Raw genomic sequence first — 144,179 nt, 5'->3', positions numbered from 1 at the left:
TTTAAGCCTTTTTGGATAGGCCACTATTTCAGAGGTAAAGAGCAGGCAGATTTTAGCAATAAATATACATTTAGACTGAATTTTTGCAGATATATAATATAATTTTGGCGCAGAGAGTCTCATTCTTACTAATAATAGGCTAATTTTGGGACAAATATTGGGCATATTTAGCCAGAAATATTACCTTAAACTTAAAGCAAAACTACACTGCATCTGAGGACCACAAACCAAAAATGCTGCCTATTTATTTTTAATATTCAAAATAATCTCACCCATCTATCCATGTCTCCATACTTTTTTCTGCTGAGAACACACTTTGAAAATCAACCCTAGCATTTCTGGCTGTGGCCATGTTGAGTAAGATTTGTTTCACACTACATGCGTTCCAGTGCGTTTTTTTTTCTGCACCCAACATGCACAGAAAGTAGATTAGGTTGTCATTGGCATAGTTCACACCAGTGCTTACAGTTCCAGTGTGTTCTGGATCCACAAAAAAAAAGTAGAACATGCTGCATTTTTCCTGCATAGAGCTGTACTGGAAAACTCATCAAAACCACACCAGAACTCATCAAAAATGCATCAAAAAAGCACTGGACCCTAAATGACCCAAAAAAGGAGGGAAAAAAGTATATGAAACGCATCAAAAACACACTGCAACATGTCAAAAATGGATTAAAAAACACATTAAAAATGCACATGCAGAAACACATCTAGACTGTGTTTCTATGGTGTGAACCAGACCTAAAGGCAGATGGTTTATGTAGAATTTACTTTCTGGAATCCATCTGCCCTTAGTTCAGGCAAGCATGCAGGAGGGTGTGGTTAGCTGAGAAAACCCTTCCTCCTCTTCTGAAGATTTCTGGAAAGTGTGACATCATTTGTCTGGGTCTCAAAAAAACTGGAAATAACTGAACAGATGTAAAAAAAACAAAAAGGTTTAAAACAAGTACATATGATATACTTTCCTATCAATTTACTAAAAATAGCAGCTAAGGATTACAGTTGTCAGTGTTGATTAAGAAAGTGAAGTTTTTTTATACATTTTAATAGGAGGCACATTTGGAAGCAGAGCATTAGCTTCTTTCAGACAGAAATTTGCTTAAGGAGACTGTGAAAATAATACAGATTTGCTAACTGAATCTCATGAATTTTTCTGAAAGGTTATTTTTGGAGACAGGGAGTAGTCCAATTTGAGCAAGAAAAATTAAATGGTGTTTTAAAAAAAAAACAAAACGTGAATTTTGTACGTATTCGCCAAACAGAATGTCAACATTTTTCAATGAGTTGGCACATTTCAGCCATAAATAATAATTTAAACTAGATTGCTTCCAAAAGCATTTTATAAAAGAAATGATTAGCTGAAGAGAATCACATTCTTTAAAATGTGGGGCTGTCTGCGAGGCAGAGAGTACGGTAGGCATATTTCTGTTAAATGAAACTGTATGGCTTCCAAAAGCATTTTATACAAATAAGGCACCTTTCATGTGACTGTTCCAATCAAGTCCACTTGTCAGTTGGTCGTGTCTGATGGTCATTCACCTCTATGGACCATTGGGTGTAAACCCGCTTTCCTCTGATCCAGTCTGCTAAAAACAAATGGAAGGGGATCTGTTCTTCTCCATGTAAACGGTTTGGATCGGAGGGCAGTCAGGTGTAAATGGACAGTCAGTCCATTTACACCCTGCCATCCATAGAGTAGAGTGGGCTCTGTTCACGTCTGCTCTGCATAAACTGAGTATACACGGCTCTGCTAATTAGGGGGTCAATGGACAGATCCCCTGCTGAGGCCATCGTTTCATGTTTGCTTCATGTGAAAAGGGCCTTATTGTAAATATCTGCTAAATGGAATCACATTCTTTTGATGTGTGGTAGTTGTGGAGGCAGAAAGATGGAATATTTTAGCAAGAAATATTAGATGAAATCTTATTTTTCCAGAGACAGCAGATACAAATTGTACACATTAGAGCCACAGAACCACATCCCCAATAGGAGGCAATATTGGGAAGCAGGTAGAAATATTAAGTTAAAATTTTTTTAATAGAAGGAAAACTCAGAAAGTCATATTTTAGATAACAAGAATTAATAAGACCTTTTTTTCACAGACACTATATCATATTGGTATTGATGCGTTTCAGTGAAACGCTGCTTTTTTAATAGGAGGAGTCAGTTTCAGAACAAACGAGTATTCCCAATGCAGCTATAAATATACAATATAACTATCATTTTGTTTATGAGATTGTATAGAAATTTTAACAGTGTTATGATCCTTTTACTTGGGATTATATTATGGAAGCAGAGAGAAGTCATATTTCAGCACAAGAAATAGTGGTGTGAACCTCCTGTGCTGATACTCCTAGATATGTGACCTACCAAGAGAAGCTGCTAACATTAAATCATATACCCATGATCTGTAGATATAAATAAATAAATAAAAATGTAGCGCTACTCACATAAATAACATACTGTATAATATAAACCAATAAAATACACATGTGAATGGTGACACACTGTTTAAAAAATAAAAATTAAAGTGAAATAAACTAAAGATGCTCACTTAGTGCCACAATATAAATATATAAATAACCTGTGAAATAATAAACAATCATGCAATGTGCCACATAATATAATACCACAAATATAGTGATTTACAGCGAGACCAAGAAGTGATGGTGAATAATAGTCAAGGAGGGCTCTGAGGAGCCCTGAGGAAGTCACAGGGATTGTGACGTAACCCGTAGGCCTGACGTAGTGACGCACTTCCGGCGTGGATGCCATCTTGGCACACCTTATTTCTATACCCATGCATGCAAAGTACACCCAAAAGCATGAGATTCTATGCTGACATATGCTGAAGATCTATGTGAGTGCGCAATTTTTATATATTTTGTCCTATCTAATAAACATATTGCACAATGGGAGGATGTGTTTTATGTTTTTGAATGAGATATTGGCGATTAACTCTGCCCTATCTGGAGAGGAGCCACTACCAGAGTGCTGACCCCCTGTGAGGGAGGTTTGTTTGCGGTGAGAGCAGACCAGTGGAGAGGTTGTATACTTGGAGGATCTGAGGGTGTGATCCCATAAAATGCTTTGACCCTTACAGGTCGAAGTTTTGAGGTGAGAGGCTAATCTAGCCGGTGGTCGGATTGTTTTGTGTCAGCAGTTACCCACTGTTGCATATTAACAGCATGAGTGTCATCTTGAATTGGATAAAGTGATATTATCCACACCATATTGGACTGTTTGAGCACTGATCAGACGTTGTGTCTGATCTAATTTGTGTGTTGTTGCACGGTATTTGCACAAATATTGTACAATGATTATTGTGTTGTTTTATGCTTTTTTTTTTGCACTGATTGAGATATTTTTACATGTCATAGGGGGTTCATGTCCGTTGTCATTTTTTGTGGCACTTTAGATATTTATTGTATTTACATGCACTAGGTTTTTGCACGTTTAGGCTTTATATTGAGTTTACAGTGGTTGGAACTAATTTTTTCTTGACTATTATTCACAACACTTCTTGGTCTAGTTGTAAATCACTATATTTGTGGTATTATATTATGTGGCACATTGCATGATTGTGTATTATTTCACAGGTTGTTTATATATTTATATTGTGGCACTAAGTGAACATCTGTAGTTTATTTCACTTTTATTTTTTACACAGTTTGTCACCATTCACATGTGTATTTTATTGGTTTATATTATATGTTATTTATGTGAGTAGCGCTACATTTTTATTTATTTATATATTTCAGCACAAAATATTCAATCTGACTGTTATTTTTTCGGATACATCATTTATAAATTGTACAAATTAGACGCACAGATCTTATTTTCCAAAGGATGCAATTCAAGAAGGAGAGAGCAGGCCATAGTGGCTGTAGAGGTGGAAAGTGAGGATCTGAAAGGAAGAAGAAGGGAGCCCTTTTCTTGGTGATGACTAGTATTCAGGTGAGCACCACATCATCCTTGCCTAGGAGAGAAATAAAGAAGTTGGAGCAGGTATCTGCTGAAAAAGGAACTTGCTCCCCCCACCAGAAAAAATTATTCCAAATGTGTGACAGGGAGGGGGAAGGTTAGAAGGAGACCTTCAACCAATAAAATAGCTTTATTGCTTCTGGATCTACCCTTCTTCCTCTTTCACAACTGGATACTCCCCAGGGCTTCTAACCTTTTTAGTGTTGCTTCCTATTTTGTCTCTCCTAGGTGAGATTGATGTACGGTTTCCTGCTAGGTCCTGTAATATCCATGTCACACATACCAGGAGGCAGTTTTACTAATGGGTACATGTGCACTGCGGGATTTTGTTCATGCAAAGATGTGCTACAGGACTTTAGGATGCAGGAGACACCTGCAGCACATCTTTGCACTTGCAGAGGATTCCTGCACTTGCAAGCAGATGTAGCAGATATCAAAGTCCCACATACCATTGGTGTACATAAAAAAAAACCCTTGCATATAGTCAGATGTGCTACAGAACTCTGTTATGAATAAGCACTTGTTTGTGTGAACCATGATGATACTGCTTATCCTGGCACTCTCAATTTGACACAAATGATTCTGAGATTGGATTGGTTCCTGCGGTCATGTGTATGTCTTCTTTCTGCAACAGACCTTTGCTAACAAGCGGATAACCAAAGATTGTTTGAGAAGAAGTGACTAGATTCCCGCAAGGGTGTAGTTCATATTTAATATTAATATGTGAATAGGTCCTTATAGTGGAGGTCTTAACTATATCCCCATGCTGTAAAAATTGTTTCTATTGCTAGATTAGAAAGAGTTCTTATCAAGTCCTGTCTTGGCACATCAGGAAATGCAGCATGTTTTAATATTTCTCCATCCTATACAATACAAAATAAAGGCTTTGGTTGGAGCCCCACTTTAATGTTTTCTGGATTATAAAGCCTAACTCCATATGTGGCAGCACCCAAATATTGCAGAGTTCCACTTTGGGCCTTAACATTTCCAGTTTGCAAAATTGAAGAACTAACTCTTAGCTCACTCCCTCCCCCACACATTCTGTGGAAATACCGGCAGTTAGTGAAATGAAACTGTTTAACCACAAAATGCTAAATGTTATATGTTGTACTGTTTAGCACATATCTTAATGAGGACAAAGAGGAAATATATGTATTGTGATGTAATCGTTGGTATATACACATGTAAGATGTATTTACAACTCACTTAGCTTTGCAGACATGAGCCTGGCTAAGTCAAACCAGCTGGTGAATTAAAGGTTTGTTTTCCTCAAGTTCGTGTCCGGAGTTTTACCTGGTATTCCCAAAGTTGCTACTACACATAAAAGAATCAATCCTTGCAGTGGGGGCTTTCTACTGTCTTTGGGACCAAAGATAGTGCCGTGGGACCCAGGATTTGACAGCAGGGCAGCAGATGACAGCAAGACAATTCTGGATCTTCAGGGCAGGAGAGGATGTGAATTAAGTACAATGCTGCATGACAGGCAAGGGGTGAAATGGAGGGGAATCCAATTGAAAGTCATGTCCCTAGCTTCATGGAGTTGGAGTTAATATTGTCATGTGAACATATAACATTTATTTATGTTCCTATTAAATAAATTCTATGAATATGTATATGACTTAAAGTAGAAGTTCACATTTTCAAAAAAAAATTAAAAAGTGAAATAACACCTTACACTCCCTGGTCCACGCTATACTTACCTCTTAGGGTGATGACCTGTCACTACCCATGCAGCCGCTGCAGCTGTCTGGAGATTTGAAAACCCTGTTCTTTGTCCAATCTTTCCTTAAAACAAAACTATAATCACCTCAGTTCCAGCGAAGCAGTGTCCCTCAGCTACCCGCCCGACTGCTGACATCTTCGAGCGGTCGGCTTCCAGGTCTTGATTTCCAGCCACTGTCATTGGCCGGGTGTGGATGACATCACTCCTGCGTATGTGCAGGAGCTCTGTCAAATACATTGACAGTTGTACAGTGAGCTGCGCATGCACGGCTCACTGTACAGGGGCGGACAGGCAGGTAAGTAACTTTAATGCAAAAGAAACACAACATGTCTTTTCTGCATTAAAATTCCTGTCTGTCAATTTTTATTTTTTTAGTTAAAGTTCCACTGTAAGCAGCACTGCACTCAAAAGGGATGTTTCACAATTACACTTCCTTCACCCCTCCATCCTCACTTTTGGGGGGGGGGTGGAGCAGGTACCTCATTTTAGCAGTTCTCTCTACCATCTGCAACTTTCTGGGACATGACACAGGTTCCAGGGGGCTTCAGGACCATTCATACAGAGCAACGCAGCTCACGCATGCGTGGAGGGAAGCCAGCTGTGAAGCAGCAAGGAGTCATAGCCAGCTTCCAGGAGAACTGTCCCAGATGAGGACATCTTTTTTTTCCTTAAAGCGGAGTTCCAGCTGCAAAAAAAAAAAAGCCAGCAGCTACAAAAACTATAGCTGCTGACTTGTAGCCTTCCTAGCGGTCTGATTATGTCCATATTTCTGTGCTCAAAGAGGTACATTTTTTTGTATGGAAATATGTATTTTTTTATTGTAGGCCTGTAAATTTTAGGAATAACTCACTGAAATCTGTCCGAACAAGAGTCTAGTAAACATCCCGGGTATGATAAAATTTGAAATACGAAATCATAAATTATAATTTAATAAATAATCATAAAAAATAATAATATAATAAAAATACATTTAATTCAATGATATAATTAAACCAAAAACACTGAAATTTGAAATATAGCGCCAAGTTCGCACATCACTGAGCAAAGTCGCAAAATCATTTTCAGTGTCTGATGACGAATTTCCCCACAAATCATTATCACTCAATTCTGCAAGTGGTTCTAATTTACTATCGCTGTTCTCTAGCTGGTCTAAAACCGCTTTTGACCTAAAGGAACGCTTTTTGGACGCAATGGACATTTCTCAGTTTCCAGGCAGAAAGAACAATAAAAATGCAGGCAGGGCACAGGACAAAGCACTCAGGACAACATGTATGTGAAATGGTATGACACAGTAATGTTTTACTATGTGATTCTAGTGAGTTTAGTGAATGTGACTTTTACAACTTTCAAATTTCCCGCCGTTCTGTCCCCGTATGTCCCGTCGTCGCAGGGAATGGAACCCAGAAGACAGATGCCGGCATCCGCTAGAGGACATTGCCGGGGACACTGCAGGGGGGGACAAAGTGGGAGCGCAGGACAAGGTAAGTGAAGAAGGGATCCCGGAGCAGTGCTGCAAGGTATTCCCGAGTGTAGCTCGGGGTTACCGCTTGTGGTACTGAAACTTTACCCTGAGCTACACTCAGGAATACCGCCAGGGAGGTTAAAATACAGACACTTATCTGTCCCTCGGCCCAGCAGTGTCCTCACCACGGCTGATTTCACCCTGGCACCGGCATCTTCAGTGTGAGTACCCGGCTGTCACTGCTTGCGGCTTCACAGCCGGGTGCCCACTGCGCATACTCGAGAAGCGCTGTGCTTTGTGAATGGTCCCGTATTCTTCTGGGACCTGTCACGTGTCCCACAAGACTTCAGGGAGGGATAGGGAAGGAGGACAACTTCCGCTTCCAATCACCTTAGGCGATTGCAGAAGTGGGAGCGGGTACCTGTCAAATTCGGGTACCCGCTCCCCCTCCGCTCCCCCAAGGTGCCAAACCTTAATGGGGAGCGGGGGACAAACGCTTAAAGCAGAACTTCTCCTTTTGGGTGGAGCTCCGCTTTAAGTCAGTGGCTGCAGTATTTGTAGCTGCTTTTCATTTTTTAGACTGAAGAACCTCTTTGGGACCTCAGGGATGGGTCACGATTCCGATTTGTTAGGTGCAGGCACATGAAAAAACGTCCAATCAGAATCGCTCTGCTCCATCACGGAAGCTCTAAAGGAGGGAAAGAACAAAGAACGCAGTTTTCAAAACCAGTGAATGCAGGGTGGGGGTGTTGGTTCTTTTCATATTTGTGAATTTACACTTTAATCCTGTGGAGTGATTGTAACATTCTAAGCACCTCATTTACTGGGGGGGTCACTCAGATCTGTGTATTGAACATGTGTGGCCCTGGAAACCATCCACTGACACCTATCCTGCGGACATGCGCAATACGTCCCTGTGCTCTCCCTAATCCTAGTCACTACACACAATACCAGGTCGCTCTGGCCAACACAGACCCCATCCAGGTCATACAGGAAGCAGCCAGTTCTCCCTGAGTGCCAAGCCAACCCCATCTCGGGTGACGTCACTGACAGTGTGACCCGGAAGGAGTGCCTGGAATGACACCATGGCAGCAGGAGGATCGCTGGAAGCAAGATGGCCGGACGCTTATGTGTTACCCGCTGAGGCCCTGTGACTGATTGGGACACCGGGAAACACACACAGAGAGACGGTACCGGGCACACCGTCCACCGGGGCGAAGACTGACAGCCGGAATGTAAGAGGCGCTCAGTGTGCTGTGCTCTATTGTCATAGTCCAGGAGAAGTCAGTGCTGGGATCAGTCCTTGTATAGTCCAGGAGAAGTCAGTGCTGGGATCGGTCCTTGTATAGTCCAGGAGAAGTCAGTGCTGGGATCGGTCCTTGTATAGTCCAGGAGAAGTCAGTGCTGGGATCAGTCCTTGTATAGTCCAGGATAGAAGTCAGTGCTGGGATCGGTCCTTGTATAGTCCAGGATAGAAGTCAGTGCTGTTATCAGTCCTTGTATAGTCCAGTATAAGGGTCTGTGCTGTGATCAGTCCTTGTGTAGTCCAGGATAGACGTCAGTGCTGTGATCAGTCCTTGTGTAGTCCAGGATAGAAGTCAGAGCTGTGATCGGTCCTTGTATAGTCCAGGATAGAAGTCAGAGCTGTGATCGGTCCTTGTATAGTCCAGGATAGAAGTCAGAGCTGTGATCGGTCCTTGTATAGTCCAGGATAGAAGTCAGAGCTGTGATCAGCCCTTGTACAGTCCAGGATAGAAGTCAGAGCTGTGATCAGCCCTTGTACAGTCCAGGATAGAAGTCAGAGCTGTGATCAGCCCTTGTACAGTCCAGGAGAAGTCAGTGCTGGGATCAGTCCTTGTATAGTGCAGGAGAAGTCAGTGCTGTGATCGGTCCTGGTATAGTCCAGTATAGGGGTCAGTGCTGTGATCAGTCACTATATAGTCCAGTATAGGGGTCAGTGCTGTGATCAGTCTTTTATATAGTTCAATGTAGGGGTCTGTACTGCGATCAGTCCTTATCCAGTCCAGTATAGGGGTCTGTTCTGCGATCAGTCCTTATACAGTCCAGTATAGGGGTTGGTACTGCAAACAGTCCTTTATATAGTCCAGTATAGGGGTCTGTACTGCGATCAGTCCTTTATATAGTCCAGCATAGGGGGTGTACTGCGATCAGTCCTTTATATAGTCCGGCATGGGGGTGTGTACTGCGACCAGTCCTTATATAGTCCAGTATAGGGGTCAGTGCTTTGATCAGTCCTTATATAGTTCAGTATAGGGGTCGGTACTGCGATCAGTCCTTTATATAGTCCAGTATAGGGGTCTGTTCTGCGATCAGTCCTTATGCAGTCCAGTATAGGGGTCTGTACTGCGATCAGTCCTTTATATAGTCCAGTATAGGGGTGTGTACTGAGACCAGTCCTTATATAGTCCAGTATAGGGGTCAGTGCTGTGATCAGTCGTTGTATAGTCCAGTATAGGGGTCAGTGCTGTGATCAGTCCTTACATAGTCCAGTATAGGGGTCAGTGCTGTGATCAGTCCTTACATAGTCAAGTATAGGGGTCAGTGCTGTGATCAGTCTTTACATAGTCCAGCATAGGGGTCTGTACTGTGATCAGTCTTTACATAGTCCAGTATAGGGGTCAGTGCTGTGATCAGTCCTTACATAGTCCAGTATAGGGGTCAGTGCTGTGATCAGTCCTTGTATAGTCCAGTATAGGCGTCAGTGCTGTGATCAGTCCTTACATAGTCCAGTATAGGGGTCAGTGCTGTGATCAGTCCTTACATAGTCTAGTATAGGGGTCAGTGCTGTGATCAGTCCTTACATAGTCTAGTATAGGGGTCAATGCTGTGATCAGTCCTTACATAGTCCAGTATAGGAGTCAGTGCTGTGATCAGTCCTTACATAGTCCAGTATAGGGGTCCGTGCTGTGATCAGTCCTTACATAGTCCAGCATAGGGGTCAGTGCTGTGATCAGTCCTTACATAGTCCAGTATAGGGGTCAGTGCTGTGATCAGTCCTTACATAGTCCACTATAGGGGTCAGTGCTGTGATCATTCCTTGTATAGTCCAGTAAAGGGGTCAGTGCTGAGATAACAAGTATTCCTATAGTGTGACAGTACTCAATGCTCTCCTGTGTTGTAGGACTCTGAGTCCCGTGTTCCTCTGTAGTATATCACATTGCTGTAATGGAGTGACATTACCTGTTGCTGTAGTCATGTGTACATCCTCTATAGGGCACATTCACACCAGAGATCGCTGCCGATCATCAGCTGTTTTAACCCTTAACCTCCCTGGCCATCTGATTATGTCAATATTTTTGAATGTCAAAGCAGTACATTGTTTTACATGGAAATTTGTTGTTTTTTTTATTGTAGGCTGTAATTTTTAGGAATAACTCACTTAAATCTGTCCGAACAAGAGTCTAGTAAACGTCCCGGGTGTGATAAACTTTGAAACACGAAATCATAAATTATAATAAATAATTATAAAAAATAATAATAAATGTAATTCAATAATGTAATCAAACCAAAAACACTGACATTTGAAATAGAGCGCCAAGTTCGCACATCACTGAGCAGAATCGTCGTTGTCGTCACTTTCAGTATCTGATGATGAATTTCCCCACGAATCATCATCACTCAATTCTAAGTGATTCTAATTTACTATCGCTGTTCTCTAGCTGATCTAAAACCGCTTTTGACATAAAGGGACGCTTTTTGGACGCCATGGACGTTTCTCAGTTTCCAGGCAGAAAGAACAATAAAAATGCAGGCAGGGCGCCGGACAAAGCACTCGGGACAAAATGTATGCGAAATGGTTTGATACAGTAATGTAATCCTAACAGATTACAATGTATTGTGTGTATGTCATGTTTTGTTTACTTTTTTGAACCTCCCGCCAGTTCCGCCCCCTGCGTTGCAGCGCTCTCAGGGAAGGGAACCCGGAAGACGGATGCCAGCATGGCCGCAGGACACAGTGGGAGGACATCGGGGGATCACAGGACAAGGTAAGTTAAACTACAGTGAAATCCCGAGTGTTGCTTGGGGTTACCGCTTTTGGTACTGAAAATGAACCCCGAGCCACATTCGGGATCACTGCCAGGGAGGATAAAAAGGTGGAACCATCATGTTGGAACTGCATACTGCACTCCAAAGGTGACATGTGGTTTTGTTTTTTCTGCAACTTGTGTACACCCCCGAGCAGCTGCACGCCCTTCTTTAGGTGGCTGGACGGATAGGGAGGAAGGTTTAGGGCAGTAAAAGGCAGCTGTAAAACCGCAGCTCAAACACCTACTTTTACCACCTACATGAGTGAGTCCTTTTCATATATTGAGTGCTGCTTTAAAGTGTATGTACGCCCAAAGTCTACTTCTTAGTATGTTTGGAATCTTGCCTCACTGTATACAATTTTCTAACCCCTTCCCACCCAACCTTGTTGTCCCTTTAACTGGGTTATTGCACCCAGGGGTAGAAAGGTCTGTCTGATAGACCTGAGAGGAGGTCCAACACCTAGCTGATGGAGTGCACACAGTAGGTTGATAACTGCGAGTCAGTGATTTTATCTAATCTAAGAAACAACAATCTACAATATTTCAGTTTAGGTCCTTAAATTTGGAGGCTGACCTTTATTGTTACCTTGTGATCCAGCCAGAAACACAATTCCTGTCTTTGGGGGTCTCCATTCTGGACGGAGGAGCAACAGAGACACCTTTGGACAGCAGCATTGTCAGTTGGAGAGGCATGTTGGATACAATAGCAGACTTGGATGGACTTGACTAACAAAAGCCAAACTGTAGTGAACACTTTTTAGACCTTTAAAGCAACTAGGAATGCACCGATACCCTTTCTTGATCAGCGAGTACCGATACTTTGCAGTGCGATTTGCGTCAGTACAAAACATATGGACGCAAAATTGCACCGGAAATAAACAAAAGCTGATCATCGTAAGCACCCCTGTTAATGGTAAATGGTTTGTCTCAACCTTTTGTTACTTTTGTTGAGCAGCTTGTTTTTTTAAAGGAAGTTGAAAAAAAACAAACTTAGTCTAGGTCACACCTTGCTTTTTCCGTTGCGTTTTGCAGAAATGCACAGCAGTTTTAACATGATTTCCTATGGGACAGGTTCACATCTCCGCGTTTTCACCGGGTGCGTTTTTTAGAAAGGGTCAGGGACTTTTTTAAACACAAAAGATTGCGTTTTTGGTTCTACAGACATCAGTGGAGATGTTGCAGGAACGCATATAGTACGTTTTGATGCGTTTTGTGGTTTAATCTGCCCAGCAACAAATTGGGAACCCCCCCCCGCAAAACGCATGTGCAAAAACGCACCGCAAAAAGTACTGCAGAAATGGATAAAACGCAAACTGCATAGGTGTGAACCTAGCCTTACTGTCTGGATAACCAGGTGAAAGAAAAGAGAGATGCAGCCACCACATTAAAGGATTGGTAAGCTGCAAAATAATCATTTTTGATTTTGGTTTTAGGTACACTTTTTAAAGATGAAGTTTAGCCAAAAAAAATAAAAAAATCATTATAGTTTGAACTGTATCCAACCCTCATGACATGTAAAATAACATTGCTTCCTATGGTGCCTGGTCGCATATGTTGAGTGCACTGGCGGTGCAGATTTAAAAAGAGTCCTGTCCAATTTCTGAGCAGTGCGGTCTGGTTCAGGTGCAGGTGCAGATTAAAGGCTATTGACTTCTATGGGAACCGTTTCTGAACCACACATGTCAGCAGTTGTGAATGGAATAAAATCCTGACCTGAACCTGATCTAAACCAGACCTGAACCACTGAACAACTACTATATCAATTAGTTGTGAAACTTCAATCCGCACTGCACATGTGTGAATCAGCACTTAAAGTGACACTTAAGGTTCAGATTTTTTTTAAAACAAACGTGTCATACTTGCTTGCTCCGTGCAGTGGTTTTGCAAAGAGCAGCTCCGATCCAACTCTTCTCTGGTCCCCCTCTGTTGCTCCAAGGGCCCTCCCCCTGCTGAGTGCCCCCAGAGCAAGCTGCTTCCTCTGGGGGCACTTGTCGTGCTCACTCTCAAGCCACCTCCGTGTTTGTAAGACACACAGAACGTGGCTCTTCCCCATCCCCCACTCCCTCCTTACTTGATGCGACTGACTGGCTGTGTCTCAACCAATGAGAAGGAAGATACCTGGGAGAGCTGCTGCTCTCATGCACATCACTTGATTGAGATTGGGCTCAGGTAAGTATTGGGTGGGCTGCGTGGGGAGCTGCACACTTGAAGGTTTTTTTTACCTTCATTTATAGAATACATGAAGGTAGAAAACCTTCAGCCTTTAGAACCACTTTAATAAAATATGTTTCATGTCGTGCATGCAGCTGGACCCTGCCAAATCTTCTGTGCAGGGATGCCGGTCTTCTTCCTACTGCTGGATTACTGGCATGGTTTGTAGCTCCTAGTGCTCTGTGAAGCTACTAACAGAGACCTTGCCCCTCTTCCTCTATTGACAATAGTGGTTTCATGGTGCACAATGCATGCAACATGATCCCTATGAAGAAGTGACAGATGAATCACAGGATTCGTTGAGGACAGCTTCAGGGTGAAGGTCCACTTTGAGTAAACAGAGACAGTTAATGCCTAAAATACTGCTAAATAGATTTGATTTTTCTCATCTCAAGGGAGCCTCAATACAAGAACAATTGCTTCTGCATTATATTTTTTGCTGCAGCTCGGCTGTATTGTGCCAATGTGGTGTGTTGCGTTATTGTGCTTTGCGTCATGCCCATTGTGTCGGAGAAGTGTAATGCCAGTGTAGGAAGTGTGGGTGCCCATGTTTCTGTTTCCAGTGCCAGAATCCCAGGACAGTTTGTAGGAAACATAGCTCACTGGGCTTTAAACATAACGAAAAGAAATCTGCTAGACTGAGCCTCCTAGCAGCAAACGGTGTAGGACTGTACAGGGGAATTTCCAGGGCTGGGTAGCTACCTGGGGCAGCATCAGGATTGCATTTTTAACATTTTTACTCCAGTGGAATGTATAATACCTGTTTGTTTGGCCACCATGTAGACCTCTTGAACCCTGCTGATCCGCCAATCCTGACTCGTCCAGCTCAGACCTGCAGGAGCTCATTTTTCATGACTATATCAGGTCTGAATAAGAACTGATGAGTCCCAATGGGTGGGAGGTCTGAGTGGACAGGATACATGACTACCTGTTAAATAGCTAACTCTGGGCCACCAATGTCAAAAATACACGTGGAAATGTATCCTTGCTTAAGGGCTCACGTACACTGCAGCTAACTTTTAGGAGTTGTTCAGCATTTTTTTCAGCAGCCCCTGACCTCATCCTAATGTTTTCCTGTGTCCATGTACACATAGTCATTTACAGTCATTTTTTTTTAATGCAGAAAACTTGCGTTCAGCAGTTGATTTTATCAGCGTTTCAAACACAAAATTTTTGTAAACATGGCAAATCGCGTTTATAAGCGTTTGTGTCTGATATTTTTTTTTAACTCTACCAGTTCCCGATGCTGTCCAGAGCCTTTTTTTATCATGAAAAATGCATGCAAAGTGTTTTAAAGGTACTCAGATGTACAAAACACTGAACACAGGATGTTCCTACCAAGCTTGTCAGGCATTGCAATGACCAATTCACACCTCAGACCTCTCCCACCCTTGGAAACAAAAGATATGTTAATGACCATTCACACCTCATATTCCTCATGAAGACCCCCTGCCAGGTGGCCTTAATGACTCAATCCACCAGACACCTTTCCACCCTTGAAAACAAAAGAAATGTTAATGAGCAACTCACACCTAAGCTAATTTCAACACATACTGCTGTCTCTGCTTCTACTCTCTATATTTCTCTGAAACAGTCAGAAATAGTTAATAATTTACCACTTTTCAGTGCATTCTGGGCATTTGGAAGGTTCTCCTGTGCTTATCTTTTAAAACGCTTCTAAACGCAAATGCACATAAACGCGTTATGCAAACGCAGCTAAACAGACGTTTTTTAACCTATGTTTTTCAGCAGTCAGTTTCCATCGTTCAGAAGTGTCCCGTGTACTTGGGGCCTAAAGCAGCTGTCCAGCAATAAAAATAATTCTGGCTTCATATTTTTCTGTGATTGTATTCAACGTATAACATTTTCTAGGCTCTTTGTTCAATTATTATGACTGTGATTTCTGTAAACGTATGTAGTCATGACTAGATCCAATATTTTATGGCCGTGTCACACTAGGGATCCTATCCCTGGTGACAAATCACCATTGTCTCGGAATCGCTATTGGGTTGACGGTAGAAAAATACATACCTGTTTCCATGTGTCCTTCTGTGTGGGTGGTTGAGCAAAATGTCGCTCTCTAACGGGCATGTTCTATTCAGCAATGTTTTCGGTCAGTGAGGGAGCAACCCCTTAGGCCTTGTTCACACTGGCATTGAAAGCAGGAGTTTGAGGGGCATTTTTAATGTTTCTCGAACCTCTATGCACATGGTAATATGGACAGCACATAGTGCTGTTAACATTATCAAAACATGAAGTGTTGCTTCATGTGGAGTTTGAAGGAGTTGAAGTCTTTCAACTCTTTCTATTCAAGTCTTTTGTAATGCTGCAGCAGTAACGCCTTTTGTAGCGCGGTTGCAGTGCGTTAATAACATTACAGTTTATGGAAGGCATCTGTGGAGCATTACCGTGTCAAACGCTCATAGGGCGTTTGGAAAAGCGTTTTTAACACGCATTAAATGCCAGTCTGATGTCCCTATTAATGCTATATGTCTGTTTATTAGGAGTCAGCATTTTGATTCATGTGTGAACAAGCGCTTATTCATCTGATGCGCAAGGGAGCGACACGTGAAAACAACTCATGAATGTATTTGTCCATTAGAGCTCATTCACACCACACAGCACTGCAGCAGCCCAGGAAAAGTTCTACATGATCATGTTCAGCAAACGCAACCCATGTAAGTGGATAGGGCTGTGCCATAACTATGAGGCAAACGCATAGGTCGCGAATGTAGCACAGCATTTCAAATGAAAATTCTGGTTTGGCCTAGAACAAATAGAACATTTTAAACATTTCTAAAATTACTAGAAGGCTGTAAAACCTTCTGGGCCCAGTTGCTCAGAGACTCTGGGTGAGTCAAATCATTGGTTATATAAAGATATAAAAGGTGTTTTTGATTAGAACGAGGAAGATTTGAATAATTTTGGTGGGGTCACTAGCGGGGTTCCAGTATCCATCTTTAGATGGACAGGTTTCTGATTCTTTTGTTTCTGTGCTGGCATAGTGTCACATTTATTGTCCTTCTCAAAGAATTTATATTAAGACCAGCTTAAAGTGTTACTAAACCCAGGACCCTGCATTCACTATATCTGGTCTCCCACAGTACACACAACATGGAAGTACAATTATTTTAGTAAATATAAACTGCTAAATAACTTTTCTCATCAGCAGTTAGAGCAGTCTTGTGACTTCAGCTGAGCACTGGTTAAAGCTTGTAGGAGGAGTTTTCTCTAGGAGGATGGAAATGCCCTGACCTCTGTCTGGACAGTGCTGATCGGCCCTGTGCTGATCACATGATCTCTCCCAATAAAAAAACAAAAAACAAAAGCAATACACACTAAACTGAGCATGTGCAGAAGGGCTATGGTTCAGTCTGTCTTATCAGTGTGGACATTTGAACAAGAGGAGGGGTAGAGAAGAAAAGATTAAACAGCCTTTTTCACAATGCAGAGGATATACCTCTTAGGTTCCACAGTGAGTATAACAAGCATGCTTTACTGCGTATACAGACTGATTTTACTGTTGTTGGTTTAGTAACACGTTTTAGATGTTTATCTGCAAGTTTGGTGAGGCATAGATTAAAATTATGTCTAAATGGTTCTGTTTTAAATTTTAAACCAGAGCTAAAGTCAACTTAAAAAAATAAAAGTCAGCTGCTACAAAAACTGTAGCTGCTGACTTTTAAAAATACAGCTACTTACCTGTTCCTCGGTCCCGTGGTGTGTTCACACCAGCCGGGTTCACCAGGCGTCCTCTCTCCCCGGCACCAGCATCTTAAGTGTGGACACCTGACTGTGGTAGCTTGCGAGTAGCGCTGCGCATTGTGAATGATCATATTGTGAAAGCCTAGGTGGTCAGAACGGATACAAATGAAAAACCCCCCTATAGGACTTTAATGCAGCAACCATAACATAGTACATGTACTCATAAGATCGTCTTTAAAAAAGACATACTTTATTCCATGGACATACTTGTATAAGATACATAGTTTTTTTCAGAAAACATTATCTCTGACAATGCTACAAAGTACTTCCTTCACAACATGAAAAAACCTCCCAAGGAAAGGGAGACTAGTGAAAAATACTTCTTCACCAACAAGGCAAAAATGTAATGCTCACCAAACCATCAAGATCGCATAAGGGACCACCTTCAGGACAGAAAGCCAGCTACTATAATGCATCCAATATATATATAGATCTTAGTTTAAGATAATTGTCTTATCAGAGGGTAATCCAATGAATCTGTACTGCCAGCAAAGAGGTGAAGCGGCAATGCTGCCAATGGCGTCTCAATATGGCCACCCCGGCATCCGTGAGGGAGAACTTCTCCCCCGGTATCTGCTGCCGACACATGTCTCAAAAGACATGACGTCATGACGCCACGTTGGCACCTAGCATGAAGACACAAATCCACACCACCAAAGGCATCGGATAGCCCACAGCGAATACCTCCCCGTGAGGACAGCCATGTCCCGTGCCAGATGCTAAAAAAGAGGGCCAACCATCAAGACCGAGGCCAGTGTCATCCTGGTTACTGTCTGAAAATAAAAAAAAAACAAAGTAAATATATTACTCATAACAAATATCAAATATGATTCAAATAGTACAAACATATACAGGGTGAAAATATCATATAAACACTATACAGGTAGGTTCCTTTACTGTGTCTACCTTTCTCTTCTTTTGAAACGAGGGTATGGCGTGACTGCCGACAAGTGCGATTATATGGTTTATGTAGGCAGGTCTTACTCTATCAGGTAATCACTGTCTTAGGTTCTCTGCTGTCTCTTGAAAGCCTTGTTCTGTGGATAAATTGCACTTCAACCTTAAATACTGATTGTAGGGTATAGAATCCTTCAGTGGTTGTGGATGAAAGCTGGAGGAGTGCAGGATAGTATTTCCTGCAGTATCCTTTCTATAAAGTCCATTAGAGAGGTGGCCATTACTATCCTTGTACATCTAAGAAGGTCACCATATCCCTACTATGAGACATCGTGAATTTGAGATTGTAATTGTTGACATTCATTTTGTCAAAACACTCCAACAGCATTTGCTCTCCCAGACAAGAAAAACATCGTCGATGTACCTATGCCACATGGACATGTGGCATGAGTACAACGCGAGGCTCTTGTCTGAGAGGAACCACTGTTCCGACTCCCCCAGGTACAGATTGGCGTAAGATGGGGCACAACAAGTCCCCATAGCTACGCCCGGTACCTGGAGAAAGTGGCAACCGTCAAATGAAGAATATAGTCCAATCCTGCCAATACAAAATCATTCATTGGCCAGTCTTGAATTGGTCATTGAGAAAGGATACGTCATATGGCTGGTACACCACGATCATGGGGAATTGAGCTATACAAAGGCTCGATGTCAATGGTGACCAAAAAGGCTTCTTTAGGAATACTAGAATCCTCAATCTGCAAAAAATTAATAGTATCCTTTACAAATGAAGGTAATGACGACACATGTTGTAAATACGAATCAATGACACAACTGAAATTTTCTGTCAAACCCCCATTCCCTGAGACAATTGGACGCCCATTGGGATTTTTAGGGTCCTTGTGTATCTTCAGTAAACTATAAAAAGGTGTTCTAGGAAATTTTACTCTAATGAATTCCCACAGTTCATTCTGAATTATACCATTCTCTAAGGCATGATCGATCAGCTCCTAAAAATCTGAAACAAATTTTTCAATCATAGTTACAGGGATGGGACGATACCAACTACTGCTGAGCAAAATCTTGTAACACATTTCCTTGTATTGTATGTTGTCCATAATGACTATGTTGCTGCCCTTGTCTGATGGTTTAATTGTGATGTTGTTGCTTTCCTGTAAGGCACGTTGCGCTGTTTGTTCTGTCTTTGACAAATTGTCATTCTTTGTCCGATTGTATGAGAGTTTTCTAATATCCCTCAATGTTTGGTTAAGTAATATTACAATACTTGGATAATTGTTCAATAAAGGAGATTTCAAGGACAATTTTTTTGAACTGGGTTAAGGGTCAGATTGAGATTTATTAGTCTCACCTAATAGTAGATCAATGTCCAATTGATCAATAAGGTCACTTGATTGGCTTTCTTTAAACAGGAGAGTCATATCCTGAAGGGCTTTGAAATCTCTACTGGAGTACTGAGACCAATAAAATGACTTTCCTATTGTCTGATTTTGCATGCTCACACCTAAGGGAGAGTTTTCTGGCAAACAACTGAAGATCCTTGACCACCTCAAATACATCAGCATTTTGACATGGAGAAAAAATCAGCCCACGAGACAAGTTTTTTTCGGTTTGATTTAATGTATATGAGGACAAATTAACAATATTTAATGTGGTAGTTAGGCTCTGGTCAGGTAATGTTCTATGCCCCATCTCGGTCTCCCTCGTGGGAGGCCTCTCCCTGAGTTCAACCTACAAATGTGATGTGATTGGTGTATTCCTAACAAATTGTAGGTGTGCTAGAGGAATCGGCAAAAGAAGATTCCAACTCGCCTACCACTTCACCTTCTGTGCGAGAAAATGTGTTGAGTTAGTGTCTAGTGAACATTTTTTTATCTCTTGTTCAAAGGAACCCCTACTATTGCGATTCTTTTTAAGGCAAGCTAGTCCTCTATTCGGAGTACCATTCATCGGAAGAGAGGAGGAGGAATCAGAATAAAATGGTGTATTATTGGATTGTGAAACTCCTTGTGTGTCATGTGTAATGCGGGGGTATCTCCTCTTCTGGGGGTAATTATGTTTAGAAACTGTCCACCTGTACGCTTTTCCTTCCAAGAATGCTGTTTTGTCTTGCCAAAATTTGTTTTCTTTCTTGGACAATATATACTTATTCAAATCTGCCAGACCCTCCCTTAATTTACTCTCCAATTCAGGATACAAAAGGTTGGTTTAAATACAAATAGCAATTTCTCTACATTCTCAATATCTTTATCTAGGGACAACATCTGTTTATTATATTCCGTAGTCAAGATGGACATCATTTTCTGTGAGCATAATTATAAATTCTCCTCCCACTCCCTTTTAAATTCTTCACTTATTTTTTGATGTTGGGAAAAATCTGGAACCTTAACCCTAATGAGTTAATCTTCTCTCTAATGTATTTTTCAAATGATTTAATATGCCAAAAAAGTGTAGATTTCTTCTCCAGAAGTTTCCCCAACCTCAAAAACAGTGAAAAAATCTGTTTCAGTTTCTTCTTTCTGAGAAAAATCAGTCTAAGTAGACATTAAATTTACCCATTCCTGGCCCTGGAACTCACTTATGTCGAATTTCATTCCTTTCCCAAAGCACACAACACTTGTAAAAAAGGAGATGTGCACTGTACAAAAGCAAAAATGATTTTTTATAAATTATTATAAAGTTGTAATATGGAAAGATACTCTATTGGGGAAATTTTAAGGGTGGATAACATCAATCAAACTCATAGCCAAAAAGTCGAGTATCTGGCTGCTCATCCCCAGTACAAATACACATGAAAAACTCCCCTATGGGACTTTAATTCAGCAACCATACCATACTACATGTACTCATAAGAACTTCTTTAAAAAAGACACATACTTTATTTCATAGACATACTCATCATAGAGAGCTGGGGACCATTCTTTAAAGCTTCCCCCTTTGGGTGGAGCTCCACTTTAAGCTCCTTGTAACCACTCCAGCTCCAAAATATTCCCCCCCCATCATGACCAGGCCATTTTCTGCTATACGACACTGCGTTACTTTATTGGACTATTGCACGGTCTTGCAACGCTGTACATAAATTAAATTTATATAATTTTTTTCCCACAAATAGAGCTCCTTTTGGTGGTATTTTAGTACCTCTTGTTTTTTTTTTTTTTTTTACTAACAAAAAAACAACTTTTTTACTTTCTGCAATAAAACATATCTAATTAAAATTCTAATTTCTTCATAAATGTAGGTCAAAATGTATTCTGCTACATATTTTAGGTAAAAAAAAAAAATCCCAATAAGCATATATTGATTGATTTGCGCAAACGTTATAGCGCCTACAAATTATGGCATATATATACTGGAATTGTTTTTTTTATACTAGTAATGGCAGCGATCAGCAATTTATAGTGGGACTGCGATATTACAGTGGACAGCCTGACACTGACACTTTGTAGGAACCAGTGACACTAATACAGTGATCAGTGCTAAAAATATACACTGTAATAAATGAAACTGGCTGTGAAGGGGTTAACATCTAGGGCAATCTAATGGTTAAATATGTCCCTATCCAGTGTTTTACTATGTTCTGTTTTTAGTAATAGATGTGCTGGATTGCATTCCCTGCCTTGCAGGGAACAACAATCCAGTACATCACCAGTGACAGGACACAGTTTATTTACATAGACAGAGTCACTCTCCTCAATGATCAACGGGTGCCAGCGCTCATCTATTGGCCAGCACTGTTGATTGGCTTCTGCTGTGTCAAATCAGAGAGTCATTTAGCGCCCCATGAAAGAGGGAATGTTGGATAAAAGATTGAAATGTATCAGATACAACATCAGAAGCAGACAATGCTATATAGAGAATGTTTATTTGGAAACATATGGGACTGAAAAGTTAGATATGTGGTCGATTCAGAGAAATAGTTGATTGGGGTGGGAAAAATCTAAGTAGTCCTTTTTTGTCAGGTGCATTTCACCTCTGCTAAACCAAATTGGGTCATGTCTTTGAAGTGTTTAGATTCTAAACACTAAGGGAGAGGATGAAAACAGCAGTTTCTTGTCCAAGCAAGAGACCAATGTTGGGTTCGGATCTCCACAAGGTAAACTCTGCAGACAGCCTCAAGAAAATGCCACAGAAATAGTAGAAGTAAGAAATTATGGTTACTGCTGTAGCCTGGATAAATCATATTAAAATAAAACCAAAAAGGAGCACCCTGTCATAACAATAATGTAAATAGTAATTACATTGCATTCAAGTCCAGAAAGTCCAAGGATGCTAATGTCTAAAAGTCACAGTTTAATAAACCCGCAACAATAGTTGCATTTGCAAAGTAAAATATTGTCATATCCCATAAGCCCGATCCTGATGATACACCATATACAGTGTAGGAAAATGTAAATCACATACGAATGTCATAGCGGCACATACCAGGCTGTCACCAGTTTCCGGTTCCAGATACAGTTGTGCTCAAAAGTTTGCACACCCTGGAAGAAATCGTGAAATTTTGACATTGATATTGAAAATATGACTGATCATGCCAAAAAACTCTTTTATTTAAGGATAGTGATTATATGAAGCTTTTTATTATCACATGGGTGTTTTGGCTCCTTTTAAAACATAATGAAAATAGAAATCACCCAAATGGCCCTGTTCAAAAGTATACATACCCTGTCTTTGGTGTTAAATTAACAACAGGTGTACTAGATGGGCAACAATGAGACAACCCCCAAAACGGGAAACTAACAGGTGGAGGCCACTGACATTTTTTTCCCTACTCATCTTTTCTGACTGTTTTTCACTAGTTTTGCATTTGACTAGGGTCAGTGTCACTACTGGTAGCATGAGGCGATACCTGGACCCTACAGAGGTTGCCCAGGCAGTCCAACTCCTCCAGGATGGCACATCAATACGTGCCATTGCCCGAAGGTTTGCTGTGTCTCCCAGCACAGTCTCAAGAGCAGTGTTTCTCAACCTTTTTCTTAGTCAAGGCACCCTTTAAAATTATGGACAGTCTTGAGGCACCCCATTCTAAAATGAGGGGCCTCAAGACTGTCCACAAAAAAAAAAACAAACAAAGCACACATGCAGATAAGAGAACTCCGAATTTGTACACTTACTCTGGCCATAGATAGATCGAAATTTGGTCAGTTCAGAAGGGACAAGCCAAATTTTGATCCATTGGCAGGCTGGTTGTACAAAAGTCGATTTATTGACTTGTGTACAACCAGCCTGTCAGGTTTTTCCTAAACGATCAATGCCATAAGCTATAGCCAGCTACCCTGATTATTGTATTCCGCTGGCGGCAAAGGCTTCCCACTGTCAGAATACAATACCACAACGGGGAAGATTCCCTCATCTATCTCAATGGGATAGTTGGCTAATTTTTTTTCTTGTTCTGGTTGAACAAAAGAAAAAAAATGAATCATTTATGGTCAGCATTTGGGGTCTGTTGATCAATGTTTGTCACCCAAGAGTCGCACAGCTTTCACACATTTTTCTTGTTTAATCTCGTGGAAAATTATTAAATCTTAGGTGAACGTTTTTAGTTAATCTCTGGTGGTGTAAAAAATTATAAACAGACCCCCTATTCCAGGTCACTGATACAAAGGAGAAGATTTACAGAAACTGGAGCACTTAGAATCTGGTGCAGCTGTGCATGGTAGCCAATCAGCTTCTAACTTCAGCTTGTTCAATTAAGCTTTGACAATAAAACCTGGAAGCTGATTGCTTTTTATGCAGAGCTGTATTAGATTTTGCACCCTCCGGTTTTAGTGAATCTCCCCCGAAGTACTAAAATAAAACCGCATAACTACATTTGATATAAACTACTTAGGCAAAGAAAAATTTGGAAGGGGTGAAACATAAGATGAACTCTTCTCGGTTTTTTTTGTTTTGTTTTTTTAATTGGAAAAAACTATATAACTTTAGCCCATTGTATAATTTTATATACAGGCATTATAAAGGCTGCCATGTGCAAAGGGACATGAGAGGCTGTAAAAGGAGGAAAAACAAGGTTTTGGCTGTATAGAAAGGTGTCTTTTATGATGGTTAAACCCCATTGTATAAGGTAGTAGGTATTAGGAACAATAAATAAAAAGGTTTCCTAAAATGGCATCTGTTAAAAACTCCTTTTGCTTAATCCTCAAACTTTTTGTTGCAAAAACAATAGTCAAATAGCCAAAGCTGCAAATAATATATTAATATATATTTATCCTGTAATCCTTTTGCCTTAGACTACATTATGGTTTTCATTTTTGTTTTGTGTTGCAGATTGGACCTTGAAGGACGAGAGCAGCCATGGATGACTTCAGTTCTATTAGCCTGTTATCCCTGGCTATGTTGGTGGGATGCTACGTGTCAGGAATAATTCCCCTCGCAGTCAATTTCTCGGAGGTATTGAAAACAGTTTACTTTCTCTGAGTTGCTTCGCTAGTTTTCCACCTCACCGTTCAAACAACCTTCAACCCCCTGAGCAGGATGTGAATTCTCGGCCACTTTTTTGTTTTAGGCATATGAAATAATAAATAGCTTGCATTGTTTGTCTTTTAGTTTAACTTTTCAGTCTGATCCTAGTTATTATTGTTGTATGACATCAAATCAGATCAGCCAGTGAATTTTAAATACAATTGAACTTTGTGAGCTCAAATAATTGCATACATTCATATTCTGCTAACATTTTCCAGTAGGTTTTTTTCCTTGAAAGCTAGAATTAATGTACAGCATGCGTTGTTGAACCTATAACATACTGTATATTTAGATTTTGTAGGCCTCTAATTCTTTTTTTTGTTCAATCTGATTTTATTGAATTACAAATGGTACATACAGATAGCAAGTATGGCGTTTGGGAAGTAATAAAAGATCTCCAGTGTAAAATTAAGTCACACAGATTCAGATTATAGTAGAAGTTCATAGGCATGAAAAAAAGAAAGGTGCATAGCTCAAACTTTGGTATCAAACTTCGTTGCATTGAAAAGGTAAGGCTTTGTAGAGTAGACTAATATTCGGACACTCATGCAGATGTATGCTAAAGGGATCACAGATACAAGGTATACATCAGTGATGCTTTTTCATAATGAATGGAATGGATTCAGATAAGGAATAACAAGTATGAGATAGGTGGTAGAAGGGCTGGAAAGGATAAGGCAGGCATGGCAATGACGGGCTGGATACACTCCGTCATGGCTGAGTAAGGATGGAATCAGAATCACTCTTGGCCCATGATAGAAACTCAGATGAGTAGCGGAACATGGACTCTGTGGTCCAAGTGTGAGCAAACTGTTCTTCCTTTCCTGCGCCAATCGTTGTTCTAGGTCTCTTTATGGAGTTCACCCTATTGGCACTTTTGCCAATCAGAGAGAGAAATCGTATGATGGAGCTCCGCTTCCCAGACCTGCGTTTAAAGTGGGAGATTAGAGGAAGATGTATTCAGAAGTATAGGATACAGTTGAGAAACTACGTGGGTTGGAGGGTCCTCCCTGCAAACGCAGAGATTCAGATTCCATCTGCTTTGCGAGAATGTCTTGTAGTAAAGGGATATATGACACAGCTTGTTGCCTCTGTAGCCACCGTGTTGGGTTGTGTAAGAGTGTCACAGAAGAAGTAGCTGTTGTTAAGGACAGGTCTGCCTGAAGAACTTGAGCAAGTCTCGTTTGAACTTGGGCAAACCCCACTTTATGTAGAGCCGGTGGGAAACCCGGGGTCCCAAAAAAAGGAGTCATAGGTCCCATATATTTAGCTTTTAGCTAAGAGCATAAGTCTTGTGGTCCCACAAGGGAATTGTTTGTCAAGTGAGATCACTAGGGATAAAGAGACCCTTGCGGTAGATAGGTGAGGCACGGAGATCAATAGGGTTTATGTGACCTTCCCATTGAGCCCATAGCTTAGAAGAATGTTGGAACCAGTCCAGAATTTGGGTGACTATTGCTGCCTTGTGGTAAACGGAAGCATCTGGGGCTTATCTGGGTTTTTCGCTTTTAGGATTGACACTGCAAGGTTACTCAAGCTATCCGTGATTTGGATTTATATATATAAATCCAAATATATATAATGCGTTCAAGTCAGATCAGCACCTTTAATTTTACAGGTATAAAAAGGGATGCTAGCGTGGCGGAACTACACGTAGTAGTGAGAGGCAAGTGTGTCCTATTACTGATGTATATGCACAAATGTCACAGGCCAGTCAAGATGGCAGACAACAGTGTTGGTGCGTGCATGGAACAGTGTGTGGTGATGAAGTTTCTTGTGAACGAAAGTGTAAGACCCACATATATCTACAAAAGTCTTCCAGCAGAGTATAGTGATTATACGCTCATCTGTAAAAAGACATTTGAATAGTGTAAACATTTCAAAGATGGCTGTATGTCCGTCAGTGGCAATCCCGGCCATGGTGGTTCACATCCCTCTGCAGTAATTCCTATGAACGTTCAGCGTGTGGAACGCCTGTTCCTGAATAATCAACGCATAACCTGTAGTGAAATTGCACATGAGATGAATCTTTCTATGGGAATGCTGAACACGATGATAACATGAAGCAGGCTGTCCTAGGATGGATTAGGTGTACTGACAAATCTTGCTATGCTGAAGCTTTCCTGGCGTTAGTTAAATGCTGGGATAAGTGTATAAATGTAGCAGGGGAGTACATTGAAAAATAAATGCAGTTTCCACTCCTTGAAATTTGTTTTTTGATTTCTAAATTCAAAAGTCCCGGTTTGACTTGAACGCCCCCTCATATATATATAATTTATAATTTTGCCCTAGTAACATAGAGCTAGCAGCCCTATAATATTGTCCACGCGTTTCATCAAATCTGACAGATGTTTGTTAGGGGACTATTAAATTGTGCCCACCTTCACATTATAGAATTGTTTACTGAAAGGTAATGGAGTTCTGGATTCAGTTACAGGCAGAGATGCTATCTGCATGTTCTTGCTTGATCTGAACTAATCCATTCAACGGACCTCTTAACCACCTTTGTTTAATGCACAGACAGGAAGTGTTGATGTAAAGTTACAGCAGCATTAGTGATTTTGAAGCTTTGAAATGGTGTCCCTGTTGGTAATTGCCCACTTTGAAGGTGAGATAGTGCAAGATTCCTGACTTGTGAGAAAATATTCTTCGTATCAGAAGGCAGACAAAATATGGAGCATGGTAAAACAGTTTTGGCTCTACAGGGCCTCTACCATTAATCCCTGAAAAGGGCAAAACGTGCTTTTGGAGTTCTCCACAGGTAGACATAGAAACTGAAACCTTTCTTTTACTAATTTCATTCACATTTATGCAACGGTGTCTGTCAGACGGCCACCATTTTGTTGAAGTTTTCTGGAGCCTGACAAGCTGATCCTTGTCTGTCTTTTACGAGACTATTCACATGCTGATCCGACTGACACAGGCTTGGGGAGCATTCGAGCTGTACTTTTTTTTTTTTTTTTTTTTTTTTTTATTTATTGCTTTGGGCTACATACAAAACTGTTTTGTGAGTAGGTATGGGTTCCAATGTACCATTTGAAAAATTCCACATGCAACCAGGGTGCTGGAATTGTAGGTGGTGTCAGACAACTGAGCAATATCTGGAAGAATACAGAAGGGGAAACTCATGTGTATTCTCTGTGAGGCTATGGTGGAGGTCAGAGTCCAAATCCTAAGTATGTAAGTCTTGCAGGTTATAGAACTGATCAGTATCAACGAAGAGCTGTAAAAGCAAGCAAATAAAAAAGGTTTAAAAATTTGTAAACAAAAAAACAAACAAACTGCTCTGTCCTCAAGTCTTATTTTATACAGCCTTTACTGTATTTAACCACTTCAATACCGGACACTTTTACCCCCTTCCTGTCCAGGCCAATTTTCAGGATTCAGCGCTATCCCACTTTGAATGACAATTGCGCAGTCATGCAACACTATACCCAAACTAAGTTTTCATCATTTTGTTCACACAACTAGAGCTTTATTTTGGTGGTATTTAATCACCTGTGGGGTTTTTATTTTTTGCTAAATTAACAAAAAAAAGACTGAAAAGTTTGGGGAAAAAACACTTTTTTCTTTTTCTGTTATAAAAGTTTGCAAATAAATAATTGTTCTTGATAAATTTAGGCCAAGATGTATTCTGCTACATTTCTTTGGTGAAAATAACCCAAATCAGTATTTATTCATTTGTCTGTAGGAAAGTTAGAATTCATAAACTATGAGATATATCTGAAAATTGATCCTGAAGTACTGACAGCCAATCTGATTTCTTGAGGCCCAAAAATGTCAGTACAGTACAATATCCCCCAAATGAGCCCTTTGTGCAAAGTAGAAAGTCCAACGTATTTCATAAACGGAATGGTGAGTTTTTAAAAATTGTAACTTTTTTGTAATTTTGTTTGAAAATTAAGAAATTAAAAAAATTATTTTCAAAATTTTTTTTTAACATACTCTCACTAGTGCCGTACAGCGTCATCACAAGCGATGATCAGGGACACTGACTGGTGACAGTACGAAAAAAAAAATTGATAATTTAAAAATATTTTTTTTTATTATTATTATCTTTTATTACATTTTTTTCTTTTTTTAAGATTTTTTTTTTTCATGTTACACTATCTCCAAGTTATTATAATGTTACCATAGTATAATTGTACTACTTTGGGGAAGTGATTGGTATTTTTTTTTTTACACAATTTGATTGCTTATAGCAAGCATTTAACTGAATGAAATCAATTCATTCAGGTTTTTTTTTGTTGTGATTAGCTGTAATTGGCCACGGCTAATCAAATGAAATAGATGGGCTGTGATTGGCCCAGCCTGTGCATGTGATCACTGTGACCATTCACAGCTAGACACTTGTATACATTGGATGGCATGAAAGTAAGCCATCCATTGTTTACAACTGTTATGTGACCTGCTGTGATTGGTCATAGCAGGTCAAATGGTACTGGCAACGGGCCAGTGCACAGATCTGTCATCAACTGTGCCCGAGGTACACAGCCGGTGACAGATCTCGCCACAGCGCGGCCCTGTGGGCACGCACAATGCACGATTCGGGAAGAACATCATATGATGCCCAGCTGGTTCAACAAGAATCCCGCCCGGTCAATAGGAAAATTACAGCCGGGTGGGATTCTTGTCAATCCAGGGGGCTTTATATGAAGTGGTTAGAAAAAAAAAAACTGAACTTTGACCATCAAAATAATGATTTGCTTCTTCCTGGCTACCAGCTCTGAAAATATAATTGTTATAAATAGACTTCAATATATTTCACAGCTTCCTGATTTTCTACACCACCTTTGGCTATTTCTAGATGCAAATATCATTATGAAAAATGTATCGACAATTGTTCCAGCAAGTACTGGGCACAGAGACTGAACTTATTCTGCTGCAGAAACTAATTGGTTTCAAATTGGAGCGATACTGACTATTGTAGATAAGTGCGTAACTAATTTGTTTAGATTCTGCCCGGAATGTGACCCTGAAAGAAAATGAAAATTTGTACACTTCGAGATCTTGGAGTCTGTCCTGCCAATCCCTGTCCATTGTTCAGATATCCAGTGATTTGTATATTTGGTTTGCGACATTGTTCTGTGAACGCCAGGCAATGAACCATTGAGCTATGGGCTGTATTTTCTTCAAGAGATTTATACCTTTTGTAGTGGATGAAATACTGAGCTTCTGCAAACCAATTTTGTAGAATAATAGGCTTTAATACGTCGACGTGGTGCTCCAGAGAGATTCTACATCATAGTTCTTTGATTATGATAAAACAGGAGTTCTTATCCCAAGTCTGAGATTTAGCACTGTCTGATTCAGCAGAACTTGCTGACTTTACAATAAGACAGTGTAATAGGTCAGATAAAGGGAATTGTTTATTGGACTTCTCATCCTGCTTTGAGATTTATTTAAGGCAGGTGATTTTGGTAGCAGTTATAAATGTATGTATATCATAGTAGACTTTTGTTAGATTGGATACTTGTATTCACAATATAAAATAGAAATATAGATAGTTGTAATGGGAGAAAGGCTCAACTGTTTGTGGCAGCAGCAAACCATGCACCGGACCGGGACACCCAGGACCAGCCCTAGAAGGTTTGTTCAGCATTTGTATTCAACAAGGCAGTAGCCAAATCTAGTTTCAGGATGTCTTGTACAGCAAGTCCATAACATAAAACAGTTGCTTGTCTTTGCAACTAACTAAACTCATGTCAGTTTCTAACAGGGTTCCCATCAAAAAAAATAACAGACAGCACATGTATCTTTTTGGTGTTCTGTCAGCCTTTCCATCCAGCAGCAGAGAGAGCAAATGAGAGACCTGAACTTTAAGCTGGTCATAGATGGTTCAAATCTCAGCCGATTCAGCAGGAATCGGCCAAGATTCGCACCATCTATGGGCAGGCTGATTGTACCCAAGTCAATTCATGGATAGACTTGGATACAGCCAGCATGTCGGATATTTACATGCAAATATTGCCAGCAGCCATAGCCTCTAGCATTAATCATTGTGTTCCCCCGGCGGGTTCGGCTCCCTGTGCCCACCCCCCTCTAACCCCCTCCCAAACCTCCCATCCCCGCCAAGAGATCTCAGTAGGTCTGCAGAAGGCATTTCGGGAATTTTCCTTCCCTCAATCTGTGGTTGTATGAAAGAAAATGGCATCATCTATGGCCTGCTTTAGTCAGCTTGCATATACAATTGCTTATGCTCAGCTGAAACAACTATTATTGAGTTCTGGCTACCAGGTAAGATGTGGACCTAGGAATGGAGAATTTATCTCACCCAAAACTCTACAAAGGTTCGGGGACCAGGAGCAGAATATATTAAGATTGAGGAAAAAACATTTTTCTCCATATCTGTCATCAACCCTGTAACCCAGTGGTCTCTAAACTGTGGCCCAGGGGACAGATGCGGCCCTTTGATTGCCTTTATCTTGCCCTTGGGGCACTATTCTTCCCACTGATATGAGGCACCATTCCTTCCACTAACACCAACATTGGGAGATAATTCCTCCCACTGATATGAGGCACCAATTCCTTCCAGTAACACCAACATTGGGAGATAATTCCTCCCACTGATATAGACTACAGAACACTATTGCTTCCACTAACACTAAAGATGGTGCACTTTTCCTCCCACTGGTACCATCATTGAGGTACTGTTCCTTCCACTGACATCAACAATGGGGCATAATTCTATCCACCAATATAAAATATAGAGCATTATTACTCCCGCTAACACTAAAGATGGGGCACTTTTCCTCCCACTGATACCATCGATGGTGCACTACTCCTGCCACTGCACATAGAGCTTTTCATTTAAAGCATTGAAGTTATGGGACCACTCACTGATAGATTTGATGACCCCTGGCCATTTAAATGATGTAGGAACAAAATCATGAGCCATAGAGAATCCCCCACAATGCTAGGTAAATGTGGGAAAAATGGCTATACTTGTAATATTTGCTGTGGATATGAGTTGTTTAAAGTTCTTTTTGAGGTGTTCATTTGAAACTGCAGATGTGTATTTCTTGTGCTAATGCTTCAAGTTATCACATTATGTTTTCTGAATATTCTAACAAATAATTTATACTCCATTTTATTCCATATTTCCATTTCTGCAGGAACGTTTAAAGTTGGTGACAGTGCTGGGTGCAGGTCTGCTGTGTGGAACAGCATTAGCAGTCATTGTCCCAGAAGGCGTCCATGCTCTCTATGAAGAAGCACTAGAAGGTAGGTGTGATTATTACTCATAGATTGTTCCTTTGAACCACCTGTTATTGTGTAGAGTCATCCAAAACCAATGTCTCCATTTGGAGTGGAGTTTGGCAGGGTTCTCTGGTAGGTCTTTACTGCTGTCTGGGATCCCTGCTAGGTCCAGGTTATCTATTGCAGAAGTGTATTCTTTGTAAAGAATACACTAGTGGATATAGGACATAGAGGTTTTTGTGTCATGTACTATGTAGTCAATTTTTGACTGAAATAAATGGAGAATTCAAAGCTGAATTCTTACCAAAAACAAATTTGGGACATTTGCACTGTAAAAATAAATGACCACTAATGTAGTTTGTGCCATGTATGGATGCTGCCGCTTTTGGGAAAATGCTTACTTTCAATAAGATCTTATAGCACAGTAAGTGCTGAGTGTCTGATGATGAGACTTGCCCTTCCCGGTGGTGTACATAGATGATAGCGGGTCACTCGCGCTGCACTTCCTCTATTCACAGAATGCTGTGTATTCTGCGAAGGTGCAGAGCAAGAGACCTGCTATCATCTGTTTACACCAGCCCGGAGTGCTAAGTCTCAATGTCGGACATTCAGCACTTACTATATGGGTTGAATTGGATAAGAGTTTTCCCTAACCACACGTGGCATGTTATTGGTCAATTACTTTTGCAGTGCAAATGTCAAAGTTGTTTTTGGCCAGAATTCAGCTTTAATTAGTAAGGTTCAAATGTTGCAGATTGGTCCTCTTTATGTTCTGCTTTTTCACGTTCAATATAAATGTGGCCTTATACACTATATTGCCAAAAGTATTGGGACGCCTGCCTTTGAACACACATGAACTTTATTGGCATCCCAGTCTTAGTCTGTAGTATTCAATATTGAGTTGGCCCACCCTTTGCAGCTATAACAGTTTCAATTCTTCTGGGAAGGCTGTCCGCAAGGTTTAGGTGTGTATCTATGGGAATGTTTGACCTTTCTTCCAGAAGACCTTGCTTTGTGCACTGGTGCACAGTCACTTAGCACAATGCATTCAGGCAAGTATTGTTCTCCTGGCAACCACCAAACCCAGCCACGTCCATTGGATTGCTAAACAGAAGTGTGATTTGTCACTCCAGAGAACACGTCTCACCTGTTCTAGGATCCAGTGGCAGCGTGCTTTACACCACTGCATCCAAGGCTTTGCATTGCACTTGGTGATGTAAGACTTGGATGCAGCTGCTCGGCCTTGGAAACCCATTCTATGAAGCTCTCTTTGCACTGTTGTTGTGCTAATCTGAAGGCCACACGAAGTTTGGAGGTCTTTAGCTATTGACTCTGCAGACAGTTGGCAACTTCTGCGCACTGTGTGCTTTAGCATGCGCTATCCCCGCTCTGTAATTTTACGTGGCCTACCACTTCATGGCTGAGTTGCTGTTGTTCCAAGTTGCTTCCACTTTATAATACCACTAACAGTTGACCATGGAATATTTAGTAGCAAGGAAAATTTGTGGATGGACTTATTACACAGGTGGCAGCCTATCACGGTACCAATGTTGAATTCACTGAGCTCCTGAGAGCGACCCATTCTTTCACAAATGTTTGTAGAAGCAGTCTGCATGCCTAGGTGCTTGATCTTAAACACTTGTGGCCATGGAGGTGATTGGAACACCTGAATCCATTGATCTGTTGTGGTGTCCCTATACTTTTGGAAATATAGTGAATCTGTATATATACTTAGCTGCCTGTTTCTCTGGATCTATTGAATGTTTGACATGCTATATTCACTTTGCATGTGACCCCGCCCCATCAATGATGTTACATGTGGCAGGGTCACTCGGGTGATGTCCCCAGGTGGCCCCGCCCCTTAATATTTAAGAACTGTCAAACCACCGGAGCAGGCAGAAGGCTGAAAGCCATCGTCAAAAGCGGAGCCTTTTTTTAAATTCTTTTTTTGGGTCGGCGGCGGAGGCGGTGACGGCGATCATCGTGATTGACGTTGGATCTACTGTGGGGGACATTCTTTTAGTTTTTTCTTTTAATAAAGGACTTGTCAAAGACCATGTCCTGTCTTTTTTTTTACACTACACTTTTTGTTTTTTTGTGAATGAGTAGGGGTACCATGTACCCCATACTCATTCATATGGGGGAGCCTGGATCTGGGGGCCCCCTTGTTAATGGGTGCTTCCAGATTCCGATAAGCCCCCTGCCCGCAGACCCCCACTACCAGCGGCCAGGGTTGTGGGGAAGAGGCCCTTGTCCCCCATCAACTTGGGGACAAGGTGCATTGGGGGGAGCCCTCCCTGCCCCAAAGCATCCCCCCATGTTGAGGGCATGTGGCCTGGTATGGTTCAGGAGGGGGGGCACGCTCGCTTGCCCCCCCCCCCCTCCCCTTTCCTGACCTGGCAGGCTGCATGCTCGGATAAGGGTCTGGTATGGATTTTGGGGGGGACCCCCCAGCTTCTTTTCTTTTGTCGTGGGAGTTCCCCTCGAAATCCATACCAGACCCGAAGGGCTTGGTATGGATGGGAGGGGGTCCCCACATCATTTTTTTATTATAATGCCGGTTTTTAAATGTAATTACCGCTTTTTTTTTCTTACTATAGCTCAGAAATTCAGCTTTCACTTTCCCCCCAGCTAAAAGAAAGAAAGTTTTCTTTTAGTTTATTTCCCGAAGTTAAGAGAGACAATACTTCCTTTTAGATTCTTAAAAGACGTTTCCGTTAACTCCGGGGAGAGTGACCGCTAATTCTGTGAGCTATAGTAAAGGAAAACAAAAAGCCGGCAATTGCATTTAAAAATCAGCACTGACATACACTTCGTATTGCGAAAAAAAATTTGTAAAACATTTGTAAACCGAGGCATTATTTTCAATGGATTTTCATTCGTAAACCGAAAATTATGTTACTGAGGCATTCGTAAAACGAGGTATTATTGTATATTAACCCCTTCCCGCCGACGCCTCCCGGCCCTTTAAGAGATTCAGACGCCGGGAGGCGGGGCGGTTGGGGCGTGGTTTAGGAATCATGTGACCGCCGTGATGATGCGTCACGGCGGTCACATGATCGGGAGAGGTCCCGATCGAAAGAGCGGACCGGGGCCTTTCCGTGAGTACCACACATGTGTGCTGGGAGCGCGCAGGGCGCGCGCTCTCAGCACATATGTATTTAGTTACATGGACGCAAATGTGGGACCGCTTGGCGTCTAGGCCCAGACGCCGGGAGGCCGCACATTTGTGTGCGGCCAGCGCAAAGGGGTTAAAGTATAACTAAAGACAAAACTTTTTTTCTTTTGTTTTAGTTTTGGATAGAGTGGAGAGGAATTAGAACACCTGTCAGTTTTTTATGCTGTCTGTGCCACCATTAGGGAGATTCACCATCTCTATTTCTCCTGTTTACCATTCTCATTGAAGGTAAAAAAAAAAAAATCCCAAATTTTGGGTTGTCCCTAGAAAAGGGAGGAAATCTTCCAATGGAGACACCAAGGCCCTGGGGTCCCCAAGGAATTCCCTTAATTTGCAGGGATTTCCTCTTACTTTCTGTTTGGCTATAGAACAGGAAGTATAGGGAAATCTTCACAATGGGACACCAATGGTTAAAGAAAAAAAAGAAAACCTGACAGGGGTTATAACCCTCCCTTACTCTACCCAAAATGCAAAAAAAAAAGTCTTGCCTATTCTATTTTAAAGGTAATTGGTTTTATTCCATTATCTAAGCATCTTATTTTATAGTAGTTTCCACACCTATGCACTGTATATGCACCTATCGCAGTAATATGCATTAAACTTTGTATTTTAAGGTGCTGTTTATGTGCATTATAGTACATTTTTTTTTGTACTCAATGGCACCAGAATGCGCATAAATGGTATAAACAAATGCAAAACTCAAACTGGAAAATATAATCTGCCTAATCTACCTAAATTATTATTAGACCAGCAATGGTTTTAGGCTACTAATAGATGTAATGTAGCTGTTGGACATAAATTTGTAAAATGCATAAAAAAAAGTTTTCTGGTGTCTTTAGGCAACAATATGCATCTACATCTGTTGAGGCAATATATATTGTAGGCAGACCTTTAGCTTTGTCCACCACTACTAGTGTATATCGACACTTTTTCAGATATTTAATTTTCATTCTGTTCATCTTTAGCTAAACATCATGAAATTGGAGAAGTCCAGAAAGTGAAGGAATCCGAGACTGGAGCTGAGGTCTTGGCTACACATGATCATGATCACTCTAAATTACATGCTTACATTGGAGTCTCATTAGTACTTGGCTTTGTATTCATGCTGCTGGTGGATCAGATTGGTAGCTCTCATGTGCATTCGACAGAAGGTATGTATGGCAGCTAGGGGATAGATACAGACTGATTTACTTCCAGGTATTAAATTGACTTGTTATTCTTTTCTAGATCCAGAGGCAGCAAGAGCAGCCAGTTCCAAAATCACCACAACTCTGGGTCTGGTGGTGCATGCTGCAGGTGAGTGGCACTTCGTTGAAACTTACATGGCACTAGTTGCATTTAATAGGTAAACAAGCACAGTTTTGTGACTTATTAATAAAATAAAATATATTTTCCTCTGAATTCTAGCTGATGGTGTTGCTCTCGGAGCTGCAGCTTCTACTTCCCAGACCAGCGTTCAGCTGATTGTGTTTGTCGCCATCATGTTGCATAAGGTACAGGCTTAATAATGTTCCTAATTTGTTGTGTCTTGTTTGAAATTTTGAAAGTAATCACTAGACTTAAGCTTGGACATCTGACAAGCTTGCAGTGTGGGATATAAACATCCCTTGTGACAGCAGTAGGCAGTGACAGGTACTCTTTATGGATAGGTTGGAGGTTTATTGGAAACACCATCTCTCCTTTGACCTCCAGTGCAGCCGATCAGACACAGATCCGTCTGATTGGCCGCTTTACTGGCCAGTAACTGAACAGTAAATAAAGAGTCAAAACTGGAAGTGAGATGGTCATCGCTTCCAGTTTCTGAACTCATACAGTGGGAGGTTCTCAGATTGTGTCAGGAGCCAGATACCGCCGGTCATATCCTTACTGCACTCTCCGATTGCTCAGGATAGCCTGGTAAAGGCAATGGCAGGAGGGAGGTGGGACCCCTTTCTGCCACCTGTTAAAGTAATCCAGCAGCTGCTCAGTCGCTGTGAATACTTTTACCTGAATGAGAATCTCTGGGGCTAAATATTGATACCGGGATCATTGTTGTAGCCTCAACCGTGATCCTGGTATAACCGCTCCATTATGAGGCCATATATTTATGTATGGCGGTAGGGAAGTGGTTAAAAACTACTTTGACGCTCTCAGTTCTGCCCTTTATTTCAGATATAACTTATGCAGCGAGGGGTCTCTCTGATGACCCCCTCTTACTTCTTACACTATTATTACAATTAGATCCCCCTCGCTTCTTTTGGAAAGTGAACTCCTATTGGCTATTGCTAATTTCTTCCCTGGAAGGTATACTGATAGACTTAGCGGTATACGGTACAACTAAAATATCCTCCGTGTCAATCCCTGTATATTGGGATTTACTGAGAACTTACCTGAGAGGGATCCTTATTTCACAAATCTCTAAGATTAAAAAGCAATCCACAGCATGGGAAAAGTCGCTAGCAGATAGAGTTTCTCAGACAGAGTTACAATACAGTGCATCCAGAAAGTATTCACAGCGCTTAACTTTTGCCAAATTTTGTTATGTTATATCCTTATTCCAAAATGGATTACATTCATTTTTTTCCTCAACATTCTACAAACAATACCCCATAATGACAATGTGAAAGAAATTTGTTTTGAAATCTTTGCAATTTATTAAAAATAAAAGACGAAAAAAAATACATGTACTTAAGTATTCACAGCCTTTGCTATGCCACTTAAAATTGAGCTGTGGTGCATTCTGTTCCCACTGATCATCCTTGAGATGTTTCCACAACTTGATTGGAGTCCACCTGTGGGAAATTCAGTTGATTGTACATGATTAGGAAAGGCATAAGCCTGTCTATAGAAGGTCCCACAGATAACAGGTGCACTGTCAGAGCACAAACCAAGCCATGAAGTCCAAGGAATTGTCCGTAGTTCTTTGAGACAGGACTGTATCAAGGCTCAGATCCGGGGACGGGTACAGAAAAATTTCTGCAGCATTGAAGGTCCCAATGAGCAGAGTGACCTCCATCATCCGTAAATGGAAGAAGTTTCGAACCACCAGGAATCTTCCTAGAGCAGGACGCCCGGCTAAAATGAGCGATCGAAGGAGACAGGCCTTAGCCAGGGAGGTAAGCAAGCACCTGATGGTCACTCTGAAAGAGCTCAGCGTTTCTCTGTGGAGAGAGGAGAACCTTCCAGAAGAACAACCATCTCTGCAGCATTCCACCAATCAGGCCTGTATGGTAGAGTGGCCAGATGGAAGCCACTCCTCAGTAAAAGGCAAATGGCAGCCTGCCTGGAGTTTGCCAAAAGGCACCTGAGGGACTCTCAGACCATGAGAAACAAAATTCTGGTCTGATGAAACGAAGATTAAACTCCTTGGACTGAATTCCAAGTGTCATGTCTGGAGGAAACCAGGCACTGCTCACCACCTGGCCAATATCATCCCTACAGTGAAGAATGGTGGTGGCAGCATCATGCTGTGGGGATGTTTTTCAGCAGCAGGAACTGGGAGACTAGTCAGGGTGGAAGGAAAGATGAATGCAGCAATCTACAGAGAGATCCTTAATGAAAACCTGTTCCAGAGCACTCTGGACCTTAGACTAGGGCGATGGTTCATCTTTCAACAGGACAACGACTAAGCACACAGCCCATGTAACAAAGGAGTGGCTACGGGCCAACTCTGTGAATGTCCTGGAGTGGCCCAGCCAGAGCCCAGATTTGAACCCGATTGAACATCTCTGGAGAGATCTGAAAATGGCTGTGCACCAACACTCCCCATCCAACCTGATGGAGCTTGAGAGTTACTGCAAAGAAGAATGGGAGAAATTGCCCAAAAATAGGTGTGCCAAGCTTGTAGCATCATACTCAAAACGACTTGAGGCTGTAATTGGTGCTAAAGGTGCTTCAACATAATATTGAGCAAAGGCTGTGAATACTTATGGGGTATTGTTTGTAGAATGTTGAGGGAAAAAATTAATTGAATCCATTTTGGAGTAAGGCTGTAACATAACAAAATGTGGCAAAAGTTAAGCGCTGTGAATGCTTTCTAGATGCACTGTATATTGTCAACCCTACTGCAGACAAATAACTTGAATGGATGCAGAGTCAACAAGCTTACACAGAAGTTTCTCTTAGGAAGGCAGAGCAGAATAGTTTTTTTCCACAAAAAGCCTTACTATGAGGAGTTGGAAAACATTGGCTACCTATTAACTGCTATAATAAAGGCCCAAAGACCATCAACATATATTTCAGAAATTTAAACACCAAGATATTTGATACTGCGGGGATCTCCACAGTTTTTGTGACTTCTTTCAGAACTTGGTTTGGATTTGGGCCTCGTTTTCTTCAATGGGTGCAGCTTATTTATGCTGCTCCAGTGGCCAGTGTTCAGGTCAACAAGCATGTCTCCAACTCCTTCCCATTACATTGAGGGACGTAAAAGGGTCATCTCCTGTCACCTCTTTCACCCTGGCACTGGCGCCTCTGGCAGCTGCTATTCGCCAATCACATGATATTGTTGGCTTTTGTACACCCACAGGTGAAGATAAATTGGCACTGTACGCTGATGACACCCTATTATTTTTGGGTGACACCTCATCCTCTCTGGTAGTGGTTATGTCCCTAATCAGCATGTATGGTCCTTATTCATTCTTCACCATTAACTGGGACATGTCTGTTTCATTGCATCCTAGAATTAAACTTTTTATATTGCAGCTGCCGAAGGATGGGGGGGGGGGGGGGAGAGGAAGGTTGACAGTACCTAATTCTAGACTTTATTTTATAGCCTCCCAGCTACAACCTTTGTATGGTTGGAATGAAGCAAATTTACATAATTCCATACAGGGTATTATTCTGTCACTATTCCCTGTAACTCCACTTCTATAGCTGGTAGTGGCTCACCATTTTCAGGCGAAGCGTAGTTTCCCATTTCATTTGATACATAAATTATGGACCACGATACAGGATATTACTGAGCATAACGGTTATACCAAGCACATGCTGCTTTGGGATAACCCTTGTTTAGCAGAGTTGGAAAAGTTTGAGGGATTTGATCATTGGAACAGGGCTGGTATTCAGTTTCCTTATCAAATATATGAGAGCAATGTGTTGTTACTGTTTAATATCATTGCTGCCCGCTATAAGCTTTCCCACAAATATTTTTTCCCATATCTGCAACTGCGTCATGTGCTGCAGAGTCGAGTATCCACAGTTAAGTTTATATATAACCCTTCTACAGTATTATCTGTGGCACAGATGTCAAACTGGTGGCTCTCCAGCTGTTGCCAAACTACAAGTTCCATGAGGCATTGCAATATTGACAGTTACACGCATGACTCCCAAAGATAGAGGCATGATGGGACTTGTAGTTTCATTGGATGATGAGGAGTGGACTCAGGCCTTGAAAATGTTACCAAAAGTTTCTCTTTCCCCTTTTCACCATAACACCTAGCTCAACTGTTCATACTACATAGAGTACACTATACCCCATTGAAACTCCACTCTTGGGGAAGAGCATCATCCTCACTGTGCCCTAGATGTTCTGTAGCCAATGGATCACTTTTACATACATTGTGGCGTTGCCCAAAATTACATCCCTATTGGAAATCTATTTTTCATGCCTTGAATTCTCTGTGCTCCACTCTGGTAGGAATGGACCCCAAACCAGCATTGGGCATTATTACAGATGGGTTACTACTGAAAAAATGCATTTAATGTGGTACAGTCTTTTTATTTGGCTCGTTTACGTTCACATTAGGCAGACAGGAGCTTACTTCTAAACACGGGATGCCTGAAAAAGTATAAAAAAAATATGGTCCAGGTGGCTGGAATTTAATAACCCCTTCTGCCTCTCTGGTTCTCAGGGCAACAGTAAAGGTACTTGACAGTAAAGGTAGAGCCAGTGTGACATGTGCTTAAGTTGTGGAGCTGGTCAACATAAAATTGGGGTAGAGGGTAAAGATAGCAAGCAAGTTTTAGTACTTCTGATTTAGCTTTACTGCTTGCTGTCCACATTTAACTTCCCTTTTTCTCTGACTGTTGAGTGTCTCCTATGTATTGCATGATATGGTAGAAACAGCATTATGTATCTGTCCAGCATACAGGAGGACAGGAGGTGTGTTACTGGCCAGTTTATCAGGTGAAAACAGAGTTATGATTAGGCACCAATTGGCATGAAATGCATCTACACTTGCTCTTGCTGTGTATCATACTATTTGGACTTTTTTGATCTTTTCAGTTAACTATAGTAACAACAGTGTGTGGTCATTCACCTCTTAATTGTCCATGTTCTGCAGTATGAGCCAAACTGGGCACCGATACCTGTGTTTTTTAAAGTTAAAGAGAAGTGGACCATTGTGGTGCGGTGTATAGTGCTTTTGAATTGTTGGATCTTGTATAATTCACTTGCTCAGTAAATGTTCCATTGGCCTTCTCTGACTTTAAATATACACTATATTGCTAAAAGTATTGGGTCTCCCCTCCAAATCATTGGATTCAGGTATTGCAATCACTTCCATGGCCAAAGGTGTATAAAATCAAGTACCTAGGCTTGCGGACTGCTTCTACAAACATTTGTGAAAGAATGGGTCACTCTTAGGGCTCAGTCACACTTGACTGTTTTACCAACTCTTGCCAAACGCCCCTATAGCGTTTGGCAAGCGTTGGTCCAGCGTTTGCAGAGCGTTTTTTAACGCTCCGCAAACGCCACATGCGTGGTTCAGCGGCAGTTGCTAGGCGTTTGCCGAGCGTTAAAAATGCCCTACAAACGCCTATAATGAAGTTTGAATGGTGTTACCGCTCCGCAAATGCCCCGCAACCGTGTCGCAAATGCTGGCCGGGCGTTTGCAGAGCGGCACCATAGACTAGAATAGGAGGCTTCAACGCCTCCTGACTCGACCAGAGGTGTCCGTTTTGCCGCGACGCGACACTGACGCTCCCGTTAGAACAGCACCATGTGCTGCAATGTGCAGAATTGTCCGAGGCGTTTGGGAAGCGGTAAAAACGCTTCCCAAACGCCTTTCTGCCGCCTGCACACAACCCTAGTGTGAACGTAGCCTTAGGAGCTCCATGAATTCAAGCGTGGTACTGTGATAGGTTGCCACCTGTGCAATAAGTCCATCTGTGAAAAGTCCTTGCTACTAAATATTCCACGGTCAACTTAGTGGTATTATAACAAAGTGGAAGCAACTGGGAACAAGAGCAATTCAGCCATAAAGTGGTAGGCCACGTAAAATGACAGAACGGGGTCAGCTCATGCGCACAGTGCACAGAAGTCGCCAACTGTCTGCAGTGTCAATAGCTAAAGATCTCCAAACTTTGTGTGGCCTTCAGATTAGCACAGCAACAGTACATAGAGAGCTTCATGGAATGGGTTTCCATGGCCGAGCAGCTGCATCCAAGCCTTACATCACCAAGTGCAATGCAAAGCGTCGGATGCAGTGGTGTAAAGTACGCCACTGGACTAGAGCAGTGGAGACGTGTTCTCTGGAGTGACCAATCATGCTTCTCTGTCTGGCATTCCGATGGATGTGTCTGGGTTTGACGGATGCCAGAACGGTACTTGCCTGACTGCATTGTGCCAAGTGTAAAGTTTTGGTGGAGGGGAATTATGGGGTTGTTTTTCAGGGCTTTGGCTTGACCCCTTAGTTCCATTGAAGGGAACTCTTAAGGTGTCAGCATACCAAGACATTGTGGACAATTGCATGCTCCCAACTTTGTAGGAACAGTTTGGGGATGGCCGCTTTCTGTTCCAACATGACTGGGCGCCAGTGTACAAAGCAAGGTCCATAGAGACATGGATGAGCGAGTTTGGGGTGGAGGAACTTGACTGGCCTGCACAGAGTCCTGATCTCAACCTGGAGACTGCGAGCCAGGCTTTCTTGTCCAACATCAGTACCAGACCTCACAATTGTGCTTTTGGAAGAATGGTCAAACATTCCCATAGAGACACTCCTAAACCTCGCGGACAGCCTTCCCAGAAGAGTTGAAGCTGTTATAGCTCCAAAGGGTGGGCCAACTCAATAATGACTAGGATGCCATTATAGTTCATGTGCGTGTAAAGGCCGGTGTCCCAATACGCAGTATAGTGTATGTTCAAATCTACAATTTCTTTTATTAAATATGCTATTTTACATTTTTTAATAATGTCCAATAGCAGCACACAGGAAGGTGTTAGCTGCACCTTTATAACTTTGATTGACAACCCTTTGCTAGCCAGTCAAATGTCTGTGACACGCGCTGCCATGCCCGACAGGAATGTAACAGAGTTTACTCTATAGTAGCCCTCTCAGTGGCCAGGCTTCTTTAATTTTGGATTTAGAGATTCAGCTTAATAGTTTTTATTATAGTTTTATTGAAAGGAAGGAAAAATGGTGCAAGAACATATTTAGATGTTACAGTAAGCAACAGCAAAAAAAAAATTAATTAAAATGAAAAGTATGTGGCAAAATTCACCTAGTCTCTGGTTTCAGCAGAGTCTAGTTTGATTCAGAATAAGTCCCATCTGATAGTCACTGGCTTTCATACTTGACTTTTAGCACTACTGCAAAACGGGAGCTGCAGCAGCTTTTAGGGTGTTGCTGAGCCAAACTCCACCCGATCAGTAGAGCTGAGGGGTGGGATAGTGGAGAGCTGAAATGTCTTTGCAAATTATTTAAACTATAGCTATATTTTCAGATGACAATGTTTTATGGTCTGACAACCAGTGTATTATTGAATTGATTGAAATTGCAGCTCGAAAGACACAGCGTACTATAAAGTCAGATGCATATATCCCTTCAGAGATAGAAAGAAGAATTCCAGGTATGGATATGTTTACATAGTTACATTAGTCCACCTTGAACCAATGTAAATATGTACATACTATGCCTGTGGGATCGATCTAGAAGCTTGATTTTGCTGTAATAGAAACCGCTATTACAGTGATCTCTACTAGCTTCCAGATCCTATGCTGAGTGGCTGCCCTGCTTCATTAAGATCATTGGGTCGCCTGCTTGGCACGGGAATAATTCAGAGATCACAGTGCATTTTGTCAATGAATACAAAGTGTTCTCTGTGACATCACGCTCTTCACTTCATCCAGTGAAAGAATGCTTTGCACTCAATGAGAGAATGCAAAGCATTCAGTGAATGGCACCTGTCCCCTGTTACCTACCTCCTGTTTTCAGTAAGCAGCAGGGCAGCTGCTTGGCACTGGACTCAGAAGCTAGTGGAGATCACTGTAGTAGGGGTATCTACTTCAGTGATTTTCAGTTTCTGGAGACATCCCACAGGTATGGTGTATGCAGAGTAACATTGTTCCAAGCTGCACATTTTGAAAATTGTGTGAAACGTAACTCTAGGCAGTTAATTTGCTGTCTGAGCAATTTGCGCAGGAAACTCCAAGGGCATCAGCAGTGGATACTGTGCAATGCTTGTAACACACTCCCATAGATCAGCCAATTTTTATTTCTAGTTCTGCTGAGCAACATCATGTGACCCAAACACAAAAGAGATCCTATCACCATCTTTAAAAATGTGGGTAAAATCACATAAAAATCTAGTATATTAAATGCATTTTTTTCCTCACTTGTAATGTGTCTTGAAACTCACTAGAGAACTTGAGCACTTCAGGAGAAGTCTATTCCATAGCACAGATACTTCCCCCCTTCCTTCTGCAATGTCAAAACTTTCCTGTGGTGGCCCAGCTCCTCAGGCCTTTGTATGTTTGTAATGAGTTCACAAAATACAAAGGCTTCTGTGAATGGAAAGAAGGAGGGGAGGGGCAGGCATAGTCGTTCCAGCGACTCTGCTCTTGAAGGAATTGTGACCACAATGAGCAGTGTCGGAGCTCCGGAAGTTATCTTCCTCATGGTATGCCTGCAGTTTTTACATAGCAGCTAAATTTCTGGAATTCAGCTTTAATTTACACATTTTTGCACTTATTATCTAATTCTTATAGACTGTCTTTTGTAAAAGAACCTGGAGTTGAGCTGTAAGTTTTAAGGAATATATTGTTATGCTTCTTTGCAGGCTCCAGCAGCATTTGGCTTAGTTTCGTTCCTCATGCACGCAGGGCTGGAGCGTAACCGCATCCGGAAGCATTTACTTGTATTTGCTCTTGCAGCCCCTGTCCTGTCAATGCTGACATATCTGGGATTGAGCAAGGTAAATCAGCTAGTATTTACAAACGTTTCTATTGATCCCTGTGGTCGGTGGGTATTCGACGTGTGTCAGGAAGTGATTTCTTAGAATTGTAATACTCTGTTTTGTGGATCTAATATTTTGTTTTTTTTTATCTTCTCTCACAGAGCAGTAAAGAGGCCTTGTCAGAGGTCAATGCCACTGGTGTCGCAATGCTTTTCTCTGCTGGGACATTCCTCTATGTAGCCACAGTCCACGTACTTCCCGAAGTAGGCGGAATGGGACACAGCCACAAACCAGACTCAGGTGCTGCTAAAGGACTGAGCCGTATAGAGGTGGTGGCCTTAGTCTTAGGATGTTTAATACCTCTCATTTTATCCGTTGGACATCAACACTGAAACAGCGGAGTTTTTCCAAAATCTGATTTGAAAAGCAATTCACACTGGACAGATCCAGGGACATTGTAGTGGGGCTCCCAATGTCTCTTAAACTTAGCATTTGTGTAGTCAGAAGTGACTTTAATAGAACTGGATTATGCCAGTGGGGTGATTTTAATTGTCTTACAATTCGGTGACTTCACCCAGACTTTCAGCCTGTACATAAATGTGTTTTTTTAATTATTGTTTTGCTGGCTATGTGTAGAATGCCACCCATTCAAGTAATGAATGACAGTGATGACTTTTGGGAAATGGTATAATGTTTCAATTTGTTTCCTCTACTAATTTTTTTTCTCTTCTTCAGAGTACTATGATGCCACACATTTAAACTCTTCTGTTGTCTGCTGGGGGACTCCTGAAGTTGCTAAGCATTTATGTTGGTGACTAGATGAAGAAGAGCTTTATATACCCCCATGCCAGTAATTTTAGGGTGCAGTCAGAGCTTACTAGAGTGATATCCACACTTATACAACCATACATAACATATATGGCCTCATTCTATAAATAACTGTAACAAGCCACAGGTTTTATTTTTACAGATTTAAAGAACCAATCACAACTAGACATATGCAAAAATCTAAAAGTTCAGTAGTTTCTATAAATATTCAGGCTTACTTGTGAAAGATTTCTATATACCCCTCTATTTAAGCACAGGTTTATTAGGGAGTAGGTCATCTGAAATCTGACTGTTGCTGCCCTACCAAAGAGTGTTACGGTTGTGATGGCCGCAACTTAAAAAAGGATAAAAGCACACTTGAACGCATTAAAAATGCATGTAAACACACGTGCAAAAAGGCACCTGGAAAGCTTGAATCATTTCATTGATGTGACAAGTTGACCATACTTCCTCTCATGTGACAAGCTAAATTGCTACCCAAAATAAAGCTATATAAGAATAAAAAATCTTAATAATAAAAAACCCTGCAAGTCTAGAAGAACCTAAGATAAACAGATGACATGCTCAGATCCTTCAGCCAAATTGTGACTGTTTTTCTTTAAATTCTATACAAGCCTTTGAATGCAGCAGCGGTATTCCATGTTTTCAGGTTATTAGTTGACTTGTCCGTATGGATATCTGTTTGGCCAGTTATAAATACTATCACAGATAACAATCAAAACCATCTGCATTCCTTGGCTGTCATGTATGTTAACCTGACACCATTATTTTGGATTTTTCATAAAATATATCGTAAGTATGTCTAATGTAGGATTACTGCTACTTGTAATTGTGCCAATGTTCTGATGTACCCACAGTAACCCAAAACTTAATTTAACAGCTTAGGAAAAGTCTTTGCTCTTTTGTCAGCAGTGTTCCCAAATAAGTATTTTAACAGTGCAGTGTTAATGTATAGGTATGAATTGGGCGTCATCCAAGTATTCCCAAATCAGATTGGTTCCTTGTACAAAATAATTGGCCCTTTTGCCTCCATTGTATAGAATATAAATGGCTGTTTTAATCTGAATTTCTTGAACTATGTGAATGTTGCTGTCCTCTTCAGATGTTCAGTGTACCTGCTGGACTGTACACATTGTTCTGTAATTGACCATACTGCCTCCAGGAGTTGTGATGCTGTTTGTAGTAATGCGGTTTTTGCTCTAGTAAATAGAGCGGACTGAGTATTTATAGCTATTGATTGATGGACGTCCACATTCCACGTGTATATATACATCTGCTGAGAATGTAAATTCTCTTTTGACTTGGTCTAAAGCTTTAAAGTTGGAGTGACTGAGCAATGCAGATGATATGTGTTTGGAGTCAGAGGATTACACTTCTTAGTTTTGTGTAGAGGTATATGTATCTGTTTTTAATGTGTACTAGTCACTCTGACACCAGCAGAGGCATCAATTTCTCCTTCTAATCAATAAAGGCTGTCATTTTACTATAAGTGGGTGACATCATGAAGGTGTCAGGTTTAGTCTTGAAAGAGATCATTATCCAGATTAAGGAACGACCTCATTTGTGGTTGGGCCAGCAAGGTAGTTATCTTTTAAAAAAAAAAACTCTGGGGCTTATTTATTAAATTAAAGTTGAACAGGGATTTTTTTTTCCCGGAGCAGATACTCTCTAGTGGCACAAGGCAAAGGAGTCAAAAGGAATGTGCAGACAATTCTGATGCTTACTTATCTTCAGGTGAACTGATGTAACAAGGCCTCACCTTCGTCCCAGTCATTTGCTGCCCCATAGACATTATACATCTGATACAGCCAGATTAGAAAGTTGTCATCTAAGGTTTGTGGGTACCTTTAGGGTCCGCACACTGGCTTAAAAATCGCCACTACTCTTTTCAGAAAAGTGCTTATTTTGAGCATTTTTTTTTTTTGTGTGTGTGAACGTTTAGGCACATTTCGCTTTTTTTCTGCCAGGACACTGCCCTCAAAAACACAAAACAGAAGTTTTTTTTCTTTTCTGCCTCTAAAAGCTGAGCTTTTAAATATGCCTCTAAATGTCCTAATGCGCATGGACACATAAGATAACAGTTGCTTCTACAGGCAAACAAAATTCTCTGGGAGCTGCGGTTTTTTAAGCCAGTGTACATGGACCCTTAAAGAACACAATGCCATTCCTTTTGCCATCTCCTCTAAGTAGTGTCTGTTGAAGACTCTTCATTGCTCCCTCTCTCATTGCATAGCTTTCTAGCAATCCCTAAAAAGCAGCTATGAAAACTCAGACTGGAAATCAGACTTTTAAAGGTAACATCCGTTCTGGATACAATGACAGCACCACTCCTTTTCCAATTGACTGGTTCTGTCTCGTTCTCTCCTGTCTATTGGTCAAGGTCAGCCAATATAAAACATAAAACTATCATTTTATCTAATGCGGAAAAGAAAAAAGGAAACTAAAAGTGTTACTAAAGGTAAATTTTTTTTGTAAATTAAAATAATACGTTTGTTATAGCCACCTACTCTCTGCAGTGGTTTTGAACAGAGTGGCCCCGAACCTCTTCTAGAATTCCCCCGCTGGTGACCCTTTTTTCTGTGCCCCCGTAGCAAGCCACTTGCTATTGGGGCACACAGTGTGTGCTCGCTCTCGAGCTGTGTGTTTCTATGGGGCCGTGCCTCATAGACACACACAGCAGGATTTAGCCCTGCCTCTGCTTCCTCACCGCTGCATTTGATTGACAGCGGTAGGAGCCAATGGCTCCTGCTGCTGCCAGAGTCCCTGTATGAAGAGGAGAGGGGAGAAGAGATGCAGCCATGGACAACACAGATCTCTTCTCCCATCTTTTCCCCTTTACACAAGGAAGGGGGAGGAGAGAAAGGAAAAAAACATTTTTTACCTTAATGCAGGGAATATGTTAAGTTAAAAAACATTTGGGTATAGAACTACTTAAAGTGAAAGTAAGTTTTTACAAATAGTTCTGCAGCTGCTAACTAAGGATTGCAAGAGAGCTGAGATATGATAGAGAGAGCAATAAAGAGCTTAAAGCAGCCTCTATGCACAGGTACTTGGGTCAGTAAAAGAAATGGCATGGTTTACTTCAGGCTGTAGCCCAGAGCAGCCAATCAGAAATAATCTTTTTCTGAACTTTTGTTAACTGTCATCTGGTTACAGTTCATTCCCTTTACACTGCTTGATCAATGGGCTACTTTGCATAAAGAGCAGCAGCGATCATCCAAAAATCATTTTTCAGTGGTCTGACTACACCAAACTGCTTACATCCTATTAGTTGTTTTTCTGCACATCACATCATTGCTCTTTGCACCACTTTAATAAATAACCCTTATATGCCTTGATAGGATTGATTGTAATGATAGGTGAATCTTTTGTAATATGTTATCGAACGTCTGTTATTGTTAATCATTTAAGCCGATTTTTGTTCTGACTATGATTGTTTGTAGATCTTTACCTTGAAGTGTTGTTTACTAGAAGGTTATGGGGTTGTCCTGAGTGGAGATGTTCTACTGCACCTTTGTCAGTTCTTCCTATAGTATGTATCTCCTAGTGTTCCTGTAGTTGAGCCTTAAGCCAGATTTGTTACTGGAGGGACAGAGTGACCCTGGTTTAGGAAACGAGTTAAGCATGTTCACTTTGGAAAGAAATGCTCACTTAGCTTAGTAAATCTGGTGAAAATGTATTTGCAAAGAATACTCAATCTTGCACAAGGAAAATAAAAAAATGGATTTTTTTTTCTGGCATATTGGAGCTTCCCCACATTCACTAAGCTAGTTTCAGAGTAGAAATTCTATACTTCTTTAGTTCCCCTGGGGCCAAAGTGAACCTGTAGTCACATATGTGTTGGTAATGTGCCATTGGCTTGTTAGTACAGGCACCTCCAAGTGGTGCACCTCAGTTCATGTCTCCTTTTTATCACCCAGGACCTCCTAATCCTTGGACTCTCTGTTATGCAAATGTCATCTGGTTTCCTTAGCGAAGGGTTTGGCTGCAACCCCGCCACCTCAATATTGGCCCATCACTGTCTAGGTTAGCCACAGTGACTGTAAGTAGGGTACAGGTAGGGCTGGTCCAGGCTTCTAACTGGTGGAAATTTGCATAGCAGAATACAATGGGATTCTCGGGGTACCACATAGGAAAGCTGTACTGATCTGCTGCTTCTGGAGGTGTCTGCAGTGACATACCACTGATGCTTTACCATGGTTTCTGTGATATCAGGCTTTCTTTAATGGTACGGATTCTTTCCAACATGGCTGAAAATATAGGGATTTTTATTAACTTTAGTTGTCTCCTTTACCATTCTATCCAAACAAACATTGTTTAAAAACAAAAACTCTGTACTGTCCTATTTTATACTCTGATGATATTTTGACTACACATTCTTTGCTTTTTTTCCTTTACAAGTGAACCTGTCATTAGCTGTTTGCACAGACCTTGTTTGCTCTGTCAGTAGCTTCTGTATGCCTGGACTCCAGCAGCACGCCAGATTTGGAGTTGCGGCATGTCTGCCCCTGCATCCAACAGTGGACCCACCTCCATTAGGGTGGCCTAGGTGTGCGCATTGCAAACGCAGCAATCTCACCAGCATAATCTAAGAGGAATTGAAGACCAAAACGTTTTTCACATCTTAGTGTAGGGTTTTCAATCTGCTAGCCTCTCAAAGCCTGACACCATTTTTGGGAGAACTGACCCTTTCTGTTTTTGCTATTTATTTGAAATGTTTACTGTTGGAAAACTTTATAAAAGTATTAATGGAGATGAGATTTTTCATGTGATGTGCTGTATTGTCCGATAATTCACCTCACAGAAAAACAGGACCTGGATTATGTAACAGTAAGATGCAAGAGAGGGGAATTCTGAAATGGCTGCCTGCATATGTTGCCACTCTGATTTTTATTGACTAACTGATGTGCAATATTGACTGGCTGTATCCACTGCTTGTCACTCTGGCCCAGAGGAAGAGAGTGAACTCTAGTGCTGGAGCCCCACTTCGCAAGGACAAATGCGCTTTCAAAGCTGGAAAATCCCTTTGTGGCTGGTGTCTGCCAGTCAAACTCAGTCTCTTCTGTACATGAAATCATTCCAGCATTAAATGCCTTATTTTTTTCTTTGGTTCACTTTAATTGTGAAGAGTAATTTTTTTTTTTAAAGTATACATTTTATGTATAATGTTTTAAATGATTAAAATGTCAAATCATCAAAATAAACAGATATTTCATTATTTGGGTGGGAACTTGTTAGATCTTTGTGTAAATTTGAAATAATGAAAATCTAGAAATTCGGATGTTCTGTTGATTTAGGAGAAAGCAAATACACAAGGCGCAGCTGTCAGTTTATATACATAGTGCATAAAAATCCTTTCTTGACATCAAAAGATTAAAGATAACTGACACTGAAAAGAATTGCAACTCAATTGAAGCTTTCTTCCTTTATTATTATTATTATAATGCAGTAAGGTTAGGTTCACATATATGCAGTGCGGTATATCGCATGTGAATCGCATTCCTGTGCAAATCGCATGATAATTGTGTGCGGTACGATTGGAGCCATACATTGTTTGGCTCAAATCGCACTGCATCCGCACCAAAAAGGTGCAGGACCCTGTTTTGGATCCACACTAGAATCAGATCTCATGGGTATTCACACCTATGCGATCCAACTCTGCACCACATTTTTTCAGGGTGTTGAAGGGGGTGCGATTCTGATGCGGTGCTGCATTCACACAGAAAACACTGTGAACTCTGGACCGCATCAGTGTGAACCCAGGCTTATACAGCAGCCATTGGTCTGTATCTCCAAAGGCCCAACACATATTGAAAAGATGCTCCTCAATTTCTGTTCATGCAGTCCATCTGCATTACAATGAAAAAAAGCTTAGATTGGGCTAGGTTCACACTGTTGTACTGCATGCATTGTGGTGTACTGCATAAAAAAAAAAAAAAAAATTTGTTGGTGTGTTAGTCAGCCGATTCAAACGAATAGTTTGCCTTTCCCCAACACACATTAACCGGTTCCCAACCGCCCTATAGCAGAAGTACTGCTACACGATGGCAGGGTTGCGCAAAATTGTGTGTATATACATATATATATATATATATATGTGTGTGTGATTTTGTATTTTCTGGGTAGGGGGCGCGAGCGATCCCTACCCGCGCCGCTATTGGTTCCTCGGCATGTCAATCACCGGGTTCCGGCCACCGATTCTCGTCCAGGACTGCATGATTGTTGGTGGAGCTGACAGGGGAGAGGTCTGTATGTAAACAGTACATGGACAGGCTGCTTTGTATTGCTCTGCACAGCAATACGAAGCAGCTTGTGTACACAATAAAACACACCGCTCACAGTTAACCCTTTGATCGCCCCAGATGTTAACCCCTTCCTGCCCAGGTCATTAGCACTGATCATTGTATTAGTGTCAAGCAGTTAGTCCCGTCCCCCCCAGTGTCAGAATGCCCGCCGCAGTCCCGCAATAAGTTGCTGATCGCCACCATTACTAGTAAAAAAAAAAAAAATTCCAGTATATATACCACCATTTTTAGATGCTATGACTTTCACGTAAACCAATTAATTTACACGTATTGGGATTTTTTTTTCAGCGCAGGCATGTAGCAGAATACATTTTGGCCTAAATTTATGAAGAAATTTTACTTTTATTTTTTTTTATTGGACATGTTTAATACCAAAGTCAAAAATAGTGGGTTTTTTTTTCAAAATTGTCAGTCTTTTTTTGTTTGTGGAGCAAAAAAGAAAAACTGCAGAGGCGATCAAATACCACTGAAAAAAAAAACTATTTGTGGGGAAAAAAGACATAAATTTCATTTATGTACAATGTTGCATGACCGTGCAATTGTCAGTTAAAGTAATGCAGCTCCGTATCGTTAAAAAATGGCCTGGTCAGGAAGGGGGGTAAACCCTCTGGAGGGCAAGTGGTTAAGGTGCATGCATTCATAAACTGCAACAGTGTTAATCCAACCTTAAAGTTGCCACTGTTGTCCCCATTTCTAAACCATAGATCCATAAATGTTAAGGTGATTCAGTGGCTTCATTTCTTTCTGCATCACTGAGCTGAAACAAGTATGCATATCAGGAAGTGAGTGCCAAAATGGTGTCCTCATCAAATGTGAGTTATTCTTTCCCAACCGACATACACTATAACTGGTAGACAACACTGTTAAATGTCCTATAAGTGATGAGGGTGGTAAAAACACAGGAAGATGATGAATTGAAACAGGTGACTTCTCTAATCCCAGTGACACATGTGATCCAGTGTTGTGCAGGAGTAATGGATAAATTGCACACTCACCAGAGGCGCAATATAAATGCGCGTTTATATCAAATGTACCAGAGGTCCCCTCAATCCTGGATAGGGTGTAGCCTGGAATGGATACCTCTTCAATGGATAATGATCATGGTAAGGCACTTCTAGAGGTCCCCTATAAAGGCTTGGTTACGGTCGGGGTCTGCCTAAATACAGCTCTCCTCTGGGCCCTGGGATAGGCACCTCGGGGATTAAATGCTCGGTGTGGAGCGAAAAATAATAGTACCCATAGTGTAGTAATTAATCATAAAATGAATGAGTTTATTATAAATTAAAATTGTCAAATGAACACACTTAGGTACTGAGCTGTGCAATGTATATATGGTATATGCAGCATTGGTGCACACCCCTGTTGAGAATGTACGTGTGATACGAAACGCGTCAAGGAGGAGCCCCTGCGTGCTGTGACGTCACGCCGCTGAATGTGGAGGTCCAGCGGCCACCTTTACTAACCAGCTGGTCAGTGTACAGAGCAACTTTATGCTCCATATATACATTACACAACTTTGTCCGTGGGGATTTTTCTGTCAGTACCTAAGTGTGTTCATTTGACAATTTTAATTTATTATAATAAACTCATTCATTTTATGATTAATTACTACACTACGGGTACTATTATTTTTTCACTCCACACCGAGCATTTAACCCCCCAGGACCCCAGGTGACTATCCCAGGGCCCAGAGGAGAGCTATATTTAAGCAGACCCCGACCGTAACCAAGCCTTTAAAGGGGACCTCTAGAAGTGCCTTACCATCATCATTATCCATTTAAGAGGTATCCATTCCAGGCTATACCCTATCCAGGGGACCCATTTTCCTCAGAATTTTCTATTCTATTGTAATGGATTCTGTTTTTTTCTATTCCTTTATTTTCTATTCTGTTTAATTCTGTTTTACTCTTTTTTTATTCTGCTGTATTCTGTTATATTCTTTCATTTTCTATTCTGTTCTTTTTTCCTCTATCCATTTCTATTACATTTTATTTTCTATTTCTTTATTTTCTGTTCTATTTTATTCTTTTCTTGTTTTCAAATTCAAATTGGTTTTCAAATTTGTTTTCTAATGTGTTCTCGAATTCGAATTGATTCGAATTTTGGCTGAATTTCGTTGTTTCAGATTCGTTACTTTTGTAATTCAGAATTACATCCGAATCTCCAAATAATGGAAAATTAGTATGAATTTCTATTTGGAATGAAACAAACTGCACAGTCTTGTGCCTTCTAACAGTGTCTAGCAGAGCACTGGTTAAAGCTTGAAGGAGGAGTTTCATTCTTCCCTAATTGTCCTATGAGGCTGCATAACCCCTGACCTCTGTCTGGACCGTGCTGCTTGGCCCTGATACAGGACAATCGAAGAATCTGAGGATCAGAGAAGACAAGCTCAAACAGCCTTTTTACACAATGTGGAGGATTAACCCCTTAGGTTCCACAGTGAGTATAACAAGCATGCTTTACTGCATATACAGACTGTTGCAGGTTTAGTAAAACTTTAAGTTTCTGAAAGTGCTGCTTAAAATTCACAGATGCCATTGTCCATCGCCGTCATCTTTAGGCAGAATAAGTCCGAGTCTGATCACCCAAAAAAGACATTTATGATACTGAGAGCCTCCCTTTTTTTTCTCTATAGTTTGCATGTGCAGGAGGAAGGAGGCTGCTATTGCTCATACAAATATTAGTAATATTCATCCACTGCTCTTAGTATTTTCTAACTCACAGAGTAAGTAGATAGATTGAGCATTCTGACTTTCCTGTTCTGCATTTTCTTTTTCCTATGTCAGAGAATCAGAAAGTGTTGCAACCAGTCAGAGAAAGCAAATATTCAGGTTCTCAATCTTCTCATCTCCTTGTTTACAGGATCAACAGACTGAATACCTACCATATACAGTACCTATTCCTATCACAGAATCCTTGTGTTTGTATTGTCAACACACCAGATTTATGTAGCAAGTGTTGTTGCAGGTGGAATCAGTAAGATATTTCCTGGTCTTAGTAAGACCCGGAACAGAAGACTACTTTGCAAGAGGTTTCTCAAGCCATTTGGTGTCTTTTTAATCCATCATAATGGCATAGTTTAACAGCACATTGTCTTCATAAATGTTCATTTCCACATTCCATACCTTGTAATTGCTTTACATTTCTTGCTTGTTTATTTTTCCTAATATATCTTTACAAATTGTCTGATACTGTAAATGTTCAATTATAAATTTATACATTTTAAGCCTAATTTTTTTTTCATGTTGGAAAACAAATTTCCTGGCAGATATAAAACAAAATGCAGTATGTATTCGTAAAAAAATAAAAAAATAATAAATGCAGCTGGTGCAAGAACCTGTTGTACAGTTTATATTGGCTTCCTGATGTCGTCTAGACCATCCTTTCTAAGCCTTTTTAACACAGAAGAACCCTTAAAATAACTTTTGCAGTCTCGGGGAACCCCTGCTAAAAATGACCATATCTACAACTCATGATACATTCGTGTGATGGTCAGTGGGAAGAATGTTCCTCACACTTGTGGACATTGGTAGAATTCCCACCTTACAGGTAGCAAAAAATGATCAATGGTGTCAGTGGGAACTTATCCGAGAGGCAGTATTGGCTCATAACTCAAGGGACCCCTTGTAACCTCTGGAGGAATCTCTGATTGAGAAACTGCTGTATACAGTAGACATGAAGACAAGGTAGAGGAACATCAGTACGCTTAGTTGATACGGTTCCTCTGCATTGGATACATGAATGAATATATGCCGTCAAAGAAAGGAGAGAGACAACCTCATTAGTGTGCTTGCTGTCACTTCATTGTCCTGTTGCAGGCAAGGGGGTGACCAATCTATATTGCTTACTTACAATTAAGAAAAATGAGATTACCAACCTTGCAGGGCTATGTGAACCTCAGGACAGGCCCCCTACTGACAGTGCCCGAGTGCTCGAATGCTCAGTCCGCCCCTGAGTGGCACTGTAAGTGGTCCAATTCCACACTTCTTGGTATGTAGAAGAGCATGTCCTCCACTGGGTGCTGTGATTCCTCTCAGTGGCCCCTACGTCACTATTGTGTCCTGTAGTGACCAGGAGTCAGCAAGAGACACCACAGCAGCCAATAGTGGGACTTGGTATTCAAATAGCTGAAGGAATCAAATTGGATCAGTGCAGGGAAATCTGCTAGGGAGTTGCGCTTTAACAAATGGGCCAATGTACAGTTGTGTTCAAAATTAGAGATGAGCGAATTATTCAAAAATTCGATTCGGCTGATTCGCCGAATTTGCGGGAGAAATTCGATTCGATGCGAATTTAACTTATTTAAAGGGTTTCTAGGCTTCAGAGAGCCTTTCTATTAGTGCAGAACAATGTACCTTTAATTTAAATGCCCTTGGAGTCTGCTGGGGAAGAGAAATAATACTGTCAGTCAGTATGACATGCAGATGAGTGCCGTCGATCTTAGAATCACCGCACACTTCACTCATTTGGGCAGTCACGGGGCACGAAGAAGAAGAAGAATGAAAAGAAGAATGAAAAGAAGAAGAAGAAGAAGAAGAATGAAAAGAAGAAGAATGAAAAGAAGAAGGAAAAGAAGAAGAAGAATGAAAAGAAGGAAAAGAAGAAGGAAAAGAAGAAGGAAAAGAAGAATGAGAAGAATGAAAAGAAGAATGAGAAGAATGAAAAGAAGAATGAGAAGAAGAAGAAGAATGAAAAGAAGAATGAGAAGAAAAAGAAGAATGAGAAGAAGAATGAAAAGAAGAATGAGAAGAAGAAGAAGAATGAAAAGAAGAAAAAGAAGAAGAAGAAGAATGAAAAGAAGAATGAAAAGAAGAAGAAGAAGAATGAAAAGAAGAAAAAGAAGAAGAATGAAAAGAAGAAGAATGAAAAGAAGAATGAAAAGAAGAAAAAGAAGAATGAGAAGAAGAATGAAAAGAAGAAAAAGAAGAAGAATGAAAAGAAGAAGTATTCCACTACAGCAAAAAGTGTATCTGCAGAGAGCTCCGCTATTTCTGACAGTTCTCTGACAGTTCCTTCACATTTACAGCGGTTGAAACATTGTATCTATTTATTTCCGAATAAAAACATCTGTATCCTAAATGGAAACAAATAGATACAATGTTTCAACCGCTGTAAATGAACTGTCAGAACTGTCAGAAATAGCGGAGCTCTCTGCAGTGACACTTTAGCCGGCTGATCGGGAAAAATTTGATTCGTGCACCCGAAGTTTGCTAAAATTCGGATTCGATGCGAATCGAATTTTTCCTGAAATTCGAAACGAATTCCACTTCGCCAGGTTCGATTCGCTCATCTCTATTCAAAATAATAGTGTGTTGAAAAAAGTGAATAAAACTCAAAATCCTTCTAATAGCTTTTATTTGCATACATAAAAATGCATTGGGAACACTACACATTCTATTCCAAATCAAAGCATGAAGAAAAATATATCAAATTTGTGTTGTTCCTCTAAAAAATTGAAGAAAAGTGAATATTAGACTGTTCAATAAAATAGCAGTGTTTGTATTCTTCTTTACAAACTCAAACATTCACTATATAAACTGAAAAATGTTTGAAGATTTTCCTTTGAATCACTTAATGAATATTTAGTTGTATAAGCACTGTTTCTGAGAACTGCTGTACATCTGTGTTGCATGGAGTCAACCAACTTCTGGCACCTGTGAACAGGTATTCCAGCCCAGGATGATTGGACTACATTCCACAGTTCTTCTCTATTTCTTGGTTTTGCCTCAGAAGCTGCATTTTTGATGTCACCCCACAAGTTTTCTATTGGATTAAGATCCGGGGATTGGGCTGGCCACTCCATAACGTCAATCTTGTTGGTCTAGAACCAAGATGTTGCACATTTACTGGTGTGTTTGGGGTTGTTATCTTGTTGGAACACCCATTTCAAGGGCATTTCCTCTTCAGCATAAGGCAGCATGACCTCTTCAAGTATTCTGATGTATTCAAACTGATCCATGATCCCTGGTATGCGATAAATAGGCCCAACACCGTAGTATGAGAAACATCCCCATATCATGATGCTTGCACCACCATGCTTCACTGTCTTCACAGTGTACTGTGGCTTGAATTCAGTGTTTGGGGGTCGTCTGACAAACTGTCTCCGGCCACTAGACCCAAAAAGAACAATCTTACTTTCATTAGTCCACAAAATGTTGTGCCATTTCTCTTTAGGCCAGTCAATGTGCTCTTTGGCAAATTGTAACCTCTTCAGCACGTCTTTTTTTCAACAGTGGGACTTTGCGGGGGCTTCTTGCAGATAGCTTGGCTTCACATAGGCGTCTTCTAATTGTAACAGTACTCACAGGGAACTTTACACCTTCTTTGATCTTCCTGGAGCTGATTGTTGGCTGAGTCCTTGCCATTTTGGCTATTCTTCTATCCCATTCGAATGGTAGTTTTTCGCTTTCTTCCACGTCTTTCAGGTTTTGGTTGCCATTTTAAAGCATTTGCAATCATTTTAGCTGAGCAGCCTATCATTTTCTGCCCTTCTTTATATGTTTTCCGCTCTCCAATCAACTTTTTAATTAAGGTACGCTGTTCTTCTGAACAATGTCTGGAACGACCCATTTTCCTCAGAATGTCAGAGAGAAATGCACTGTAACCAGCATGTACAACATTTGCTGCCTTCCTTCCTTAACCACTTGCCCTCCTGATGATTTACCCCCCTTAATGACCAGGCCTCTTTTTGCTACTCGGCGCTGCACTAATTCAACTGATAATTGCGCAGTCATGCAATGCTGCACCCAAACGAAATTTACGTCCTTTTTTTCACACAAATATAGCTTTCTTTCAGTGGTATTTGATCACCTGTGCGCTTTCTATTTTTCACGCTATAAACAAAAAAAGACCAAAAATTTTTAAGAAAAACAATATTTTTTACTTTCAGCTATAAAAAATATATAGTAAACTCAAAGTTAGTTATAAATTTAGGCCAAAATGTATTCTGCTACATGTTTTTGGTAAAAAAAATCCCAATAAGTGTATATTGATTGCTTTTGTGTGAAAGTTATAGCGTCTACAAACTATGGTATAGATACTGCAATTTACGCCATTTTTTTGCTATACAGCACTGCGCTAGTTTAACGGACAATTGCATGGTCATGCGATACGGTACATAAATTAAATTAACATCCTTTTTTTCCCACAAATTGAGCTTTCTTTCAGTGGTATTTGATCGCCTGTGAGTTTTTTATTTTTTGCGCTATAAAAAAAAAGGCTGACAATTTTGAGGAAAAAAAACAATATTTTGAAATTTTTGCTCTAAAATGTGTCCAGTAAAAAAAAAATGTAAAAATCAAATTTAGTCATAAATTTCTGCCAAAATGCATTCTGCGACATGTCTTTGCTAAAAAAAAAAACCCAATACATGTAAATTAATTGGTTTACGTGAAAGTTATAGCATTTACAAATGGCGATACTGGGATTTAAAAAATTTTTTTATACTAATAATGGTGGCGATCAGCGACTTATGGCGGGACTTCGGTGGACATTCTGACACTGGGGGGGAACTAACTTGGGGTCACTGACATCCCCAGTGACACCAATACAGTGATCAGTGCAAAAAAAAAACCTCTGACACTGTACTAATGGCACTGGGGAGGAAGGGGTTAACTTTATGATTCAGTGAAAGGGTTAAATGTGTGAGGGGCGTGTTTTACTAGGGGGCGGCTGTACTGCAGGGGGGGGGGAACAAGCTGATCAGGAAAGATTAACTCTTCTCTCCGGCTCAGCATGTCAGGAGCTGTCAGGGAACTGACAGCACAGCTACTGCAGCTGTGCTCTCGGTCAGTGATTGCCGCTAATCGCCGGGACACAGCTGGTAACGACCGGCTGTGACCCGGCGATTGACATCCTTGGCCGTAATCGGCGGTGGCGCGCCTTGCGCGTGTCCCCTACCTGTTTTTAAAACACATGTTTTAATATGTGGTTTTGCCCAGCCGTGCCACCCTGCCGCCATAGTAGTTACAGTAGTTGGGCGGCATGTGGTTAAATAAGGGCAATAATTGCCACCTGTTTTGTAAAGAATGAATGAGCTCACTAATAGAACTCCACACTGCTATTATTCTGAACATGCCCCTTTCAATGAGTGATTCAATTACACAGAATCAGCAGCATGCATGTCATGACTGTTGGGTCTGTTGGATTTCTATTACTCTACTACACCTGCTAGTAAATTATTTGCCATGTCATTTCTACCAAAAACAGTGATTGATCAGGTTAGTGATGTCTGACTGCTATTATTTTGAACACAACTGTATATGTGTATATATATATATATATATATATATATATACACAACTTTTATTACAGGTTAGTGTTTCTATTTTGCTGACCCCCAGATCGGGTCACTTTAATGCATTGGGCTATCAAATTGTAGGTAGTATGAGGGCATTTACAACATCCTTTAACCACAATTGCAGAGATAGAGAACACATCATTCTGTAAGATCAGAAAGGATTGTCAGTGGCCTCCACCTGTAAAACGGTTCCTGTTTTGGGGGTCATCTCATTGTTGCCCATCTAGTGCACCTGTTAATTTCATTATCACCAAAGCAGCTGAAACTGATTAACAACCCCCTCTGCTACTTAACTGACCAGATCAATTTCCCTAGAGTTTGACTTGATGTTATACTCTGATTAAAAAGTGTTCCTTGAATTTTTTGAGTATTGTACATTAAGGCTCCGTGCACACTACTGTTTTTTTAGGCTAAAAAAACGTTGGATACAAAACTCTGGTAATAGCATTGTTTTATTAGTGTTTAAGAGCGTTACTGTTTTATGAGGTTTTTTTTACAGTACGGAAAAAAAGCTCTTAGGAGTATTTTAGTAGCTTTTAGAAGCATTTAGCGTTTTTTTCTGCTAGGAAAACACTCCCAAAAACTCTACAAATTAAATTTTGTTTCTGCTCCTAAATGCTGAAGCTTGAAAAACACTACTAGCCTAAAATAGTGAGCATGGACACATAGAATAACACTAGCTTCTAGGAGCAGAAAAAAATGCTGATAACAGCTTCTAGGAGCTTAAAAAACATTAGTGCGCTACCTAAGATCGGAAGTTCAGGGAAGCAGCACTAAGGGTATCAGCAGTACAGAAAGTTGTAAACCAAGTGCAGGGGTAATAATTTTAACAAATAGTTAACATGGCAATGTTTATTTTATTGTGCTCAATGTGTTAAGCTACAAAACACTGAAGGTTTAATACTTCATTAATAATTCATATTAATGTATAAAGCTCTTCAGAAGACTGAGGATAGAGTAATTACAACACTTGTAGATATATTTTTCAGCAGGTATAAAAGTGCACAGCACGTTCCCTACTTGATATACTGAAAAGCATTAGGAAAAAGCAATGTAATTCCACAGAGAAGTGCTCTATCTGCAATAGTCTCTGCTCATCAGAGCAGTAAGCCTTAAACTCTTATCTGAAGCAGTACATAAATCACACGTGGCTAACGCAGGACCTGACCTGCTTAAAATGTACTTTTCATAGACAAATTCTCCAGTTCACTGGCCTGTGTGCTTTGCTTTATAATCCACGACATTCATTTATAAATTGTAATTTGACATTAGTGTCACCATACCACTATTAGAAATTCAACGCTCATTTCAAAGTTTGCCATAATCTACCAGGTTAAAGATTTGTACACAAAATGGGATTATCGGATGAAAAAAATGCTATTGTAATTCGATATAATCTGATCGTTAGTACACAGCTTTCAAAAGTCGATCACGACAGTTCACTTGCATATATATCAAGCACGAAAAAATTTCTCGTATGATATAACAGAACAAACGATTTTCGTGTAATTATTATTATTTTTATACAGAATTTATATAGCGCCGACAGTTTGCTAGGCGCAGGTGCGGACTGACCATTTGGAAACTCGGGCACTGCCCGAGGACCCGGGGTCAGTAGGGGGCCCCATGAGATGCCCCTGGTACCTTTTTCATAGGCTTTTTTGAGTTTGGGCAAGGACACAGGGGCCCCATGATCCCTTATTGCCCGGGGGCCCCATGAGTTGTCAGTCCGCCCCTGGCTAGACGCTTTACAATATAAAGGGAGACAATTCAGCACCAATACTGTTCAATACAAGAGGGTTAGGAGGGCCTGATCTTGGGAGCTTACAATCTACGAGGGAGGAGCTGGTGGTACAAAAGGTAATAACTGTGGGGGATGGACTGGTAGGAGGAATAGAAGATTCAGTTATTAACTGAAGGCAGGATAGGCTTCCCTGAAGAGATAGGTTTTCAGAGATCGCCAAAAAGTGGGCAGAGTAGGCAATAGTCTGATAGATTGGGGTAGAGAGTTCCAGAGGGTGGGTTAGGCTCTGGAGAAGTCATGGAGACGAGCATGGTTTGAGGAGACAAGGGAACTAGAGAGCAGGAGGTCATGGGAGGAGCGGAGAGGACAGTTTGGGTGATATTTGGAGATAAGATTGGTGATGTAATTTGGGGCAGAGTTATAAATGGCTTTATATGTTATTGTTAATGTTTTGAATTTTATCCGTTGGACAATGGGAAGCCAGTGGAGGGATTGTCAGAGAGGGATGGCAGATACAGAACGGTTAATAAGGTGGATGAGTCTGGCAGCAGCATTCATGATAGAATGAATAGGGGATAGCCTGTGATTAGGTAGGCCAATGAGGAGGGAGTTACAATAGTCAAGGCGAGAGATAACAAGGGAGTGAATAAGTTGCTTAGTAGTTTCAGAGGTTAAATTAGTATTTGTACGAAAAAAATTGAGTGACCATGCTTGGAAAGAATACATTACAATACAATAGATTACATCACTTTCAAAGTTGTATTCTGTATTATGAGAATTTTCATAGGCTTTACTCTTTCTAAAAGTAAGAGATGTCTATGGGCCCTGGGGACTTTAGTTGGGTGTTTTCTGCTTTTGGAAACATCTCCACCCGTTTTGATGTTTTGTAAATTCTGCTTTATGAGCAGCTGGTAGGATGCCAACATGACATGTTTTTATATAAATGGGACAACACTTGGAAGATCTCACTAAAATTTCAAACCATTCCACCAAACAAGTAAACCAGTTCCAAGTATCCTACTGGGGTAGTAAGTAGGGCTGTTATTACAGAAGGTGCAGACTGTGGTGCTTGTGGCCCCTGTATTTCCATCCTAACAGGTTTTCTATAACGCCATTCAAAAGTGTGGCTTTTATCTACTGCAGACAAGAGGCTGGAAAACCTGTTGCACTTTGTAGCTCCACTCACATTTCTTTTCCTTAGTAATATATCATAAATAGCAAAGGTTCCACATTCCACAAAGTTTCTACATTCTAGGAAGGGACCAGTACCATTACAGTACCATTGAAAACTAAATTTGTATTAATACATTGGCAAAAGTATTTTTTAAAGCTGAAGTTTAGCTATGATTTTTTTTTGTCATAGCTTGAATATAAGTATCCATATTTCATACCTGACAGATCCCTGTATATAGTGCACATCATAGTATCTGTAAGGGACCACCATGCGGTACCACTAGCACTCCACTGGCCAGACGTCCCCAGCGCACGGTATCTAAGCCCCAGGGTACGTGTTCACCAGAGCCCCTGATGGTGGGGATGGACTTGAAGTACCCCGAGACCAGGTCATGGCTACTGAGCACGCCTGTCAGTGGTAGTGGTATTCGCCAGGGGCTCCCGCAGGGAAGAGCCTGATGTGAGGAGGTCGGGTGATCCCGTCGGGATGGATGGCTGAGCAAGTGCAGGGTCAAACGGGCCGGGTCGGTAACAGTGGGGACGGAGCAGTACAAGGCAGCGGGCAGAGAGTAGTCGGGTCACACGCCAGGTCAGCAACAGCAGGTCAGATTCAAACGGGGGCATTCAGGAGAGAGGTCAGGCAAAGCAAGGGTCTGGGCAGAAGAAGGCAACAAGGTCAGGTACAATCCGGGTCAGTAACTTACTTAGAACAGGTTCGCAGATACAGGATACAAGGAAAGACCAGAAGGCACTGAATGACAGCTCAGGGCCATTTAAATATCCCGCCCTGCGCTGCCATTGGTGCCACGCGCGCGCCCGCGGTCCCTACTGCGCATGCGCGAACTTTCTCGCTGCGGATGGCCAGCTCTCAGTGCCCGCATTCTGACACAGGGCGGTGCACTGCGCCTGCGCCGAGCCCATCGCGGCGGGGATCCCTGACAGTAGCAGTCACTGATACACCAGTGATAGCACCAGCCTTCCTGTTCAGGAGTACAAGGAGTCTCCTAATTAGAGGAATGTGACGTCACCATCCTACCTCATCCAACCAGAGAATGCCCTGTATTCGTTGAAACAACTACAAGACTTTATTTGAATGGTGGCAGTCCCATGTGGACGACCCCCAGTAGTTACTGTGCAGCAGGACAACAGCTCAGCACTGGATTTTGAGAACTGCTGCTATCACTGTAGTAGCGGTGACTACTACAGTGATTTGTAGCTTGCTTAGGTATTGCTCAGATATGAAGTATGCATACTTACATTAGTCCAAGCGGAACCAATGTATCCATGCTGTAAAAACCATACCTAAACTTCAGCTTTAGGTGTCATCGGATCCCTGTGAGACATCTGGTGTGCAGATATGCGCATGGTATTTCCCACAGAACAATGACCAGGTGCACACATGCGCGCAGGAATGCACACTTACGCACACGTGTGGTTGCACATGCACAATTCCTGTTGGCGCCAGATGGGCTATTTAAAGAATGCTCATGCCCATGTTCTGTGCTGACTGATCTTCAGCTGTTCCCTGTGTCCTGAGTTTATCCTGTATGATTCCCTTGTTGCGGACCCGGCTTGCTCCTGACCTGATCTTGAATTCTGCTCCTGGCTTGTCGCCAGTTCCTGACCCGGCTCTGTTCCTGACTATGGCTCTGCTCGTGATTTTTACCTTGTTGCATGCCTGTTGATGACCCTGGCTATTCCTGTGACCATGCTTCTGTCTCCGATCCTGGCTTCCTGTCCTGTTCTGCCTAGCTGTCTACTGTACAAGCTCTGTGCACCACTAACTGTTCCTGCCTCTGAGAGCTCTGACAAGCCACACGTCCTGAACCTGCAGTGCAAGTGGAGTGCCCCTTTAACCTGAGTTATGCAGGCCATACATGGGTCGAATTCTGAACAAATTTTCTTTAGAAAATCAGAAATTTTGTGCATTTTGTAATCTGATGGTGCCACCATTGATTTCTAAATTCAACCAACCAAGCCTTCAATTTCTCCTCATGTTGCTACAGAAAATAATGTTTGTAGCCAAGAATTTTGTTTTCTTTCCAGGTCACAGCTTTATATTTCTTGCACGATTCGCCCATCATTGATTCGAAATTTGTTCGTTTTTCAAAAGATTTCCAACATGCCCGATCACTCAAATTCAATGGTCACACGAAAATCGTCCATTTCTGTGACCCACTATTGGTGTGAAATTCGAATGAAAATTCTTAGAAAAGATTTTTGAAAGAAAATTCTTTTGGAATTCGACCCGTGTATGGCCGGCTTTAGGCTACTGAACACAGCTACTGTTTCTGACCCATTAGTCCACCTGTCTCCTTGGAACCGCATCTCTTGCTGCAAGTTCTATCAACATCTGCTGGCACTCTCTCCCTCACCCTCTGTTCCACTGCCTGTGGGTTCTGGGCTGGAGATACAAGAGAAGCTGACCTCGTCATTTCAGTCTCCTATCAGGTACGTGACATTAGGTTTGTGAATTTGGCTTGATATCAGCCTTGTCTTCCAGTCAACATATTTTCATAAAAAATATGAAAACTCAGAAAATGAGAGCTTGTGCAATCCCCTGTACAGCAGCACTCAGACTTGGAGCTGGAGGGGGCAGCTCAGGTGAGGTACACACTAACATACTGACAAGAAACAAACAGAAAGAGGAGGGCCAAGTGAGCAGAGAGATGACCTCATCAGCCTCATGCTGTTTTTTGCCTGAGGTTAGAGGTCCTTCTACAGTCTTTAATTCTGGCAGAGAAATTAGTGTAATGCACCTGGTTGTGCTGTGTGACCGGCCTGTGTACATGTCAGAACTGGACAGACATCATCCTTTGATGTATTTCATCTGTGTGCCTGGAGTTCAGCTTTAAACATAAAGTAATGAAAACTGCAGTGATGTCATCAGACCAGTGAAAGGTTCATTTTCATTGGCTCTTATGTATGACTGATGTTGATATAATCATCTTTTATCAACTGCATTACTAAAAAGGTTTACATACCGTAGACTGTTTTTTTATGCTTTTCGGGGACTTTTGTTGAAATGACAGTAAATTTCCATTTTAAATAGCATGTTACCTATTCAGACTATCATGAATATTAAAACTGAATGCTAGGCAAACATCTAGATGCACGGATGAAATACATATGAGTTGTTTTACTTTCCAAAGGAGTTGTATCTCTGTTCCTGAGATTTACAAAACTCTGCCACGCAGTACAGTCCTATCCAGCAGAGGAAGAGACTTGATCTTTTTCTGTAGTTTATTACTTTAATTTACCTTATAGGTCTCCCAACCGCTGTCAAGTGATTGAACAGGTGATCTAAGTGGACGTTGCCCACCTCCCCATCTTCACCCCAGCCTTTTGGTACACGTTGCAGGTCCCAGAAGGCTGTGGGACCAGTCACAAAGCGCAGTGTGGCTTGCCCATGTGCATTGCCCATGTGCAAGCTGCAAGGAGTCATAGCCAGCTTCCCACACTACACTGGGAACCCAAAGGCCGGCAAAGAGCCAGGCTGGATGAGGATGGTGCTGATCCTTGAACCGGTAACTACTCTATTATTAAAGCTCAACATCTATAGTATTTGTTGCTGCTGACTTTAAATTTTTTGTTTCTAGAGTGGAGAACTGCTTCAACCACTTACCGACCATGCTATAGCCGAAAGACAGCTACAGCACAGTTGTCCAGTTCTGGAAAGGTGTCCATGAACATCCTCCCAGAACCCCACCCCCTGTACCCCTGGGGCACGCATCAGGCACACTCTGTGACTGCTGTGTCCTTTGGACATAGCTAAACACAGATCGGGGTAAATCACAGCAGCCCTTTACCATGTGATCTGCTCTGACCAATCACAGCTGGTCACATGTAAACAAACTTTTGGTTATCAATAGCCCCATCAGTGCCTATCAGTGCCCAGCACTGCAGCTTATCAGTGCTGCCTCATCAGTGCAGACTATCAGTTTCCATCAGTGCAGCCTCATCAGCGTACATCAGTGAAGAAGAAAAATTACTTATTTGCGACATTTTATAACAGAAATAACAGAAACTAAGAAAAATGTTTTTTTCTCATTTGTTTAGCAAAAAATAAAAAACCCAGTGGTGATTAAATACCAAAAAAAAAGCTCCATCTGTCTTAAAACATAAGATAAAAATGTCATATGGGCACAGTGTTGCATGACCTCACAATTGTCATTCAAAGCATGACAGCACTGAAAGCTGGAAACTGGCCTGGGCAGGAAGGGGGTGAAAGTGCCCAGTATTGAAGTGGTTAAAATCTTTGAGCAAGAAGAAACTCAATTCGGGGCGGAGCCTAACTATGGCAGCGGTGGAGAGCTCGCGGTAGGAGGTCCCGCCTGGAGCCCCTCCGACCGATCCCCCTTTGACCCACAAAATCCCCCTGAAGGTATGGAGCCCTAGAAGCCAGAGACCTACCTCGGCCTGGCGGGTTCCTTCGGCCGAGTGGCGTCCCGCGGGAGGAAGAGCCGGGTAACGGAGACCAGCAGAGAGCGGCGGGGAAGCTGATTGTGGTTGCCGGGAAACAGGGAGGCGCGGCCGGAACATGTGACCGACCGCAGTGCATCCCTGGGCGGAGAGGAAGCCGGCCGGCCGGCTGGATACGGAAAGCCATCGTTGGAGCCCTGTGGGGGTGAACTGAGAAGAACTCCCTTCCAAACAAGGAAGGAAGGGGAAGTTCTGGAGGGTTCCCCTGAGAGCAAGAGAGCCAATCCACCGGAGGAGCTGGAGAAATGGAGACATCCCATGAGAGGCGCAGGGAGGGTGAGTGACTCCGGCTGTGGCCTCAAAATAAAAAAAAAAAAACTGTGATGATATGGGAGAAACTGTGTTAAGCTGAAGGAAGGCAGAGATTGAGAGAAAAGAGGGGACCCCCAGGGAATATAAAGAAGGAGAAGAATATAAGGTGCTGGCAAAGAAACACACAGAAAAGTTAACAGATTGGGCTAGGATCTCCAGTCCTATATCACATAGATTTTTCCTTTTCTTTTTTTTTTTTGTTCTTCTTCTGTGTGAAATACTAGTTTATGAGTGAAAAATAAAAGAACCAGAAGAAATGAAGAACAAAAGTGCAAAAGGAACTGGCCCTAAAGGGACCCGAACGGGTACAATTAAAAAGTACACATCCCAGGGAAACGGGACCCCGGAAAGGCCCCAGAGCAGAAATGACAAAGGAGAATCAGAATTAAGTATGCAAAGTAGCCCCAAGCAATTAATGGATCTGGACAGCAGTAATCAACAAATATCAGAGATAGAAAAAGATCTACAAATCCCAAATAAAAAAGAGATGACAGAAATGTTTAAAGAACTGGAGAGAACAATAAAGCAAGAAATGGTAAATATTCGGAGTGATCTGGGGCAGTTGTTGTTAAGAGTGGAGGAAACGGAGCAGAAAGTTAAAAATCAGACCCAGATCATATCCGAATTAGAAAAGAAGATAACTAACATGGAAAAAGTTCAGGAAAAATTGCAGTACAAGACGGAAATTCAAGAGAATAGAGAAAGAAGGAGAAATATAAGGATAAGAGGGGTACCGGAAAGCCTAAAAGGAGAACTAATGGAAGAGGCGGTTGGCAAATTACTGAACTTTATAACGGGAAACTCCTGATATGGAAAGGATTAATATAGAAGGAATCTCCAGAAATGGGAAAATCCAGGGGAAGGATAGGCCGAGAGACATACTTGTTAAATTTTATGATCTGCAGCAAAGGGAAAGAATTTGGAGGAAAATTAAAGGAAAATCAGTAATAAAATACAAAGAAATGGACATTCAAATATACGCGGACTTGTCATCGGAGACTCTCTGGAGGAGGAGAGCTCTGAGGCCTTTGCTGGAGCAGATGAGAAAACAGAAGGTGCAATATAGATGGGGGGTACCGGAGTGTTTAATAGGATGGAAAAACGAAACAACAGCCCATTTGAGGTTCCCAGAGGACTTGAGAAATTTTTGTGATAGACTGGAAATGCAGAGAATTGAAATTAATGAATGGAAAGAAGAACCTGGGGGAAATAGATTAAGGAGAGGGGAGGGGCGGAGACTGGTGGAGGGGGGGAGGTAGGGGGGGAGAGGGAGTGGAGGGGAGAGAAGGTTTTTTGTTTTTTTTTCTCTTCTCTCTGCCCCTCCTTGTCCCTAATCTGCCTTCTGTTTCCTCCTTCACTCCTCTAGCTTAGCTCCATCTCTCCAGCTCCATCTCTTCTCCTTTTTGTTAAGAAGTACAAGTAGAAAGGGGTCAAAGGGGAAAACTGGACGGAGGGGAGGCTAGCCATGGGAGGAGTGTAGCCCTAAGGAATAAATCAAAGGTGGATGTTAGTTCCACAAATGATGAATAGGCAAAGTGAAGGCCTAAAAGGAGGGGGGAGGGGAGGGATGGTGGTGAGGTTGGGGGGGAGGGGAGGGAGAGGAAAGGGATTGAGGGGGGAGGGGGGAGGGATAAGGGGAGAGAAAAGGTTAGTGGGATAAATACGCTCTACAGGTATAAGAAAGAGGAAAGTAAGGAGGAAAAGGAGTCAGGAGGAAAAGAGTAGGATGGAAGAAATCCAATATATAACCTACAATGTAAAAGGGCCAAAATTGTCCAGGAAAGAGATTTAGGTTATTTAAAGAACTACAACATAGAAAATCCTCAGTGATATTTCTGCAAGAAACACACTTAGAGATAGAGTCGAAGGTTAGATTGAGAACCAGATACTTTCCGACATGGTTTTATGCGGATTCACCAATTAAAAGAGCAAAAGGAGTTGCTATAGGCTTTGCTAAAAATATAAGGTTTGAGGTTGAGGAGAGATTGACGGACCCGGAGGGAAGGTTCCTATTTTTGAGAGGTAAATTACAGGGAACTGAGTGCACAATAGCGAATATATATAGTCCAAATAAGAAGCCAGAGACATTTGTGAGAGAAGTGTTGAAGAGACTGATGGACTTTAAAAATGGGTGTATGTTAGTAGCGGGTGATTTTAACCTCTGTATAGACCTGAAGATGGATACTACTTCCTGTGTGAGGAGAGAGGAAAGCAAGTCCTTGAGAAGGTTAAAAAAAATGATGCATGAGTGTCAACTGGTGGACATCTGGAGAATTAGGAATATGAAAGAGAGAGATTACACTTTCTTTTCGCAAGTACATGAGACTTATTCTAGACTAGATTACATATTAGTAGAACATCAAATGATAGAATGGGTGGGGGGAAGTAAAAATAGGAGAAAGCACTCTGTCGGATCATGCCCCAGTTGAAATTAAGTTAAGATGGGGTAGAGAGGAGAGAGAGGGATATGTGTGGCGGATGAATGAGGCACTCCTCATGGATGAAGAGATTAGTCGAAGAATTGAGAGGGAAATTGAGTGGTTTTTTGAAGAGAATGAGACAGAGGATGTATCGGTAGCAACGGTGTGGGAAGCTCATAAAGCTTACATTAGAGGTCTGCTCATTGCAATGGGGGCAAAAAAGAAAAAAGAAAGGAAAGAAAAGATAAATCGATTATTAAATGAAATAAATGATCTTGAACAGGTGCATAAAAGGGAAAGATCTAAGGAGATAATGCAGGGGTTAATAAAGAAGAACTAGAGAATGTAATGGAGGAAGAAAAAAGAAGAGTCTTTAATAAAATAACATGTGAAAGGTATAGATGGGGAGATAGGCCGGCAAAGTATTTAATGAGAACCTTAAGAAAGAAGAAAAATAGAAATTATATTGAGAAAATAAGAAACCCCAAGGGGGAATTTCTACACTCAACCAAGGATATTGCCAGAATATTTAAAGAGTATTATAATGAGTTGTATAATATCATACCCCAGGATAAGTTTAAGAAAATGGAAATAGTAAATAGGGGGAAAAGAAAGATATACCTAGAGGAAGCAGGCCTACCGAAATTAAGAGAAATACAACTGAACTCTTTAGAGGAAGAAATAACTTCAGAGGAAATAAAAATAGCGTTAAAAAGCATGGCGGGAGGGAAGAGTCCGGGTCCAGACGGATATACAGTTAAATACTATAAAAAATATATAGAGCTTTTAATACCCAAGATGAAGAGTTATATGAACGCCTTGGGGAATGGGATGGAGATGAGGGGAGAATCGTTACAGGCTAATATAGTATTGATTCAGAAGGAAGATAAAGATCCCTCGCAATGTGCGAGTTATCGACCAATAGCGCTATTGAATGTAGACACTAAAATATTTCCAAAGGTGTTGGCAAATAGACTAAAAGAACTGATGCCGGAGTGGATACATAGAGATCAAGTGGGGTTTGTTCCAGGAAGAGAGGGTAGAGATAACGCTCTGAGATCACTGCTGCTTATACAAGAGGGTAAGAAAGGGAAAACCCCAATGATACTGATGTCGATAGATGCCGAGAAGGCATTCGACAGAGTAAGCTGGGGTTTTATGATGAACACCCTGGAAGCGTTAGGAATGGGAGATAGAATGAGAGGGTGGATTGGAGAGTTATATAGAGGGCCTACGGCCACCATAATGGTAAACGGAGGAAGATCAGAGTATTTTAAGATGTCAAATGGTACATGACAGGGATGTCCATTGTCTCCACTGTTATTTGTGTTATCACTGGAGCCCTTTCTGTCTAGGATTAGGAAGAATATAGACATAAAAAGAATAAAGATAGGAGATAGAGAAAATAAGGTAGCGGCGTATGCGGACGATTTCATGTTCTATATAGGAAATCCCAGAACATCACTTCCAAATCTAATGAAAGCATTGAGAGAGTATGGAGAACTGTCGAATCTGAAAATAAACCCGACAAAGACTGAAATTTTAAATATCAACCTTAAAAATGGTGAAAAGGAAAAACTAAAAGAGGAATTCCCTTTTCTTTGGAGAGATAAAGATTTAAAATATTTAGGAATAAAATTATCAGCCTCAACCACAAACTTATATAAAGCCAATTATATAGCACTATTAAATGAGATAAAGGCGGAGCTGAGGATGGAAATCCATCGTGGATGGCACGCATAAACCTGATAAAGATGATAATTGTCCCTAAAGTATTATACAAATTTCAAATGATCCCAATTAAACTCCCGGTGACATATTTTAAAGAACTTAGGAAAATGATGATAAAATATATATGGAGAAATAAAAAACCTAGAATAGGTTACGAGATATTGACTAGAAGTAAAGAGAGAGGAGGATTGGGAGTACCAGATTTCAGGAGATATTATAGAGCGGGGATTATTGCGAGAATTTTTGACTGGATCCATAATCCGGAGAAAAGTTGGGTTAAAATTGAAAAAGCACTGAGTGGAATAAGTTTAAGTAAAAGTATTTGGGTACCAGCACAATATAGGGAATTAGATGAGAGCACCAGTAAGTATACTTTGAATGTTTTAAAAGAATGGGATTTACTACACAGACAAAAGGGGTGGGTTTTTAATTCACAATTAATACCACTTAGGAACACAAAATATTTCACCCCGGGTATGGATAGTATAGCAGGGAAATGGATCATAAAACAGGAGGCGCAATTGAGAGATATAATGGTAGGGGAGGAAATTGGGTCATATAAGGATATAGAAGACAGAACGGGAGAGGTTTTTAACAAGATGGATAGATTAAGATATTACCAACTGAAGTACTTTTTTGAGAGTCTCCCAAAGCCCATAAGAACTAGAAAAGATTGGAACCCATTCGAGAGATTATTTGAGTCACGGGGAAATGGTAGACACGGAATGGCAAAAATACACAAGATATTATTGGAGATTGACACTGACACAAAATTAATGCACATAGAGAAATGGAAAAGAGACATAGGAAGAAAAATAGAGGAGGAGAAGAGGAAAATGTTCACATTAATTCATGAAAATATTAGTATGAGGGAAGTAGAAATAAATTATAAGTGTTTGAATAGATGGCACATTACCCCTAATGTAGAGCACAAAATGAATACGGAGTTGTCACGGATGTGTTGGAGAGGATGTGGTGAGGTTGGCACGTGGTATCACATGTGGTGGGAGTGTTCAGAAATACAGGTGTTTTGGCGGAAGATAGTTTATTTAATAGGGAAAATTACTAAAATCAATATAGGATTGGATCCAGAACTATGCCTCCTCCATGTCTCGGAGCTCTCTACGAAAGTATATAAGAGTTCCGGGATATGGCATTATTTGACCGCAGCAAAGAGACTGATCCCCAGGTTCTGGAAGAAAAGAGAGGTGCCAACTGAGGAGGATTGGATAAGTAGAGTAAATCAGCTATCCGGGACAGAAAGATTGTATTATACGTACGAGGACAAGTTGGAGTTGTATAATAATAAATGGAAAGTCTGGGAAGAATATAAAGTAAAGGGGAAATATATGATGAGATAACATTCCTGGAAGTGGAATTAGAACAGAGTTTAGGAATAACAGAAAGACATGGAGTTAATGAGAGAAAAAGGAAAGTGGAGCGTGGGTGGGAGAGGGATAGTGGGGAGGGGAGGGGGAGTTTGGGAGGGGGGATGGTAAGAAAAAGAAGTTATATATATGGTCAGATAAAGTATATAAATTATTGTTTTGATAATTATAATGATAGAAATGTTGAAATGACATGTATAAGACTTGAAAATAAATAAATATTTATAAAAAAAAAAAAAAGTGGGCAGAAAAAAAATGTTGCTGCTACAAACAGCCAGAAAAACTTATAACTATTTTCAGTATTCAGAAAGCAGATGTCAGGCAGGTTTCACGTTTGGTCAATAATGACAAATAAGGTTTGCAATCAACATATTATGATAAAAAAGGAGTGCTGTTTAATGTTATCTGAAAAAATGAAATACTTGGCTTATAAAGTATCTCTATCACAGACATAGTCAGACTTAATAGTATTAGTATTTTAATATTGTGAAAACATTAAATATGAATGTTCTAAAATGTTTAATATTTTATAGTATTTTACCTTTCCACTGAAGGTTTCCAGTATCTATTGTTACTAAACCATTAAACAATGGAAAAGATTTAGGAGTGTGTCTATGGGAATGTTTGACCATTCTTCCAGAAGCTCATTTGTGAGGTCAGGCACTGATGTTGTATGAGAAGGCCTGGCTCGCAGTCTTTGCTCTAATTCATCCCAAAGATGTTCTATCGGGTTGAGGTCAGTCAAGTTCCTCCACTCCAAACTCGCTCATCCATATCTTTATGGACCTTGCTTTGTGCGCTGGTGCGTAGTCATGTTGGAACAGGAATGGGCCATCCCCAAACTGTTCCCACAAAGTTAGGAGCATTAAATTGTCCAAAATGTCTTGGTATGTTGACGCCTTAAGAGTTCCCTTCATTGGAACTAAGGGGCCAAGCCCAACCCCTGAAAAACAAGCCCACACCGTAATCCCCCCTCCACCAAACTTCACACTTGGCACATTGCAGTCAGGCAAGTACCGTTCTCCTGGCAACCGCCAAAACCAGACACGTTCATTGGATTGCCAGAAGAGAAGTGTGATCCATCGCTCCAGAGAACATGTTTCCACCGCTCTAGAGTCCAGTGTGGCGTGCTTTACATCACTGCATCCGATGGTTTGCATTGCATTTGGTGATGTAAATTTGGATGCAGTTGCTCGACCATGGAAACCCATTCCATGAAGCTCTCTACACATTGTTGTGCAAATCTGAAGGCCACATGAAATTTGGAGGTCTTTAGCTATTGACTATGCAGACAGTTGGCAACTTCTACGCACTGTGCGCTTCATCATGCGCTGACCCCACTCTGTCATTTTACGTGGTTGCTGTTGTTCCCAGTTGCTTCCACTTTGTTACAATACCAATAGAAATTTCATGGATGGACGTATTGCACAGGTGCAACCTATAACTGTACCAAGCTTGAATTCAGTGAGCTCCTGAGAGTGACCTATTCTTTCACAAATGTTTGTAGAAGCAGTCTGCATGCCTAGGTTCTTGATTTTATACATCTGTGGCCATGGAGGTGATTGGAACACTTGGATCCAATGATTTGGAGGGGTGTCCCAATACTTTTGGCAATATACTGTAGTGTATATTGACTTTTAAGGTTATGTATTCTATAATAAATGTTAGGAAAAAATTCAGTGACAACTCAACAAACTATTCGAATGTGAGATCGTTGGAGGCAAAGATAAATTAATTGGATATGTGTATTCTGTCTAAGTGTTAAAGTGCCAACACTTTTTTTAGTTTAGATAGATTATGGAACACTTGGAAAAGCAATCATTTTTTATTGCTTGTCTGTGTCCCCACTGGGAGGATTTGCTATTGTCATCAGGAGAGAAAGTGATGAGAAATCCACAGTTTTAAAGAATGGAAGGTTAGGAGAAAATCAGCTGCAGCTGCTAATCAGTGTATTCTGACACTGGTGGGCGTCCTTGTCAGACTTCAATGTCCTGGTGGGGGAATTCCTCCATCCACCTTGTTTTTGTGGATGGAGTGATTTGTGTATGACCATCTTAAGAGTAGATTTTGTTCAAGTCAGAGGTTGAAGGGAAATGTCACTAATGGAACACACACAGAAAAATAAAAACAATGACAGCCGTCAGCTATTCCCTATAGGTATAGTAACTTGAGTGAGTATGTAAGAGCACCCGGTAACAGATGCAAAAGTTACAGGTGAAGCCAATACGTTTGAGGGAACAGCCTCCCCCTTCTTTAGGGCTAGTGAATCAGCCTGAAGAAGGGGTGCTGCTCCCCAAAATGCTTTGATTCCATCTGAAACCTTTGCATCTTTAATAAAGTTTTAAAATAAACCATCAAGTGAGATAATTATTTGTCACTGGGCACTCTTACATACTCACTCAAGTTATTGGAGTAGCAATAGAATCACAGCAACAGTCTAGCTCCCACTCTGCGTCTCTCTCCCCAGGACCTCAGGAATCCAGCATGTCCTCACCAAGATCTGGCTCCAGTCACTCAGAGAGAACCAACTACAATACCAAGGCCCAATATCTTACTTTCAATGGATCTATTACACTTTCAAGGTACACAAGGTATCAATTGGCATTAAAAACAGCACCACTGTCCAGCTAGCGGCGTGTGTGATGATGTCATGTACTAGCTCCACCCAACGTGTTTCCTGACAACCCACATCTTCAGGGACAGTGGTACTGCTGGGCCGAGAAGTAACATTCTGCTTGCTTTTTTCCTTGCAGCTGCAAAGAATTAGCGGCATGTCTACAGCCCTGAGTAGCTGCATTCCTTAGTTTAGTTCAGTGGTCAAAGGGCAGTAAAAACTGCTACCCGGATAGTGGCGTGTGTAGTCATGTCATGTACTAGCTCTGCCCAACGTGTTTTGTGGCAACCCACATCTTCAGGGACAGTGGTACTGCTGCCCAAGAAGTGACAATTTGTTTACTTTTCCCCTGTGTCTGAAAAGTTTTAGCGTCATGCGTACAGCCCTAAGCGCATGCTCTAGTTTAGTTGAGTGGTCAAATGGCAGTAAAACCGGAGGTCAACCACCTACTTTTACGTCCCCCCGGCTGCCAATGTGAATGAGCCCTAAAAAAAACCATGTGCTAGGAGACTTTGCACTCCATCTGCACTTTGTAGCACTTTAATAAACCTTTGAGTAAACATTATAGGCCCATTTATCAATGCTTTCACCCAAGATTCACATATTTTTCTTATGATCTCCAAAGAGTAATAAGCGGAAGTCTTGTGATCTGTGTTTCTTGTTGCTACTTAGATGCAGCCCTTCAGGGAAAGATCTGCAGTAGCCCTTGCATGGTCAGTAGTATTTCCTCACTTTGGTTCGTCAAGATCTGAACTTTCCCCATTTACAGTGTGGTTGGGGAGATAATGTATCATTCCTATTTACTAGAACTAACTACAGAAATTCAGCTTGAATACGAGTGTTGTGGTATGCAATTACCATTAGTATACCTTTAAATGTTTTTCCATTGTAAATCAAAAGTGGATTATTGATGGACACTGTCATATAGCAGCATGGTTTTCATCCTGCAACTCCTCTACTGTATTTTCCAGGAACTGATAGCTACAATCCTGGATGTCACTTAAAGTGACACAAAACAATATCTAATAATTATAATCTATACACATCCACTAATTAATGACCCTGTAATCTATTTTTATGAAATAGTTTCCTACTGTATTTTTTTTTACTTTGTGTAATGTCCTCCATGATTTGAAGGAGCTTGGAGATTTGTAGGAGGCTGAAAGCAATAGAATGTACTTTCTTAAATTAGGAGAAAAAAACCATGACTAGTGGGTTTCTAGGGGAGCTTTTAAGCTGTAAAAATGCTTTAACACTGAAAAACGCGGCATAACATGGTAAAAACACCGCAAAGTGGCATTTTTGGACTTTTTTGACCCCCCAATTTTTTTCTATGTTAAAAAATGCTAAAAATGCTAAAACGCGGGAAAACGCAGCTAATCGCAGCAAAATGCCGCCCAACGCTAACGCAATGGAAGAATGCTAAAAAAAATCTGAAACAAAATCTTGTTTTTACACAGCTAACGTTACTAGCGTTATCAAAACATCCCGTGTGCATGAGGACTTAGACAAAACAGGGCCTTGGGTAGACTGGAAAGGGAAAAGTACTGAGTTGATTATTGGGACAAACTTTAGGTCAAATAGAACTCTTTTACAACAAATGATTATCTGCACACCAAAGGGTTAATACTTTGTCTGAGCCCTACTTAAAAGAACTTAATTTAAACAGACCAGGACCACACAGTAATCAGCAACCATTGAGATAATAAAGACTTTAGTCAGAAATATGTATTGTGTACAGTGCAAGAGTCAGGACTATGGTGTCCTTTTATGAAGCAGAGATCAGCGGTGATCCTGAGGATTGTTGCTGATCTCCGATCATTAGTGGTTTAGGAAACAGAGATGATCAGTGGAGAACATGTTCTCTGCTGATCATCTCAGCACACAGATGGCCAGTATATGAAGGAGCGATGTCAGCCCTTCACTGGCGATCTGTGTTCTCCATGCAGATTCTCCAGCCCAAGGTGGAGAATCAGAGGAACTGCAAACGAAGCAGCGATAATTTACCTCTGCTTAGGAAACGGTGTTTGATTGATCTCTTAATGTAATCTCGCAAGATTATAGCAAAAGCAGCCGTTTTCCAGTGTTTGTAGATCGTTCTCCCTTCGTTTGGAGAACTGATCTACACCGCTTCATAAAAAGCATTCACCGGAGAACTGTGTTCTCTGAGAATGCCGGAGAACTGAGCATTTACCACTGCTTGATAAGAGGACGCCTATGTCATGTACAACACAGCTTCAGGTGTAAGGTACATAGTGCCCCTAACATTTCTGATAAGAAGCAGTAAAAACAAGTCCATTGTCATTGTCTGTGAAGGTAAATTGAACCCTACTGTTGGTGTCAGTGAAAGAAAATATACCCCATTCTTGGGGGTCAAAGACAGAAAAATATGCCCTATTGTTGTCAGTTAGAAGTGGTAGCCAAATGTACCTTATCATTGGTTTCAGCAGGACCAAACTGCACCCTTTTGTTGGTAGTAATAAATCCTTTTTTTGGAGTCAGTGGGAGCAAAATGTACCTCATGTGACAGTACTAGGCCCTGTCACTGTGTCACCAGATGTAAAGAGCACAGAGGGTTATTACAAATGCAGAGGGAAGGGCTCCAGATCTGTTCAGAAAACTGCTCTTTTGGGTTTGTTACTTGCAGATCAGGGTCTGGAGTTCGAAGACTTAACCACTTCCCGTGCGGCCCATGTATATAAACGGCTGGATGGGAGCATTGCAGGAGCGGGTGGCCATTTATAAACGTCCTCCCCGCTCCCCGCCTGTGAGCGTTCCCTAAGAGTGCGGCACCGCGATCCGGTGCCCACTGTGTCCAGACACTGATCACTGTATGGGACCTCTGTGTGGTCCCGGTCATGTGATCACTGATTGGTCAATCAGTGATTACATGAATAGTAGTAAACAAGATGTCACTTCCTGACACCATTGCTTACTACTAGTGATATCTGTGAATGATCACAGAGGTCACATGGTACAAAGCTATTCACAACAGCCTTGTACCATGTGACAAGCTGTGACCAATCACAGCTCACACAGTAGTTCTCAATGGTTGCAAGAATGCAGCCAGAGAGAAGGAGAAATGATTTATGGGTGTAAAAGCAATCAGTGTAAAAAAAAAAAAATCTTCATCACCCCCCACAAGTAGCACAGTGTCACTATGGTGACACTGTATTGCTAGGATGACATTATGTTAAAATAAAAAAAACATAAATAATAATATTAAAAAATAAAATTAAAATGTCAAAAACATTTTTAACAATTATAATTTTTGGTTATAAACTAATTTGGGTTATTTTTTTTTACTAAAAAGATAGATGAATACATTTTGACCAAGATTTATGAAGAAAGATTATTTATTTGCAAATGTTTATAAGAAAAACACTTTTTTTTTTCAAAGTGTTTGGACTTTTTCATTTATATAGCAAAAAAAATAAAAATCCCAGTGGTGAATAAATACCACCAAAATAAAGTTTTATTTGTCCCAAAAAAATGCAAAAAAAATTCATATGGGTACAGTGTTGCATGACCGCGCAATTGTCATTCAAAATGTGATAGCGCTGGAAGCTGAAAATTGGCCTGGGCAGGAAGGGGGTGAAAGTGTCCGGACTTGAAGTGGTTAAAAGAGCTTTTAGAGGGAAGAAACCTCTACCCCTGGGTCTTTCCAGAGACAAGCAGGGTGTGTGTGCAGGTGCGCACAACCCTTATAATCTAAAGCCTGACAGCAGTTGAGGGCTTCACCCAGGAGACATGAGGTCTCAGTATAGAAGACTGGAGGGATCCATCTTGGAGTCCAGGGGTCCCCTATAGAGAGGTCAGGGCATGGGCCCATGAAGTTGCTGGGAGCTGCAATTAAAAAGAGTGAGAGAGCTGCAAGAAACAGAGGGAGCTGCAAGAGGCACAGGGTTGTGTGTGAGCAAAGCATGGCTGAGTAAGCTTCTGAGGGAGAAGCCAAAGGCCAAAGCTTGAGGTTTGAGTGGCGGTGCTGTGAAAAGAAATGAAGAGGCTTGGTATTATTTTTCCTTAAAGCTTGAACTGACGATGGAAACCCCTGCGAGGGCTTGTGTTTATTTTTATTTTTTTAAAAAGTGGGCCGTCAAGCCCTGAAACATAGTTCCTAACTGTCATTGACTCACTTGAAATTGCAACTACCATTGAATGAATTTTAATTCATGCTAAAAGTAATAAAATTCACAGTATCATTAGTGTCAGTAGGAGCAAAATGCACCCTATTTTTGTATTCATTCTCCTAACCTCCTCTTCTGTCCTCTTCCCTTACCAACAATGATTACCTTTTACAAGATAATGCTTTTTGAATATAATCTCTTTTGACCTTTACTGCTTTTCATCATCTTGTACAGTATGTTAACTCTGGGTACCATTTTGGCATTGTATTATTTTTCTTGAGAAAATAGAAAATCTAATAAAAATTACTGTAAAAGGAAGTCCATAGGAGCCAAATGAAACCTTTCATCAGTGTTTTGTGGTTACTTACCTCAGCTGGGTGTTATTTTGAAAAGCGTTTCGGCAATCAGCACCAGCTGCGCTGTCCTTGATCCTGCAGGTCACCTTTCTGGCCATCTTTAAAAAAAAAACAGGAAACTGTGGCATGGCCCCTTTTTAAATGTATATATTTGCAGTGCTTTCTACATGACTTGCCATGCTCTCTTTGTTTTGTGATATTTCTTCTTTAAGCGAGATGTACAGTATTTTCACATATTACCTTTTGTTGCATTTTCCATAAAATAAAATACGTTAAAAAAGCTCCAATAGGATGACTGCAAACATGTACAAAGAAATTGGCGAATACCCCTACCTATATGTGGTTTTTATAGTAAGGTGCACATGGAAGGGCAATGCATGTCACAAACACAGGATTTCCCAGCACACTTACCAAACAGCCTGCAAAACAACCTAGGTGGCTTTATCTATTTAACACCTCCATGCACAAAATCACCAGTTACAGTAAGAGTCCATGGTAAAGTAGTTTAGACTGGTGCAATGGTGCACATATCTTTAGCTTGATTCACCTCTACATAAATGACTTTCAGTCTCTCACTTTTCCCTGGCTCTGGGTCCTGTCTTGGGTAAATTATACCCAACGTTGTGTCTCTACTTTGTAGCATCTATGGAGGTTCCTTACTTCCCATGCCCTTTTTTCCCCACTGAGGGTACTGCTTCCTACACTTAAATACCCATCTAACAGGACATGACCTAGTCTTCGTCTGACGCAGTTAACCCCAATACTCCCAGGTATAAATATATATAGTAAACTGCAGTTAACAGTTGGAACCTGCCAGTACATTGACCTATATGTGACATTTCTGTCAGATAATGCACTACTGCACCCATAAAATTGTTGCAATTACAAATGTTTAGGCATTGTCATGTTTATTTCTTTTGTTTGTATTGGTATGACACAAAACATGGAGAAACAAAAAGCCAAATTTGACACATTCCACACAACACTCCAAAAATGAACTGGACAAAATTATTGGCACAATCAATTCAATATTTGGTAGCACACAGCTGAAATAACTGAAATCAATCACTTCCCGTAGCCATCAATGAGTTTCTTACAGTTTTCTACTAGAATTTTGGATCACTCTTCTTTTGCTAACTGCTCCAGGTCTCTCATATTGGAAGGGTTCCTTTTCCCAACTGCTATTTTGAGATCTCTCCACAGGTGCTCTGTGTGATTGAGATCTGGACTCATTGCTGGCCAGTTCAGTACTCTCCAGCACTTTATCTGAAACCATTTCTGGGTGCTTTGTGACATGTGCTTTGGGTCATTGTCCTGCTGTAAGACCTCTGACGGAGACACAACTTTCTGACACTGGGTCCTACATTGCACCCCAGAATTCTTTGGTAGTCTTCAGATTTCTTAATGCCATGCACACGGTCAAGACATCCAGTGCCTGAAGCAGCAAAGCAACCCCAAAACATTAGTGAACCTCCACCATGTTTGATTGTAGAGACTGCATTCTTTTCTTTTGGAATAGCTTTTTCTGAAAACAGTAGAATGATGGGCTTTACCAAAAAGCTGTAATTTTGTTTCTGTTGTCCACAGCACATTCTCCCAAAAGGATTTTGGCTTCCTCTGGTAAGTTTTGGCAAACTCCAATCTGGCTTGTTTATGTTTCTGTGTCAGCAAGCAGTGGGGTCCTCCTGGGTCTCCTACCATAGTGTCCCTTTTCATTCAGATGGCGATGTATAGTGTGAGTTGACTCAGTTGTACCCTGTGTCTGAAGTCAGCTTGAATTTGTCTAGAAATTGATAAAGGTTCTTTAGCCACCATTTAAACAATCCTTTGTTGCAATCTTTGATCAATTTTTCTCTTTCGTCCATGTCCAGGGAGATTAGCTACAGTGTCATGTGCTGTAAACGTCTTGACAATGTTGCACACAGTGGTCACAGGAACATTAAGATCTCTGGAGATGGACTCTGGAGATGAGCTCTGGAGATGTAACTTTGAGATTGTTCATGCTTTTTCACATTTTTGTTCTCAAATCCTCAAGACAATTCTTTGCTGCTCTTTCTCTTCTTCATGCTCCATGTGGCACACACAGACACACAACAGAAAGGTTGAGTCAATTTTTCACCATTTTAACTGGTTGCTGGTGTGATTTCTATATTGTCAGCACCTGTTAAATGATACAGGTGAGTTTAATTACAAATTACCGGAGCATCACAATTTGGAATGCAATTATTTTGTACAATTTTAAGAAGGTGCCAATAATTTTGTCCAGTCTTTTTTTGGCGTTTTGTGTGGAATGTGTCAGATTTGGCTTTTTGTTTCTCCTCTTTTTTGTGCCATACCAAAACAAACAAAAGAAATAAAATTGAGAATGCCTTAACTTTTGTAATTGCAACAGTTTTCTGGGTGAAGTGGTGCATTATCTGACAGAAATGCAGGGGTGCCAATATTTTGGCCATGACTGTATATTGTACATTCACATCAGTCCCTAACCCTCAAGGAGTTTGCAATCTAAGGTCTCTAACACACATTCATAAATACGCATACTGGGGCCAATTTAGACAGGAGCCAATTAAACTACCAGCATGTCTTTGGAACGTGGGTGGACCAGTGATTACCCAGAGGTAACCCACGCAGGCACAGGGAGAACGTGCAAACTCCAAGCAAGTAGTGTCATGGTTGGGATTTAAATCAGTGACCCTAGGCAGAAGTACTAATCACTTAGCCAGTGCGCCACCATATATGTACACCCTGTTCCAAATTATTATGCAAATTATATTTTTCTCATTTACCTAAATAATTGATATAAATAACAGTCAGCATAATTCTCATGTTATCAACTATTAAGAGTACAATTTGAATTTTATTGAACAAACCTCCTAATGATAACAGTATTTTTGTTAAACATAAAACACTTACAATGCACTGTTCCAAATTATTGCGCACAGTAAGTTTCAAAACACTTTATAGGTTGTAAAGAACTGAAAATTGTCATTTGTTGTGTTTGCAGCATATTTACTGAAATCAAAAGCTATTTCAATCAAACTTTTAACGACATTTTAACTTTTTAAACATTTTAAGAGGTCACGTTACATTGTAACATAGGACCCCTTATTTGATAGCAGCTTCACAAGTCTTGCATCCATTGAACTTGTGAGTTTTTGGACAGTTTCTGCTTGAATTTGTTTGCAAGATGTCAGAATAGCCTCCCAGAGCTGCTGTTTAGATGTAAACTGCCTCCCACCCTCATAGATCTTTAGCTTGAGGATGCTCCAAAGGTTCTCAATAGGATTGAGGTCAGGGGAGGATGGAGGCCACACCATGACTTTCTCTCCTTTTATCCCCATAGCAGCCATTGATGCAGAGGTATTCTTTGCAGCATGCGATGGCGCATTGTCATGCATGAAGATGATTTTATTACAGAAAGCATAGTTCTTACTTCTGTACCAGGGAAGAAAGTGGTCAGTCATAAACTCCACATACTTTGCAGAGGTCATCTTTACACCTTCGGGGACCCTAAAGGGGCCGACCAGCTCTGTTCCCATGATTCCGGCCCAGAACATAACTCCACCACCGCCTTGCTGACGTCGCAGCCTTGTTGGAACAGGGTGCCCGTCCACCAACCATCCACTACTCCATCCATCTAGACCATCCAGGGTTGCACGGCACTCATCAGTGAATAGGACTGTTTGAAAATTAGTCTTCATGTATTTTTCTGCCCGATGCAGCCATTTCTGCTTGTGAGCATTGGTTATTGGTGGCCGAATAGAAGGTTTATGCACAGTTGCAAGACTCTGGAGGACTCTACACATTGATGTCCGTGGGACTCCAGAGGCACCAGCAGCTTCAAATATCTGTTTGCTGCTATGTAATGGTATTTTAGCAGCTGCTCTCTTGATCCGATGCATGGATTTGGCAGAAATCTTCCTCAATGTGCCTTTATCTGCATGAACCCGTCTGTGCTCTGAATCAGCCACAAATCTCTTAATAGTGCGATGATCACGCTTACGTTTTCGTGAAATATCTAATGTTTTCATACCACATCCAAGGCATTGAACTATTTCACTCTTTTCGGCAGCAGAGAGATCCTTTTTCTTCCCCATATTGCTTGCAAATGGTGCTCTGCTTAATAATGTGGAACACTGTCCTTTAGTAGTTTTTGCTTAAATTGGGCTCACGTGCCAATTTAAATATCACAGGTGTCCGAGATTGTTTTCAGTGATCAAAAGAGCCCTGACACACAATGCCATCCATGAGTTAAACTGAAAAACAAAATATTTAATCTTTGTGACACTTATGCAGGCCATAGATGGGGAGAAAACCGGACGGTTTTTTAACAAAAAAACGAAAAATCGAAAAACTGGTCGTTCCATAGGCCGACGTTACAACCAACAGTAAAAAAAATCGGCTGATTTTCTTCCTGTCTACGGCCGGCATTTAATTACTTCTGTCCCTGCAGAGAGCCCCGCTATTATATTTGACATGAAAAAGTATTGCGGTTGTATCTATTTGTATCCATTTCAGATACAGATGGTTTTTTCGGATACAAATAGATACATTGTTGCAACCGCAATACTTCTTCATGTCAAATATAATAGCGGACTGAAATTCTTCTTTCTCTTCTTCTTCCTCTTCCTCTTCTTCTCTCATGCGCAGATTTTTTTATCGGTAAAAAGATCGGCCAATTTGCCCATCATTGCCGCGAAAATCGGCCCAAAAATCGGTTGATTTCCGACCCATCTATGGCCTGCATTAAATAGAATTTGCATAATAATTTGGAACAGGGTGTAATGGAACATGGTGGTTTGTTATATTATGGATAGAAAACACTTCACAATATGCAGTAAGCTAGTTTTAACCCCAGGTTCACATATATGCCGCCGTGCGAGCCTTGTTTTGCACGGGCACAAGAGCCCATTCATTTGAATGGACTCCCGTGCCCTGTGACATGCAAGGAAGAAGTCCCTGCACTTCTGAAAGCACAGACCACACGGGAACCTTGGTTCCCAGTATGGTTGCGTTTTCCACTGCGTGTGGTGTACCATTAGAACTAATGGCACCTGCCCGCGGGTCTGCATTCCTCTGTGCTGGTGGTTTGGCTGCATGGATTTTCGTGTGGATCCGCAGCCGCACCACCCGCACATATGTGAACCTAGCCTTATTGAATATATGGAATTCAAACTATTTTTTTATGTCTATTTAATATCGTTTTTTTATAATTTGCTCTATTACGTACCATTAATTAATGTTATTGTGCTGAATTGGAAGGCCCTTTGATGTTTAATGCTTGCTTAGTGATATAAGTTGTGGATACTAGTGCAGCAACAATAATTGGTCTGGAATCCACTCCTTTAGGTTTATAGAGGTACCAGTGTAGTAAGGTGAAAAAGTTACAATGGACTTTGCTTGTCTGCACAGCAATAAAGAGGTAGCAACCATAGTGCTTTAGCCGTCCTCTCTCTCCTGGCTGTCAGCTGATAGCTCTCTCCTGGCTTTTTGTGTCATTAGACAAATGATCAGAGATGGCCATGAACTTTCATTTACTGAGGCATGTATTGACTCAGCAGAGAAGCTATTGATTGAAAGTGGAATGTTCCCATCACTCTCCTCTATCCCAGCTCTCGTCCCTTCAGTTCATTCAAACATCCGTCTTACAATGCCACACTGATCGCCTCTGTTACTAATCTGCTGTAACTTCCTTTTCTTTTCTTCATTGTGTCCCTTTTTTTAGTGTATTTTCTAACTCTCTCTTTCTTCACTTTACACTTCATCCCTCTCAGCATCCTCTCCTCCCTCTCTCTGCCAGGCCATAACATTCGACTGTCCTCTGGCAGCCTCAGTGAGGACCACGCCTGGATTAAGATGTTTAACTCCAAATCAAGCTCTGTTTCTCCTTCTCCATCCATGGATCACACCGACACGGACAATCTGGACATCAGAACCAAGGTGCAGCTTCAGGGGGTGCTATGGAAAAGACCCTTTGGGAGGCAGTCTGCTAAATGGTCCAAGAGGTAAGAGTAAGCCATGATTGCAGTTCATGCCATACAAACTATGTTATATTACAATTTTTTTAACAGTGATTCCTCAACAAGGTTTACTACGTGATCTGTAATTTATACAGCTTTTAAAATATGTACTGGGCATTGTTTTACTTTTTTTTTTACAGGTTTTTTATAATAAAGGACAGCTTTTTGCTTTACTACTCTGAGAGTGAAAAGAGGAACTTTGAAAGCAACAGATATTTTAATATTCACCCCAAGGTGAGCTTTGCATGTGCGCTAATCCTTATTACCATTGACACATCTATATTCCTCTACAGAGATTACCAATATACGTTCATTAGTATAACAACACATTCTTTCAAAGCTTCAGCTTGACTGCACATCCCAATATCCTCATCAACCAAATGCCAGAAGCTGTACTGCTATAGTACTGCATCTGTGTACAAAATGACCAATTCTAAATATCGTGTGTTTTAGCTGCCATAGCAATAGTTTGATGAATAATAGAGATGTTCTTATGTATAAGAATTATTCATGGGAAGTAATGCTTGCAATCCTTTAATGGCTGCTGTTTTATTACTCAATGGTTCCTCATATCCGGGTTATGTATAGAAATGTGTGGCCAATATTTATGTCCATGTGTAGATTGACATTTTCTATGAATGTCCTTTAAATGTTTTTTGAACAGTCTGGAAATGCTGCAAGTCCTAAGTTGAAATAAGCATCAAACTTCTAGGCATTCATTAACCGTTATCAGAACAATTTACTTTCTAGCCTTATAATACATTTTTATATTACATTTCTACTTTTTGGTATTTCATGTAATCTTATGTGTTATTTTTTGTCAGGGAGTGATACCACTTGGTGGCTGCCAGGTGGAAGCTAAAGAGGAACCCAGCATGCCATATGCCATTAAAATCTCACATGAAGATTTTCATGTAGGTATTTGATTATAAACCTCCAAAAATGGTATTTCCTTTTTTTATTTGATTGTGTGTTGTTTAAGTGCCAATTCACAATGACTTGTGGCAAAATGTATGGAAAATTGATTTACATTTCCATGCAATTTAGTCACAAGCTCACGTCAGTTGAAATACATTTTGGCATCTGTTGAAATACATTTTGACGCTAGCTGACATGCATTTTAGTGCGGGTTAAAGTGTTCCTAGATTGTAAGCTTGAAAGAGCAGGGCCCTTGATCCCCTCATGTTTTGCATTGTATTGGTATTGTTCTGTCACATGTTCTGTCCCCCTTTGTAATGTACAGCGCTGAGCGAACTATTGGCGCTTTATAAATACTGAATAATAATAATAATAATACTGCATTTTCACAGGATATCCTGTGCTTTGCATTGACATCAGCTTACATCTGTTGTGTTAAAATGCATACATGTTGCATTTTTGCGCAACATAGGTCAACGCAGCATTATGGTGTGAACAGGACACATTGGAAATAATTATTTTTCATATGGCATCTATTGATCTGCATTTTACAGCTGCACTAAAACGCAAATCAGCGCACTGGTGTGAATTGGCCCTAAGGCTTTAGTATCAATAGGAAGGAGGAAAACCTAAAGGAAAGACCATGAGTTGTCTACAGATACTGTATAACACCCACAAGCATATAAGCAAAGTAGGCTATGGATAATCAGGGAAGGGATATTGAGTAAGCACTGCCTCTTTAAATCATGCAGCTGGCTTAACTGATATAGTCACAATTCACATAATAATTCTCGGCAGCTAAATCCATCCACTCAGCCTTTGCCCGGAAACTAGTATGTGGCACAAGTCAGGACATGGCTGCTTCTATCAGATCCAAATCACAAAAGTGATGTTTAATTATGGAATTCTCATATAGGTGAAGATTTACTAAAGTTGTAGCACTCAGAATCTGGGGCAGCTGTGCATGGTAGCCAATCAGCTTTACCTACAGCTTCTTCAATAAAGCTTTGACAAAAAACCTGAATGCAGATTGGTATCTAGGCAGAGCTGCACCAGATTTTGCACGGTCCAGTTTTAGTAAATCTCCCCCATAGTGTACCTCTCAGTTTATAAAATTAAAATCAAAGCAGATTTCAGATCCCAGCTGTCAGTTTCAGACAGAATTTAATCTCATTAATATCTAATGGGAAATGAAAATAACTGAGTGTTGACTCAATGAATATTCCAACCACAGCCATGCTGGGAGTTAGGAGAACTGTTGGGGTTGAAAAGGCTAGCAGCAGAATTGGAGTGAAGAGGAATCAGTAGATGTGTCTGGGGTGGAGGGGTATCTGTGGATGTCTCTAAGAGAGAGGGGTGTCTGTGGATGTGTCAGCAGTGGAGAGATGCCCCTGGGTGCAGGGGTGTCTGTGGATGTGTATAGGGTGCTGGGTAGGAGGAGTGCCTGTGGATGTGTCTGGAGTGGAAGGGTGTCTGTGGATGTGTCTGGGGTGGAAGGGTGTCTGTGGATGTGTCTGGGGTGGAAGGGTGTCTGTGGATGTGTCTGGGGTGGAAGGGTGTCTGTGGATGTGTCTGGGGTGGAAGGGTGTCTGTGGATGTGTCTGGGGTGGAAGGGTGTCTGTGGATGTGTCTGGAGTGGAAGGGTGTCTGTGGATGTGTCTGGAGTGGAATGGTGTCTGTGGATGTGTCTGGGGTGAAAGGGTGTCTGTGGATGTGTCTGCAGTGGAGGGATGTCTATGGATGTGTCTGGGATGGAGAGATGCCCCTGGGTGCATTTGGGGTAGAGGGGTGCCTGTGGATTTGTATAGGCTGGAAGGGTGTCTGTGTATGTCTTTGGGGTAGAGGAGTGTCTGTGCATGCATTTGGAGTGCAGGGGTGTCTGTGGATGTGTATAGAGTGCAGGGGTGGAGGAATATCTGTGTATGTCTTTTAGGGTTGCCACCTCATTCCTTTAAAACCAAACACATTAATTACACAGGTTCTGAGGCTAATTTATTGAAGTTAAGACACTAAGTAAGTTTAATTACAATCTTAATCAGCCATAGAACCTGTGTAATTAATATTTGTACAGTTCAGGGCAGACTGACCATTTGGAAACTTGGGCACTGCCCAAGGGCCCGGGGTCAGTATGGGGCCCCATGAGATGCCCCTGGTACCTTTTTCATAGGCTTTTTTGAGTTTGGGCAAGGACACAGGGGCCCCATTATCCCCTATTGCCCGGGGGCCCCATGAGTTGTCAGTCCGCCCCTGGTATGGTTTTAAAGGGATGAGGTGACAACCCTAATGTCTTTGAGGTGGAGGGGTGTCTGTGGATGTCTTTAGGGTGGAGGAGTGTCTGTGGATGTGTCTGGGGTGGAGGGATGTCTGTGGATATCTCTGGGGTGGAGGAGTGTCTGTATATGTCTTTGTGGTGGAGGAGTATATGTGGATATCTCTGTGGTGGAGGGATGTTAGTGGATGTGTCTGTGGTGGAGGGGTGTCTGTGGATGTGTCTGGGGTGGAGGAGTGTCTGTGAATGTGTCTGGGGTAGGGAGGTATCTGTGGATGTGTATGGGGTAGGGAAGTGTCTGTGGATGTGTCTGGCATGGAGGAGTGTCTGTGCATATCTCTGGGGTGGAGGAGTGTCTGTGAATGTGTCTGGGGTAGGGAAGTGTCTGTGGATGTGTCTGGCATGGAGGAGTGTCTGTGGATATCTCTGGGGTGGAGGAGTATCTGTGGATATCTCTGGGGTGGAGGAGTGTCAGTGGAAGTGTCTGGGGAGGACTAGTGCCTGTGCATTTATCTGGAATAGAGGGGTGTCTGTGGATATCTCTGTGGTGGAGGGGAGTCTGTGGATGTGTCTGGGGTGGAGAGATGCCCCTGGGTGCATTTGGGGTGCAGGGGTGTCTGTGGATTTGTATAGGGTGCAGGGGTGGGGGAGTGTCCATAAATGTCTTGGGGTGGAGGAGTGTCTGTTTATGTGTCTGTGGAGGCATTTGGATTGGAGGAATGTCTGTGGATGTCTCTGGAGAGGAGGGGTGCCTATAAATGCATCTGGGGTGTTTGTGGATGTGTCTAGGGTGCAGGGGTGGAGAAGTGTCTTTGGATGTCTATGGGGTGGAGGGGTGTCTGTGTTTTTGTCTGGGGTGGAGAAGTGTCTGTGTATGTTTTTTGGGGTGGAGGGGTGTCTGTGGATATTTCTGTGGTGGAGGGGTGTCTGTGGATATCTCTGTGGTGGAGGGGTGTTTGTGGATATCTCTGTGGTGGAAGGGGTGTCTGTGGATATCTCTGTGGTGGAAGGGGTGTCTGTGGATGTGTCTGGGGTAGAGGTGTGTGTGGAGACATTGCTAGGATGGAGGGATGTCTGTGGATATGTCTGGGGTGGAGAGATGCCCCTGGGTGCATATGGGGTGCAGGGTTGTCTGTGGATTTGTATAAGGTGCAGGGGTGGGGGAGTGTCTGTGAATGTCATTGGGGTGGAGGAGTGTCTGTTTATGTGTCAGGGGTGTCTGTGGATGTGTATAGGGTGCAGGGGTGTCTGTGGATGTGTCTGGGGTGGAGGAGTGTCCTGGGTGGAGGGGTGTCTGTGGATGTGCCTGGGGTTGAGGGGTGTCTGTGGAGGTGTTTGGATTGGAGGAATGTCTGTGGATGTCTCTGGGGTGGAGGGGTGCCTATGTATGCATCTGGGGTATTTGTGGATGTGTCTGGGGTGCAGGGGTGGAGGAGTGTCTTTAGATGTCTATGGGGTGGAGGGGTGTCTGTGGATATCATTGTGGTGGAAGGGGTGTCTGTGGATGTGTCTGGGGTAGAGGGGTGTATGGAGACATCGCTAGGATGGAGGGATGTCTGTGGGTAAGTCTGGGGTGGAGAGATGCCCCTGGGTGCATATGGGGTGCGGGGGTGTCTGTGGATTTGTATAGGGTGCAGGGGTGGGGGAGTGTCTGTGAATGTCATTGGGGTGGAGTGTCTGTTTATGTGTCAGGGGTGTAGGGGTGTCTGTGGATGTGTATAGGATGCAGGGGTGTCTGTGGATGTGTCTGGGGTGGAAGAGTGTCCGGGGTGGAGAGGTGTCTGTGGATGTGTCTGGGGTAGGGGGGTGTCTGTGGAGGTGCTTGAATTGGAGGAATGTCTGTGGATGTCTCTGGGGTGGAGGGATGCCTATGTATGCATCTGGGATATTTGTGGATGTGTCTGGGGTGCAGTGGTGGAAGGGTGCCTGTGGATATCTCTGTGGTGAAGGGGTGCCTGTGGATATCTCTGTGGTGGAGGAGTGTCTGTGGATGTGTCTGTGGAGGAGGAGTGCCTGGGTACAGGGTGGGGGAGTGTCTGTGAATGCCATTGGGGTGGAGGAGTGTCTGTTTATGTGTCAGGGGTGCAGGTGTGTCTGTGGATGTGTTTAGGGTGCAGGGGTGTCTGTGGATGTGTCTGACGTGGAGGGGTGTCTGTGGATGTGTCTGGGGTAGAAGGGTGTCTGTGAAGGTATTTGGATTGAAGAAATGCCTGTGGATGTCTTTGGGGTGGAGGAGTGCCTATGCACGCATCTGGGGTGTTTGTGTATGTGTCTGGGGTGCAGAGGTGGAGGAGTGTCTTAGGATGTCTATGGGGTGGAGGGGTGTCTGTGGATTTGTCTGGGGTGGAGGGTTGTCTGTGGTTTTATGTGGGGTGGAGGGGTGTCTATGGATGTGTCTTGGGAGGAGGGGTGTCTGTGGATGTGTTTGGAGTGGAGGGGTGTCTTGGGTGGAAGAGTTTCTGTCGATGTGTTTGGAGTGGAGGAGTGTCTGTAGATATCTCTGTTGTGGAGGGGTGTCTGTGGATGTGTCTGAAGATGTGTATGGGGTGGATAGGGTGTTTGGGAATGTCTCTAGGATAGAGGGATGTCTGTGGATGTGTCTGGGATGGAGAGATGTCCCTGGGTGCATTTGGGGTGTAGGGGTGTCTGTGGATTTGTATATGGTATATGGCGGGGGAGTGTCTGTGAATGTCATTGGGGTGGAGGAGTGTCTGTTTATGTGTCTGCGGTGCAGGGGTGTCTGTGGATGTGTAAAGGGTGCAGGGGTGTCTGTGGATGTGTCTGGGGTGGAAGGGTGTCTGTGGAGGTGTCTGGATTTGAGGAATGTCTGTGAATGTCTCTGGGGCGGAGTGGTGCCTATGTATGCATCTGGGGTATTGTGGAAATGTCTGGGGTGCAGGGGTGGAGGAGTGTCTTAGGATGTCTATGGGGTGGAGGAGTGTCTGTGATTGTGTCTGGGGTGGAGGGTTGTCTGTGATTTTGTCTGGGGTGGAGGGGTGTCTGTGGATGTGTCTGGGGAGGAGGGGTGTCTGTGGATGTGTCTGGAGTGGAGGAGTATCTGGGGTGGAAGGGTTTCTGTGGATGTGTCTGGGGTGGAGGAGTGTCTGTAGATATTTCTGTGGTGGAGGGGTGTCTGTAGATATCTCTGTGGTGGAGGGGTGTCTGTGGATGTGTCTGGGCTGGAGGGTTGTCTGTGGTTTTGTCTGGGGTGGAGGGGTGTCTGTGGATGTGTCTGGGGAGGAGGGGTGTCTGTGGATGTGTCTGGGGAGGAGGGGTGTCTGTGGATGTGTCTGGAGTGGAGGGGTGTCTGGGGTGGAAGGGTTTCTGTGGATGTGTCTGGGGTGGAGGAGTGTCTGTAGATATCTCTGTGGTGGAGGGGTGCATGTGGCTATCTCTGTGGTGGAGGGTTGTCTGTGGATATCTCTATGGTGGAGGAGTGTCTGTGGAAATCTCTGTAGTGGAGTGGTGTCTGTGGATATCTCAGTGGTGGAGAGATGTCTGTGGATATCTCTGTGGTGGAGGGATGTCTGTGGATATCTCAGTGGTGGAGCGGTGTCTGTGGATATCTCTGTGGTGGAGGTGTGTCTGTGCATATGTCTGAGGAGGAAAAGGGCCTGTGGATTTGTCTGTGGTGGAGGGGTGTCTGTTGATATCTCTGTGGCAGAATGGTGTCTGTGGATATCTTTATGGTGGAGGGGTGTCTGTGGATGTGTTTGGGGAGGAGGAGTGCCTGTGGATTTGTCTGGGGTGAAGGGGTGTCTGTGGATATCTTTGTGGTGGAGGGGTGTCTGTGGATATCTCTGTGGTGGAGCAGTGTCTGTGGATGTATCTGGGGTGGAAGGGTGTCTGTTAATATCTCTGTGGTGAAGGAGTATCTGTGGATAGCTCTGTGGTGGAGGGGTGTCTGTCGATATCTCTGTGGTGGAGGGGTGTCTGTGGATTTGTCTGGGGTGGAGAGGTGTCTGTGGATATCTCTGTGGTGGAGGGGTGTCTTTGGATGTGTCTTTGGTAGAGGGGTGTCTGTGGATGTTTGTGGGATGGAAGAATGTCTGTGGTTTTGTGTGGGGTGGAGAGATTTCTATGGATGTGTGTGGGATCGAGGGGTGTCTGTGGTTTTGTGTGGGGTTTAGGGATTTCTGTGGATGTTTGTGGGATGGAAGAGTGTCTGGTTTTGTGTGGGGTTGAGGGATTTCTGTGGATGTGTGTGGGATGGAGGGGTGTCTGGGAATGTGTCTGGGGTGGAGGAGTGTCTGTGAAGGTATTTGGATTGAAGAAATGCCTGTGGATGTCTTTGGGGTGGAGGAGTGCCTATGTATGCATCTGGGGTGTTTGTGTATATGTCTGGGGTGCAGGGGTGGAGGAGTGTCTTAGGATGTCTATGGGGTTGAGGGGTGTCTGTGGATGTGTCTGGGGTGGAGGGTTGTCTGTGTTTTTATCTGGGGTGGAGTGGTGTCTATGGATGTGTCTTGGGAGGAGGGGTGTCTGTGGATGTGTCTGGAGTGGAGGGGTGTCTTGGGTGGAAGAGTTTCTGTGGATGTGTTTGGAGTGGAGGAGTGTCTGTAGATATCTCTGTGGTGGAGGGGTGTCTGTGGATGTGTCTGAAGATGTGTCTGGGGTGGATAGGGTGTTTGGGAATGTCTCTAGCATAGAGGGATGTCTGTGGATGTGTCTGGGATGGAGAGATGCCCCTGGGTGCATTTGGGGTGCAGGGGTGTCTGTAAATTTGAATAGGGTATAGGGCGGAGGAGTGTTTGTGAATGTCATTGGGGTGGAGGAGTGTCTGTTTATGTGTCTGTGGTGCAGGGGTGTCTGTAGATGTGTAAAGGGTGCAGGGGTGTCTGTGGATATCTTTGTGGTGTAGGGGTGTCTGTGGATATCTCTGTGGTGGAGGAGTATCTGTGGATATCTCTGTGGTGGAGGAGTATCTGTGGATATCTCTGTGGTGGAGGAGTATCTGTGGATATCTTTGTGGTGGAGGGGTGTCTGTGGATATCTCTGTGGTGGAGGAGTATCTGTGGATATCTCTGTGGTGGAGGGGTGTCTGTGGATATCTCTGTGGTGGAGGGGTGTCTGTGGATATCTCTGTGGTGGAGGGGTGTCTGTGGATATCTCTGTGGTGGAGGGGTGTCTGTGGATATCTCTGTGGTGGAGGGGTGTCTCTGGATATCTCTGTGGTGGAGGAGTATCTGTGGATATCTCTGTGGTGGAGGGGTGTCTGTCGATATCTGTGATGGAGGGGTGTCTGTGGATTTTTCTGGGGTGGAGAGGTGTCTGTGGCTATATCTGTGGTGGAGGGGTGTCTTTGGATGTGTCTTTGGGAGAGGGGTGTCTGTGGATGTTTGTGGGATGGAAGAGTGTCTGTGGTTTTGTGTGGGGTGGAGGGATTTCTGTGGATGTGTGTGGGATGGAGGGGTGTCTGTGGTTTTGTGTGGGGTGGAGGGATTTCTGTGGATGTGTGTGGGATGGAGGAGTGTCTGTGGTTTTGTGTGGGGTGGAGGGATTTCTGTGGATGTTTGTGGGATGGAAGAGTGTCTGTGGTTTTGTGTGGGGTGGAGGGATTTCTGTGGATGTTTGTGGGATGGAAGTGTGTCTGTGGTTTTGTGTGGGGTGGAGGGATTTCTGCGGATGTGTGTGGGATGGAGGGGTATCTGGGAATGTGTCTGGGGTGGAGGAGTGTCTGTGAATGTGTCTGGAGTTGAGGGGTTTATGTGCTTTTGGTCACTTCTGTTCTTCTGTTCTGAGGAATGACCTGGAATGAGGACAGGGCAATAACACAATGTTTATAAGTTAGTAATGTGACCAAGCTACGTAAGAGTGCATAATGCATGCATAGTTGAATAAGCACACCAAGTGCTTTAAGTTAAAGGGGATCTAAATACTAACTGAATAAGATTTTGTAAGGTAAAGTACAGTGTATGTTAAGCTATTTTTTATATTAAATACAGTTTTTTCATTGCCCCTGATCTCCAACCTTTTTTTGGCTGTGACATCTGTGGAGCATAGCTCTTTGTGTCTAGAAGCCTGCTTGTAGTCACTGGGAGCACAATGTGACAGGATGACAACATAGGAGCAAAATTGGGAAACAGTTGTCACACCATAACAGAAAGAGATTGAACAAAGACCATGGCATGATCTCCATGAATTATTTTAACAAAAGCTGCATATTTAAAGTTTGAAAACAACTACTGAAATTACACTCATGTTACAACTTACTGAATATGAAATTTCAGTGTTGGATTTAGATCTACTTCCACTGATGTCAGAATAATGAAAGATGATTTCTAACTGGATGTTGGGGGTCACTGCACATTTATTTTTTCCAGCTCAAGTTCCTACTCTTTCTAAACAGTCTGTGTGTTCCAAAAATCCCAAAATAAATAGGTCAGACAGTAGCACAATAGTATACTGTATATGTCGAAAGTGTTTGTACTAAGAAATAAAATGATTTTTCCCAATGTGAGCAATCAGCTTCAAGCTTTCAGATTCCAGCTGTCATTTTCCAGGCAGGTCTGAATCTGATTATTGTCAATGGGGAAATTAAGAGAGTACTGACATTTGGATGTGTGGGACCCAGCTAGCTAGGAGTGAACAGGCAGAGATCTGTGAAATGACAGTTGTGCCATTATGTGTGATTCTTGAGCCCAGATGTAGATGATTCCTGGACGTATTCTAGGACATCTTTTCATCACACCATACCTCAACGGGACTGCAGCTCTCTCATTCTACCCTGCAGGGAAACATCCTGCTGGCTGCAGAGACTGAGATTGAGCAAAGCCAGTGGCTGGAAATGCTGCATGAATCTGGCAAAGTGTAAGTGCATTAGTTTTTTCTGCTTTCTGAAAATGCCAAAGTGAAATTTATGACGCACACCCAAGTAGATAAAAAACAGACTGATCTACACTGACACTTGTTGCTACGAATGCATTAAGGATTTACCTGTAAGAGATTTAATATTGCAAATACAGATATACAATGATCACATGCTCTATATATAAGAGCAGACTCCAGCCAAAAATTACAATATAGAAATGATTAGCCCTTAAAAGAAAAAATAACAAAACCAGCTTTTGCTGAAATATTCCATTTCAATCCAGAGGTATTCCCCATTTAGGCCTTGGTCTGGTAGTTGGCATCATTCAACCCTCTTCCTCTGAGGACAACCCCCAGTCTGTGACTGGACATTAAAAGGAGTAGCAGCACAGTCTGTGACTGGACATTAAAAGGAGTAGCAGCACAGTGATTTATTCATCTGTTTGTCACTCTGCTCTCTTCTCCTATCAGCATGCCTCTTTTCAGCACATGAACTGATTGGGTCCTTGTACTAATTCTTTCTCTCACACTCCAGACCTGCTGTACAAAGACTAGAATATCAGGTCAAATTCAAATAATTCAGAGCACACAACAAACACAGGCTATGTTTTTCTGAAGATGTATTGTAGTAATTAAACAAGAGAGGGCGATGAGGGTGCAGGATACTCCAAAAATGCTAGCGAGAGAAGGACAGATTCTTAAGAAAAAAAATCCTTTAGCAGCAGCCCTAAATATTGTTGGAGGTATAAGGGACAGCCAACCCATCTGAGACTCTGTAAAATCTGTCACAGTCCTTGTAGAAACCCCTGACATCTACCCCTCAAAGCATAGGCACACCTGGAGTACTAGGTAAAAAGGTCCTCCTCACAATGTCCAAGGACAGCTGTCTCCAACCAGCTTCCATGCAACATTCTTCAGTAAAAAGGGATTCTTCTTCAGTCTAGCTCCCTAAGCTAGTGTCTTCCAGCAAATGGAATCCAGGTTCCTCCTGGCCTAGAGCCAAGAACATGCTGAGGACAGTAATGCAGCTGCCTCCTAGGCCAGAGGCCCCAGGAGAGAAGAGAGACAGACCAAACCTCCAAAACATTTATCTTCTCCCCAACCACCCTCTGGGTGCCCCCTCCCAGGGATTGGCTGAGGTCAGATAAATATTCATAAGCCAGTGGTTGACCCTCCTACTCTATTTCTGGAAGTCTGTTAAAAAGCTAACATATTACAGCTCTTCAACTCCTGTTGTCTACATACTAAACTGCTAAGTTGGGCCAGACTTGCCTATCAGCTGCTCAGAAAACAGCCATAGCAGCAGAACACTTGGCTGCTGACAAAAGGAAGATCTGTGTTAAGTTTGAGACACTGATTTATCCCCCACCCAACCATACCGGCATCTGCAGGACTGTCCTGGGATCTCAGTCTTGGTGTCCCAGTGCTGAACTGCTTATTCCAGGAATCCATTCTAATAACCTGCACATTCTGTGACATCCTGCCCGACTGTGTAGTCCAGATAGAAAGGAGGGAGGACTGGGGGAGAGCAGCAGTGCAGGACACAGACTTCTGTGTGAGGTAAATGTTTTCTACTAACACCAATGTCACTATTATCCCCCCCCCCCCACTGAGCCCCACCCCTGCTAGACTCTATTATTCTCTCCATTCTTGCATTGCCCACTCTTGCACTACCCACCCTCTGTTAGTTATTTTTGTCCCCCCCCTTGTACCTCTTAGCATTGTTGCCCATCTCCTGCTGGACACTACTGTTTCTCCCCACTACTCCCTGGGCACTTTTGTTCCTTCCCACCCACTACTGGGCACTATTGTTTCTCCTTGCCACCCCCCTGGGCACTATTGTCCCAACCCACCCCCTACTGGGCTCTATTGTTCTCATCTACCCTCCACTGCACCCTAATATAGTTGCTCTCCACTACCCCCTGTGCACCATTGTTCCTTTCCCCCCTGCTTGGCACTATTGCTCCTTCTGGATACTACCCCCCCTCCCCCAGCACTGTTGTTCCCCCAACCCTCCTTGTACATTATTGTTCCTCTACCTCCCACTGCGCACTATCGTTCCCCTTGTTAAGCCCTTTTGCTCCCTGCTCTCCCGATGAGTCTTGGCTTCCAACTGACCACAGGTTTATGTATGTGGAGCTCCCACTTATAGCATAGTAACTTTGGATTATTTTGTGGGTACAAGGACTGCAGACTGTTTACAGTGTATACAATATGTACTGTAGGCTCAGACTCTATTTAACCATGGTCCTTTAATCTATGCCCAATAGTTAGCTCAGTTTAGCCATGCCGAATTTTGGCATGGCGCACAATGTATGTCTTCTCTACCTCAAGGTCTCCCTCTTTTTCAAGTTTCAAAGTTGGGAGATATGCTGATTGGTTGTCTTTGTCTAAGCCCCTTTTTCCCTTTGGCAGAACCCATGTGGCCAACTGCTATGGCTGTGTCTAGGTACTGATAACTGGTTGGGGGATAGGTAAACATGACGTAATCAAACTAGAACTGTCAGGAGCTGTGTTTTAATTTGCCATTTAGGGTCCATGTACACTGGGCACAAGTAATGTTGCTTATGCAATATGACCCATTAGAGTGTTTTTCTGCCCCTAGTGTGTAATAGGCCCTCATTCTAAATGCTAAGCTGCTACATTTAATAGCATTTGTTTCCATTTCTCTTAAAAGCCCACTCTGTTTCTGAATAGAAATGAGCCTATAGACAAATGAAGATTGCAGAGAGAACAGCCACTAAGTTGTCAGTACTTAGCCATTACACTTTATGACTGAAGGCTGCCTTTTAAAGATGGGTGGAGCATGGCAGAGACAATGTTCTAATTGTACTAATGCATACTTCTTTTGCTCGGCACATAGGACCTGGCAGAACGCCCAGCTGGGAGAGGCGATGATTGGAAGCCTGGAAGCTCAGGGCCTGCAGCTAGCTAAAGAGAGACAGGAGTATTTTGGTATGTTACATCAAGGATGCAGTATTCTGATTCAATACAACATACAAGATAGATGATGATATGTGCTCTAAGCAGGTCAGATTGGTGCTTGTTGAGCTGTATGTAACTCTCTTTATCTCTCTGCATTTGCAAACCCAGCTACCGCCTTGTACAAATAGCAGTGACATCATCGCTGTGCTGCATATAGCCTGTACAGAAAGCAGAGTTGTGGATGGGGTCTAGCAGGACCACCTGCTATAGGCTGCCTGTAGAAAACTGCAAGGGGAGGGACACAAGACCAGTCATCCTGCATAAGGAGAGAGAGCAGCAACAAATGGTCTATATTACAGGAAACTGCTTCACAGATGCAAAGCACAGAAATACATGAAGGATACCAATAGGAATACTCAGAGCTCTTGTAGAAAAGCATTTTTTGGCTGTACTTCTATGGATCACAGGAGTGCAGTTTGTTTTGCACTCCTGTGACCCGCTTTCAGCCAATAGCAGGTTGGATGAAAGGCTAAAATGTGTAGAAGTGTTATTACAGATATGCAGCAATTACATATCCCAAGCTTTTTATTAGAACAGCTTTCTCATATACTAAACTCATATACTCTTGTCAGTGATTGCAATGACTGTCTTGGATAGAATCCACTTCATCAGGAGCTGCCAAGGGTACAAGACTAACAAACCTAAATAGGAAAATACTAATTTTATCAGCAAAACAATCATCTATGTATATTACAATTTGTTTATACACAATCACCTATTTATGCCCCTATAATTACCTGGGAGTCCTCCAAGGGGAGTCCAGGTGGTAACAGCCCCTACTGGACAGCCCAAAGGAGGGGAGTCAAAGTGGGGCCCGGTGACTCCCCAAGAATGGCAAAGGCTTTGGGCGAGAACACACTGGCTGGTCTTCTAAGGCTGGTACTTGCATAACTGACACTTGTGTAAGTAATGATGTCTTCAACACATAAAACATATAAATATCAAATATCGAATTGCCTAAATATTTTAATACTTAATGACCTACATGACCTGACCTGGAAAGTAATTGGAATTCTAATTAAAATACAGAACATGTATTACACCAAAGATGTTTAGGGAAACATAGTAAGAGTGTTATTTTTTTCCACCTGTGCTATATATATACATACATACATATATATATATATATATATATATATATATATATATATATATACATACATATATATATATATATACACACACACACACACTGTACTGATTGACAAAATAATATTATACTGATGGATTAATCGCCAATGTCAAACTGTTCCAGGAGGTACAGGCTGGTGTCATCTGCATCTTACACTCATTTCTGCTGGTTGTTCTACAGATAAACTGATGACGGAGACAGAGGAGCTGTGCTCACAACGCGAGCAGAAAGAGGTGACGTAACAGACAAACAAATTAACTGCTTGATTTCCTTCATCTGTAAGATTTGAATCACTTGACATTTAAGAATGTGGAAGCAGAGAAATTCTCTGGCTCCACAAATTTATCTACTTAAATTGGCAAATATATTTAATATATGTATACATAATAATATATTATAATGTATTAAAAATAATTATTTGTAGGCATTTTAAAGGACATGTTCACAAATTGTTAAAAATGCTCCTAGCCGTCTCAATACAGTAAGCTGTGCAGTTGTTGATTGGGTATTATCAGGGCTTTTTCTCTCTCTGAAAATAGGTGCAGGAACTCCCCCCTTCTGAGTCACCCCTTATTTCCCTCTATCCACCTCCGAGCACTGCCCTTTGGTCCCACCCCCTACCCACCTCCTAGTACTGCTCCTTTTAGATAATACACAGCCAAGTATCATTTTGTATGGGATTTGTCAATGATAACAAGAAAAGAAGTAAAATAGTTCCATGCAGCCAGAAACAATAGCCCCCCAGCAACAATGGACCCCCACAACAAAATACCACTCCAGCAACAATAGGTCTCCAACAGGAACAACAGGTCTCTAATCAGCAAGCCACAATAGACCCCTCCCTCAACAGTAGTAACCTTCCGGCAACAATTAACCTCCCAGCAACAATAGATCCCTCTCCAGCAACAAGTGATCTCCCAGCAACAATGGATCCCTCTCCAGCAACAATAGGTCTCCCCAGCAACAATAGGCAACAATAGATCCCCTCCAGTGAAAACAGATCCCCCAGCAGCCAGCGTCAATAGACCCTCCAGCACATCCCAGCACTCCTTGTCCTTACATTCATTTAGCACTGGAGGTGCTGTAACTGCGTTCCTCCACGTTCCCACTGAAAAAAATGCCCTGAGTATTATGGTTTACTGCACTTTGTACATTGATTTTCGCATTATAAATGAAGTCTGAATGGAATCTCTCAGGTTTTATTGATACATTTTGTGGATAATCTTTCTTTAGGAACTAGAGAGAATAAATCAGGTCTTGGAGACTGAAAAGAGCCATTTTGAAGATCTGGTTCAAGAGCTCAGGGTTGAACAAGAAAAGATCAAGCAGTAAGTCTGAGCTGTACTTTTTATATCTGCATTAATATACGTATAAACATGCCATGTTATATCTGCAAACTACGGTACAAGTAATCCAAGCTGTAGAAGTATTAACTGTTACACTTTCTAATAGTCCCCCTTACCCTGGTGGTCAGCATGCCCCCTCACGCTGGTGGTTCGCACTTAGTGTGTTCCCTTAATTCGCAATCAGTGCTTAGTGTACTCCCCTTGTATTCGTGGTCAGTGCTCAATGTGCTAAAACATTAAAACTCATATCGAAATAATAGTCCATAAAAAGTTCAAATGTGATAGTTCAATCAAAATATGAAATATAAATTAGAAATTCAATAAAGTGCTTGAATGGTGAAAAATCAATACGATGTGCTCCGGACAATTTAAGCCTTTTCAAAAAACACAGTGCTCCACCTTGACTTAGTGTTCCTCCATCTAAAAATATATAGATGGCCACTCACCTCATACTGTGGACCTATAAATTAATACAGGTCAACCAAGCATGGTATTTCCAAAAAGATGCTCTAGATGGCATCAGAGAGCTGATGACAGGCACCCCTTCAGTGACAGTATATAAGGGACTCTTCTCAGCTTAACTCCACATACAGAAAGAGCAGACGACATCTCCCATAGTGTAATACTCTTTCATTTCACATAAAATTGTTCCAGAGTGTCACTTACATGATAGAAGCAGTAACAGATCGATTTAGAATTTAAAACTCCCACTCCTGATAAAGCCGGCAATGACATCACTAGGCTCCGCCCCACGCGTTACGCCACCAACCACGTGGCTTCGTCAGGGAAAAAACTGGTCAATGTGTTCCCATCCCTTATATTGGTGGTGAGTGCTCAGTGAGTCCTTCTACATTGTTGCTCAGTAAATCCTCTTATTGTGTCTTCTCACATTAGTGCTAAGTGCATCCCCTTATATTGGTAGTCAGTTGTCAGCGTGCCTCCTTACATTGCTGGTCAGTGTGCCCTTTTACACTGGTGGTAAGGGTGCTCCCGTACACTGGTTATCAGGGTGTCACACTTTGTGAACACATTATCTGTAAAGTGTGCTATGGGCTATATTTTCTCTGTATTTTTGACAACAGTCCCTCGCCCCTTACCTCATCCTACTTGAGCAATAAAACCCTGACAGAGGTTTTAAGCCTTCCTATCCTATTGAATTCGAATAACTATTTGCCTATAGATGCATTTTAATATTAACATAGTATGATTGTGATAGCTCACAACAGCCATAGAAAAACCACTGCTTAACCATACATACATGCACAGTATATAGAGCATTCAGTTAACTAATGATGGCCATACCCTCTTCGATTTTATTATCTGATCAATGTGTGAGTAGCTCAAAATGATCAAATCCGTAAACAATTGATCGGCCATAACATTCGTTCTAATCAATTTAGACTTGATTTAGATCAAATTCGATCAAACTCAGCCAGGGTGGAAATGATCAATTGTTTAGATCGGTAGCATTGAGGTACTATATTTATGAATACGATCATATTTTTATCAATCAGATTATGGGAATTAATGGTGGAAACACAGATGTGATCGATAACGTAATGGTTGCATGTTATGTTTGAATCTTAACTATTGATGGAAATCCAAAACCCAGTCAGGCAATTGGGTTGTTGACTATAGATCGAGTATTCCTATCAGAAGATTATCAGATCCCATAATTTATCAAAGAGTGTATGGCCACCTTTAAATGGATAAAATATTGTATTGGCGGGGGTCTTTTGTCCAGGGAAGCCCTTAACAACATGTTGGTCCCACTTGAGCATTCACAGTGGGCATATCTCCAAAATCCATAATTTCCTGACCACTCTGGGACCTAGGACAGCATGTACCAGACCACTGACACCCCTGGAAGCTCTATGTATCTGTTAACGACCCCAACAGCATGTTATGTCCACCCATATACTCTCTCCAAGACACTTCCTCTCTCCAAGACAGAGCGTATCACTACTTCAGCCTGTCAGTCCTGGATACAAGACTTGGACCTTTCTCTCTCTCATGAAGAATGGGAGACCATCTGCGCATACATCCACAAGGGCTTGTTGAATGTGGCTCCACAGGAAAATGGGTATAAGGTCCTTTCTTGGTGATACTGTGCCCTCTTTACTGCACAACTTTTACCCCTCAGTTTCCAATCTCTGTTGGTGGTGCAGGGAGGCAGTCGGTTTAATTTGCCATACATGGTGAACATGCACTCATTTACTGCCCTTCTAGACTCAGGTACACAACATTATTGCTAAAGTTGCATCTTTTACACTGAACTTTACCCGGGCACAATATTTGCTTCACCACTCTACGCTATCCAAGAGAGAATATAACAAATCTTTGTAGAGCGCTGCTCAAACTGTTAGCATTATATAAATCCTGTATAATAATAATCTTTGGATATGAGCATGGTTATTGTGGCTAAACAATGTATATCTTGTCTTTGGTGGACCACCAATGTTCCCATGATACGGGAGCAGTTCTGCAGGATTGACAGCATGGAGGAGATGGAGAAACTGATACATATTGCACAAAACAGGATATCTAAATTCACCACCTCCTGGGCCTGCTAGTTGAACTTTAAGATGACTGCTGAATACAGTATAGATCCTTTTTGTAAACTTTGTTTATGGTGTCCCTGCCTTAAGTATGTAATCCTTTATATTGGTCTTCTAGGCTTATTGGGCTTTCAGAACGGAGTGTGGCAGAGCTTCTCTCCCACCCCTACTTCTGTTTTGGGGGATAGGGTGTGGGAGAGGCTTGAAGATGGCTTATATCTGTTTTCAGGGGGGTTCTTCTCTCTTCCCCCCTCCCCCTCTCTTCTCCATCTTATCTGTCTCTACTCCTTTTCTTTTGCTACTTTAGATTTCATTTGGATGAACTAGATCTGGTTTCAAGCAGGAGCTGTTGCCAGAGGGCATGACAAACACTTTGGGGGTCTGCTCTCTTTTCTATGCCTATTCTATCTTAGATTTCAAGTGCCCTCTAGTGAACCATTACCATTGATTTACCATGGATCTGTATGTATGCTCCATGTATGTCTCATTCCTCAATGTTCACGTCCTTATGGTTGCTTTCTACATTGTCCTACGTGCAACGTTTTCAATAAAATTATCATGAAGCAAAAAAAAAAAATATTGTAACTGTATTTAATATTTTATATCATGATATATTTATTTTGCAAATAATTAAGAACTATAGATATTGGGTGTAGAATCATTATTTCATGTTACATACAAAACTAATAAAGCAATGTGTATATGAAAATTCAGCTGACCCATATTTTAGTTTTATTAGTAATTTGTAACTTGAGCTGCTTGCCTGTGATTTGCAGCTATTCATTCTTACCTTCTCTTATTCACATCAGTGACCTGGAGCTGACTGTCCACCATCTGAAGGGGGTAGGAGAGGAGAAACAAGAGCTTTGCAGCCTCACACAGCACTTGCACAGGACAATAGAGGTGAGCCCTGCACTGGATCCATTGTATTATAATAAATAACTGTCCCTTCTGGACATCTTAAAAAGAATGTACAGTATGTATGTAGGCAGCTTACCTACAATATGTTAATTAGGTAGTTGGCTGGCCCAGGCAGGGAAAGGGGTTAATGTTCTGCAACTCTGTCTCTGGGCTTTTTGGACCCAGCCTATCTGCCCTGTGATATAAATAAGGTTGAAGGCTGGATTCCAGCACTTTGGCCCGCTCAGGAAGTTGCCATGATTGCTGTGGAGCTCCAAAGGCTCGACTGCTATCCTCAGCAGGCACCAAAGGCACTGATGGACCACCGGATAACCACCAAGTCTTGGGAAACACCAGATATGGACTATCACCTTGCTGAGGTATGCCTGGGCAGCTTAGCTGAGATAGTTAAGGAATGTTTCATTGAACTGTTCATGTTGGACTGTGTCGCAAGAATGTTCAGTAAAGTTGCATCAACTGTAGTAAGCCTGGTCTGAAGTTGCTTTAATGGGGTGTATGATCGTTCCTGTCATATGAAAAAATTTAGGGTCAGTAAAGCACAAGTGGGCTATGAAGTAAAGTCACTACATAAGGTTTACTCAGCAAGAAGAGCAGGAGGAGACATACAGTTGTAATGGGTAACCCAGAACTAGTACAAGGTACATTGCAGCCAGTCTTGAAGAATGGTACCCAGTGTAGCTGACAGGTCCTCTGGTAGTGAGTGGGTCAGTGATCTGGCTTCCTCCTCAGTGGTCAGTTTTCCAAAGCAACTGGGACCAAACCTGCATTATGGAGATCCATAGCCTGGCTGCATAGTACAGGAAAGTGAATTAGTTAAAAAGCACATGCATGAGGTCCGCGCTAAGTGCACAGAAGGACCCCACTTTGTTACTAGGAGTTAACCCTTTGATCACCCTTGATGTTAACCCTTCCGAGACAGTGTACAGGGACAGTGTATAGTATTATCACTGATCACTGTATTAATGTCACTAGTAATTTCAGTGGCAATTAGTCAGTTCCCCCCAGCATTAGTTAGTGTCACATTGCCTGCCGCACTATCGCAGTGCCATAGTTTGTAAGCACTATAACTTTCATGCAAACCAATCATTATACACTTATTAGGATTTTTTTAAAATTAAAAACATGTAGCAGAATACATTTTGGCCAAAATGTATGAAGAAATTAGATTTTCTAAAATTTGTTTATTGTATATGTTTTATAGCAGAACGTACAAAATATGTTTTTTTTCATATTTTGTTTTTGTTTTCATTTGTATTGCAAAAAATAAAAAACCCAGTGGTGATCAAATACCACCAAAAGAAAACTTTGTGTGAAAAAAAAAATGAATTTAGTGTGGGTACAGTGCAATTACCAGTTAAAGTTGCGCAGTGCAGAATAGCAAAAAATGGCCTGGTCATGAATGGGGTAAAACCTTCCAGAGGTCAAGTGGTTAAAGAGACCCTGTCAGTTCTCTAAAGTAATGAAAATGGCAGTTTCCTGAAGAGGTAATATGCTTACTCTGGTGGCTACTGAGCACACAGCCCCTTCATCCCAGTTCTACAACCTCTGGCTCTCAACACTTTAGTGCAATGACTCAAATACTCCAAATCACACCTATTGCTCATCCCCTATACAGCCAGCCAGACACGTTATAATGTCTTCTTCAGTTTTATTTTAGTGTATCTGATTGTACAATCACATTGTAATGTATGAAGCCAACTTAATGGCTACTTTATGAAAACTGCTTTTATTGTGAGGTTTAACTTATCTACATAATCATTGACAGGAGCTGTCTGTGGAGAAGCAGAGGACTATCGCCATAATGGAAGCCAGTGAAGATCCACGCCAGCCTTCAGCCAATTGTAGCGAGCATCCTAGACAAGGTCTCCATAGCAATCTGCAGCAGATTGAAAGCAAGATGCAAGTGTTACTGGAGGAGAAGCTTCAGGCTGAAACCAGGTGGGGAAGTTGTACTGTGCTGCACTACCCATGACAAGTGGTCCAACAAACCTGTGTTGACTGACTTGTTAGCTGTAAACGGGTTTTGTATTCCCATACGAGTCCATAGGGGTGCAAAACCCACCCGCAGCAGGTCAAATGCAGGTCAGCTGCAGGTTAAATGCAGCTCTTAGGGCTTGTTTACACTATCTGCAAGGACAAATGATCCTCTGAAAAGCAGCCCGAACTTGGATTTCAAAGACCTTTTATAGGTGTTATAGACGCAGCTGCAGAGCGGTTGCAGAGTGGCCACATTCACTTGAATGGATCATGTATGGCAGGCTGTAGTGTATACCGAACACAACAGAGGGTATAATTCATGCCACAGCCATGGCATGTGTTCACCCCTGGCTGCTGACTTTGCATCTAAAAAGCAGCAAATGAGGTGTGGTAAAAAAAAGCAGCTCAACCACATGGTTTTACTGCCCCCAGACTGCTAGTGGAATTAAACCCTTAAACTATTACTAAACCCCGGACCCTGCATTCATTATATCTGGTCTCCCACAGTACACAGAACATGGAAATGCAATTATTTTAGTAAATATAAACTGCTAATTACCTTTTCTCATCAGCAGTATATAGCAGTCTTGCGATTTCTATCAGTGTCCAGCAGAGCACTCGCTAAAGCTGTTGGAGGAGATTTCATTCTCCCCTAATTGTCCTATGTGGTTCCAGGACCCCTGACCCTCCGTCTGGACAGTGCTGATTGGCCCTGTGCTGATCACATGCACTCTCCCAAGAAAAAAAAACTCTAGCAATACACACCAAACTGAACATATGCAGCTTGCTCCCAAGGCTCTGTTCTATGAGGAGATGGATTGGGGACAGTAGAAGAAGGGGAGGATCAGAGAAGTCAGGATCAAACATCCTTTTTACACAATGCAGAGGATTAACCCCTTACATTCCACAGTGAGTATAACAAACATGCTTTACTGCATATACAGACTGATTTTACTGTTGTGGGTTTAATAACACTGAATGATCTCAGAAGCATTCCAAACTAATGTCATACTGATACTTTCAACACAACACAACTTGAAGCCTATATGCACAGGTCTATAAGCAATCTACCACCAACAGCTTTAATTGTTACAAACTGTTGGTAGAAGGTTTACTTGAATTGCCACACCATTGCACGACTGTATGGTTAGTATGAGGGCCCATACATTAGGATTTAAGAAAATACAATTTTTTCCATAGGACCTATTCCCACCAGTGCACTGCGTGAATAATATACAACATGCTGTATTTAGTTTGTTGCTTTGTCTTGTACCTTTCAATTCAAGTTAAAAAGGGTCCTTTAAAAACATACTGGGGTCCATATATAAAATATCGACTGTGCAAATACCTCACGCATTTGCACAGCCTTCAGGAATAGTCGCCTTATTTTGTCTAATATGATTGTTAGCGCCAACTGGTGTTCATAATTAAGTATTTTCTTGATTAAGGCTTAATATCTCATTACGGCACCTAGATGGCGCTGACGATCATAGGAAATGAACATATTAGACAAATACGGAATTATTCGTCACAGCTGTTCAAATCCTTGAGACATTCAAACAGCTAATCTATTATAAATAGACCCCAACTGCGTGTAAGCCTGTGTAAATGCAATGCTCTCTAATACATTCATTCTGGTGTGAACAAGAACTAACACAGCTAAGATGGGGAATTTGTGCAGAAATAAACCTATCGGTATGTAGATACTACTTACTGACATCACTCTAGGCATACAAAATGTAATTTAACAGCAGAGTATTCTGTGTATCTTATAATTTGAACCTATTCATCATTAAAGCTGAATTCCATGCACATTAAAAAATACCAATGAACACAGCTATATATTTATTAGAAAGAAATTATTAAATTACCATATTGACCCCTTATTCACACATTTCTGAAATAAAGCCAATTGAAAAAGATGTGAATCTTGGGTGGAAACATTGATAAAAGACCCCTTACTGACAGTAAATCAAACACAACTGGATTTCCTGATTATTCATGAACACGTTTAATCATTCATCCAACTGTCTTCTTCAGATCATCTGATTGGAGGGAATTCATCATCATATAAACCTTTATAGTTAGTCCAGTCACTGTAACCTGCAGTGTCTTTGCTTGATGAGAATCAAAGCTTATGGATTACCCTTCCATTGATGGTCTAATGCCTGTACACTCACAGTTTGTTTCGTTCAACTCAGGGGGCTGAACAAAAAAACCGAGGAGGTCTCTGTACTAACTATTTTATGTTGGTACAGCGATCTACCCTCTGAGTTATTGTATTCTGACAGGGGGACCGCTCCCCGCCAGAACACACCGGATAGTGCTCATAGCCATTGGCTGAGAGCACTGATCGGATGCCAATCAACTGCCGGTTTTCCAGCATGCTCAATCGACAGAAGCTGGTCATGAGATTGGCTTCTGTCAGGCAAGGACCTGTACACAAGTGCTGAATGTCGGCAAGTATCTACTCTACTGGCTGATTTTGGCCGATATTCAGCCTGTGTGTATGGCTTTACATTTTACTGCAAAATATATCTAGATCCTCTGTTCTACCCCCAGGATGAAGGAAAATGAAGAGCGATTTCGAGTCCTGGAAGAAGAGCGGGCGTTCTTCGTCTCTGAGTCTCAGGCCCTGCAGACCTCCCTTGCTGAACTTACTGCTGAGAAGGAGCAAGCAGAGAGAGAGCTAAAGGTAAAACCTCTGCTGGTGGAATGAGACACTGCCATGCCTGCTCTGCCCAGCCGGGCCTCCTCTACTAATATGCTGATTTTATGTATAAAATACAATACATACTGTAAATTACTTAACCACTTCCCATCCGGCCCACGTACATAAACGGCCGGAGGGGAGCAGTGCAGGAGCGGGTTGCCGTTCATAAACGGCGCCCACACTTACAGCCTGTGCACACTCCCTGGGAGCACGCAGCACCGCGATCTGGTGCCTGCTGTGTCCTCCATTTTTTATAAAAAAAATTTTTTTTAAATTTCAAAAAAAATGTTTAAAAATTATAATTTTTAGTTATAAACTAATTTGGGTTATTTTATTTTTACTAAAAATATAACGGAATAAATTTTGGCAAGGATGTATGATGAAATACTAATTATTTGCAAAATTTTATAAGAAAAACACTTTTTTTGACCACCAAAATAAAGCTTTATCTGTTTCAAAAAATGCTAAAAAATGCATATGGGTACAGTGTTGCATGACCACACAATTGTCATTCAAAGTGTGATAGCACTGAAAGCTAAAAATTGGCCTTGACAGGAAGGGGGTAAAAGTGTCCAGACTGGAAGTGGTTAAAGCCTAATGCTAGGTTTTAGTTAACTTTAAATAGTTTGTTTGGACCAAGCCATTAACAGGAAGCTTTGTATTTTAATAATGTATAAAATGCTTCCTATAGCTGAGTCTGAGATTGTGACATCATCCTCTCCCCCTTTGCCAATCAGAAGAAGCCTTGAATTCATTCATAAAATTCAAAACTTCCTGTGAATGGTTGAGCAACGCTCAGCCTGACTTGATTTTATTCTGGGAACAACATGGAAAGTCCTCACACCGCTCCCAACACAGCGCTGTGTACTGTGTGTAGCTGCTTGGTACAAACTATTTATAGCTAAATCAAACATGGATTTAGGCTTTGTGTGTTGAGGACAGTGTCAATGAGTATTGACACCTTCATCCACCACAAATATCAGTTGTACCTCTGAGGAATACATTCATCCACTGTGCCCAGGAATTCTTCATATAATAGATATAGCACTACACCTACAGGGGGCCGCTTGATAATGCTTGTCCCCAGTATTTGCCCTGACCTTGCAAGTCTCCTGAGACTCTGGGGTTTATTTACTAAAGCTGGAGAGTCCAAAATCAGACTCCCTTCTGCATAGAAACCAATCAGCTTCTAACCTCAGCTTGTTCAATGAAGCTTTGGCAATGAAACCTGGAAGCTGATAGGTTTCTATGCAGAAGTGTCAAGGTCCTACCTTTCTTCAGAGCTTGTGCATCTCCATGAGCTGGCATCCATCTTGATTTTCTGCAAAGCATGGTGGGAACCTTTATGCCTTCAGGTTTCTGCGGCTCCTCCTCAGAAGGGTGTGGTTGAGCACATTTAAACCTGCTGTCTGCAAGTGTGCTCTGCACTTGTGTCCTGTATGTTGCCCTGTTGCAAGCTCTTGTGTTGTTCCCATTGCTCTCCTGGTAACCGACTCGGCTTTGACAAGACTACTCTCTGTGTTAACCCTTTACCTGACCTCCCGTTGCTGAACCCGGCCCGTGACCTGAGTATTCTTTGCCTACTGTCTAGTACTGTCTGCTCCATTGTTATTGACCCAGCTTGTCTGACCACTCTACTCGTGTTCCCATCTAGCTCCCACCAGCTGTACGCCGTTGGCGGCAGTCGTTATCGCAGCTGGGGTCACTCGGGGGCCGCGACCTGGTCTCAGGCTGCGTCAAGTCCATCCCCACCATCAGGGGCCCTGGTGAAGGGTAGCCTGGGGCTTAGACTCCGCGCCCTGAGGGACTCCGGTCTGTGGGTAGTGGCTGTCGTCAGTCGCAGCGTGACCGTACCATAGGCCTGCCTGCCCATTCCAGCGGTCCTGCCCTGACATTACACAAGTGCCATGAATCCTGACGGTGCAGGTATGCCTTCGATCCCTATGTTACTCGCCAGACTTGACCAACAGGATCGCTTGTTGGATCAGTTCGCTCAGGCGTTGCAGGCTCTGCTTGCACGCACAGCGCACCTTACTCCTGGGGCTATTAGGTCAGTTGTTACTCCGGTGGATTCTCCCACTGTTGCTCCGGTTGTTGCACCTACCTCCGCATCTGTTGCGGAACCCGCGGTACCCAGAGGTATGACTGGTTCTGCCCCTCTTCCTCAGCGGTTTGGGGGGGAACCGAGTCAGTGTCGTGGTTTCCTTAACCAAGTGGGGATTTACTTTGAATTAATACCTCACGCTTTCCCTACTGAGAGGGCAAAGGTGGGCTTCCTAATCTCGCTACTCTCTGATAGGGCCTTGACCTGGGCTAATCCCTTATGGGAGAGGAATGACCCGGTGATTCACGTGTTTACCCGTTTCGTTGCCTCCTTCCGTACAGTATTCGACGTGCCCGCTCGCTCCGCTTCTGCTGCCAAATTGCTCATGTCCATGCATCAGGGTTCACGAACAGTTGCCGAGTACGCCATCGAATTTCGTACTTTGGCGGCAGAGGTGGGTTGGAACAATGAGGCTCTAGTGGCTGCTTTCTCTCATGGTCTCTCTGATGCGTTGAAGGATGAGATCGCAGCCAAAGAACTGCCTGTGGAGTTAGAGGCACTCATCTCCTTCCTAATCTTGATTGACACCAGGCTCAGAGAGAGGCCCTCATTTAAGGAGCGTCTGCGGAGGCCTCCTAACCATTTGGCGCCTACGTTTTCTGTCCCACCCTTGCCTCCCTCTCCTCCCACGCCTCCTGGGGATGGTTTGTCTGGTAGTGAGCCCAGGCAGCTGGGGTTTGCTCGCCTTTCCGAGGGGGAGCGGGCCTCTCGGCGTCGGGAGGGTCGCTGCCTGTACTGTGGACTCGGGGGGCATTTTCGGCAGTCCTGTCCGGTCCATCCGGGAAACGCCCGCACCTGAGATCCTGTCGGGGGCAGATCTTGGGTGGAGTTTCCTCGTCCCCGGTTTCCCGTAAAGATAAACCGCTTATCACCGTTGTCCTCTCTTGGGCAGGAGGCTCGGTGACGGCCCAGGCGTTGGTAGACTCTGGGGCTGGCGGTTTGTTTATGGACAGTTCGTTTGCTGCCCAGTACTCCATTCCTCTGCAGGCTCGAGAGACTCCATTGGTTCTCGAGGCGATAGATGGCAGGCCCTTGCAGCCATCGCAGGTTACCCACGAGACCCTGCCGGTGGAGGTAGCTATTGGGGCTGTTCACAGGGAATTGGCCTGTTTCCAGGTAATTTCTTCCTCGCACTACTCCGTGGTTTTAGGCTATCCCTGGCTTCAGAGGCACAATCCGACCTTTGATTGGCGATCGGCCGAGATTCTCTCATGGTCACCACGGTGTGGGGCTGGTTGCATCCGTGGTCCGGTTAAGGTGCTGTGCACCTCCTCGGACTCTGTGCTGCCCACTGAATATGGGAACTACCTGGACGTGTTTGACAAGGTGCGCGCCGGTGCTCTGCCTCCTCATCGTCCATACGATTGTGCCATAACCTTACAAACTGGTGCCACTCCTCCGCGTGGCAGGGTGTATCCTCTTTCGGTGGCAGAGAATCAGGCCATGGAGGAATACGTTGCGGATGCGCTTTCCCGGGGGCACATTCGCAAGTCTACGTCTCCAGCAGGAGCTGGGGTTTTTTTCGTGAAAAAGAAGGGAGGTGAGCTGAGACCCTGCATTGATTTTAGGGGTCTCAATCGGATCACGATTAAAAATGCTTATCCTATTCCGTTGATCACCGAGTTGTTTGACCGCCTCAAGGGAGCAACGGTCTTTACTAAACTCGACCTTAGGGCTGCCTACAACCTCGTACGGATCAAGGAGGGCGACGAGTGGAAGACCGCGTTTAGCACCAGTGTTATGATCCGCCAGGTGGTGCCTCAGGCTGTCAACTGACAGACCTACTCAGAGCGTGGGGTCTAAGCCCGGGCTGTGCTTTCACCAGAGCCCCTGATGGTGGGGATGGACTTGAAACCGTCCCGGGCCAGGTCACGACCTCCGAGCAGGCCCGCCAGTGGCTGAGGAGACCCTTGGGGACAGGTACCGGGAGAGCCAGATATGAAGAGGATGGCGGCCCCAGCAGGGTAGTAACGGATCGTGGGCCCGTGAGGGTAAGCGGGGTACAGAATCGGTAGGCGAGAGTAGTCGGGTCACACGCAGGGTCAGCAGGGAAGTCAATCCGTAGAATGGTCAGGGCAATCCGGGTCAAACGCAGGAGCAGGCAGAATAGTCAGGACAATCCGGGTCAAACGCAGGAGCAGGCAGAGTAGTCAGGACAATCCGGGTCAAACGCAGGAGCAGGCAGAATAGTCAGGGTCAATCAGGGTCACAAGATAGGTGCAGGAACTCAGGATCACAGGAAGACCTTGCGGCAATCTGTGACAGTGCAGGGCATCTTTAAATAGTGCGCCCTGCACTGTCATTGGCCGGCTAGGACGCGCCCCCAGCTGTCATTGGACGCCTGAGGCGCGCCCGCGGCTCTTACTGCGCATGCGCGGCGTCCTGTCAGCCGCGGCTCGCCGGGACCTAGTGCCTGTGTCCCGGCGCGATCCGCCGCCACTGCGCATGCGCGAGGGACGGAGCCGCGATCGCGGACCATGGAGCCGTGGTCCCTGACAACCAGAACCGGCCACTATGAATACCTGATTATGCCCTTCGGGTTGTGTAACGCACCCGCGGTCTTTCAAGAGTTTATTAACGATGTCTTACGTGACTTGTTGCAGCAGTGCGTGGTGGTTTACTTGGACGACATCCTGGTTTACTCTGCGTCTATGGAGACTCATATCCAGGATGTTAAGCGGGTGCTGCAACGGTTGCGTGAAAACGAGCTTTTCTGTAAGCTCGAGAAGTGTGAATTTCACCAATCCCAGGTTGCCTTTTTGGGCTACATCATTTCCCCGGTGGGTTTATCTATGGACCCTGAGAAGGTTTCAGCGGTTCTGCAGTGGCCTCGTCCCAGTGGTCTTCGGTCCATTCAGCGCTTTTTGGGATTTGCCAACTATTATCGGAAGTTTATCAGGAACTTTTCCACACTGTCCAAGCCTCTCTCAGACCTGACCAAGAAGGGCAGTAACCCTCACGAGTGGTCATCCGAGGCCATCTCAGCTTTCAAGGCTCTGAAAGCCGCCTTCACTTCGGCCCCAATTCTGTCTCATCCCAATCCTGGGTTGCCTTTTGTTCTCGAGGTTGATGCATCTGAGACAGGAGTAGGCACTCTCTTGTCCCAGCGTCGGTCACCCGAGGGACCCCTACTTCCTTGTGGGTTCTACTCCAAGAAGCTTTCCTCTGCAGAGTGCAACTACCAGATTGGAGACAGGGAGTTGTTGGCCATTATTCTGGCTCTCAAGGAATGGAGGTACCTGCTTGAGGGTTCTGTGGTCCCGGTCCTAGTTCTCACTGACCACAAGAACCTCACATATCTCTCGGAGGCTAAGAGATTGACACCCCATCAGGCCAGGTGGGCTCTGTTTTTGTCACGTTTTAATTATGTGGTCTCTTACTTGCCTGGTTCCAAGAATGTCAGGGCTGATGCCTTGTCGCGGCAATACTCTGAGCTGTCCAGGGAGGACACTGAGCCGACCTCGGTCATTCCTCTAAACCAGATCCTGGCTGCCATTCGTACCAGCCTGACTTCTCCCCTTGGGGAGCAGATTTTGGCGGCTCAAACTAACGCTCCCCCTGAGAGACCGGCTGGAAGATGTTTTGTACCTGAGGGATTGCGTACCCGCTTGCTACGTACCTACCATAATTCCAAGACTGCCGGTCATCCTGGTAGGAACCAATTGTCCTGGGTCGTTTCTCGGTTATTCTGGTGGCCATCTCTCCGTTCTGACATCGCCTCATATGTAGCAGCTTGTTCGGTCTGTGCCCAGAATAAATCTCCTCGGCACCTTCCATTGGGCCTTCTGCAACCCATTCCCAATGGGGAGCGTCCCTGGTCACACCTGGGCATGGATTTTATTGTGGATCTTCCTGCGTCATACGGTCATTCTTATGGTGATCGATCGCTTTTCTAAGATGTGTCATTGCGTTCCGTTCAAGAAATTGCCGACTGCACAAGAACTGGCTACTGTTTTCGCAAAAGAGATCTTTCGCTTGCACGGGTTGCCCAAGGTGATTGTCTCGGACCGTGGGAGCCAGTTTGTGTCCAGGTTCTGGCGCGCCTTCTGCTCCCAGTTGGGTATCGAGCTTTCCTTCTCTTCGGCCTACCACCCTCAGTCCAATGGGGCTGCGGAGCGTTCCAACCAGGCCCTGGAACAATTCCTTCGTTGCTATATATCGGATCATCAGGACAACTGGGTCGATCTCCTGCCATGGGCAGAGTTTGCGAGGAACTCGGCTGTCAACTCCTCCTGTGGGATGTCCCCCTTCATGGCCAACTATGAGTTCCAACCCGCTGTATTGCCTGAGTTGTTCTCTCCACAGGACATTCCGGCTGTGGATAACCACCTGGCTGCTCTGCGCTCCTCATGGGGGCAGATTCAGAGGTCCTTGAAGGACTCAGCACAGCGCCAGAAGCTCCAGGCTGATCGTAGATGGTTTCCCGCTCCCTCATACCAGGTCGGAGATCGGGTGTGGTTGTCCACTCGCAACCTCAAGCTTCGGGTGCCCGCACCAAAGCTGGCCCCCCGTTTTGTTGGTCCTTTCCGCATTCTTCGCAGGGTGAACCCGGTTGCCCTTGCTCTTCCTCCTGGGATGCACATCTCCAATGTCTTCCACGTATCCCTGTTGAAACCTCTGATCTGTAATCGCTTTACTGCCTCTCCGCCTCGGCCTCGTCCTATCAGGGTCGACGGCCATGAGGAGTATGAGGTGAGCCGCATCTTGGATTCTCGGTTGGTCCGCGGTCGGGTACAGTTTCTGGTCCATTGGCGTGGTTATGGTCCCGAGGAACGTTCCTGGGTTCCTTCCGCGGATGTTCATGCTCCTGCCCTCCTCCGCGCGTTTCACACCCGATTTCCTCAGAAACCTTTTGTTGAGCCGCGGAGGGGGAGGGGCCCTTGAGGAGGAGGTACTGTCAAGGTCCTACCTTTCTTCAGAGCTTGTGCATCTCCATGAGCTGGCATCCATCTTGATTTTCTGCAAAGCATGGTGGGAACCTTTATGCCTTCAGGTTTCTGCGGCTCCTCCTCAGAAGGGTGTGGTTGAGCACATTTAAACCTGCTGTCTGCAAGTGTGCTCTGCACTTGTGTCCTGTATGTTGCCCTGTTGCAAGCTCTTGTGTTGTTCCCATTGCTCTCCTGGTAACCGACTCGGCTTTGACAAGACTACTCTCTGTGTTAACCCTTTACCTGACCTCCCGTTGCTGAACCCGGCCCGTGACCTGAGTATTCTTTGCCTACCGTCTAGTACTGTCTGCTCCATTGTTATTGACCCGGCTTGTCTGACCACTCTACTCGTGTTCCCATCTAGCTCCCACCAGCTGTACGCCATTGGCGGCAGTCGTTATCGCAGCTGGGGTCACTCGGGGGCCGCGACCTGGTCTCAGGCTGCGTCAAGTCCATCCCCACCATCAGGGGCCCTAGTGAAGGGTAGCCTGGGGCTTAGACTCCGCGCCCTGAGGGACTCCGGTCTGTGGGTTGTGGCTGTCGTCAGTCGCAGCGTGACCGTACCATAGGCCCGCCTGCCCATTCCAGCGTTCCTGCCCTGACAAGAAGGGAGTCTGATTTTGGACTCTCCAGCTTTAGTAAATAAACCCCTCTGTGTCCAGACATACTTCAGCAGTATAGAATAATAATGCAAGAGACATAATTCTTTAGACACGACTCTATATTAGACTTGTTCAAAAGAGTAGGCTACAGGAATAATGGGTTTAGGATATACAAGCCCAGTTAATGTATAAAAGCAGAACACTGGTAAAATAGGAATAATCATATAGCACGGGTTATACAGTCATGAGTAGTAAACTTCAACTATTTAATTGCAACACCAACAGCAAGAGGGGGAAGAAAAGTCTTTTTGACTTATCAGCTTCCTCCATGCCACCGATCGATGGGGTATACAGAGAATTATGTATATGTACTGTATACTCTGGCACAAATAGCTATAAATACCCTACGTTTAGTAACAATGGCTTTAGAAGAGAAATGGTCCCTTTAACTAGAGATTGCAACTTGAGTCCTGTGATGTTTAAAGTTCCTGATATGGTGGTATCCGCTCTCTTCTGCTAGCAATGGTGTGGCCCATAAACATTAGTGAATACTGGTAATTCAATGAAGTTAAAAAGGTAAGCCATGGTACTGCTCAAAGCAAAGGTCTCCTGGTAATGGAGGTGTAAAGGTAAATGTCTCTAGAGTGATGACAGAAAGAGGTTGGGCATTCGCTCGCTCACCAATCTTATGGACAGGACAGCCTCCTAGGAACAAGGTTCTTGCCCAGGCTCTTGGCTGTTTGAAAGATGTGCAGAGTTACTGCCTGATCAGTATGGCATACAGAGATGTTTGTGGCAAGACCAGCCAGTAGCAGTCCCGATGCAGAGAGCTGCGGCGATCGGCATCACCGCTGTGCTAAATTGATGTGCAGATTTCCACAGCAGAAGGCCATCTGTTTCTGGAGGAGAACGGCAGTCCCCCTGTGTTCAGTTCTGAATCCCACATCATGAGAGAGAGGCAGTTCCTTGCTGTAGAATATATCTGCTCTACCAGCATCCTGCTAGTTCCCCAGCTCTGTGGTAGTTGTAGTTTAAACAGCACTCAGAAATACAGTATGTATTGGCTATAGAATTACAAGTCCCAAGATCATGGGCTGTCAGAAGAACTGGATCCACTCTGCTAACAGGAGTTGATGTAGCAGTCCCAGTACTGGGCACTAGGGAAAAAAGGATAATTCATAGTCTCGTGTGTAAATATAAAGGCACAATGATATAGCCAGAACCTGACTACATAGAATTACCAGTACAAGAGCATTATAGGGCTTTAGTGATCTCCATACAATAAGATGTTTCACACTTCCCATACTGCTTTGTCACCCACAGCTGCAGTTAAAGGTGCAGTTAGATCTGGAGAGGAGGCTGCGGGAGGCAGAGGAGGCTCTGCGAAGGCTGGAAGCAGGTCTGAATTCTACTGTCCTAAACCAAGACAAGGAGGAAAAAATGAGGGCAGATGTCAGTCATCTTAAAAGTAAGTATAGTCATATGGTCCGGAAATGGGCTTTTGCATTTTCTCACTTCACTCTGGAATTCTGTTCAATAAATATGTTTTTACAAGATTCAGAAACAGAATTTATATAATTCAGAAAACATTAAATCTATTCAATTTCTGAGAAGATGTAACTTCCAACACCCTTATCAGGCTTAATTATACATGATTTCGATAACCAATTATATTTAACAAAGTGGAGAAAGCGTTGGTTTAAGTAGTAAAAGAAATAGTGAGGCTCTGTAGACTGTGGCTGACAGCTAGTGGAAGATGTTTAAAGGGATTCAAACATGAGAGCTCTACAAAGAAGCATTCTGGGAAATGTGAGTTGCTAGTATAGGAATTTTATAAATTAATTTGCTCATTGTGGTCATTTAAAGATCTCTAATTAATATACTCAGATCAGATTACTGTTCTGGTAACCTTTTTGTGAGATGTAGTTAAAGAAGATGAATGAACATTGGCACAGAGACAGGAAATGAGGGGAAATTTAAAATCTTAGTTATCACTAGAACAAGAGCCACAGGTAAATCTTACAATGGTGACAACTGTCTAAACCTGACCAAACACAGTTAGGTTTTCATTTGAACATTCACAGAAAATGAATTGGGCTGCCATGCCCAGGGCTGCTGTTAGAAACTCTGGGGCCCCATACACAGGGGTGTATTTACCACAAGGCATTTGGCTAGGGTAGCATTTTTTAGGGGGGCAGCAATGCCCCCCCAAAAGAAGGGACATAAACTGCATGGAGACCAGTTGAAATCCGAGAGAGGCTGAAGGCTGCCTGATAGTGTATGCAGGGCCCAGCTGTTGTTCCTGGGGATGGCCAGAGTTGCTGGGGGGAGGGGGTTGGTAGTGGAAGGTTCGCTTGGGGGCATCCAATTTCTGTATTGCCTAGGACAGCACAACACCTAAATACACAACTGCCCATACAGGCAACCTGGCAGGGCCCCCCCCCCTTCCAAAAAAAAACATAGTTTACTATGCTTTAGTTATGGATGTACACAATGAGTGATTGGTACCAATCACTCATTGTGTTCATTCAGGAAAGGAAGGGGCTGGTAAATGTGAAGTATTTACCGGACCCTTCCACCACTCTCCATCCTGAAAGATCTTACTGTGTGCTTGCAGCTGCTGAAAGGAGAGGAGGTAAGCCAGCAGTACTGTGGGGGTGAGGGCACACGGGGGGCCTGGGCAGCAGAGGAAAATGGTGCACAGGGAGGGTGATGGGTGTGGCTAGGGGCAATTACTGGAACCGAAACCCTGTATATCTCTCTCTACAGCAGCTGGAAGCCAGTAGGAGGGAGAGGAGAAGAATCCAACTTTCAGCTGCTGCAGAGAATGTCATACAGGCAGGGGCGGACTGACCATTTGGAAACTCGGGCACTGCCCGAGGGCCCGGGGTCAGTACGGGGCCCCATGAGATGCCCCTGGTACCTTTTTCATAGGCTTTTTTGAGTTTGGGCAAGGACACAGGGGCCCCATAATCCCCTATTGCCCGGGGGCCCCATGATTTCTCAGTCCGCCTCTGCATACAGGGGATTGGTTTCAATAATTGCCCCTCCCACCACACATAGGATAACATGCTGGGGGGTTTACTGGCTGTAGAAAAAAACACCAAAAGCCAAAAACAGCCGCTGTAAAATCGTCAAGTGTGCATGAGGACTTAATGCTACAACTTAAAACCAAAATGCAGTCAGTGCAACCTGAACTTAAAATATCAGTGAAATAACTGAAAATAATAAAAAATGTAAATACTATTTGTTTTTTCTTTCCGCTCAAACACTGTACAGGCAATTCCACAACACTTCCTTCAAATATAATATACCACACAAAAATAGTGTAGCACAGCTATATGTGACAAGCAAACTATGTAGTGCAACGAAAATAGTCAAATCAGTCCAGAAAACATGTGAAATCAGTCCTCAATAGCTGTGATTTATCTAAAAAGTGATTAAAAAATCTTCACTCTTCATCACACGTCATGCGTGCCTCCACAGATAGGTGAAAAACATGCTCACCTCCTTGTCACACCTCATACATAGGTCATTACTCACTTCTTACACTCTCCCAAATTAACTCCATCACTTCTCTTGGTCCAGATTCACACTAATCTCTCTGCTCCACAGTGCTCAGACATCAAGGAATATGGGTAGCATACAGGGGCGGACTGACAAATCATGAGGCCCCCAGGCAATAGGGGATCATGGGGCCCCTGTGTCCTTGCCCAAACTCAAAAAAGCCTATGAAAAAGGTACCAGGGGCATCTCATGGGGCCCCCTACTGACCCCGGGCCCTCGGGCAGTGCCAGAGTTTCCAAATGGTCAGTCCGCCCCTGGTAGCATAAAACAAGAAAGCAGAACCATAGTGCTCTCTACTTTCCACTTTATTAGTGCCCTAGAAGATTATAAAAACTTAGAGTTAAAAACCTTCAAAGCGCTTAATGTTCACATAGATTGCAGCTCACAACATAGATTTCCAAAATGGCCGTGGGGTGACGTCACACGCTCGGCTCCTCCTTTCATATGTTATGCCCTGTGATTGGGCTTCCTCAGTAGGCCGTAGTGCAATTGTGATGCAGTGCAGGAAACGCACAGGAATCAATTTGAATCCCACACTCCATCATTGTGAACCGACACTTATTCAACTGCACAACAGAATGCCAGAAGACGAATAAAATGGTGAATTATGTATCTGTATGGCACTGGACTACAACTACTCACATAATGACAATGGGCCAGGTAGAACACCGAAAATTTTGAATGTATACAACTCTGCTACAGAGAATTTTCAAGTTATTTTAATTGCCTAAAGGGATTTCCTTGAATAATAAAAATATGTTAAAATAAAATCTACGCCCATAAAACCCAGTTGCTCCCATCATCAGCACATTGTATATTATGCATATACTCCAGCTTTACATCCCACCATCTTGTTCCCATTGTCATTGACTTTTCCTGAAGTTGAAACTTGCACATTGCTAGGCACACCCTATGCAGTGTATCTGAACATAGCATTTGGCAACTCAGATACTAAATACAGCATTTTGAGACTGCATGGGGAGTGTCACACATCCTCCCATACCTGAAAGTGCCAGATTTTAAACCAGATGGCAGTGGGATCAAGGGGGTAAGTAGCAGGACTTCTAGTAAGTTAATGCACCAGAAGATGCCTTTGTGGTTGGTTTATTTTAAATAGACAGTCTACTGCATTGTGATGTTGGTGGTGTTCATGGTGGTATTGGTGTAATAACTGTTTTTATGGAACTTTCCTTTAGAATTTTTTGAAGACTGTATCAGAAATGCAGAGATTGAAGCAATGAAGCCTGTAATTATGAAAAATTCAGTGTATGTGCCCCGAGCTGCCACCAGGCGTATCAAAAGTTGTCGCTTTCACCACCAACGACCCAGTCTCTCTCGATGTGAGTCAAGAGCTTTGTCACTTATGTTTTCCCTCTAGTGAGTGTCCTGTGTAACCAGCTAATGCAATATTGCCACTAAAAGCAAACACATTATGTAACTGCATCTTTCTGCATGCTCTGCAAGCCAGGGTGCCCTGTTTTTGTTTTTATAATCTTTGTTTATTGAGAGTATTCAATACAATACAAAAGTATAAGAATCAAAGAAAGAGCAGCAAATGTGTTGTAGCAAGTATAATTGTAAACAGCGACAGGCAAGGAGACAGTGAAGTTCTAACCACACCACTTATGAAGCCCAAGTGATAGGTCATCAGTAGTAACACAGATAAGAAACAGTTGAACATCAAAAGATGTAGAAAAAAACAACATTAACCTATACAAAAAGGTCAACTAGGATCACATGAGTAAGCTTACGTGCTTGTAGAGATATGTCCGTGAGGAGCAAAATGGAAAGTCAAGGTCAGTGTATAGTATAATGCAGACAATAATAATACCCCTTTGGGTGGGGGGGGGTCATCAGCAGCCGTTAGGTCTATCATGACTTCTGAAGGTATGGCCAGTATTGATGAATAGTCAGTGCATTGGTCAAGGGTCAGGTTGGGTTAGCTTGTCCAGTTCGAGAGAATAATACATCCAGACAGACCAGATGTCACAGAATTTCTTTTGATTATTCTTAATCTCTGCATTCATCACCCTATCTACTTCTTGCTGCTAGTCTTGTAGGGTAGCCAGAGAGCCATGTTACCATTTCATAACTATACTCAATAACAACGGTTAGATTGCTAAAACAGATTGCTTTGATTATTAGTAAAACTCTTCCAGAAATGTATTTGAAATAAACAATAATAACTATTGCACAGGGTTTTAGCACATGTGCATTAATGTGTGTTATGCTTCATACAGTAGTAATGTGCATGATTCATTTGAAAGGGCTGACCAATGCACCAAAGATCACCAAAAAGGAGCCTATTGTATTTTTGGAAGCACACTGTACTGCAAGTTAGAGCGTTGACAAGCATAGTATTTCACTGTAATGCACTTCTATTGGCATGGAGCACTGGGTGCTCTTCGGAATAAATGGAACCATATCGCACCAATGCATGCAGCACACATTACTACACATTTTGGTAGGGTAAGCACCACCATGCAATAGTGTGCATGGGCCATTATAGTTTTAAATGTCGTTAAAAGAGAACCTTCAATAGTCCATCAAAATAATTAGGAAAAAAGTGGTGATAATACTACTACTTCTAAAATAATATGAAATAATAGCAACACACAAGATGAGAATTCTAATAATTTTAACTGTTGTAGAAAATATAGGTCATGTTATATCATGTAGCTCTGGATCCTGTTATTATATTTGGATTTTTATAGTAAATGCGCCTTGACGCTTTATTGGAGAGCTTCAACCTATACTGGTCACACCAGGTATGAAAATAGCACTCATATTTGTTTTAATTTTACTAATCTAATTATTTGGTTAAATGTATTTGAATCAAATAAACTTTCTTTTGATGCATGCTTATAAAAGTATAAAATGCTACAGGTATGTACATTACTACATACTTGTTAAAAGTTTGCAGGGAGCTGCATCAAAGGTAGCTGAGAGGCATGTGTGGCTTCTAAGGAACTGGTTGGGAACCTTTGCACTTTCTAAAGTGGTAGTAAACACAGCTGAGATACTTGTACCTACAGGTAGGCTTATAGTAAAGCCTACTTGTAGGTACAAGTAGTATCTCCTAGATTGTAAGCTCCAAGGAGCAGGCCCTCCTTTCCTTCTTGTATTGAACTGTATTGTTGCTGTATTGCCTCCCATTATATTGTAAAGCGCTGAGCAAGCTGTTGGCGCTATATAAATCCTGTATAATAATAATATTATCTCCTAAACATGCACCCTTTAGAGATATTCAGTGTTGCTCCAGCTGGTGATGTCACCAGCGCATGTGCTCTGAAGGAATGGCATACTCATGTCTTCCCTTCAGAGCTCTGTTTGTGGCCGTGGCTCCTGTGCACATGCATAGGAGTGACGTCAACACAGCTCAGCCATTCAAAAGGCCAGAGCTTGTGAACCTGAAAGGAAGACCGGGTGAAGATAGAAGCCCTGTCAGTGGTGATAGCATGCTGTTGGAGGACTTCGATTTAAAGGATACCTAAAGGCAACACCTTTTTTTAGTTTTGGATAGAGTGGAGAGGGATTAGAACATTTGTCAGTTTTTAGTGCTGTCTGTGCCCCCATTCAGGAGATTCGCCCTCTCTATTTTTCCTATTTACCATTATCATTGGACATGAAAGTACAAAAAAAATCCCAAATTTTGGGTTGTCCCCAGAAAATCAATAGAGGATCTTCCAATGGGGACACTAGTTCTGGTGACTCGGGGGTCCCCAATTAATTCCCTTAATTTGAAGGATTTCTGTATGGCTAAGGGACAGGAAGTGAAGGGAATTCTTGCTAATGGGACACAGATGGCGAAAAAAAAAAAAATCTGATGATATGATGCATACTAGCACATTATGCTCTTAACTTGCAAGGAGATTTTTTTTAAATAAGCATGAGCTTACTACCGCTTTAAAATTTGGGACTGGCTCATACATTATATTTCAAAGCTGCCCATACATTGACAGTTCAGGTGGACCCAAATTTGACAGATACTGTGCTCAGCATAAATGAGTACACCAAAACAGATTTGTCAGAAAACCTTTTACTTTCCTTTCAGAATCAACATTTTCTATGGGATACTATACTACAAAATACTCCCACAAATGTGTGCCATTGATTGCATGCAAGTTTTGTTAATTTGCACACACAAAAAAGTATTTTTTCTAACAAATTCATTCAAGATCATGTTGCAAAAATGAATACACCCCAATGAAAGTCTTAGGAGCAAAGCTACATTTCAGACAAAATCCTACTTAACAAGAATTCAACTACAGGTGAGTCTAACTATTCATTAAACAAGTGTCTAGCAGACAGCTGATTATAAAAGGGCGTTACTTAACAAAGAAAACCCCTTCCCATTTCATGCTGTCAGCAATGGCACCCCATGGAAGAAAAATGTCACAAGGCCTGAGAAAGAAAAGAATTTATTTACACAAGAAAGGTGAAGACTACAAGAAGATCAGCAAAACTTTACTTATCAGTCAGAATACTGTATTGATGCAAAAATTTAACAAAGATGGAACTGCAACCATCTCACAGAGACGTCCAGGCTGTCCACAGAAGTTAACACCTCTACAGGAGCGTCTTCTGATGAGAAATGTTGAAGAAAATCGCCATGCAAGTTCACTGCAGTTAGCTAAAGAAGTAGAAGGCCAAACTGGGGTGATTGTTTCCCGTGACACAATATGGCATACACTGCAGAGGAATGGCATCCATGGGTGTCGTCCACAAAGAAAGCCCATGCACAAAAAAAGCCTACCTAGAATTTTCCAGGGCCCATACTGAAAAAGAAGAGGACTACTACGACTCTGTACTCTGGAGTGATGAGACCAAGATAAATGTTTTTGGAACTGATGGCTTCAAAACTGTATGATGAGTACAAAGAAAAATGCATGGTGCCTACAGTGAAACATGGTGGTGGCAGTGTCCTTCTGTGGGGCTGCGTGAGTGCTGCTGGTGTCGGTGAGCTGCATTTGATTGACGGTATCATGAATTCACAGATGTACTGCTCTATATTGAAAGAGAAGATGCTACCATCACTCTTGGTCGTCGTGCACGTTTTCAGCATGACAATGATCCAAGACAGGCCACTGTTGCATTTCTGAAGAAGAACAGGGTGAAAGTGATTCAGTGGCCAAGTATGTCTCCTGATCTGAACCCAATCGAACACCTATGGGGAATTCTGAAGAGACAAGTTGAGCAACACTCCCCATCCAGCTGCCAGGCTCTAAAAGAGGTCGTTCTTGAAGAATGGAAAAAGTTAGATGTTGCAATATGTCGCCAACTTGTTCATTCCAGGCCTAGAAGAGTTTGTGCTATCCTTACAAATCATGGAGGTCATACAGAATACTAGATGGAGTAGTTTTTGTTGTGGGGTGTAGTCATTTTTTGCATCAACTAATTTGAGTAAAACTGAAGATTTTGTAATCTAAGTTATATTAATAACTTTACTCTCATGTAATGAGGTAAACAAATATTCTATAAAACCCAGTTTTGTCAACATTTTTTAAATTGTTCTTTATTGAGATATTGATCAAAATCTTACTTTTCAAAAGGTGGTGTACTCATTTATGCTGAGCAGTGTATATGTACAGCAATCCACTCCAATACCACTTCTGGATGTCTGCACCTTCTATCCTGGCTGTTTGAAGGAGAAGTACAGCCAAAGCTCTTTTGGCTTGACTTTCCCTGAGGTCACAGGAGTGCAGTTTGTTCTGCACTCCTGTGACCCATTTTCAGCTGACAGTGGCCTGAAGCCTTCTGTCGGCTGACGTCACTCAGCTGGTCCAGGCTGGGGAAAGATCCCAACTTTAGTCGGGATCCACCACAAAGTCTGGAGCGACTCCTGGCTCAGCTTCTCGGTGATCCGCTGGGAGCCTGAGCCACTCACTCCTCCTCCACAGCCCAGCTCTCCAGTGAGCCCTGGTGGGGGTGGGTGGGAGATAGAGCAGACAGCAATGACTGATAGTCACTGCTCTCTGCTCAGAGTGGCTGTGAGAAGTCAGTGATCATCGGTCATGTGATAGCTGAGTTCTCACCCTTAGAGTCAGTGGGGGACAGATACTGCATCCACCTATGTAAGTATGATTTAAAAAAATAAATGAAATCCCATACTTCTCTTTTAATGTTCAAGCATATATGTGTGAATTTTAAACATCAGCAGTGTCTCATTCGCTGACCAGTGATCAACAGTAAAGATTGAATACTTTTGATTCTGGTGCCTCTATGATAGAACATTACTGGAAGGGTTGATCTAGATAACTTCGTAAGCTCTGTACATCAATAAACCTAAATCTTGGCAGTTTCTGAAGAAAATAATTTGGTTTTATTTGCTGACACAGCTGATGACCTATTTATAGGCCAATGCACATTGTCAGTATTTCCTAATACTAAGCATATTTAATAAATGAAGAACAGAGGGGGTGAATCTGTGCCACATCATGTGCCTAATGTGCTGAGAGATGAAAATGTATGTGAAATATGGGGACAAAATAAAGTTTAAAACAGTCTCTTTGAACAGGGCTTGTTAGACGGAATAGAAAGAGCAATAGAATAAGTCACTGGCCTCAACTACATTGTGTAGGTAATAAGTGGCAATGTCTTAGCTTACCCTAACTCAGTCTATTATGAATGCTGCTGCTAGACTCATACACCTTACCAACTGATCAGCGACTGCTGCCCCTCTCTGCCAATCCCTCACTGGCTTACACTAACTCAACGTATAAAATTCAAAATACTAACCGCAGCTTGCAAAGCCATCCACAACACTGCCCCTAGCTACATCGCCAACCTCATCCGCAGATACCGCCCAAATCGCCCACTCCTCTCCTCCCATGATATCTATGGGGCTCCCTCATCACCTCCTCCCATGCTCGCCTCCAGGACTTCTCCAGAGCCTCTCCCATCCTCTGGAACTCCCTACCACAGTATGTCCGGTCAGCCCCCACCCTGTCTGCCTTTAGGCGATCTTTGGAAGCCTACCCCACCTCCACCTAAAAACTGTACTTGAATCACCTTCACTAGATCATCCCCCGCAGCTATCACCTTTTGTATCACCTCCCCCTTCCTTTAGATTGTAAGCTCCACGAGCAGGGCCCTCCTATTCCTTCTGTACTGAAATGTATTGTAATTATACTGTCTCCCTTATATTGTAAAGCGCTGCGCAAACTGTTGGCGCTATATAAATCCTGTATAATAATAATAATAACTCAGATGTGTCATTTTCTGTTATCTTAATACAGATAACCTGTATTACTCCTAATGTATTCTACAGAACTCCCTTTGATTCCAGGATATGAGCAGGAGGTAAACTTCTTCTCATTCTAGCCAGAAGCAATGGATCCCCTGTCAGTGAATACTGTGCCATTTCTGGGATTTGAAGCAACGCATGCACATGATGAGCGAATTAGAGTGTGGTTATCCTCCAATAATATCTGCTTGCAGCGTTAGGAATTCATGGATTTTAGGAGTTTTGATAGGATTTGGTGCACCAGAGCTCATTCATGGTATATGCTGTGACTTCTCTCTCTCTTGCTTGACAGCAGCAGGCAGTGACCATGACAGGTGGGTGCACAGCAGGCCTTAGGCAGGCAAGAGTCACCCGATTACATTACAGTAACCCTTTCCATTCCAGTGCTTGCTTCAGTACTTCCATTGGTACCATTCTTCAGTTTAAAGCGTTGCTGCCATTGATTGTTTTTGTAGAACGGAGTGAATGTGTGATGTAATCAGCATTAGTATTAACTAAATATCATGCCAGGCTTGTCACAGAAAAGCCATTTGTTCCCTTGCTTTACATTCCTAACAGCTCCAGAATATGTATGCTAAGCAAGTAAAAAAAAGACTAATGAAAATTATAAATATAACTCAAGCGCTTACTATGGTGAATACAAAATATAAATAAATAAATACGTTTATTAAGTGAAAAACAAATGCTGTAGCCGCTAATGCACACAACCCATGTCTGGGTGGGCTAAATGGTAAAATAATGTAAGTGAAAAAAATGCTGCGCTACATATACAGAAAATGCACAATTCCTATAGAGTAACTAAAAAAACAGACCAGTGAAATAAAAAACAGAGATGTGACTCAAACGAATACTATTCAAAAAATGTATTAAATAATTATAAAACAAAGTCCAGTCAATGAAATGTTCTTCTGTGAACCCTCCTTGAGATAACGATCCCCGTGTGGTGGTTCACAGAAGAGCATTTAATTGATTGGACTTTGTTTTATAATTATTTAATTAATGTTTTGAATAGTATTCGTTTGAGTCACAACTCTGTTTTTTATTTCACTGGTCTGTTTTTTTAGTTATTCTATAGGAATTGTACATTTTCTGTATAGGTGGTACAGCATTTTTTTCACTTACATTATTTTAAGTAAAAAAAAGACGTATTCAGCACAAATTGTTAGAGTGCAAAGAGAACATTAGCATTAAAGCTTTGAAGAATAATAATTGAATTCCAACATTTTATTTAAACATCAAATCTTTTTTTCAGTAAAGTAAAAAAAATGCAATATCGTGTTAGTGTTCAGGGGCGATTTATTATAAAATCAGTAGTTTGCTGAATGTGTAATATTCCAAGGAAATCACCATTTTTTTTTATCACCAGGAAAGAAGTATGACAAAATCTTTAATAGTGAGGCAGCAATAGGCTAGAGCCACCAACAGATTTTATTGCTGTCTGCATCCCTTTTGGAGAATATTTCAAACTTTTGTTTGTATTGGTATGACACAAAAAATTGGAGAAACAAAAAGGCAAATCTGACAAATTCCACGCAAAACCCCAAAAATGAACTCAACAAAATTATTGACACCTTCTCAAAATTGTAGGAAATAATTGCATTCGACGTTTGTGATGCTCCTGTAGTTTGTAATTAAACTCACCTGTATCAGTTAACATGGTGCTGACAATATAGAAATCACTCTGGCAACCAGTTAAAATGGTAAAAAATTGACTCAACCTTTCTGTTGTGTGTCTCTGTGTGCTACATGCAGCATGGAGAAGAGAAAGATCAGCAAATAACTGTCTGAGGATTTGAGAACAAAAATTTTGGAAAAGCATGGACAGTCTCAAGGTTACAAGTCCATCTCCAGAGATCTTAATGTTCCTGTGTCCACTGTGCGCAACATTGTCAAGAAGTTTACAGCCCATGGCACTGTAGCTAATCTCCCTGGACATGGACAAAAGAAAAAAATTGATCAAAGATTGCAAAGAAGGATTGTTCGAATGGTGGATAAACAAGCTCGATCAACTTCCAGACAAATTCTAGCTGACCTTCACTTGCACTATACGTCGCCATCTGAATGAAAAGGAGCTCTATAGTAGGAGACCCAGGAGGATTCCACTGCTGACTCAAAAGCCTAAAAAAGACAGATTGGAGTTTGCCAAAACTTACCTTTTGGGAAAATGTGCTGTGGACAGATGAAACTAAATTACAACTTTTTGGTAAAGCCCATCATTCTACTGTTTTCAGAAAAAAAATGAGGCCTTTAAAGAAAGAATACAGTAAAACATGGTGGAGGTTCACTGATGTTTTGGGGTTGATTTGCTGCTTCAGACACTGGATGCCTTGACTGTGTGCATGGCATTATGAAATCTGAAGACTACCAAAGAATTCTGGGGTTCATTGTAGGGCCCAGTGTCAGAAAGTTGGGTCTCCCTCAGAGGTCATGGGTCTTACAGCAGGAAAATGACCCAAAGCACATGTCAAATAGCACCCAGAAATAGTTTCAGACAAAGCACTGGACAGTACTGAACTGGCCAGCAATGAGTCCAGATCTCAATCCCCTAGAGCAGTGGTCGGCAAGCCGCGGCTCACGAGCCACGTGCGGCTCTTTACAAACTTTAATTCGGCTCTTCTGTGTGCCGGGCGCCCGCTCCCCTCCCTCCTCTCGGGCGGCCGCCCCAAAAGTCAGGACTCTGCAGCTAGCCCAGCAATGGGCAAACTACGGCTTGCGGGCCGTATACGGCCCGGTGGACCTTTTAATCCGGCCCGCGGAGCGTGGCAAACATTGGCTGTCAGGATGTAGGCGGGGCAGCGTGACGAACTCCTCTCCTCTCACAGTCAGCCCTGAAGACCGGAACGGCGCGGGAACACGGCGAGAGGAACGCGCAGAGCAAAGGTAAGTGAATTGACACTATAGGGGGGGTGAATTACTATAGGGGGGATGAATTACTATATGGGGGATGAATTACTATGGGGGATGAATTACTATATGGGGGATGAATTACTATATGGGGGATGAATTACTATGGGGGATGAATTACTATATGGGGGATGAATTACTATGGGGGATGAATTACTATATGGGGGATGAATTACTATGGGGGATGAATTACTATATGGGGGATGAATTACTATATGGGGGATGAATTACTATATGGGGGATGAATTACTATGGGGGATGAATTACTATATGGGGGATTAATTACTATGGGGGATGAATTACTATATGGGGGATTAATTACTATGGGGGATGAATTACTATATGGGGCATTAATTACTATGGGGGATGAATTACTATATGGGGGATGAATTACTATGGGGGATGAATTACTATGGGGAATGAATTACTATATGGGGGATGAATTACTATGGGGGATGAATTACTATGGGGGATGAATTACTATATGGGGGTTGTATTTTCAGTTTTAAAAATGTGGCTCTCAAAATAAATTTCAATCGTGGTTTTGGCGAGATTTGGCTCAGTTGAAAAAAAAGGTTACCCACCACTGCCCTAGAGCACTTGTGGAAAGATCTCAAAACAGCAGTTGGGAAAAGGAACCCTTCCAATCTGAGAGACCTGGAGCAGTTGGCAAAAGAAGAGTGATCAAAATTCCAGTAGAAAGGTGGAAGAAACTGATTGATGGTTACAGGAAGTGACTGATTTCAGTTATTTTTTTCCAAGGGGTATGCTACCAAATAGTAAACCGAGGGTGCCAATAATTTTGTCCAGTCCATTTTTGGAGTTTTGCGTGGAATGTGTCAGATTTGGCTTTTTGTTTCTCCACTTTTTTGTGTCATATCAATACAAACAAAAGAAATAAACATGAGAATGCCTAAACATTTTTAATTGCAACAATTTTCTGGGCGTAGTGGTGCATTATCTGCTGTCTCAAAACATCAAAACATAATAGTCCACTCCTCGTGATAAAGAGGTATATGAGTGTTAAGTCGTCCATAGATGGTTTGAATCTTAGCCGGTTCAGCAGGGACCAACCAAGATTCGAATCATGTATGGGCAGGCTGAAAATACCTAAGTTGATTGATTGATCAACTTGGGAACCACCAGCCTGTCGTATTTTACATGCAATTATTGCTTGTGGCTATTATAGCCGCTAGCAGTAATCACTATGTTCTCAAAGAGGGGGTATGGGGGAATCAAGAGCCTTTCTTTCTTGCAACCCATGGTTTCAGGAAAGAAAACTGCTCTATCTATGGCTGGCTTTAGAGCTGTAACTGTGTGTGATGGAGCCCCATAGTAAACCTAGAAAGGAACCTCTGTCTCATCCAGTCCCATCTAAAGCTGGCCATAGATGTCAGTGTTGATGGGGGAATCCCTCCCTCGGATCCATTATGTTCTCCCGGAGGGAGTGGTGGGAGCTCAGTGATTACTGCCAGTCACTATAATAGCTGCTAGCAATAATCGCATGTAAAATCAGACAAGCTGGTTGTACCCAAGTTAATCGATCAATCAGCTTGGGTACATTCACCCTGCCCATACATGGTTCAAATCTCGATCAGCCGAGACTCGAACCGTCTATGGCTGGCTTTAAAGACATTTCCTCTAGTGATACGAAATCTAATAGTTCACATAGCAAGTGTATACTATAGATGTTGTCAAAGTTTATGTACATTTATTTCATCCAAAGGAACCTGTCATCATACATCACCATGTAGTCAATCAGCTCCAGACTCCCCCTGCTTCAAAGCCCAGTAGCAGTTGTATGGTCTGACATGACTATAGTGTGAAGCTTGTTATCCAAAATAGTCATTTTTAGTTTCATCAGACCATAGCCTTTGGTTCCAAAACACCTATGGCTTATCTGAGTGTTATGGTGCATACTACAGATGGAAATTTGTTCCTTTGTGATGATTCTTCCATGCAGACCATGTCTGGGGAAGCACTGCTGCACAATGGAACAGTACATCACTACTTCTAAGCCAGCCAAACCTGCCTCGATGTCCTTTGCAGTGAAATTGGACCAGTCTGTAGGAAGTACTCTGAAGCCTCTCACACATTTTTTGATTCAAACTGTTCCTGGTTTCATTTTGGCATTATAGGATATATCAAACTGAACAGTTCAGATATCTTCATATAGCTTTCCTCTGTTGTGCATGAGTCTTTATTTTTGTTCATCATATGGTTTGTCAAGCACATGGGTGTTGAATGTAAGTACGCTTCCAAGAGTCAAAGAAGGTATTTATCTCCAGGATTATATTCATCTGAAATGAAGGCCCAACAAGTCATCCTAAATTCTGATCCCTTACAAAAAATGAAATGAGTAAATGAGCTGGAAGAATGCCCAAATGTTTGCACAAACCACATATGGCTCAACACACAAACCATAATGCATGTGGTATTTCCATTACTTTGTACACAAAGCCCATGAAATCTTTGCTCTGATGGGAATAATACCCAGGTCACCAACATTGCATAGCGCTATCTACCAAGTCATACATTTAAAATGTACCATAAGCCTTTAGTCAAAATGGAGTTTTGTTTAGACCATTACCCAGTAAGGGAATAGTACAAAGGGCAATCATTGCATGGAAGTGATGCTGCATTGTTAACATACTGCTGCAAGTATTTAGATGCACCCCAATGAACATTGCATCTTTAATATTATGATTTTCGTCTTCTCTTTCAGTGAGGCACTCACATTCCTTCTTGGTGTCTCCGGATGAGATAAATGACTTCCAGAGTCTAAAAGAAGCTGCCAAAAATTTAAGCAGGGATAAACATTTCCGAGAAACTCTCTATCAGATCATCACTCAGAAAGAACCTTCCCAGGGGCAAGAGAAGTGACTGCTGATTCCCTAACTGCCTGCTGCAGCGCCATAGGGCTTGGGTTCCCTTCCTAGATCATTTTCAGGATGGACCTATTATTGTTACATACTACTTACATAATTATGTGCTATTTATGAAGCTTAAAACAACCATGTCACTATCTACAAATAACTGAAGCAAGACAGACATGTAAAATGATACGAGCACTTCTGGGAGTGTTGATCTCCTGGCTCCCCTGCAGCTCTCATTGGTTCTTCCTGCTGACCTGCATGTCACTGCTGAGTCCTGTTATGACATGGAGGTCAGCTGGAGGAACCACTGAGAGCTGCAGGGGTCCCAGGAGATCAGCACTCCCAGAAGTGTTGGTTTCCTTGCAGACTTCAGCAGATTTTTCAGGATCGGTGTGGAATTTGGTGGCGCAGGTAGTGAGAAAAGTGAGTGTTATTTGTCTTCTTTGATACCTTGCTTCAGTTACTTTTGTATAGTAACAGGGTCACTTTGAAGTAGAACTCGACCTAAATATTTTTCTTTTAGTTTTGGATAGAGTGGAAGGGTGACAACCTCTGTTGGGTTTTCATTGCTGTCTGAATCCCCATTGAGAAGATTTCCCTTAATTTTTTGTCATGGAGAAATTAGAGGAAGGCAGTAAAAATCTCTCCAAATTAAGGGAAGATATAATTTCTTACAGATGTCATTGGTACAGGTTTCTGCACTAGAAAACACCTTTAGTGCAATATTTTGGATTACCCTTCACTTTACTTTCTGTGTACAGGACTGATTCACACCAAGCCTGCACATGAATCGCACAGGAATGAACTGTGCATGTCTGAGTGATTCAGACCGTATGCAAAATGCACTCTATTTGCAATCATCAGCAGGTGTCAATGCAAAGTTAACAACACCAGTGTGTTTGCCCACACCTGCCTGCACCGGGTTGTATGGTACTTTTGTACCATGCGATCCAGTTGCAGTGCGTTTCAAAATGTAGAGCTTGCACTAGTATTGGTGCTGTATGATTTTAGCCTGTTTAAAATGGATGGGCTGCAATCGCATCGCACAGATCCGCATAGAAACGCAAAGAGCATTTCTGTATGATTTATGTGCGGGCATGGTGTGAACTGGCCCTAAAAGGCAATAGCCATCAGAAGAAATAGTGAGGGTGTATATCCCCAACAGGTAAACAAACATCAATAAAAACATAACTAAATATGTACACAGGTAAAGCAAGCTACACAGGTAAAGCAAGCACTCAAAGATCTATTTATCCCAAAATTAAAAATGTAATATATTGCAGCTTACCAATCATTAGTTGTAGTGGATGCATTTGTTTTCTTTTTTAGTTAGTTCTAGTTTAGTTTTGCCTGGATTGCCAGATGAAAATAGAAGAATGACAGTCTAAAAAAGAATGCAGCCATCACATTTAAGAACTGGTAAGCTGCAATATAATGAATGTTTGCTTTTGTGTTTTAATACTGCTTCAACTCTAACCACGGGTGGCAGAACGCCAATGGGAATACAAGCAGGCCAAGAGTTTTTGTGTTCACAGATGTTTTATTTATAAAAACTTTAGTACATATGAGGTTCTAATTTTTGCCCATTTTATCTAATACTAGAATATATGGTTAGCTGCAGTTCCACTTTATTATGACATTATTATTGCTGGGAGCATTGAATGTCATTTTTATATTGCTGCTTAACATATTTATGTGTCCTGGTTGCATAATTTATGCATAATGTTGTTTTGAAATATTTATTACAGAAAACCTATGTAATCCTCCTATCCATTGTATTAAAATTGGTGAAACAATGGTTGACTGACAGTTTTCTGTTAACATTTTTCTTTACTAATTCTGTCTCTAAACTGTAATTACCGTATAATGTAAAGATCAATGTTATCCAGTTAAAGTGACTTTACATACAAGGTTCTGATCTCCTGCAACCCAATCATTAGACCTTGGATTGATTCTTTGTCTCTCTGATATGTGCAGAAAAAAACAAAGAGTGACCCATCTGTTATTGTTTATAAAGAAGTCATGGGAAGAACTGGGTATCATCATTTATCTCTGTATTACGAGCACAGATCAAAAGCAATAGGATGACTTTTTTGATCATTAGCAAAGCGAATAGTAATCACTACAGACACCAGTCTTCCAATACAGTTATATGTACATTATACACACAATGATGTTTGCACAAGTAGCCTTATTATGTACAGTATCTGGCCAGGTAGGACCAACTTTACCTACAGATTTCAGGTTTGTTCTTCAATGTGAACCTGACCTGGTACAAAATGTTTCTACCGTAATAATAGTTCTCAAACATAAGCATTTTGTGTTGTCTGCAGGTACCAGTCTCAGGCTTCAAATAGATCCTTGTTTCCCTGTGGAACCATTTGGACCTTAAAGGATAAGTTCACCTTCTGGACAAAAATAAAACATGCAGGTTTTTTTGCAGGTAAAAAAATGTGCATTTATTATTTTTGTCTACAGGAGCCTGGAAAGCAGATCGCTGATGCCATGCAGGTCTCCTGCAGGCCTGTCAGAATATCTGCTTGCCGTACGGGATGTATGAGCAAGCAGATATACTGACAGGAAGCTTCAATGAACTATCTTCCACAGCTCCATGGTAGTTCATTGAAAGCTACAAGCCCACAGCTGCTAAGGATACTGTGAATGGCCGCATTGTTTTCAAATCTGCGGCTATGGGAACAGGTACATATTCCACCCTAAAAACAGATGGAACATGTAACATGCTCCAAAGGTGAACTTAACTTTTAATGTAGAACTTAACTCTGCAGTACTTACCTCTGCTCCAATGATCTGATGTCTGCATTGTCACCCACGGACACCCAGCTTCTCCCAGGTGCCATGTCTTTAGCTATCTTGATTGGCCAGCAAGGGATGTTGCAACTCCCACACATACCAGAGAGTTCATTTTTCCCAGCACCGAGGTTCCACTATAAAGCTGAAGTTTAGTTAAAAACATTTTTTTTCTACAGCTCTAGTTACTATACTTGCGTGTAATAAGATATGTAAGTATGGTGTGCAAGCTCCTGTATTCTGTAGAAGTCTTCAATGCAGGGCTGCCCTGACCTCTTTCTCCTGCTAAACCTCTGGCACTGTGGGGGTTAACACATTTTTTTAAGCTAAACTTCAGCTATAAGCCCAGGATGTACAAAGGCCCTTAACTTCTGTTCAATCAAAAGGCAACAGCCTGTTGATACCTAGTCCCTTCCTGTGTCGTTTGGCTGTCAAATGGCAGAGCCTCTGCTTCAGTTCTAACATTTGAAAGTTGAATGACAACAAGTTAACAATGTGAAGTGATGGGACTTAAATTGCCCTTTCACTAGTTCAAAGGGCATTTAGTAAGGACTTCCCCAAAAAGTTAATCCTTACCCCTCCTGCTACTCACTCTACTGATCTCTCCCAACTTCAGAAGAGCAGAAGGTATGCTGGCTGAATTATTTTCAGCATCTGCCATACCTCTAGGTATATTAAATGTCTGAATCCTCACTGTGCATTGTGATTCCTTCTGCTGACCCCTATATCATTGTTGTGTTCTGTAATGGCCGGCAGAAGGAACCACAGATTGCAGAAGGGGACCAGGCATTCAACACCACTTGAATTGTTGTATCCTGGATATTTTTCAGCAGGAATCAATGAGGTGAGAGCTGTATTATCCCTTTACTTTATGAAAACACCTTTTAGAATTTTTTAAAATGAGTGACAGAGACACTTTGAGCTTGACTTGGGCAGAAATTGAAGTTCAATAAATACCATGAGCCTAAAATCCAGGGGGTTTCCACAGGAACACAAGAAACAATTTGAAGCCAAGCAGAGTTAAACACTGTTGTTTCCTTAGCAAATTCTAGGTCTGGTCAAGTTCCACTTGAGAGCACATGTGCATGGTAGGAACCTACACTGCTCAAAATAAATAAAGGAACACTTTTTAATCAGAGTATAGTAGCAAGTCAATTAAACTCCGGGGATATTGAGCTGGTCAGTTAAGTAGCAGAGGGGGTTGTTAATCAGTTTCAGCCGCTTTGGTGTTAATGAAATTAACAACAGACGCACTAGATGGCCAACAATGAGATGACCACCAAAACAGGAATTGTTTTAGAGGTGGAGGCCACTGACATTTTTTTCCCTACTCATCTTTTCTGACTGTTTTTAGCTAGTTTTGCATTTGGCTAGGGTCAGTGTCACTACTGGTAGCATGAGGCGATGCCTGGACCCTAGAGAGGTTGCACAGGCAATCCAATTCCTCCAGGATGGCCTATTAATACATGCCATTGCCAGAAGGTTTGCTGTGTCTCCCAGCACAGTCTCAAGAATATGGAGGAGATTCCAAGAGACAGGCAGTTACTCTAGGAGAGCTGGACAGGGCCGTAGAAGGTCCTTAACCCATAAGCTTGAACGGTATCTGCTCTTTTGTGCAAGGAGGAACAGGATGAGCACTGCCAGAGCCTCTAGCATGCCACTGGTGTGAATATTTCTGACCAAACAATCAGAAACAGACTCCACGTGGGTGGCCTGAGGGCCCAATGTTCTCTAGTGGGCCCTGTGCTCACTGCCCTGCACCATAGAGCTTGATTGGCATTTGCTATTGAACACCAGAATCAGCAGGTCTGCCACTGGCGCCCTGCGCTTTTCAAAGATGAGAGCATGTTCATCCAGAGCACATGTGACAGACATGAAAGGGTCTGGAGAAGCCGTGGAGAACATTATGCTGCCTGTTACATTGTTCAGCGTGACCGTTTTGGTGGTGGGTCAGTGATGGTCTGGGGAGGCATATCCGTGGAGGGAGGCACAGACCTCTACAGGCTAGATAATGATACCCTGGCTGCTATTAGGTATCGGGATGAAATCCTTGAACTCATTGTCAAACCCTACGCTGGTGCAGTGGGTCCTGGTTTCCTCCTGGTGCACGGCAATGCCTGGCCTCATGTAGCGAGAGTACGCTGGCAGTTCATGGAGGATCAAGGAATTGATACCATTGAATGGCCCCCACACTCGCCTGACCTATATACAATAGAACACCTCTGGGATATTATGTTTTGGTTCAACCGATGCCGCCAGGTTGCACCTCAGATTGTCTAGGAGCTCAGTGAGGCCCTGGTCAAGATCTGGGAGGAAATACCCCAGGACACCATCCGTCATCTCATTAGAAGCATACACCGACATTGTCAGGCATGCATATAAACACGTGGGGGCCATACAAACTACTGAGGGCCATTTGAGTTGCTGCAATGAAATTTCAGCAAAATGGACTAGCCTGCTGCATAATTTTTTCACTTTGACTTTTGGGGTATCGCTGAATTCAGTCCTTTGTAGGTTGATAATTTTCATTTCCATCAAACAATGGGGCATCCTTACATTCCTAACACATTACCCAGTCCATTTCAGTATAGATATCCAGCATGATATTTTATCCCATTGAGATCTGATGTGTTTTCAAAGTGTTCCTTAAATTTTTTTAAGCAGTGTATAAGGGTGGCACCTAAAGACAACTGCAGAGCTGCACACAGCTTCCCTTGGAATTGTCAGCCTTTATTGTACAACTAAACTCAAGCAGGGGGTGAAACACCGTAGATGGGGGGCAAAGGTGGAATGTCTCTGTAGGCTTCTTGTGCCATAAAGTTTGCTGATACAATAGGAAGCAGTATGCATTTGTTTGAATTTAAAAAAGGCAATTAGGCAGAGCCTTTAACAGAATTGACTTGAGAGGGGGGTTGGTATTTGAAGTTGTAAGTAAATTTGATCTGGAATGCAGTATATATAGTATACAGTATACTCCATGCATATGCATGCACTATGTACTGTATATCTTACAACTGAGAGTTCCATACCACTGTCGGTAGGAGAAATTGACTCATAAAAACATAGATAAAAACAAGCACAATGGAATTATTACTTGCAGTTTCAACTGGGAATAAAAAACATGTTTTACTAACAAAACTCTTAGTAAACTATTCTGTACTGTAAATGCAGGGAGACAAACTGATATGCTATGGCCAGTACATTAAACTCAGTCTGTCAATTATATATAGATGATATAGATTTACTTTTTTATGCACATAACCCCTGCACCTAACACATTATTGTACATGTCAGCACTGCATGACAGGAAAATGTTTATTCAATATTGATTTTGCAGATACTTTTCTATAAATGATACCTATGTAGTTTAGTTTTTCAGTTTTGTGGGTCAATACGTTTACAGACACACACTCACAATGTTCTGCCACATAATGCATTCACCTACAGTGCTACAAAATATGGCATTTCTGTTTTGTTAATTTCCTGCGAGTTTCTAAATTAGTAACATAAAGGAAATATTCAAAAATGAACAATGAGTCTGATAATTAGAATGTTGGTAATTCAGTTATTACCAGGAAAATCAAGATGTAATTAAAGTAGAAATCCAGTCAAATCCTATCTACACGTAAACCTGCTACCACCCCTTTTCTAAAGCCAATATTATCTACCATGTAGAGGAAAGATGTGTATACTTACCTATTCACTGGGTGCTACGGTCACATGATCTCCCCAGTGGCTGGCTTCAGTGAAGATCACCAACAACAGCTGCAATACCTATGTGATGATATCACCCACAGACATTCTATGGGGCATTCACTGTCTTCTGTCCCTCCTCTATTTATATATTATAGGTACTTATATAGCATCATCAATTTATGCAGCACTTTACATATATTTTGTACATTCACATCAGTCCCTAACCCTCAAGGAGTGTACAATCTAAGGCCCCTAACACACATTCATACATATACATACTAGGGCCAGTTTTGACAGGATCCAATTAACCTACCAGCATGTCTTTGGAGTGTGGGTAGAAACCTGAGTACCCGGAGGAAACCCACACAGGCACAGGGAGAACATGCAAACTCCAGGCAGGTGGTGCCATGGTTGGGATTCAAACCAATGACCCTAATACTGCCAGGTGGAAGTGCTAACCACTTAGCCACTGTGCTATCCCAAAGCTACCATTGGGAGGCAATCATATGACCAGACTGAAGAGCCCAGGGGATAGGTAAGTGTATTCATTTTTCCTCTACAGGGTAGTTATTTTAGGACTTAGAATGGGGTGGGAAAATTTTTAAAGTGTTAATAAACTCAGGACCCTGCATTCATTATATCTAGTCTCCCACAATACACAGAACATGGAAATGCAATTATTTCAGTACATATAAACTGCTAAATATATTTTCATTCAGCAATACACACTAAGCTGAGCATGTGCAGAGTGACTCCTAGAGCTTTGTACTAGCAAAAAAACAATAGTGAAATAAATTTAAATAATGTCCATCCACCACCATAAAGTGCTCTTGCTTGCAGCAAAACAATTCAATTCAAGATTGTCGTCACCGTCTCCCAGTGAATTGAAGACTCACCAGAAATGATAGCTTCCACTACAACAGCATAAACGCCCATGTGTTTAAACAAAGATTCCAAAGGCACATGTCTTGACATGAGACTCTGTTGGTGGGTGTCATTCTGTCTAGCCGAGCTGTAGTGAAAGAAAACTCACCAAGAGCAAATAGACTTCCAATAGTGTAGTATTAATTAAAATCCAATAAAGTAAAAAACAAATGAAGCAAAGAGATGTCAGCTTACATAAACAGCTGCTGCCGACCTGGAATCATGCAGCGACATGACGTCAGCACTGCAAACTCCTCCCTTGTGCATTTAGTAACACTTTAAGTTTTGAAAGGATTTGACTGGACTTCTACTTTAACTCTTACTCTTTCTTTTCAATTGCTAACAAGGTTATTGTGCATGAATTAATCATTTATTTGTGCCAAATGTTATTAAAACCCAAATGAACTTTCCGTTTATATCAGCTAAATACATTCCAGGTGCATTAAAACAGATGGTGTGCAAATTATTACAATTGGTTTACTTTAGAAAGCAGCTACAGCCTACAAGCCATACATGGATAGAAATTCAACCGTTTCAGCAGGGACCGGCCAAATTTAAATCCATGTATGGGCAGGGAGGTTGTAGAGAAGTCGATCTACCACCTGACTTCTGTACAATAACCCAGTCTAATTGTCCCCACTTAGTCAGCGTTGCAGGCTATATCCTGCAATGCTGATAAGTGTATTCCGATGGCGAGTAAGTCTTTCCGCAGTCAGGATACAACAGCTCAACAGGGAGGATTCCCCCATCCACATTGAGTGTGTGGATGGGGGAATCCAGTCATTTTTTTTTCATTCAACTGCTGGTTGACAGAAAAAAAAAACTGGGCTGCCTTAGTGGAAAAGCCTTTCCTATATCAGCAATCTACAGAGAAGGGACCTTGTTCTCTGAGTGGAAGCAGTGGTCTGTCTGCAGAGGTTAGTCTGCTGAATCCCTGTTAGCGGTCTTTACATAGTTTTAAATTCTACTCAGGCTGTGGCTGCTTTCTGAAAAGAACCAACTGTAATACTTTCCACATCACATGCTGATTCTTGCACATCACATGCTGAATGTTTATTTGGGCTTTAAATTACAGAAATTGATTATACTAACAGCATATCCATTTTTTTAAAAAACAAAATACATTTGCAGCATGGGCTAATCTGAACATAACTAGTTAATAGTAATTCATATTGTATCTTAGGATAGTACTTTGGTAGCATATCTCCAAGGTATAAATAAAAATAAAGCAAGTGAGCGCAAAGCACAAAATATCGGCAGCTAGCAAATTATGCAATCCTCAGCACCTCAGATCAAAATACAAAGAATTAGAATATGCAGCGCCATAAATAGATGCTGTAATGTTAAACACGAAATCTCAGCATAATCGCTGGAACATAATATCAACACCTTGAATATAAAAAGTCTGGTATGTGATGAATAAACACAGTAAAAAAGTTCCTGTGGATTGAACACATGTGAGATGTACACAAATAGCAGGAGCTTCAGATGTTCACTTGATCTAAAATCCTGAAGAATCTAGTACAATAATGCGCTTACCACAGGAACATACAAACTGAGCGTTGTATGCATGTCATCAGGTATACCATCAGCAACTGGAAAAGGCCTGGACAGCAATGAGAACAATGACCGGTCATCCACGATAGACACTCAGGGGTCTCAGCAAACACTCGGAGGTCACATCTGGTTCACCGGTGGGTCCAACGACGTCCAGCCTCCTGGTGGTACTTCTCTTGAGATGGTCCACCTTACACGGCTCGCAAATAACGAGCCTTCAGATTTTAATTTTGTAAGAACAAAAATTAGATAATTGTTGAAGTCTGGAAACTGATTGAGCTGTTCCAATTTTTGTTGCACGGCTCTCTGGGTGGACGTGTCCAGAGATATCTCCAAGGTATTAGAGGAAATAATCCTAAAATGCATCATTTCAGATCTAATGTCGTAGTGAAACTTCTGCTCTACTGTGTGAACAATTTACTACTCTGAAATCTTCCCAATTACCACATATGACAAAATAAATAAGAAATGAAATAAAACAATTCATAAACCTGTGAC

The 144,179-nt window shown here is 42.3% G+C and overlaps 2 protein-coding genes across 3 annotated transcripts; both read left to right on the top strand.

Annotated features, from left to right (window-relative positions):
• The first annotated feature begins 8,192 nt into the window (after positions 1-8,192).
• SLC39A9 (solute carrier family 39 member 9) lies at positions 8,193-51,087 on the top strand. Its single transcript, XM_089671331.1, has 8 exons — positions 8,193-8,404; positions 24,374-24,496; positions 31,684-31,792; positions 35,912-36,097; positions 36,174-36,242; positions 36,354-36,439; positions 44,925-45,059; positions 45,203-51,087. The coding sequence occupies exons 2-8, from the start codon at positions 24,401-24,403 to the stop codon at positions 45,431-45,433; spliced, it is 912 nt and encodes a 303-aa protein (XP_089527457.1). The 5' UTR covers positions 8,193-8,404; positions 24,374-24,400; the 3' UTR covers positions 45,434-51,087.
• Positions 51,088-86,402: 35,315 nt separating this feature from the next.
• PLEKHD1 (pleckstrin homology and coiled-coil domain containing D1) lies at positions 86,403-136,492 on the top strand. Of its 2 annotated transcripts, none has more exons than XM_089671329.1 (14): positions 86,403-86,504; positions 86,621-86,825; positions 86,981-87,074; positions 87,665-87,754; positions 96,761-96,837; positions 99,701-99,792; positions 101,135-101,187; positions 102,188-102,282; positions 105,668-105,761; positions 107,545-107,717; positions 110,319-110,451; positions 119,427-119,571; positions 122,867-123,010; positions 134,546-136,492. In XM_089671329.1, exons 2-14 carry the CDS (start codon positions 86,677-86,679, stop codon positions 134,701-134,703), a joined length of 1,497 nt encoding a protein of 498 aa, XP_089527455.1. In that variant the 5' UTR covers positions 86,403-86,504; positions 86,621-86,676; the 3' UTR covers positions 134,704-136,492. The 2 variants fall into 2 exon arrangements, with proteins under 2 accessions (XP_089527455.1, XP_089527456.1); XM_089671330.1 differs by adding an exon at positions 129,209-129,230 and having other exon boundaries at positions 86,453-86,825.
• Positions 136,493-144,179: the final 7,687 nt, after the last annotated feature.

Source organism: Staurois parvus, unplaced genomic scaffold (genome assembly GCF_062004578.1).
Source record: "Staurois parvus isolate SC_StPar_1 unplaced genomic scaffold, SC_StPar_1.0 ptg000104l, whole genome shotgun sequence".
In the NCBI taxonomy this organism is placed as follows: domain Eukaryota; kingdom Metazoa; phylum Chordata; class Amphibia; order Anura; family Ranidae; genus Staurois; species Staurois parvus.
This window is presented reverse-complemented; position numbering and strand designations above follow the sequence as displayed.

Coding starts and splice junctions, on each gene's coding strand:
- SLC39A9 (XM_089671331.1), top strand. CDS start 24,401: ATGGATGACTTCAGTTCTATTAGCCTGTTATCCCTGGCTATGTTGGTG. Junction 24,497..31,683: donor TCGCAGTCAATTTCTCGGAG/GTATTGAAAACA, acceptor CCATTTCTGCAG/GAACGTTTAAAGTTGGTGAC. Junction 45,060..45,202: donor CATATCTGGGATTGAGCAAG/GTAAATCAGCTA, acceptor CTTCTCTCACAG/AGCAGTAAAGAGGCCTTGTC.
- PLEKHD1 (XM_089671329.1), top strand. CDS start 86,677: ATGTTTAACTCCAAATCAAGCTCTGTTTCTCCTTCTCCATCCATGGAT. Junction 86,826..86,980: donor TCTGCTAAATGGTCCAAGAG/GTAAGAGTAAGC, acceptor TTTTTTTTACAG/GTTTTTTATAATAAAGGACA. Junction 110,452..119,426: donor AAGCAGAGAGAGAGCTAAAG/GTAAAACCTCTG, acceptor TGTCACCCACAG/CTGCAGTTAAAGGTGCAGTT.